Source organism: Ammospiza caudacuta, chromosome 4 (assembly GCF_027887145.1).
Source record: "Ammospiza caudacuta isolate bAmmCau1 chromosome 4, bAmmCau1.pri, whole genome shotgun sequence".
Taxonomy (NCBI): domain Eukaryota; kingdom Metazoa; phylum Chordata; class Aves; order Passeriformes; family Passerellidae; genus Ammospiza; species Ammospiza caudacuta.
Window position 1 is genome coordinate 54,003,460 of NC_080596.1, and position 144,179 is coordinate 54,147,638.

General features: G+C 37.2%; 2 protein-coding genes across 4 annotated transcripts; one reads left to right on the plus strand and one right to left on the minus strand.

Annotated features, from left to right (window-relative positions):
* Nucleotides 1-15,722: 15,722 nt before the first annotated feature.
* On the plus strand, nt 15,723-116,307 carry ATP8A1 (ATPase phospholipid transporting 8A1). 3 transcript variants are annotated; one of them, XM_058803028.1, is made up of 37 exons: nt 15,723-15,949; nt 23,657-23,771; nt 24,943-25,042; nt 25,736-25,834; nt 28,820-28,865; nt 32,695-32,735; nt 33,636-33,709; nt 37,793-37,862; nt 38,466-38,593; nt 41,782-41,893; nt 42,728-42,893; nt 45,159-45,286; nt 47,844-47,921; nt 50,298-50,386; nt 50,924-50,968; nt 53,558-53,630; nt 54,233-54,338; nt 55,543-55,625; nt 55,803-55,852; nt 60,474-60,543; nt 61,522-61,606; nt 65,152-65,291; nt 67,111-67,249; nt 68,414-68,478; nt 71,847-72,019; nt 74,572-74,755; nt 74,875-74,985; nt 81,549-81,623; nt 81,741-81,863; nt 84,348-84,426; nt 88,230-88,291; nt 90,812-90,868; nt 91,314-91,421; nt 103,225-103,313; nt 103,724-103,816; nt 111,415-111,506; nt 111,844-116,307. In XM_058803028.1, exons 1-37 carry the CDS (start codon nt 15,901-15,903, stop codon nt 111,939-111,941), a joined length of 3,495 nt encoding a protein of 1,164 aa, XP_058659011.1. In that variant the 5' UTR covers nt 15,723-15,900; the 3' UTR covers nt 111,942-116,307. The 3 variants fall into 3 exon arrangements, with proteins under 3 accessions (XP_058659011.1, XP_058659010.1, XP_058659012.1); XM_058803027.1 differs by lacking the exon at nt 33,636-33,709 and adding an exon at nt 36,273-36,346; XM_058803029.1 differs by lacking the exon at nt 50,924-50,968.
* A 4,822-nt stretch (nt 116,308-121,129) lies between these two features.
* SHISA3 (shisa family member 3) lies at nt 121,130-122,706 on the minus strand. Its single transcript, XM_058804258.1, has 2 exons — nt 122,412-122,706; nt 121,130-121,581 (listed from the first exon to the last, which is right to left on the minus strand). The coding sequence occupies exons 1-2, from the start codon at nt 122,704-122,706 to the stop codon at nt 121,130-121,132; spliced, it is 747 nt and encodes a 248-aa protein (XP_058660241.1).
* Nucleotides 122,707-144,179: the final 21,473 nt, after the last annotated feature.

Below are 144,179 nucleotides of genomic sequence, written 5' to 3' on the forward strand. Positions count from 1 at the left end.
ATTTTCAGGTGGATTTTCAGTTAGATACTGAATACTCCTCTATAGTTAAATCTGTGGCAGAATTGTCAAGCACTTTCCTGATATGCATGCTCTCCCTTATATTTTCAGAATAATCAGGTGCATTCACATTGGGATGATATCAAAAAACTCATCTTGACAGGGATTCTTTCAGCCAGTTCACGTTGCTGTTCCAGAGACAGGATTTGTGTCAGGTCAAGCAACCCTCACTTTTCCTTCGACAAGAGGACGATGACAGATTAAGCACACACTGAAAATGAGCACTGAGAATGAGAGATGTTTCTAGGGGAGAGTAAAGGCCAGCTTTCTTCTTGGAAGGCAAGAGTGCTTAGGAAAACTACTGGGCTTGTTGTCAGCAGGCTGGCTCTCGGGCCAGCAGGCAGCTGGCAGCTGTGCTTGCTTGGCTGGCTGTGGCTGCGGAGGCAGCGCAGTCGCGGCACTGCGGTGGAGCACAGGGGCTCCCAGCATGGCAGCACTGCTCTTCAGCCACCCAACTGTCTGCTGCAGAGTACAGGGCTGCAAGGAAAAAAATCACATCAGGTGAAGGGCATCTCTCATTTCAATTGTGTAATAAAAGTTCCTCACTGCAACCCTTTTGTCCCCACTGTAATTAAGGCACTCAGCAGAGCAGTGACACCTTCACTTTGACCATATAAATAGTGGTTTTGAACCAATACACTACACATTTCATGGTGGAATAAGAACTGAAATGAGTATTCTGTTAAATACTTAGACTGTTTTAAAAGGATCTTCAATGTATTGAAGTCTTAGGACTGCAGCCCTGAGACAAAGCACAAGGTAGCAGTAACCTGTGCCATAAATCACTGCATGATAATCCAGCAAGCACCTTAAAATCAGCCAAACTTTCTTTACCCAAACAAATAACGAGTATTTATTTGGTATTTTGGCAGGCTGCTCATCAAATTGTATTGATTTTGATCAGTTCATAAACATATCTCAGTTTGAACTTAACTATGCTCTTGACAAAACACATAGATTAAAAATGTTTAAAACCCAATGAAAGTGTTTCAAGGCCTGGAAAAAAAGTCCAAATAAACTATGTTTATTTGGTGATTGAGAAATACTCTTAATATTTGAGACAGAATGTCTACAGTAGCTTTTTAAAGTATCAAACCTTTTTTAATTTATTCATTTCAGAAGTCTTGTCAAGTAGAAACACATATGGGGGTTCTTGTAAACTCAGTGGTAAGAAGCAAAATACAGGAACTAAAGCAATAATATTTGGCATTCTGGAAAAGCAAATTTGAAGTCTGACAAATATCAAAATAAATTAAAAAATATCATAGCATATGCTCCTATAACATCCAACATTTATCTTCTCAAACAGGATTAACTGAATAATTCATAAGTGCTGCAGATGGGGAATGAATGAGTTTGCTATACTAATCTTTGTGAAAGTGATTACCAGCATTGCATGGGGTTCCCAGTACTCCCTTTTACACTATGAATGGATGTTTGCCTTCAATTTTTATAAATGACCACTCAGAAGGACTTTTTGCCTTCTGTTCCATCATTATGTATGGAACATATGCTGTTGTCAGCTATTTTTTTTTCTTTTGGTCTTGCAATTTGTATTATTTTCAAAAATAGTGCAACATTACAATTGGGCATTTGTCTTCCATGGAAGCAGAAGATTTTCATGCATAGGATTAAAGCAAGTTCTCATTTTACAGAAAAAAGAGCATGCTAAAGCTGTTGATTGGGTTAGAGATTGTATTTAAACTCAGGACTGCTTCTTTTACTCTCAACTGTGTGTACAAAGCAGGGACTTCAGCTGATAATATCAATTTTATTACCTGTCAAATGTAGTTTATAGCAGGTGCTTTTTCAGTGACAGCATCCCCATCCCCAGAATGATTTAATCTCAAAGCCCAGTAAAGATTATGTTCCTGTGCAATCAACAAGAATCCAATTAGTGCATGTGTCTCCTTGGCCTTATCTCCACTCTTCAGGCATTACTACGGGGATCCAGCTCTCACAGCCTCTCTCAGCCTTGTGCAAGCAAACATTTCTTGGAGCAGAGGAGCTTTGCAGTGGCCAACACACTTGTGCCATGCAGTGCTTTTGCACACTTCTGCTTCCCCTTCACATGGGTCCTGCTTCTATCTTGGCCTCTGATCATACTACCCAAATATATCTGACACCCTCTGTGGCCATTGCTGGTAGAAGCTCCAGTTTTCTTTCCAGGTAGTAAGAGGCAGCTCCCTTGTGGAAGAGGAAGGCAATAAGAGCAAAAGTTCTGGGAGTGAAACTGCTGGCCACTCACACAAGAACTGAGAACTGGGTAGAACACCTGCAGAAACCTGAACAGGTTTCTGTTCCTCTTTTTTCCTTCCCTATGAAAGAAATGGATAAATTTATTTTCATTGCCACATTTCCTTTAGGAAACTAAGGCAGAGGTCATGAGCTGAATGCTGAGTCATTGCTTTGATTTATGCACCCATTGCAGTTTGTATTTTATCCCTGCATATTGAGTAATCATGTGACATTGTCAACTATTACAGTCAACTTATCTACACAATTAAAATAATTCTCCATAAATATACAGAAAATGCTTAGCATGACTGTAAAATAATATATAATTTTATAGACTTTTATTTTTAAAAGTTGTTGTATTTAGTTTTCTATATTTGATCCTTTACAAGAGAAGAATGAAAAGTAAGCAATACTATTCACCTTTTTCTAAACTAAGTATGTTATAATTGTTTCCAAAAGCTATTATCTGCTGCAGTTTACTAGTAAAGAGACAATTGTGGAAATCACTGCAGGAAATAAGAGGTGCTATGTGGAGCTATATTTATGTTTGCCTTCTAGCTCACTGAAGGAAACAATTAATGAAACAGGGATCCTATCAATTGGATACATGCTGCTCTTCCACAATGGAGCACCTTTACTTTTCTCTCTTTCGTGTCCCAGAAAACCATCTGCTTTAGCAAAACCAGTTTTCCCCCTTGTTTTTCTTGTATTTTGCTTTGGCAAACTAGACTTTCCCCTTAAATCAGCTCTGCATAGAGTTCCATTCGGGTTCAAGACCACTCAGTTCTCTGGGTCCTAAGTACACTGCAGCTGTGTGCAGTACTGCTGAGATATAAATAGATCACCATCTCAGCAGGTTTTAAAGCTACAAATAAGCTTATTAAAATTGAGACATTGCACAAACTGCATTCAGCTCTATTAATGATTATCCTTGCATTCAGGAACACTGATTTCAGTTACTCCATAGCATTGCACAGAAAGGTGACAGTCAAAGAGATGTCTCTGGATCTAAGTTTACAGTACATATTTCTCTGAGTAGGAACAGCTACTTTTCATCAGGCTGATGTTTGAGAATTGAAAGAATGTATAAAGCAATTTTTTTTTTTTTGGCTTAGAGGAAGCTTGTCTTTATATCCTTGTATCAAATTCAGCTTGGTAAGAGAGAGAAAATGTACAAGAGGTATTGCTGGTGCTGGTGGAGGTTTAGCAACTAGATTAACTAGTTAAACTCCCACCATGGTTAAATACTGTTCTGTGTTTCAAAACCTGAATAGTCATCTGTTTTAGTTGCCAAACATCTGATGTAATACTGATTTCACTTGGTAGTCTACCTTTTACAATCCTTTTCTCTCAGATAAACATTAGATTAGTCTCCTGGTGTCTAAATAAATGCTAGGATTTCCAAAGATCTAGAAGACAAATGGAAATAGAAGACTTGGAGAAAACCTTCTTTTAATTTCTTCTTCAATTTCCCTTTTTTGGGATAATAGAGCTTTTTGACTTTTTTTGCAATCTTACCAACCTTCCCCTACATTTGCATTCTGTAAGAGATTTATTTATATTTAGCATTTTTCTTTGGCTAGCAGAAGAGGTTATGATGCTGGATTAGTGCTTTATTCATAGTAGGATTTCAGATGAGTCACGGATATATCTCTGCAGCAGCTGTTGCAGACCTTGTAATGCCATTATGCCGACTCTGAGCGAGATGTTGCACTCAGGTTCTGTGGCTACCCTCTTAGTGATTTCTACAACACAGAAGCCCTCCAATGTCGATGATGGGACACTATCAACGAAATTTTGATGTAGAGCATATGCTGCAGGCACAATGCACACAACATGCACTTTTGTGACCTTTTCAGATCTTACATGGAAAAACACTGCAGAAGATGAGGAACATGTACTTGCAGAAGTTTGTTGCTGTGACCTGTCAAAAAAGATTCACTTCCTGAATAGTAAAAAAACAAAACAAAACATTTCCTAACTCAGCAAAAGAAAAACTGAAACCCAAAACTCCCAACTAGAGAGTGAAACAAACAAGAGAAAAAAACCCCAGAAACCCAACAACAAAAAATAACCAAACAAAATGCTTCCTTGCTCATAGTATGAAGGAAAAAAATCCACAAAACAAAAAAGTAAAATAAATACCTCTTTGCTGATGATTTTTAAAAGTCCTATTTTCCTGCTCACGGTAAAACACCTCTGCAGCCTCACTAAAGACCATTAATGTCTATAAGAGCTTTTAGAGGTTCTGCTGAAAAAGTACACAGTTGTACTACAGAAGGAAATAGATCTCATTTGATACCAGAAATTTGGTCAGGAATTTAGCTGAATGTCTGCAGAAGATTAGAAAGCATTTTATACATTCCCAACACCATTATGAAATTCTGAGTTCTGGGGAAGAGTTATCATAAGCATGGACCAGATAATACTTGACATTTTAAGCTTCAATCCCAAGAACTCTGCTAAGCTGCCACCCTTGAGTGATGCCATCTGCACAGGAATATTAATCCCATATTTACCTCCAAAGTCTCTTATGTTAAAATTGTCACTCTCAGCTAAATTCAGATTTAGAGCAGATAACCTGCTACACCTGAGGAGAGGTACATAAAGTACAGCCACTTGTCCTAAGGACTCAGTAAATAACAGCTGTGATCACTTTTTTCTGTGAAGTCATCCAGTCAGGTAACAGCAGTGCATTGGATGAATGTAGGATATACACCTGGCTTCTGGCATGCATTTCTAACATTACACTTGCTAGTCAATGCTCTTTTTATTTGATTTCACTCCACTGCCTTTATTTGAGTATATCTGGAGTTAATCTGGTTTGTGAAGATATAAATAAAGTAATAGAGGACATGCATATAGAGATTTAATAGTAGCAAGTTCTATTTCTGAAAATCAGAAATAGAATGATGCAAAATTGCTATGGTGTGAAGATACATAAATAAAAGGGGGCAGAAGAATGAGCTAAATAATTTTTTTACACTGCTGATTACCCAAAAAAGATGGATATTTTTTGACATGTCAAACATCTCAAAGATAAAACATGAATTCTCACTGCCAATACAAAGGAAGGGGCATCTGTCATGTTACACATTCACTTGCTCTGTATCAGAACCTCCTTCAAAGCTTTTCAGAGACTCCTATCATGCTACATGTTTTCATTTTGCAATGAAACCAGCACAACGACATTATTTTGTTTAAAGGTCATGCAAACGTTGGCTGAGTACACTCTTAAACAAAACTATTTCATAAATACACATGGTTAGAATATTTCATAAGGACCCAGTGTTGCAAGGTTTTGATATGTGAGCAATGACCTTATTCCCCAGATTAGTCTGTATTTATCACCTACATAAAAGGGAATAGACATTGTAAATACTTACAAATACACCAACACAGATCAAAATAATCTTGTCCTATAATGGTAAATATTACCTCTGGGCAACTAAGTATAGGCTAGATATAGTGTGTGTGAACAATAAGGTACTGTTCAACTGAAAGTTGGATGTTTTAGTTCCTGACATTGGCTGTTCTAAAGTTCCTGAAACAAGTTATGACAGAATGTTCTTTTTTTAAAACATATTGCAGCTGCCCTTCTATCTAGGTAGCTTTATATCTCTCTTTATTGTGATATTGCAAAGCTAAATGAATGCTGAAGACAGACTTTATTAGAAAGTAAAATACCATGTCATCAGCATCAAACATAGAAATAGGCATAATTATATTCTTCATTTAAGAGTTCCATTCTTCTAAAGATTACATGAGAATGCTCTTCTGCTCTTCATCTTTTTTTTTTTTAATTGTGCCACCTTACTCTAGAGGAGACAGAAAGGAAATGGGTAGTGCAATAGGTCACATCATTGAGGAATAATACTGATACATAGCCTAGTATTATTTGGCACTATGCTTTTTAGGCAGAAGCAGGTTTTTCATTTTTTCTACCAACTACAGAATAACACAATGGGTTTAAAATTACTGAAAAAAAATATCTGGGCAGTATCCTTGCACATCTAAGCTTAATAGCAAAAAGAACTGTCAAGTTTTAGCAAGGACTGTCAAGTTTAGCATGTCCAAGATTTAATTATGAGGTTTTCTTTTTACTGTAGGACAAGGAATATATTAATAGAAAATTTTTATAAAAGCATAGGGAAACAAAACTTTGGGAAGTTGGGAAAAGTGGTTTGTGACCAAAGTTTAAAGCCTGTAAGGTTCAACAGGCAGCCAGGATACTGTGACTTTCAAGTCAGGACAAACTGATTCTGTAACTCTTACAGTAAAACTTCCCAGGTTTTTGCAGGCATTCTAGAGCCAAAGATTAAAAAATCGTCATGCAGGTTATTTTCAGTTTTCATTAAAATTATTAGATTTCAATCTAAACCATCTGACAACTTTAATGTCAAAGTTATTCTTTTACAGGCAGACTAACATTCTCCTGGAATGGTTTGATGAAGTGTGCCATGAACATCATTAGTATTCTGACACTCCTGAGTTTCAAATCTGATTTGTCATAAGAGTTGGAAATTTGGTTATTACTCACAGCTCAAGAACTGAAGCTCTTAACCAAGGAGTAGGACAAGTACCAACCCCAATATCAAATACCAGACATTTGCCCGTGAGTGTGTAGAAAGCATGAGTTTCTTGGTGTCTTAAAGAGGTGTACTTGGATAGCTTAAGACACTTTGTCCATTATTTTAACTCCTCTCTCTTCCTTTGCCTTGTACAATGTTTCATTACTCCTTTCATTACTCCTACCTTCCCTATCTACAACTATTTCCTGACTCCAGTCCTCAGTGCTGCAATCACGCCTCATCCTCCTCATGCAATTTTCTCCAAAAGTGAAATTGAAAAACATAGGAAGTTTAATTTTTTTAGTCATTCAATGTTAATCTAGTACATTCCCTCCTGATCTGGGAAAGACACTGGGAAAAGGTAGCACAGAGGGGAATCCTGCTCCGTCCTTCAAATCCCAGCAAATGGTGTAACCTTCAGAGATTTGGCTGTCAAATACTGCCTGCACTGAGAATCTGCAAGCTCAGATGTTTGGAGTCATGACTTGCCCAATTTCAAGTTGACTTTATTCTCACCTTTTTTTGAGCAATGTCATAAAATATTCCTCTGACAATTAGGCAGATCAGCTGCATGTCTGCAAAGGTTTTGCAGTTTCTCAACTAAACAATCTGAAAATATTTAAAATAGGAATCTCTCACCACACCATTTTCTCTCTCCCAAAGGCTGGCTGCTCATATTTGGATGCAGTGAAATCAGGAAGCGACAAGAAGGCACAGAGAGCAGTTTCCAACCTCAAATCTGTTACACTGCAGGAGGGCATTACAGGCAGTGCCCACTGTACTGCCCTGCTACTACAGAGAGTGACACCTGCTCACTCTCCTCAAAACACAGAGCTGACTCATGCACTACATTGCTTTCTTTAACAGATATTTTTTTAGTGGATTTTAGACTGATAATGAGCTTCTGGTTTATGATTTTCTTTATTCATATTTGAATATGCCTGCTATCAGAGCTCTTAGCTATCTCTGCCTTGATATTAGGATAGATACTTAAATCTCTTATCAGTGCTTTCTGTAACTGACTGCCTGTAAAACTGAAAGCATTTATTGTGGTATATGTTCTCTTTATTCCCCCTGCTTGTTCTCCCAAAAACATGTATCTAATTGGAGACAAGTATTTTAACAGTTTTTTGGAAAAGTATCCCAGCTGTTTTCAATTTAAATTTCAGCAGCCTTCCTCACGACCCAGTTATTCCATACGCAGTGTCTTAACATCTTTAAAATTGTAAGTGTTAAAGCCAGCATGAAATGGAGGAAAATAGCAATGAATTCTACTATTTTTATCAATGTAAAATTATATAACTTTAATTTCCACTGATTTCTTAAAGTGAAAGTAATCACTGAACAGCAGAATTAAATTGTCATGCTGTGTAATTAAGACCTGTGTGTGCTACCAGTCATTACCTTTTTAGCTTTTTCTTATAAGATTTGCCCTCACAGAAGAAACCAATTTAGTATAAACATCTGCATTTTGTTTCTCTTCTGTGGTTTTAATCTAGTATTTGCATAAGCATGTGATCAGCCACAAAGAGGCCATCTGGCTGGCCACACTCTCCCTGATCCATTTTCTTTATGTGCCAACAGTGCTTGCTCCTGTGCCATCTTCCTTGTGGATAAATCCGCTCAGCACAACACTATACCCAAACTATCAGCATGACTGTTTCTGTCTGCTGAGCAATAAGTATACTTGTGTGTTTGCCACAGCTTCAGAAACATCAAGGAATGCCTGCAGAATGCTACAATAGCCTTGAACCCACTGTGAAGGCCAATAGCCTGACAAAAGTTCAAATCTTTGCCTTTTTGGTTTGGTTTTTTTTTTCAGGCATGATGAATTTCCTTATTTTCTTCAGCTGTGACTGACTTTCAAGAGAGTCACATGCAGACCTTCACTTTCATGTTCCCCTTTAACTGCCTGCTCTTCCATGACTGCTCTTCCTGTTTAGCCAGTTTACCAGTTATATCACGACAAGGTCCTGTGAGGTCCAGCAGGTAGGCACTGGCCGTCCTGTAAGAAACTGCCTCTACTGTGGCCCTATATTTATGACTTAAGACCATGGAAACCCAAGATGATGATCATTTCAGCCCAGCCTTACATGGTCTTGAATGCCTGCAGAGAGACCTTGACAAACTGAGCAGTCACCCACCATATGAACTCCTGAAATACTGACTGGGCTATCACCAGCCAAATGAAATTCAACATGGAAAGAGCCAGACTCTGCAACTGGAATGGGGAAACCCTGGATATACAGACATACTGGGGAATGAGAGGCTGGAAAGCAGTGCTACAGAAAGGGACATGGCAGTCCTGGTCAACAGAAAGTTGAACATGAGCCAGCAGTGCCCTGGCAGCCAGGAGGGACAGCCCTGTCCTGGGGGGCATCAGGCACAGCATCATAAGCCAGGAAAGGGGGGGGATTGTCCTGCTCTGCTCTGGGCTGGGGCAGCCTCACCTCGAGTCCTGTCTGCAGTTTTGGTCAATATAAGAAAGATATTAAAATATTATGAAGTATTCAAAGGAGGGCAAGAAAGATGGTGAAGGCCTTGAGCAGAAGCCACATGAAGAGCAGCTGAGGTCACTCGGTCTGTTCAACCTGGAGAAGAGGGACTGATGTAACCTCATTGCAGTTGCATCTTCCTTCTGAAGGGAAGGGCAGACATTGATCTCTTCCTCGTGGAAGCACCAAGCCTGACAGAGTTCAAGAAGAATTTGGACAATGCTCTCAGCCCCATGGTGTCACTCTTGGGACAGGGGGAGGATCAGAAATGGGACTCAGTGATCCTTCCAACTCAATTTATCATCTGATTCTTTGATTCTCTGACTTCCTCTGAAGGGCTAAGCACTATTCTTAGCAATATTGAGGCCAGGGCCTCATTATGATAGGCATGGCATTATTCATGTTAATATCATAAGAGAATAGTAAGGGACCTTAAGGATATTGTTGTTCCAAACCCCCTGCCATGGACAGGAAACCTTCCACTAAACCAGGTTGCTCAGAGCCTAATCAAGTCTGGTCTTGACCACCTCCAGAGATGAGGAGTCCACAATCTCCCTCCCTGGGCAACCTATTCCAGTGCCTTACCACCCTTACAGAAAAGAATTTCTTCCTCATATCTAATCTAAACCTCCCCTCTTGATTAAGGCCACTTCCCCTTGTCCTATTACTACATGCCTTTGAAAAAAAAAAAAAAAAAAAAAAATCTCTGTTCAAAAGATAAATGAAAGCTTCCAAAGTTAAAGTTGAAAATGTGGAAGTCATATAGTCATGTGTGACAACTCCTAACGTATATGGCACCACAGACAGAAGACAGCAGAGGTCTCCAGAGATCTCTTCCTATGTAGCCTCTCTGTCTATATCCATCCCTCATTCTTGCAATTTGAGTTCTAGCAAATCCTGTTTTGGGAAAAGATAAAGAGTAACTTTCCTTCCCTTCACGTGTAAAAATGAAGTTATGAAAGGAAAGGATAATGAAGTAGATTTAAAGAACTACTGATACACTAACTTTATTGACCAAAAGGAATGCTCCTGATGGCACATTTAATAGTATCTGTACTGTTTTTCAAGGCCAAGCTACAAAACAGACTAAGAACTGGCCATAAATGTATTGCACCAGTGTGGACATCTAGGCTGACTGCTTCCAACTACCACAATTCCATTTAGCATGTGAGATCACAACTTTCCAGGAACTTGCAAGTCTGATGTGCTTGCAGCAAATGATGCTGCCACACAGTATTACAGGATGCACACCAGAGAAGATGTGCTTGCACACTTCCATTACAAGCAACCATGAGTTTGGTTTTATCCCATGGAATTATATATGAGTAAGTATTTTTTTCCTTCAGTGCCACGAACATGAATGTATAGGAGTATAAAGAAAATTTGAGTAAAGGATCTTTAGTCTGAGGTATGGAAGTTGATCTACAAAGAACAGGATATACAGATGTAGCATCTCTATCTGCTACACCTGGATCTGCTTTGTTTCTGTTTGTCTGGGGTTTTCTTGCTTTCCTATGATTTGTTTATGCAGTCAGGTACTGCTACAGCAGCTGAGGGAGAAACTAACAGGAATGCCTTCACAGGTTTCTATAAATCAGCCGGGAGATTGAATTATTTAATGTGATTTGTGGCATGTTCTATGTCTAAATATCCACTTCAGGGGGTTGATATTTCTTTTATTAACATGTTTTGCCTCAGAAAAGGAGAAGTTTTGTACTTCATAATCATAAAGGATACGATCAACATAAATTTACACTGGCTTGTATGAAAAAAGCACATTCTATAATGAAAATTTCACAGATGTAACATGTGGGCAAACAGAAGATTTGATGTTTCCTGTTAAACCACCAAAATAACTGTCAAGAATTTCACTAGAAATATTTGAAATATCCGCAAAGTCAAATATTTTTTAAAAATTTGGAGATATTTTTACCTGAGAAGATAAAACATAACATGAGAAATTCCAAAGTTTAGAAAAAAATGAGCTAACGTCATTTTGTAAATAAACTAATTAACATTTTAATGGTTTCAGGAAGAATTTTAAAGCACTTAATCTGATCTCTCTTATATATAGTTAGCAGAAGCTTTTGCTCAAACATATGCAGAATGGATTTAAAAATCAGTACACAAAATCTGTAATCATTAACCTTTCAGAGGGTCAAAGAAAGCAAAAAAAAAAAAAGCTACTGCTCCATTGAGCACAGAACTAGTTGCCTTCAGCAATATCATACATAGCCTTCTAGTAAATTACAGACTCATCTGATCTAAAATGGTTGCTTCCCCACATCTTTTTGAATTTTAGATGTAGTTATTTATAAAATTTCATTAGACATTTTCTATTCTATGGGAGTATCCTGTATATTCAATTACAAAAGTAATGGTTTAGAATTATGAGAGTTTGAGATTAATAGCACAGCCATCGGTTCCTGCACTATGAAGCAGAAAAAGACATATACCAGAAATCCTTTCCACAAAGCTCTGGAAAAGCAGCAAAAGTTAAAAAGTTACAGTATTAATTTTCCCTTCCACTACTGTATGAAACCTGGCCACTTATCAATATATCACAAAGGGAAACTGCACCCTGAAAATTCATATGAATTATTAGCATTACTTGGAAAATCTAGACTAAAATTTTATGTGTGTCAAGTTTGTGAAAACTTCAAGCCTGCAGAACTAATTTATCCTGCTTTATATATGCAGTTATTTTATATGGAGTATTTCCTACTCTGGTAGGCTACTACAGTGCACAGTTAGTAAATCAGAAAGAATGGAAATGCCTATATTTTCTAATAAAGTAAGTGCTTATACCATTTTCAAGAACAGATCTGATTTGGGTGTAGTAGTCACCCCTGAAAGCCATTACAGATGAAATGGTGATGTAAGACTGGATCATCACAGCTCAGTCAAATCATCAAACTATGGAGTAGTGGAGGTGATATTTTTGACATATGTATAAACGTGTATCCTTTCACAATTTTCTTTTACTAGCTCAACATTTCAGCTGTCATTGCAAGACATTTTATGTCTGAAATAACTTATTCTTCTCAATGAATATGCAATTTTTCTGCATATATTTTAAAAACGAGGTTTCTGTCATCTTTTGTTCCAAAAGGTAGGGTGTGCTAATAAATTAATGCTAATAAATTTCTATCTGCTTCACCAGAGCTTTCACATATTTCAAAATACACATTGAAATTGAAGAGAAAACTCAATTAAGAGTGTCATCTAATCTTTAAAGCAGAATATAGGCATATTGTTTAATTTATAGCTGTGTTGGAAAGCAGAATGACTTGCTTCTGTTTTGCAATCCTGTCATGTACATTCCAAACAAGTGATGATCCAAAGCTAAATATTGGATTCCTTAAGTATAGAGCACATTTTCAAGTGCAAAAACTAAGCATACTCTCAGCTTAAAAAGCTGCAGAAGGCTTTTCTGACCTGTTTGTATCAAAACAGGAAGGGTGCAATGTGGAGTTGGAAATTTGAGTGACACAGGTTCCATTTACATAGAAGAGGTGAAAGGGTGGAGTTCATACAGTTGTCTTGCAAAGGAAAGAAATAAACACAAGGGCCAGCTGGTTTTGCTGGCAGATCACGTAGGGGAAATGCAGAAGAAACAGACACTACTGTGCTTCTCCTGGAGTAATGTTGCAAGTGGATGGGGACTGTTAGGAAATATAGCAGCTGAGTTTCATTCATTTGGATGACATCTGGTTTAACTGTCTGTTGTGTAACTAAATGGTTAAACATGTTTATCTTACCATTGAGATTTTGTACAAGAAAACCTGAAAAATTTGAGAATTTCTTAACTGATAAGATTTAAAAAACCTTACTCATTCTTTCAAATATTACTCATGCTATAACTACAAAAAAGGTTTGGTTGTTGTTTTTTTAAAGACTTTTAAGGTTTCGCAGTAACTCAGAGTACACAAAAGTATACCAAAATTAAGGCTAGTAATTTTTTTGTTGTGCTGTTTTGTGAGGTGGATAGTGGCCTTATTTGTAAAATAACTATTCACAATTTTAAATTACACTTGGCAGCATTGTTATAGTATCTTCTGTTCTCAAGAGGGTACACTTCCAGCTGCCCAAAGGTATCAGTAATAAGCACCACTTGCCAGGGATATTGCAGTCAAAAAACCCAGTTTAGACATAAAACAGCATCCAAATGTGGATTTAAGTGACAATCCTATTTGTCACCAGCACTGCAGTAATTTGGGGGGAATGCATGTTGACTGGCATGTATATTGACTTTTAGTGAATTTCACAATTTGGTTGCAGCCTTTTAACAATAGTGAAGCTGCTATAAATTGCAAACCACCACTCCCAGCCCCCTCAAGATTCTCTTTCACAAAAAGGCCCTATTGATGCTGGGAGGTTTATATATATATATATATATATGAGTCCCCTAAATCACTGCTTCAGTCAGGCTTCAATGGAATGTCACAGAAAACTAGAAGCTGTTTCTTGCTGAAAGTAATTTGCACCAGCCAAGACTGCCCACGGCTGACTGACCCACACTGAGCATTTCTTAAAACTGGATGAGCAATGCATGTTGTTTCCCGGCATTTTGTTTTACCAGAAGAATGCATGAAGAGGCATCCTTCTACAATCCTTGTTTCTGGTTCAGAAAAGAAAGAAAAAAACCTCAAAACACACAAAAACACAGACAACCCACACAGATTGCTGCACAGGATGATGCAGAAGAGCACTGTCTTTTGAAGGACACTCTTGAGCAGGTTTTCTGACCGGTGACTTGAAAGAAACCCACAGTATTTATTCCCTAATGCAGTCTTCTCTGAAGCAAATTATTCCTCTTCCTTGATATCTGAGCTCAGCATTGAAGAAAAACAAATTCTTGGTTCACTTTCCTCCATGAATGAAGCACTGCTTCATAGAATCATAAAATCATTAATGCTGAGAAAGACCTCTACACCACTGAGTCCAACCATTAACATAATACTGCCAGGTCCATCACTAAACCCTAAACACCAACAACATCTACATGTTTTACTTGATCCATTTACCAAGATTAAATTTTATACAATTTTATCAAATGTTCACTCTGTTGCTGTCAAGAAAGACTATATATATATATAATTTTCTTATAGTGGGTGTATATCCTCTATAGTGAAAACAGCAGCAATTCTACATCTGTAATCTGTGTTATGTACTTTCTTGAGGACACAATGGTGGCCTTTAGGGGACACGTCAGCCTCAAATCCTCTCAAGATTCACGAGACAAGAGTAGCTTTATTCCATTCCATCATCCTCCAGCCAGCCAGTATGCTTTATGCCCGACTGAAACAGATGCAAGACATGACTATGCCAAGCAGACCTGCCTCCACCATCCCCTTTCCTATTTTCTCCCGCATGCTGTTTTGGCTGTGGCAGTTTTTCGGGAGGCAGGGGGGCAGCATGCGGCAGGCGCACTGCTCAGCCTGTTGCCGTCACCCCAGAGTCACGCTCACAGTGAGTGCCGAAGTGAAAGTGCCGCTGCTGCTGCTGCTGCTGCTGCTGCTTCCGCCCGAGGCATCTGCGGCGGGGACCTCCTTCCAACAGCCCGCTCGGGAGCAGCGCTCGGAGTCACACTGACTCACGGCTGTCAAGCTGCGGCACCCTGACTGAGACTAAAAATAAGAAGTCGGGCGAGAGTTTGAAGGCTGCCTGTCAAACAGAGCGTGGCACAAACACTCTCCTCGCCTGAATGAGGGCTATGGAACAGGGTTTCAATTCCCTCTCCGGATGAACGCCTCCCAGCCCCCGCCGCGCCCCTCGCTCCACATCCACCTCGCTCAGCACCGTACGAGAGAGAGGGCGGGAGTCGGGGAGTCGCTCTGCACACAATCACGCCTGAGCAGCTCTGCCGGCTCGCCGCCGGGCCCGCTGCCCCCCATCTCTGCCCCCCAGCAAGGCCACCGGGCTGCGCACTCCCGGCAGGGCCCCGCTCACCCCGCCCGGCCCCGGCCCTCCCCGCCCCGTCACGGGTCCCGCCCGCCGCCGCTGCCGGAGACACCGGGCGACCTTGCCCGGGGCTTCCCCCGCCCGCCCCCAGCGCCGGGCAGCGGCCCAGGGCACGGCGCGTTCCATTCCCCCCGCGTCACGGGGTGGGGGGCGCATCGGAAGCCCTTTGCTCGCTCCAGAGGCGGGACACACACCGCCGTAGTGCCGCTGCCCAGTTAGGCGCGGTGACCCGACGAGCCCGAGCCTGGGGGACAGGGAGATAGCGGCGGGACGCCTCGGGACAGGGAGACGGGGGGGGAGGGCGGAGTTGGTAGGTTCCGGAGGGGGCCGGCGAGTGCGGAGCGCGGGCGCCGCGGCTGTCAGTGAGCAGCGGCGGCGCCAGCGGGGACGGGCGCAGCCGGAGGGAGGCGCTGCCTCGGGTTGCCGGAGCCGCCGCCTCGGGCTGCTGGAGGAGCCGCCGCCGTCGGGACCCGCCGCCCTCACCCCGGGCCTCGCAGCGGCGCAGGGCGCGCTCCAGCGGGCGGCAGGTGCAGGGCGCGCCGCTGGAGGGAGGCGGCCGCGCCACCGCCCCGGCGATGCCGACGGTGCAGAAAACGGTGTCCGAGATCCGCTCCCGCGCAGAGGGTAAGAGCCGCCCGCCTCTTCGCGCCCGCAGGGAGCGACGGGGGAGCCCGGCCGGCGTTCCGGCGCAGAGCCGCGGCGGGGGCTGCGCCGCCTGGCCGGGAGGGGGCGGTGGGAGCCGGTGTCGCGCCGCCGCCGCGCTCCTCAGCCCCGTCTCCGGTCGTGCCGTGCGCCCCCGGTGGGGCTGCGGCGGCAGCGACCCCAGCCTGGGGCAGGAGAGCTGCCGGTGCTGTCGGGGAGGCCCCGTATTTATGGTTGTCTACATCCGGTGAGCCCCGCGCAGCGTTTTGCCCCTCAGCGATGGCAGCGGTGGTTTCGTTTTCCCCGGGGTGTGTGGGTGCTCGGCCCGCCGGCCCCAGGCGGCAGCGGGGGCACAGGGCCTGGGGTCCTCGGCCCAGGAATAATCCGGAATCCCTCTTTTGTGTGTGACATATACGTGTGCGCTGACCATCAGAAACAAGAGTTTCTGATACACGGCTTGTGCCAGGAGGCTTCGGACAGCGCTGAAGTCTCGTGCCTAAGTGGATTTATTTAACCCCAGGTAACGTGTCAGCAGCTGCTTTGTGAAAAGAATCGTTCCTGTGGAATTACATTACTATATTTTATGCAAAAGTAACATTTGAAATCGTGGACCCCGAAGCAGCGGTGTGTTGGGGCTGCCTGTGATTTTTGGTTGCTGTAGGTAACAATAACAATGTCCCGGTAATGGCATAAGAAGTATTGAGGCAGTTCTGCTGGATTTATCCCCTTGTCTGAAAGCTTCCTTGCTTAAACCATATATCCAGTTGATTTGTTTGTTTTGTTGTACTTTGTTTGGTATAGGTAGGCAGAAACTTCCTCCCTGTCTCTTTCTTCCTTCTTCCAAACAAAGAATATTTTATTTCACTTTTGTGCAAGGAAAAGCACAAAGAATCATAGATTAGAAGTGGGCTGTTAGATGGATGTTCTTTTGCAGTTTTACCATGTTGATGCCTTCCTCCATCAAAAGTAGGTTTGTAGGAGGTCTGGCTCTGCCTCTGCCTAGGAAATGTTAGTGGCAAAGAAATGGAAGGATGCATCTTTCTAAGAAGAAAGGGAGAAAGTGCATCCTTTCAGGAACACTTCTGGTTGTAAATGTGTTTACAACCAGAGCAGCAGTCCTGTATACTCACAGTGATTAGTAGATGCACATAATGAGACTAGTTAAACGTCCAATTTTTCAGTGCTTAATTTCAATTCCTTTTCACTTACCCTTGTTCCAGACAATTGGTTTTCACTGCAAGCTGAGCATTGCATAAATAAATTGGGAAGATGGATGCTCTCTTTAAAATGATCTAATTCCAGAACTCTTAATGGTTATTAATGGAATAAATGTGGTGTTTCCTAAAGGTAACTGGCTATCTAAGATTTACAATTGCAATAAAAGGAAAAAAAGAAAAAGTCTGGTTTATTTTTCAAGGTTGAATGACTGTGAAGCAGTTAAATACTGGGTTTAAGAAGCTTACCAAAACTACTTCCTTTAGGACTGACAGTAGGTATAAACCATCTTTTAAGAAACTTAACTTTTGCAAAATGCCATGATAGTTTTTTATTATACCAGTTGAGTTGATTCTATATGACTCATACTGTACTTTACCATATATATAGTACTACTCAAAAAAATTTGAAATCTGTTTTCTTATTCTTATATTAATGTGACACTTAGTAATTAATTTGATCTATAGTTAGTCTTTGCTTAGATATAATTCACAGTGAAACCACCAACATCAATTAGTCTCTTTTTTTTCTTTTTGAGATGAGTGATTCCAAGTCCAGTTACACCATACATTTACACTACATACTTGCCATTTCTAAACAGCTCTTTATAAATGCTACTGTTTTCTAAAACAGAGAACTTTTTTCTTTTTTTTTTTTCTAAAACAGAGTGTTTTCTAAAACACTGCTGTGTATTTGACAGGGACATAAAGGAACTGTCAAACCCTAGTTCTGGCAACAGCCCAAGTCTCTTAGATAAGCACTATGCCAAGTGATGATAAAGCTTCTTTCAGAGAACTCTGGCAAAGTCTTACCACAGTGCAGAGTTGTTACTGGCAGGGTCCCTCTGTGTTCTTGGAACTCTGGAAATGCTGTAATCACAAACAACAGCTTCCATGACTTCTGTCATAGTGTGGACCATTCCTTAGCCTAAGACTAAGGTGGGGGTGAGGGTCTGACAGACAGGACTACTTGCCTTAGTCTAGAATTTTTGTATTGTATCTTTGGGCTTAAAATCTGACTTTTCTCTCCTGTCACTGCAGCAACTAATTCCTGCTTCAGAGACCTTTTCCATGGATCATGAACTACCTTACCAGGCTGGACTGCCTTGAACACCATCTCAGAAAGAACTAAGCTCTCTCTCACATGAAGTGATAGTGATAATGTTATTAGAAAAAATCAAATGTTTTGCTCAGATGAAACAAACTGAATCAGAACTGTCAGAACGATGTGCACATGTAGCATTCCCAAAAATTGGTCCACAGTTGCACAGAAGAATTGACACTACAGTCTGTAAATGATTGCAAAATAAAAATTATAGGTGTTTTAAGGTCTGTAAGCCAATATGCTACCTGCATAGAGAAAAGAATTTGAGCAAAAAGGAACTACTGATTTTGTGCCATTCTTCCAAATTTCTTCATGGCTGGTGAAGGATAACCAAGCATGTTTTAATAGGTTTAACAGGTTTAACCATGTTTTGCGTCTGTTATCCTGTTGCAAGAAATAGGTGCTGCTTACCACTTTGAAGTGGTATGTGTATCAATTAAGTCTCTCTCAAGGCACAGAAGATCTGGCCCTCTTAAACAAATGTAGGAAATTGGTGTCATGTATTCTGCAATTGCAAAGCACAAGGGGAATTTTTTAGTAGTGTGGCCTACATAAAGCTTTATTAAATACAGTAACTAACAGTGGTTATTTTAGCTATATATAGCTTCACAGTTAATATATGCATCCATTAAATAATATGAAATTGGATCATTCAAGTAATTCTGTTTCTTTTGAGAGGTTCTGGGAAAGTGGAATTGTTCTTCTCAAGTCTTATTAGGGTTCTCTGAAGATTGAAGCATTAATCCTTCTCTGTGTTGGTGGAGTTCAGTGAACTGTATAGGTCATTGAGAAAGGACAGAGAGTTGAGATGCCATGATGCTGCCTACTAAAACTAGTAGGTAATAACTAGTTCTTGTTGGTGTTCTTGTACAAAATCTAGGTGAAGGTGAACTGGGGTAAAATGAGACGTCTTTCACATGAAGAATATATTTTGAAATTCTGTAGTGGTCATCAGATTGTCTTCAGCAGACTGTCAGTTTTTGTAGTGCCTGATGTATGCTTAGGTATTTCTGCTTATGGTCTTTAGGACTATATAACATTTTACCAGATGTAGTGATCATTATAGTCACTTGTGTCTGGGGGTTATTTGTGCAAAGTGTGTTTTGATCCCAGTGTTTCACAACAGGGAAAAATCTCGGTTTAGTTCTAGACAGGCTTGGCCATCTCAGTGGTACCAGCAGGTTCAAGCAGGTCATTTAAATTTCCTTCTGTGCTCTGAATCCTCAGGAGAATGGACTGATGGGTCAGGTTCCCAGTGCCTATTCTGTCATTGAAACTCAGTCATGGCTTTGCAACAAATAATTCTGAAGGCACTTTCTTTTTCATAGAGATTCCATCTTTGAACTATACCATGTGCTTCAGAAATATGAGCTTGCAAACAGACTATTCTGGCATTGGCTGGGATAGACTTAGTTTTCCTCCTAGCAGCAGATACAATGCTGTGTTTTGGATTTAGGCTGAGAATAATGTTGATAACACACTGATGTTTCCACTGTTTCTGAGCAGCACTTACACTAAATCAAGGATTTGTCATCATCTCGTTCTGCCCGGCTAGGGAGGAGGCTGGGAGTTCAGAAGGTAAAGGAGGGGACACAGCCAGAGCAGCTGCCTGCCATGACCAAAGGGATATCCCAGACCTTTTGGTATCAACAGCAAAACCAGGGAGAGTTGGCCGGGGGCTGGCAGCCTGCTGCTCAGGGGCTGGATGGACATTGGTCAGTGGTTGGTGAGCAATTGTGCATTACTTGTTTTGTATGTTCTTTTATCATGATTTTCCCTTCTTTTTTCTGTCTTATTAAGCTGTTTTTATCTCAGCTCGTGAGTTTTACCTTTTTTTCTGATTCTCTGCCTCAGCACTTGGGGTAGGCGAGTGAGTGACTGTGTGGTGTTTACCTGGCTCCCAGGTTAAACCACAGCACTTAGTTGTATAAGGTTCTTGGCTACAGCATCAGTTTTCAAAGGTTTTGAAAGCTCTACTTAGAGAATAAAAAAGATTTTTTTTTACAATAAAGAAGGGTGTATTAAAATCCTTTTGGCAATTTGGTTGAGGGTTTTCTTTCCTTCCCTTTATTTCCATATTGTAGTATATGTGTATGTAACATTACAAACTTGTAGTGAAAATGAGACTGTTTGAAGGAATGAAAGCTGAAAGTCTTAAACTACCCTACCTAAAGGAAAAATTAGGGGTATGGAATTTACTGTTGTTGTTTTACTAATATAGAAACTTTTTAATCAAGACTGGATTAGGAGGAGTCCCTACAAATATTGAGTGTTTCAAGAGAGATGCTTCTTCCAAATTTATTATTGGAATCAAAATATGGACTTCAATGGGTGCTCTTGTTGAAAGAAGCTCTAATTGGTTTGAGGGCTGTTTGTTTCATTGGTTACTTATTTATTAGCAATTTGTTGTTATTGAAGATGTTACGGGTTTTTTGCTGGGTAAGGCTGCCAAATGAGCTTGTGTCGTTCCTGGAGTGTTTTGTTGGCACCTGTAAAGTCTGTTAGGCTGGCTGTCCTTCCTCTGAAGAGACTTCTTGAGACAAATACTGATGTTTGAATGTGTGTGCCTTTCATTGGGTAAGGAAGGAAATAGAAAAATTGCAGAGGTGAATGTAGTAGTGGGGATTTCCTGTGTCATAATAGAGTCTGTGAATTATGAATGGGAAATGGGATGAAATAAAAAGTTTCTGCTGAGCCTTTTCTTAATGTGTGGAGATGTGACCTTGCAAAGTAGTGTCTGAAATGTATTTTGAATAGGTAAGAGGCAGTGTACTGGGCCAGTGGACTGGATAATGGCTTGGGTTTTGCCTAACACCTTTGCAGGCATTTATGAAACGTGCTAGAAATAAGCATTAAATTTTCATATACAGCCCTAATTATCCTTGACATGCTATAGGTTCTGATGTATTCAGTTGCATTATAATATATTTTAAGTGTCATTTTCTTGTTCTCATACAGAATGAACAGTGTATATTTAACAAGAAACTGTATACACACAGTATTGGTAGCAATCACCATTAAGACTTCTTGGTGATTGATTTATGGTGTACCTGTTGGTACTTTACAAGCTCCAGCCTGAAGACTGCTTGGGCCTGTTGTCAGCAGTGTAGTGGCTGACTGGTTGACAAAACATTGGTGAAAAGCCTTTGGAGGGAAGAATACAGTGGTGTCCCCTTTTACAGATGAAGGTTGGGATGCAGGCTGGCACAAGATTCTTCACAGAAGAATATACGGAAAGCTCAGCTTCCACTGGCTAGTGGAGGCAGGTGCTAGGATGTCAATGAGTCTAATAAAACTATTTCAAGTTAAGCACACACAAAATGAAGAATACACTGATGCCACTTCTCTGGCTAGTGTCACCAAGAAAATCTGGACCAAGTGAAGGAATCTCATTAACCAGTGAGACCAACCAATTAAGATTAACCAGCTTAATGGCCTTGGTTTCCAATGATCACATCCTTCCAGCTAAAGATTGGTCCATCACAATGAGCACAAAATCAAGCCAAGGTGACAGAAGGACTGGGTGAAGCAAAGCATTTGCTTTGCTGTCCCACACAATATCCTTGTCTCTAGAGACACATGGATTTGATGAATGGACCACCCAGTGGATAAAGAAATGGCTGAATGGTTGCATTCCAAGAATTGCAGTTAACAGCCCAGTGGAAAGCAGTGACAATTGGCATTCCTTAGGGGTCAGTATGGGAGCTGACTTTTTTCACATTTTGTCAGTGATTTAACAGTGAGATTGAGTGACCCCTCAGCAAGTCTGCTAACAGTGCCAGGCTGTGTGATGTGGCTGACATGCAGGAGGAAGGGATGTCATCCAGAGGGACCTTGACAGTCTTTAGAGGTGGCCTGTGTGAACCTCATGAAGTTCAACAAGGCCAAGTGCAAGGTCCTGCACCTGGGTCAGGTCAATCCCAAGCACAAATACAGGCTGTGTGGGCAGTTGACTGACAGCAGCCCTGAGGAGAAGGACTTGATGGTATTGGTGAACAAGAGGCTTCACAGGATTTGACAATGTGCATTTGGAACCCTGACAGCCCGCCACATCCTGGGCTGCATCAGAAGAGACATGACCAGCAGGTGCAGGTGTCATTACCTCAGTGGGCAGATGGGTGCTTCTGCCCATCTTCTCTGCTCTTGTGAGACCCCACCTGGAGTACTGAATCCAGTTCTGGGGCCCCCAGCATAAGAAAGACATGGACCTATTGAAGCAAGTCCAGAGGAGGGCCACTAAGTTAATCACAGGGCTGGAACACGTGTATGGAGACAGGCTGAGGGAGTTCAGCCTGAAGGAGAGAAGACTCAGAGGACATCTTCTAGCACCCTTGCAGTGTCTAAAGGAGGCCTGCAAGAAGGTTATAGAGGAACTTTTAACAAGGGCATTTATTGATAGGGCAAGGAGTAATGACCTTAAGGAGGGTAGGTTTAGATTACATATTAGGAAGAAGATCTTTACTATAAGCATGGTAAGGCATTGAACAAGTTGCCTGGAGAGGTTGCAGACTCCCTATCCGTGGAAGTGTTCAAGACCAGTCTGGGTGGTGTTCTGAGGAACCTGATTGACTGGAAGCTTCTCTGCCTGTGACAGGAGGGTTGGAACTACATGATCTCTAAGGTTCCTTCCAAACCAAACCATTTTGTGAATTAGCAAGGAGTCCCTGACAAAGCTCACATATAAAAAGGTGAACCTACAAGAGGTCAAAGCAGCAGCAGGTGGCTGTAGAGGAGTAGAGAGAGAGATCTAGGTGGCAAAGTCACGGCTTACCTGGGGTTCAACCTGGTGAGTGCCTTATAGATGCCATTCTTGTTCTCCTTGAGATTTAACAGCAGGAAGATGATGACTGAGAAGGGTGATGCCTCTAGGCTACATGCCACAGCGAACCTGGAAACAAAAGACAGAATAGGATGCAGTAAACAGTGTCTTCTCCCCTTTGGTCTCTACTGATAAGATCAGCTTTCAGGAACCCCAGGTTCCTGATGCCAGTTACAAAGTCCAAAACAAAAAAGACTTACCTTGGTGGAGAATGATCAGTTTAGGGAACAGTGGAACAAACTGGCAATACAAGAGTCCATGAACCTAATAAGATGCAATCATGAATGCAGAGGGAGCTGGCAGGTCTCACAGTTATGCCACTCTCAGTGATCTTTACAAGGTAAGGATGGTCTATGGGGAGTGTAGGCTTTTAATGAGCATCTTGAATATATAAAAACAACTATTTTGTTTTTTCAGGGGTCATGACCTGTGAGAAATGCAAATACATTGAGTTCACATCCACTATAAATGTCCTTTTTTGTCTCATGAAGTGCTTTGAATCTTGTGTAAGTAAATCTATTTATATGGAAAATCATGCTGTGTTTTTACAGGCTATGAGAAGACAGAGGATGTTTCAGAGAAAACTTCCCTAGCTGATCAAGAGGAAGTGAGAACTATATTCATCAATCAGCCCCAGCTAACCAAATTCTGCAATAATCATGTCAGGTATTAACAAAAACACCAGAGCATTGCATGCTGAATAGCAAAATTGAAAAGGTTTCATTAATTCTACTTCTGTCATTTCTCCTGACCACCAATGACAGTCTTAGACACTGGAGGGAAGAATGAAGTGAGATGAGGAGACAAGTAAGCTGTTTCAGTTACAAACTTGACCTCCTAAATTTTTAAGAATGGAATGAGGAAGATACAGCTGGTTTACAGCTGTACCATCAATGTGTCCCTAGAGGATGGATTTGTTCTTCAGGTTTCAGTTGAGTTCATCTTTGAACCTATTCCTGGCAGCTGAATGCTGTACTTGAGCACAGCATTGCTTGTGCTTTGGAAACACTTGGCTTTTTCAGTCAGCTAGTTACAAAGATGCTGTGGTTGCCTGTGAGACTAGTTTTCAGTTTCAGGCTTTAGGGACTTTGTTGACGGTTTTTTGTTTGCTTTTGATGAATTTTAAGTCATACAGTAAATACTCATAAGTAATGTGTGTTTAGATCTGATAACATCCTCACTTCTGTTGTTAAAATTCAAAGGAAATGAACAGCAAAGATACCTCTGTCCCAAGTAGGTGTATTTTCTGAAGGTAGCTTTGAAAATGTGCAGAAATTTTGTAGACATTGAGAATAATGGGGGGGGGGATTTCCATGGCCTTAAGAAACTTTAGATGCTGTTTCTTGGTGTATAGAACTTCTCCTCCTGTCTTGTGCTTGGTTACAGAGTAGAGGGCTTTTGCAGGATACATGCATTCCCCCCTTGACAGTTTTATGCAAGGTCAAAGTAAATATGACTGACTTCAAAATAAGTTAAAATATTCTTACAGGCCTTTTGCTTAAAAGTTTTTACCATGATTGTTTTTACATATATTGTTTTAGAACCATAGAGGGTGGTGGTCTGTTCTTAAATAGATGTAAAAGGCTGATAGAGAGATGGGAGCTCAAACATTTTATGAGGACAGCTTAGCAGAGATTGTTTTGCTAGGATTGCTAGGATAAATTTGATTATCTTCTTCCAGGCTAGCAAAAGCACACTTAATATCCAGTATTTATCAGTTTAGAATCAAAAAGCAAACTGTTTTGTTTGAAAGCTTCTATAACTAAAAGGGAAAGAATATATTTGAAGAAGTTTTTGTTCTGTAATAATAGCATGTGTTTTTGTCTCTTCCTCTCAGCACTGCAAAGTACAACATAATCACATTCCTGCCAAGGTTCCTTTATTCCCAGTTCAGAAGAGCTGCTAATGCATTTTTTCTTTTTATTGCATTGCTTCAGGTAAGATCAACAATAGGATTCTAATGTTTTAAACTTGTTAAGAGACCATTTATATTATAGACAGAGATACTGAGATACTTGAGATTGCTCTACTATTCTTTCCAAGCTAGCTGGCCTATCAGAACAGCTGTATCATGTAGACATATCTTTAATAAAATGCTTGGGTTTGTGGCTTTCTTGCTCCCTGAAGATAACAAAATGCACAGAAATATTTTTCTGTAAAACAGGTAAAGTATAGCTGAAATGCTGTCAAAAAGACTTGTGAGAAGAAAATTCCATTTAAAAATATCTGGCATATACAGAAAACTGTTACTTGTAGTGCATTTCTTCTAGAGGGTAATGTATAAAAACATATGGAGCTATATGAACAAAAATCTAAATTGGAAAGTTTAGTTATATTTTATAAATGCCAATTTTAATTCAGTTTAAACAGAAAAGGAAGGTGAATATTCTGCAAACACTGAAACCTTTGGAAATAGTACCATTGAACACTGTACTGCTTAAAGTGCAGATGTTCTTTTATTGTATCAGCTGCTTCTGAATTGAAGACTATAAAGCTCTCTTAGAAATAATAAACACTGAGTCTAAGAAGTGAATTCACGTGTCTTTATTTGCACAGAAAGTACTGTTTCTTGTATTAAAAATGTTTTCAACCAGCAATGAAAAATATTTCTTTTCTCCTTTTTTTAATAGCAAATACCTGATGTATCACCAACAGGACGCTACACAACGTTGGTTCCTCTCTTATTTATTTTAGCTGTAGCTGCAGTGAAGGAGATAATAGAGGATATTGTAAGTATTTAACAGCAATAGTTTGTAAATAGCTATCATATTTTTCATTTATAATACTACAAAAATGTTTCCTGGTTATCAAATCCAGATCCAAGCCTTTGATGCGCCTCTTTGTTCTAAAGTCCCATGCATAAAATCTTTAGTTTCACTGTTGTGACTTTTCGTGGTTTTTTTAAACAAATGGGGAATAGGCCATTTCAGTTTTTTTCTTGTTGCTCCAGTCCAGTGCAATTAACTGTTTGCATTTCCTAAATGTTATAATTTTCCTGGTGCTGAGTGTGATTTGATGACTCCTGATGGCCAGAAACAGACATAGGTCCTTGTTAGGCACCTATGCTAGGCTTTCCTAGGCTCTTTCTAGTCACTGTCTGTGGTAGTGGTTGTTTTGCTTTCTTCTTGCATTGAAAGAAAACTTTAAAAGAGGTGAGACATTGTCAACACCAGAAGCATCCATTCAGATTTATTTTATTTTGAGGAAAAGAAAGGAATTTCAGTCTATGTTTCACTTCATACAAAAGATGTTGGGGTTTTCTGAGTACCTTCTTGCCCTCTCTTCACTAAAACTATATGATAGAAACCTGTCTCTCTAACTTGCCTAAAATAATTTAGTCTTTTAATTGATGTCTTTTATAGCTAAAAAATTAAAGTAATCTTAATATTTACCAAATAACTCTATATACTAAGAATTTCTTTATCTGCTTTTGTTTTATTTTAGTTCTGCAGGTATGTTAGGAGGACAAGACATTAGATATGTCATGATACAGCAGTGTCTTGTCCACTAGAGGAGTAGTGTTTCTGTTTGTGGGCTCTTCTCTTTGAGTTTTGGAAAGGGTTGCAGGTTGTGTAGTCTTTCCTTGCACACAAATAGTAAGCTGCCTGGGAGCTCCAGATTTATTGTGTTTGAGCAGAATTACAATGCATATGCAGAAACATGACCAAGGGGAAGAGTGTTGAGCTGCAAAGGAGGTTTGGGATGGAGAGTGCTTGGTCCCATGTGGCCTTTATTGATTGGTTTTCTCCTCAGTTACCTCTGTGAATGGATGGTAGGCAAGATATTGACTCCTTAGGTTGTATGAAGCTCCTGGATCACAGAGTTAAGGGGTCCTGCAAGACACAATGAGGTTTACGTTAAATATTTTTCTTCTATTTGGAATTTCTAGTTTTTTCTGCCTTACAGTCAGGTTCTCCTTAAATGCCTTTGTTGCTTTCTCTTTACATAAACAAAACCCCCTTTAAAAAAAAGCCATAAAATCAATTCGTGTTCTTCTAGATATTTTTAACCATTCTGCTGTTAATGCTTACAGACTTACACCATCTGTCAGTGTCTAGGCAAATATAAAACTGAAGCTGCTGCTACTGTACAAAGTGTTCTTTTTAACATGATCTCATCCAGTCACTTTTCTTTTGTTATTTATTTCTACCATTTGCTCTTTGTAACTTGAAGTGTACAGTTTGGTGTGGCAGGGATCAGGTATAGTGGGTTTTGCATATACCAGCTAAATAAAGTTCTCATTACCAAATGCTACAGAGATACCTAAAACCAACACAGCTGGACCATTTTCTTGCTGAGAAAGCTGACCACTTTCTGCATAGTAAAATATTCAAAGTGTTTTCCCTTAACCATTAATTTTCATTATGTCTCAGTTTTTTTACACAGTGAAATATCTAGGATATCCATGAATTCATCTAATATTAAAGCTTTTGGATGGGAACCTTGTATACTGATAATAACAAATACACTTGTCAAAATAATACTTTGAGCTCAAAAACCAAATATTTCTCTTTCTGGAATGAAATACCAAGAAGAAAAAGATGTTAGCAGAAGATACTATTCATACACAGCATGTGTTTTCCATATATGGTTCAAAGGTGCTAGCAGGATTTGTGACATGCAGTGTTAGATTGTCAACTGGTTCCAATAATTTTCACCTGTCACACCTCAGAAAGCACCTTTTCAAAATGGAGGAGATTCACCCTGTGGGCAAATAGACATCTGCTATGGTCAAGTTAGGCTTTCCCTTTGATCAAAGGTTATTTATCTGTACAGGCAGACATCTTTTTGAAAGGAGAACCTGCTGGTTATCTATGAAAATCTAGGAAAAATAATATTTCAATTTTGCAAAGTTACGAGGTGACCTTTTAAGAGCTGCTAGCTCAGAGTCAAATCAACATTTTATTGGCAATAGGCTCAAGTATCTTGACCTATTTTTCTTCCATTTTACAAGATTGCTTCTGATTTTGTTTGTATCACAAAGGCATGAATTCTGAACATCTGTTTAAAAAGTGTACCTAAACTAGTTAATTCTACTTAAATTAATTTTATAAAATGTATTCCTGCTCAGGAAAAACTGAGTTTGTGAATCCTAAATAGTGTGTTTAAACTAGTACTCTCCTAAGCTTTTTGTTTCTGAGTTTGGTCATACCTTGAAAATGCTGGCTGTTAGTAGCTGTATCAAAATATTTCTGTCAAAAAATGTCTCATAGCTATATTAAAACTGAGGAGCCTCTTTGTGGGGGGGTGTGCTGTTGATTTTTTATTTGTTTGTCTGTTACTGTTGTTGAAGTCTGCAGGCAGCTTTGTAGAAGTGGAGTCATTATGTTTACACAGTCATTGCCTGACTTCAGGTGTCTGTATGAGACCCTCAGATGAAGAATTGTTCCATGATCTTTGCTATGGTGGAGTCATCTCCCAGTTCCAGGAAAGGACAGAGTTACAGCATTGAAATGCACCAGTTCCTTATGTAAGGAACTTGTCCAGATAGAGATTGCCCACATGAAAGGATATTTTAGTACAGTACAATTAGCCTGGAACTGGATGTGACTTTCCTGCATAACTATGCAAGTAATTAATAGTCCTGTTTAAATACTTGTGTGGTTTAGTGAATAGATGAGTAGGAGGGGCTAATAGATGGGTTTTTTGTTAGAAGTATGAAAGCTTTATCTTATCAACAAAAGTCTTTAACCACTCTGCATTTTTTAATTTAGAAAAGACATAAAGCTGATAATGCGGTGAACAAGAAACAAACTCAAGGTAAGAAATTTTTAAATCTTTTTAGGGGGGTTGTTGAATTTTTTCACATGGTAGTAATACAACTCAAACTGCTGACATAATTGAGTGGGAAATCACATGTGCAGATTACTTCAAAATTTCTAAGGTAAACAGTTGAACTAATAATTTGCAGTGATGTTATCCCTACAAAATAGAATATGTTCTAGATTAAGGTTGTGAGGTTCCTAAGAAACTTGAGCATTTATTCATTTAGCACAGGTGATGATATCACTATTAGAAGATTGTAATCACCTGTATATTTAATGGACCTACATTATATTTGTACTCAGAACTGCAGACTTCTAATTATAATTTTTTTTCACCCAGCAATAGGAAGGAAGCATCAAAAGAATAGAACTGTCTTTCTATGCTGCTTCAAAACTGTGGATAAACACTAATGGAGTTATTTTGGATTTGATTTGTTGGGGTTTTTTATTAAATCAATCCCTAACCAAAATATTGGCATGTAGATTTTTTTAATAGATTTTGATAAAATATAAAGCTGGGATTATTTTAGCTCAGAAAGTGAGGGAGATATTAGTATATCCTAAACATGTTTGTCAGGTAGTATGTCAAAATTTAGGTTCCTGCTTTGCGGCTCTTCAATTTTTCATGTTACTTGTTCTGAGGTAGACCTCTCTTGATGGAATCAATCCTGTTTTTATAAACAGGAGGAGGAATGAGTGTCATGTGAATTTGATTCCAGAGAATACGAAAAAACCACAAAGAGAAAAATCTTACATGGAATCCTTTTAAATATATAATAAAAATAACGATTATTTTTTTAGGGAGAAATGTAGTCATCACTTAAAAATTTGTGTAGCACTGCTTAATACTAGAAACATAAATCTTAAAGCCTACCTAAATTGTATGTAAAATTTAGGGACGCTTGGATGGCAGGATAGCTTAGGAAATTACTGAGCATGTAGAAACTACTGAGCTCAATAGCAAGTACGGAGAGATTAGGGTGAGGAAACAAAACTGTTGACTGAAATCACAGAAACAGAAATCTGCAGAGGCCTGGAGAAACAGATAATCTATAAGCAATGCATAAAAGCAAAGGAAGACTTAATATTGACATCCAAAATTCTTTCATCAACCACTCATAGCTTTTGAGATTACAAACAGTTTTGGTTGCAGTGAAATCTTAAAATGCCTTTTCAATTTTTCTTTTTGTCCACAGTATACAAAGTTTTAATAAAAGGCTTGTTTTACTCTATTTTCTGATTCTTCTTCTTGGTTACCTCTCATCAGGGTCTTTGGTAACTGTTCCTAGAATTCCTGAGTGTTCCATGTGTGCAGAAGAGTATCTGGGAAGTTAAATGTGTGATAAGGATAAATAAAATACCGCTCACACTGAGAAACGCATTTCTTAAGCTCATGCAGGATTCATGCATCCTGACAAATCAATTTTTAAATATATTGTCAAGTACAATCTATTGTCATAGCAATAATTAAAAAGTTGATCAGTATGGTACTCTCTTACTTTGTTTTTGTGTATTCAGCAGTTCTGTGCCCCTGGAAAGCAGTGATGTGCATAGTACATTGTATGTGCAGCTCCACCTTTGGTTGCCTTTTAAACACAGAGAATTGTTAGTGAAATGACATGAGCACATGTAGATTCTGTATATGGATCCCCATTCAACTTTCTGTTCCTTAATAATGATCTGTATCTCAGTCAGCTATTAGTAATTAACTTTCTAAAAGTTTACTATAAAAAAACCTTTTGCAAAAGATTTGGATGTGTTAGGTGGCATTGGGGATAATTTTTTGTTGCCTCAGGCTTCATACATGTGTGATACAGGAGGACACCATCAGATATTCTGACAGGATGAAATCTGCATTTCTGTAATTTGATGAAGCAGCCTGCTGTAGGGCAGATGGAAAATGCTTTTGAAAATTAGTTGTTTGATAAAGCTGAAAAGTGGGAGATACAAATGAAAAAGGCTGCAGAAGACTTTATGGTGCTAGTTCTCTAACGATTATATAAAAGGTGCATAACAACATCACTTCTCCTTTTGTTCTCATAAGAAAATGGATTTAACTGAATGTTAGTGTGTGTTAATTGTCCTTAAAAGCTTACCCGATCAAAGGTTAGGGTTGGAGTACTCTTGAGATTTCAGGTGGCTCAGCATGTTTTCATGAGTCTGACTCAGCTGTTTTTGAGCTGATTTTAACCAGTTAAACCAGCAAGAAACAAATCCAGAAAGAAAAAATGATAGTGTCCTTCCATGGGGTGGATTAAACTGGCTCATCAAAGGGCCCAGCAAACCCTGGAGGCAGCATGCACAAAGCAGTGAGAGCAAGCACCTTGACATGGGGTGATGGCAGGACAGGACCTTCCCTCTGCAGGCAGAATCCCCCTCTTACAAAGCCCCTGGCCACATCTGGTGACATACTTATATTTCAGACCTGCAGAGCTCCGGTGGCAGTTATTAAACTGCAACTGTTTGTGAAAAGTAGTTGTCTGGACTGCTGCAAGGTATATTTTTAATTCTTGTCAATTCTTTCATCTGATTGGTGCCATGGCCCCATCAGTATTGCTGTATTGTAGCTGTATTGCTGACACAAGGGGATGCAAATAGGTAATTGGCAGCACAAAGAACCCAAAGGTGTTGGGTTCCTTAGGACAGTGTTACAACCAGTCATCATGCTGAATCTATAGTTTTACCAGTGGAGGGAAATGGTTTGTCAAAATAGATTTTGTATAATGATCAGCTGGTTGGTGAGGCAGTCTTTAAAGTGTCTTACTTGCTGTCAGAAAGGGAGACTGCCCCATCTACCATTGCCCTGAGCATATCAACACTAATAAATTTGGGGAAGGAAGGGGAAGATTTACTAAGCAGGTTAAGTAATGATTGCCGATATCATTGAGATTCACAAGAAGAGGAGTCAGTCTGGACAGAACCTCCAAGAAGACTTAAATGTAAAGGCCATGTGTAGTCCCAGATTTTGATCCACTTTTTTGAAGTCAGCATACTCTTGTGTAAGAATTTGGTCCTGACTGGGAACTGAAGCTTCCTGATGGTTTGAAAGCCGGAAAACACAGTGAAAGGGTGCGATCCCTTAAAGTTATCTGAGTGTTGATACATAGCAATGTTTCTTTTTCTTTTTGCACGTCCATTTTCAGTAACTGGGGCTAAAAAACCATTATCTTTGTTATTCTCTGAAAATACTATCTTGGCAATTAACTGGCAACAAGGCATGGGCTTTGTATCATAATAGTAACACGTAAAACTAGAATAGTGGAATGTGGTTAAAATATTAATTGTTACTACCAGGGAAAAACTATACTAAATACTACTCTAAATAGCATGGGGTATTTTCAGGATATTTGTGGAGGAGGTGACTGTAGGGATCCTTAAGTTCTCTGATATCCCAAAAACAACAGAGGAGATAAACTGTAGTGAGCCTCCTGGCACTTCTAATGAAAACTAAATATATTCCTCTCACCCCCCCCCCCCCCCATAATTTCAAAACTTTCTAACTTCAGAACTTTTTACTCCAATTACTGATTTATTTTGGAAAACACATTATCATAAAATCTATTTTAGATTTATTTGATTCTCAAGTCCTGTAAAATCTTCTCATTGACTTTGTAATAAGATTCAATGGCACAAAAACTATTATCAAGAGTATGTGCTATATATTTGAAATGCTTGATCTGAATTCATAGAAACAAGGCATGCTCTAAAATATTATGTAAATCAGATGTGTCTGTATGGCTTTTCATAAGGAATATAGCATATACCTGTAGACTGCAGTTAGATTGTATGACTGGAAAATTCTTCTTTTTTTCCTTCTCTTTTAGTACTACGAAATGGTGCATGGGAGATTGTCCACTGGGAAAAGGTGTGTGTCTGTGTTGGTCACTTTTAGAGCATAATGCGTATTTAATATTTGTTTTATTTCTCCATGTAATTTTTAATGATAAAAAATAACTGATATTATGGGAAATGTATAATCTCCTGCATTTTATTTTTTCTTTTTTGATGTTTGACTCTCAAAACGTACTTTGAAGTCAAGTCAGTTTTGATGGCATGAGTTCAAGCTGGTCAAGGTCAGTGGGAATAAGCTGAATAATATGATGGCTGAGGCAAAATCACTCACTTCCTTAGTATAATGTAGTTTGCCAAGGCAGAAACTTCTGTATGGAAACTAGTTACTTCCTGTATTTGTTGAACTTCATCGGCTTAAATCACGAGAACTTTAAAGGCATACGTGCAGTGGTACCACAAGCAAGGGACTCCTAAAGGTATCTTTCAAGAACTAAATGTTATGCTATCATCTAGTCACTTCGTTTTAATGGTTTCCATACATGAAAACTTGAAGAAAATTTGATCCACCATAATTTGGAGGCAAGGTTCAGATGAAATTGGCTTATACCTTTGAAGAAGCAAGGATATAGTGTGATGCAACAAAGCTGTGGTCTTGGGTCAGAATAATTTCTTCTTTAATTCAAATTCAGTCTTTCAGTAAAGTATTTTACAAAACCGGCAAAATTAATGACATGCATAGAGAAGGCTAGTAAAGATTAGGCTTATTTAGCTAATTAGGCTTACTAAAGATTAGATTTCCAAAGAGTTGCAGTAACTTTTGGCAGAACTCCAGCTGTACAATCTAACTTCTCTAAGTGTGTGAATTTCTAACAGTCTTGCTAGCAAATTCAGCAGGTAAATATTTACTGTGTTTAAAACAAGGGTATAATACATTTTGTTTGAGACCATTAACCAATTCCCAGTTTTCTTTCAGGTAGATGTTGGAGATATAGTTATAATAAAAGGCAAAGAGTATATACCTGCTGACACTGTACTGCTCTCATCAAGGTAGAGATGCCCACTGATACTTATAGTGTAGAGGCTGGTTTCTCTACCCTGCATTTATTTATTTATTTGTGATTGCTCCAAGGAAATAAAGAATAAACAAAAGAGCTGCTGTTCTGAAGTGTAGTCTTGTGTTCATTTGGTCATTTGTCATTTAAAGCAATGGGGTTTTTTTTCAACTGTGAAAATTGCAGTTTTGAAATTACACAGGCATTCAATTTACTCCTAAGAAAAATGTAGTATGTTAATTTTGTTGCTGAATATAATACAAAAAAGGCTGGTTCTCTGTGTAAAAATTGGACCTCAACTGCCATATTTGGCCATGTTGGCTTTTTCATATGTACCCAACAAATTTCATCCCATAAGTAAATTGAAATTGATGTATTGCAGGGAACAGAAATGCTTTCTAAGTTATATAGTCTTCAGTTTGATAATTGAATCACGGAAAAAAGTGAACATGATATGTGAGTCATCAAATTAGTACTTATCTGAACACTCACTTTATTATCTAATATATATATTATGAATAATTTCATCATTTGGAAGCAAGACTTAATTTTTAGTATGTCATGCTGTGACCCTTTTTACATGGACAATCACAGATTGTTTATTATCATTTCCTTGGACAGTTTTATTTAAGAAATCCACATCTTAAGTGGGAGATGCACGTTTTTCAACATCTATTTGATCAGGTCAACAGACAACATATTATAAGAATCCTTTTTATTGGATTTTACATAAATGTGAATGTATTGTAATTTATTTTTTTTTCTGGCACAAGCAGAAGTGTTATGTGTATGACTATGATTTAGGTATGAACCCTCTGTGACCCCACTGAAATTAATTAATCTACTTATGCCTACAATTTATGAAGTTAGGATCTTATGCATTTCTGTTGACAGACTGTGATGTAGAATAGTACATTGTTTCTCTGTCTTCCATTATATCTCAAAATTAAGTGCAGCTGTATCTGAAACACTTCTAATAAATTATAATCAAGTGTAAAGTAGATCCCAGAAAATACTGTAAATTTCCCTCATAGTCTGTCTTGAGTGCAAGTGTTATTCATAACTTAGCTTGTGTTGAGTGTCCTCTGTAAACCTTTTACTTCTGTACATTGAGAAGCATTTACAAATTCTCCACCAAGATCTTTCCTTCTCCAGCAAGAACTTTGCAGGCAATACACCAAGCAGCAAGGACACTTTTTCTACTGGCCTGATAATAGCTTCTGTCATGCTAACCATAGTGTCTTGCAGGTGGAAGAAATTACATCCTCTCAGAGCAGCTTCTTCATAATCTTCCTGAGTAATCCCTTAAATTTTAGTCTGTTCCTAGATGTCTTCATGGTTTTGCCCTTTCAGATTTGGGGGACATTGCATCACAGTTGTGGTTTACACAGGAAAATACCAACTGCCTGAAAAGCTTACTTTGCAATCCTTGTACCCCTAAAGGAATCCTGTATCATGAGTTGACAGTGAAAATAATAGTTAGCTGCTACAGGACTTGTTCAGGACTGTTTCCACTTTGTTAAACCCCTCTTTAGTGCCCTTACTAGAGCACACTATGTTTGTCCAACTATGTGTGTCCAACTATTACTCACATTGAATTTTCCTGTCAGCTTTTCTTCCAGGATCCAGTTTGCAGTGGGGACTCTTTGAATCACAATTGCTTTTCTAGGCCCAGTGCAGGCATTTCTTCCAGCTAAAACATCTTCCCTAGTTACATTACTAGAATCCTGTTCCAGCCTTGTTTCCAGGAGAGAGCCCTGTACTGCTACATGACCTCTAATTCTCCCTGCATACTGGCACATGCTCTCCTCCATCTCTTATCTCCATGTGGCCATGTTTCTTCTGGAAGACTCTCATCAATTTTGTTTTCAGATCTTTATTGATGCCTAGCTACATTTTAGGTTCCAAAAGCAATGTGAATCTGTGGGCCTGGTTTTAATTCATGCTAATAATACTGGATTTTTTTTTTACCAGCAATAGCAGTGTCTGGATAAAAAGAGGATCTTAATTATTTTAGGAAACTATAATCTCTTACAGTGAAGGACATAAACCTCTGAGATTTAAATCTGTATGTTTCTTGCTAGTTCAGTGTACACTGAAACTTGCGAAACTGGAAAAAATACAAAATAATTTTCAGCATGTCTACATAGAAAAGGTAGTTGTTACCTGGCTCTTCAGAAAAGCTGGTGAAAAATTGGTCGTTGTGGCTTTTATTTTCTTAATTGATGTATGGAGTGGCTGGAAACTTGGTGAGTTGAGAAATAAGCATAACACTTTTTTATGTTTACATACAATGTCAGTGTGTTCTGCAGCTTAAAGTTTGTGCCTTACAATAAAATAAACCACTTGAGTAAAAATGAAAGTGTAGCTCTTTTATTTCTGACCTGATTAAAATAGATTTTGAAAAAATTGTCATCAGACATTTTAATTAACATGTATTGTTTGAATAATAATTTCAAACTCTGTCTTTTTGTCTTTGTTCATTTGTTTTGTTTTGTTGGTTTTTTTCCCCTGTCACTTATTTTTCTGTTCTAATCATTTCAAACTGGGATGTGTAGGTGGCAGTAGGGGAAGTAGTGAAAGTGACCAATGGGGAACATCTCCCAGCTGATCTCATCAGTCTGTCATCAAGGTTAGAATAAAGTAGTTGCACAGGATATGTGTATGTGGGTCCTCATATACCAAGTATGAATAACACTGCCATGTTGATAATCTTTGCTTTTATATTCACCTTTCTCCAATAAAATCTACATATTTATAAAATTAGAAAGGGTACTTTTTTCAAATATAGATAATTAAAGTGAAAACATGGAATAACACATTAAGAAGTTAAAATTGTTTCACTCCTCTTGGTTTTTACACTACCCCCATGGAATTTTATCAAACAAGTTGTCATTGAATAAACACAGTTAAACACCAGGTTAAATATATGTTTAAGAGGAATATACTTGTTGCTACCAACTTGCTGTTTTCAGCAAAGAATATAGTTTAACATTGGTAGGACTGGTAGAGGACCCTCTGCACAAACTTGGATGTTGCACAATCTCTGCTGCATGTGGTGGCAAAAGCAGCATTGTTCTTGTGTACTGTGACAAATGCATGTTTCTTAGACATGTCAGCTTTATGCTATTGTCTGCACTCTTACCACACTTTGTTTTTTTCCCTAACCAATCAATGGGCCTGCCTTGATCTAAGAGTAACTTACTTTGGAGGTCACTGTAATCTGCTGCACTTCTTGCAATTAAGCATGTGTCTCACTTGAAATGTCTTTGCTGCCTTAGTTTGTTTTAAAAGTGCTTTACAAAAATACTGTTTGGTTTTTATTGTTAACTAGTAAAACTATTAGAATTGTGAAAATGTCTTACACAGGTGGTTCCATCCAAGCAGGCTAAATAAAAGTTGTTTATATTTTTAGAGAAGTTTGCCAAGAATAAAACACTAGCCTGAATGTACCTTATTATAATTCTTGACATTTTAATGCTTGTACTTTACAAAATTGTGTTAAAATAACCTACTTAACATTATCTTTAACATACCCAAATAATTTAAAATTAGGTCACTTATGTGTAGCCACTTTTCCATTAATAAAAGAAATTTTTAAAAAAATTGATGCTCGAATTTCATGCTAGAATGAAGGAAAATTCTAGAAGCATTAAAGTGGTGTAGAGACTAAACCTTTTTTCTTTTAAGTATTGCAGTGGTTTTATGATTTATTTGATCCTTTTCAGAATCAAAGCTCTCTTTCTGTCTTGTTTCTGTCTTAAACTCCTGCTGCCTGCTCTAGTAAGCACTACAAATGCACTGCAGTGTGCCATATCATAATCTCATGTGAAAAGATAGAACACTTTTGCTGTGCACAGTGATTTTATCATTGTTTCCTTTAAGAAAATGGGCTTTGGCAAACTTCTCTGAAAATGTAAAGTACTGTTAGTTTTTATAGCTTTGGCTGTAAGTTTCTCTGGTTTTGAAGATTTGATAAGACAAACCTGTATTACAATAAATATTACAAGATTACAGGAAGTTAATGGATTTTGCCCCCATTATAATTTTGAATTCAGGACTTTTTTTCTCTTAATAGTGAACCACAAGCCATGTGCTACATTGAAACATCTAACTTAGATGGTGAGACTAACTTAAAAATTCGACAGGTAGGAATTTCATTTCTGGGAATATTGCTAATATTATTTCTGTCTATTAATGCTTATAAAACCATTTTATTACATTGATAGATGTTCTAGAAGACTGAAGTTTTAGTGGTTTGAATAAAAAACTATAGATTATTGGCATCATAAAAGTGGAGGAATGAGTGGTTACTTCTAAGTCATTCTTTGTGTTTTGTTTTAGGGTTTTTCTTGGGGAGAATAGGTAGAAACAGAAGTGGTTTGGGCATTGGCTTTGTTTCTAGAGAGCAGATGACAGGGCAGAGGCCCTGCAGAAAGCAGCTGGTGGGGCCGGTTTTGTCCTTCAGGGACTGGTAGTGAATAGCAGATTTTGATTAAGTGTGCTGTTGCTGTGCAGGGACATTCTTGCTGAGCTCTCTGATGGATTATGACCCTGTCTTGGTCGTAGTTTTTTCAGATGCCAGGGTGACTTTTTCACTGTAGCACCCAATTGCGACAGCAAAGTGTAGCTGGTCCATTTTGCTCCCATAGGGATGATTGTTTTCTGGTCTTGCTGTTAGATTTATAATATATAAATTTGATAATGGGTAGTGTTTTTTTAATGTAATGACAAATGAATTTTGTTTACAGGGTTTGCCACTAACATCAGACATCAAGGACACAGAAAGCTTGATGCAACTCTCTGGCAGAATTGAGTGTGAGAGCCCAAACCGACATCTCTATGACTTTGTTGGAAACATCAGACTGGATGGGCATGGGTACGTAAATACAAGGGAGAAGACCTTGGGAGATTCAGTCTAACAGTAGACAGCTGTGTGTTCTTAAACTACTGAAGTAAAAATATGAATAGTAGATCTTCTTTCATGTATTGTCTGCTAAAGTTTACTCTTTTGAAAAACTAGAAGCATAAAACCTAATGTCTACAACTTGAGTTGTTTTACTAGTTGTCCTTCAGAAAGCAATAAGTATTAATAATAGGAGAGACTGCTAATCAGATTCTGGCAGTTCTGGAATATGTGCCTAGAAACTCACTTCTTAGGCATGTCATTTGTTACAGAAGCTGAACAGAAATAATTTGTCTTTTTTATTTTTTAATTGTTCTTTCTTCCGTTTGTCTAAGTGTGGAGTGGAACAGAGCTCATTGCTATACACCTGAAATTCTTCTAATTTAGTAGCTGAAAAATGTTTAATACCTTAGTTTACTGGAAGTATGTTCCTTTAAAAATAGAAAATATGCACTTACAACACACATGATTGTACAACTGCTTAAAAAATTCTTAAAATACTGAAATGCTGACCAAATACTGATAGTCAGGGTCCTCTGTGAATTCACAGAAGATTTATTGCTAGATCCAAAATTGCTGAATCCTTCATTCCCAAAGATTTACAGTATTTCTTATTTATTTGGTAGGTATTTATTTTTCCATATCCAGTATTGTACATGTTTGTAGTTTTAGACTGATATGTATAGTACTAGTTGCTAAATATCTCTTTTTTTTCCCCCTTAATATTCCATTTTTTATTTACTGATTTCTTACAGATGCATTCAGGGATTTTCAATCGCAAGAGTGTGGATCTATTATAATTCCACTGTACTTGTCATTAAGAAGAGAAAAACATTTACCTGTAATTCTTCTCTGAAGGTAATAGTTATAACAGATCCACACATTAATTCTTTCTCTCTGGCTAGAAGTAATACTTTCTTTTTTAATCTAATAATTTAATTTTAAAAATTTGATTTAAAAAATCAATATTGAATGTGCTGATGGCTGTTATGCCTCAAGAATTTGTAAGAGGCCGCCATCTGCTGGTCAAGAATTTTTTCATTTGAGAAATTATATTTTGGAATATTTTGCCTGTAGTTCCTGTGCAGTAGGATAGTTCCAAAAGTGTGGTTCTAATATAATATTTACCTTCAGTGAAAAAGAATTACAGGTAAGTGACTCTTTTTGGATCTTGTCCTTACTTCAACCTGAAAAGTCAGGAATCTGTTCTTTTTCTGTCTGTTATGGAGGGAGTGCAAGTTCATCTAATTGATATTTATTTGTCCAGATCTTTAGACCTTCCTACCACATTATGTAGGTCCAGCAGTTGTGATTTACACTTTATTTACTATCTTAACATATTGGCAAAAACAATAGAGATAGAGGATACTGAAAATATGTCTCCCTCTTCTTTCATGTAATATAAGTCACTGGAGTGCCATAAATGTTCTATCTTGTTGACCTTTTCAGTCTTTTCTTTTGCCCTTCATGGGAGAGGAACTCAAAAAAAAAAAGGTTTTCTTTCTTTTCTTTTGAATATCCAGTAGTCAAGGAGACAGAAGACCATTACAGGTATTTCGCCTTCTGGCTAAATCTGTGAACTAGGAGAGGCAAAAGTTTTCTGGCTATCCTCAGCCTTTGAGTAGGGTGAACTAACCCTTATCACCAAAGTGTGCAGCTCTTTATTATAAGTCTACAGATGCATGTCAGCTTGGGTTTAGTCCATGAAGACAATTAGGTAGAGAAAGGAGAAAAGTTCTGTAGCCTGGTTTATATGAACCTATGATTAGACAGTGACTTGGTGAGTGGTGAGGGGATTGTGCAAAACAAGGTCAAATTCTGGTTATCCAGGCCTAAAGTATATGCTTTCCTGAATACATTCTCAAAATTTTGGGTAAGAGTGAAGTATACTTGTTAAGAAAAACATTTTTTTTTTGTAAGTTTTCACGCGTGTCTCAGAAATTACTAGTCTTAATATTCCCTCTGCCACAAAAGCATTCTAAAATCACCTCCCCCACTGAAAACATGCTTTACTGAATCCAATGCAGGCATGTTGGTGACAGTCAGTAGTTATGTAAAATGCAAGAGGAATGAGATGTATTGAACCAGTTTTAAGAAGGCTGAGTCTGGGAAATAAGACACTTGAGATCTCTGTCAAGCCATCACTTTATTAGAGCATAGTGTGATGTATTTGTCATCAATGTTGAGTATTTGTCACACGACACCTGACAGATCTGGGCTTTCCATACCCTGACTGTACTCTTTGAGCTACCCAAAATGTTACTAATGTAATGACTTTTTCAGATGCTTTATATTTTGTATATCAGAGATACAGCTGCTGTCATTAATCAGTTAATTTGTGATCTTAATAATGCATTACTTTCAAACAAGTAGAGATAGTGACTGTTTCAGGGAAGAATTCCAAACACTAGGGCGCTTTTGACAAGTGTGAACTGCCAGCTGTTATTTATAGAAAGAAAAGTACCAGAACAGGGCATGTTTATCCATGGAAAAGAGTAATAATTATCTAAAATGTTTGTATTTTAAGAAAAACTTGACATACATTATATATATAAAGACACTGTCTGAATTTAAGACAACTAAATGTTTAAGACAACTAAATGTTTCCCGTCTTTTGAGAGTGTGTTGCTCCTTAGCTATACATAGTTTTAAAAGAATAACAGAACAAAATATACCTGATTTTGCAGTTAAAAGAAGGCGCATGAAATATTATTGTGAATGTTAAATAACTGTGTTCATAAAGGATGGTTATTACATTGGAAGAACAGACTAAGTTAAGAGTTCACAAAATTATTTCATTTGAAAATTGCTTTGAAAATCAATTTTTAAGAGATCATTTAGGAAAAAAATTGATAATCATAAAGGAGAATTAGATATTTTTACTTGCAGTATGCTTGGTTAGTAGTACCATATCAAAATTAGTAGTCCATAATAAAAATTAGGCAGTAAGTATTATTTTATAAACCTTTGATTTTTGGCCTTGTTTTTATCTCTCAGGTTTTCTCTGTCAAAACTCCCAAAAAGTTAACTGAAAATTAGATTCCTAAACTATTAACAGTAATCATGTAAATTTTGAGAAATTAGTTTTAACAAATGTTGATTAGATTTAAACATTGACATTGACTGGTTTAGCGTTAAAATGTAAAACTTCTTACTTCTAGTACTGTTCCATTGGGATCCGATCAGATTCTGCTACGAGGAGCTCAGTTGAGAAATACTCAGTGGGTTCATGGGATAGTTGTCTACACTGGACATGACACAAAACTTATGCAGGTTTGTCCCTTGGATTTTGTCCAACCTGTCTGTTTTATTACCTTAATTTACCATTCCATGGTACAGAAGCATGGCTTGGTTCAATACAGTACTAAAATGTCAGTAATAGAGCATCTTGCGTATCAATTAAAAGCAGGAAAAATAAAGCAATTTCTTGTTGTTTTAGTCACTTAGTCCCAAAGTAGTTTTTCCACTTGTAAGCATATTCATTGATTTTATCTAGTAACTTGTGCTTTGAAAACTCTTCATTAGCAAGTTCTGTTATCACAGTTTGTCATTTTTATGTTTGACTGCTCCTAAAACTCTCCTGTTGTGGGGCTTCTTTCCAGTACAAAGATAATCATTCTTGTCAGAAAACAAAATGAGGAGGGAAGAGACTGAAATTATTTTGCCCAATGTGTTTTGAAGTATCACAATTGAGATGCACCTGTTGAGAAAAAATAATTTTAGATTGGTCATTCATGCATTATTTAATGCTTTTCTAATTTGTAAAACAGTTACTTGAAAAAGAGTTTCTGAATTGGCAGCTGTCTTCTATTGCACTGACAAGGTGTATTCACATTCATTTTTAATGTTTACTGTTAACTATTGGTGCTACCAGTGTTCTGTGTGATTGTTTAAACTTCTTGTGTCACAATTCTAAAGCCCCAATTCATAGCTTTATAAGCTGCTGGTTTTGGGGTTTTTTTGAAGTAAAAGAGTTAGGGCATTTTTGGTGATGATGTATTTGGGAGAATATTTAGAAAAGGATACAGTAACATGTAATTTGAAAAGCAAGAATCATGTTACCTCATTTAATATTTAATAACCACTGTTGATTTTTGTCTTTTGCAGAATTCAACAAGTCCACCTCTTAAAATGTCTAATGTGGAACGAATTACAAATATTCAGATTCTGATTTTGTTCTGCATCCTTATTGCCATGTCTTTGATCTGCTCTATTGGTTCAGCTATATGGAACCGAAGGCATACTGGAAGAGACTGGTATCTTGATCTAAATTGTAAGATCCAAAATATTGTATTAATATTTTAGTATTTGGTTGCCTTTCATATTTGGAAAGAAGGATAATTACCTTGCACAGTGTGGTTTTTTTGTCAATCTCTCTTCTTTATTTGTTGACTAAAATCCTTAGGCTAGGTACATCACAGCAAGTACAAAATTTGCCTTGCTGTGCCATCTGAGCTCTTGCTAAATTCAGGAAGGGCAAGATGGTTTGTTTGTCTCTACTTTTTTCAGGCATTCCATCTCTGCAGTTCAGCAGGGTCTGCATCTGCATCAGTTATTCCACTGGCATAAACAGTCAGCTTCCTAGACATCAGTCTGAAGCCTCTTTGAGCTCTTACTAATAGATTACATTTAAAAGTGCAGTGACTTTTCTGAATTTTTATATTTGTCTTAGGAAGTGATGCTGTGGCTTTATAATTTTTACAGGGCTTTAACTAATCAATATCAGAACTTAATAAACTCCTCCTAAAGAAGATAAAAGAGAAACCACAGGTCTCTTTTAGCATATTATACTGGGCAGATGTAGGTAAGGTGGATGTAGGGCAGTGTGATGTTGCACAGGCCTTCACAGCAGCATGGAACATACTGACAGAGTCTGACCCTCTGTGAGGAAAAAGGATTTAAAAGAAGTTTTCATGAATATACTTTGCAGTCAATTATTCATGTTTTCAGAATTTCTTAGGACCCTTTTTACTTAGGCAGAACCAGAACTAAAACAAAGCTCCTGAGTACAAGGCTTTTGAATGTAGTCAACAAAGAGGGGTCTTTTGGGGTTTGGTAAGTTCTTAAAGAAAAATATTGAAGTTTAATTTTTGTTTAATATTGATTTAATTATATAAAAATAATATTGATCAAGTTAAATATTGATTTAATGGCACTCCTAAAGTTTCTATGTCTTCATTTATGATGAATTTTTCTTTCCTTCTTTTTGATGCTGAGGAAGAAACTTTATTTTTTATTAATTAGAAACTTAACTTTTGTGTTTTCCTAGTGAGGTAAGAAAAAGTGAACTAGTTCGTAGAATATTGACAATTTTAGGTAATATCAAAGAAGGACATCAGATGCACTTCATCTGTGCATTTTTTTTTCTGGGAAATATAAAAGTTTTAAGAATATGGTGACTTATATGTGGTTAACACAGTAGTGAAGCAGTACATAAGTTGTTGTTATTCCTGAAAAAAGAAACATGAAATAGTGGCCATTGACATTTTGGTTTGTGTGTTCTAAACTGAGTATCAATGTCAGTTTCTTTTCTGATGTATGTCCCATGATTAAATGAAATCATTTTGGGTTTTGTAAGGTATGTCCTTTAAGGCTGTATTCAGCATATAGTTGTTCTGATACCAGATATGTAAGAAGCATTATAATTTATATGTAAGTGCATTTTTCCCCCTTTCCCCTTAGTTATTTAATTTTGTAGCTCCCTGATCTTTTAGGCAAGTACATAATTTGATGCAGGAATTGATATTAATGAAAGGCTCCAAAACCTTCTTTCTTGGATCTTATAGTAACAACCAAATCCACGTTGGACAGACAGTGGAAACCTGTCTGAGGCCAATTTTCTTTGAGATACCTTGAATAGAGCTAGGCAGGCTTCATCTTTTACCCTTTTGCTTTACTGCACAGCAGACTTTCCCATTCTCATCATCTCAAAGGTGCTACTGCTAGAGTTATCTTTGTAAGACAAACTTAAAACTTGAAAGGAAAAAGGAGTATAAACTTACTTGTTTATATTTTAATATTCACATTTCCAGTTGTTTATAACTTTCATTAAACTCTCTGACTTCATATCTCCCTTTCATGGGGTGTGAATTTACCTCTTTCAAAGCATTTTGCTCTGTTGAGGGAGACTATATGATTGTGTTAAGGTGGATGGAGAAAAAATTCATTCCACTATATAATTCCCTTTTCAAAATGTTCAACTATAATATTTTGAGTTTAGAACTTGGTTGCTTATATAGATATTCCCAGATTTTGATCTTAAAATGTAGAAAAAGAGGGAATGGCTGGTAAGTTTGCTCTTCAGAAATTGGAGATGAATGCAAAGATTGCTGAATTTGAACTCTGATATTACAACTGAGATCCTTAACTCTGAGGAAGGTCTTATCCATAGGCAAGTGATACTGTAATTAATTCCAAAGATGCTTCTGAGAACATTTTAATAAAAATCAGCTGTTCATACAATATTTTGAATATAGTACATATATATACTTCTAACTACAGTCTCAAATATTTATTTGATTACTTTATTTTTTGGCAGATGGTGGAGCAAGCAACTTTGGATTGAATTTCTTGACTTTTATCATTCTCTTCAATAATCTTATTCCAATCAGCTTGTTGGTTACACTTGAAGTCGTTAAATTTATCCAGGCATATTTCATAAATTGGGTAAATATTATTTTTTAATATTGATTTCTAAAATCAAGTGGGTTACAAGTGAAATGATGGGTTGCTTTTTTATGTATACATTTTTTTCAGACTTTTTCTGAATGCTGTTTATTTATTATTAGTGGAATCTGAGAAGGTAATTTCTTTTAGTGCACTTATAGCAGCACCGGATTGATTATTGGAGCATGTTTGTTGTGATCCACTCAGTAATTGTAGAGGAGCAAACTGAGCCTTCTGTGGATTGCAGAGAGAAACTTAAGGTTCAGATGTTCCCCAAAACATGATTAAAGCCAAACAAGTTTAAATGTTGATACCAAAGAATTGATACATTTTATTTAACAGTAAATTAGAAAGAAGGAAATAGAAAAAGAGAGTAGGGGGATAGTAAGAGTGAGAGAGATTAAATAGAAATATATCAGATTAGGTAGAAATATATCATCCCTCTGTGGGTCCCAGCGATGTGTCATTGGTCCTCTCCATCTAGTCTGCTTGGTGGTGAGTGTCCCCCTCTGAAAGGCATAGAATTCAATATTTAATTAACCAGCCTGATTTGGGCCATGTGGAGATGTCCAGGGCAAGTTTGACACTGGCTCTGGCAGGACTCTGGAATCGTTGCATCATTTTGCATCACGAGCAGTGCTCTGAGGCATGGCTTCAAGGATGAGTCTAGGGAGCACTTTGGGAGTCTTTGATGATTGTGACACCCCCTGGCTTGCTCCTCACATGAATGTCCTGTGGATGTGGCTTTCCTGGGGTGGTGGGGGGTTGTTTCACAGCTGAGCCAGTTTGTGGGATGGAGGATGGGTGTTCGCTACCTCTGACCAGAGGTTGCACCCCACACCCAAGGCCCTCCTCCTCCTCCACCCTTGGTGGGCAGGGAGTGTGTGCAAACCTGGCAGCAGGAGATAAAGTTGGGAGTTGTGGCCTTCCCCAGCCCAAAGCTAGGGAGGGATGATTTTCAGGGCAGCTGCTGGGCTTGGCTCTCCAATGGATGCTCTCCCAGACTTATCTGTTTCTTCCCAGAGCTGAGATGATTGAACAAAAGTGTCCTTTTAGCTTATCTCAAGTTCTCTTCCTAACTCACAGTCCAAGGTTTCATTCATAGGGCCCATTCAAGGTGGGCTTTGGTGATGCAGCTTTTCACATCAATGTTTAAGCCATGAATTATAACATTTCAGTCTCATGACATTGTTTTTCTGCTTTTTACTTTCTCATTATTGATATTCAGGTATCAGTTTCATTCAGAATGATCAGAAGAATGTGTTTTGCAGTGCTGGAGAGTTTGGCATTTTGCTTTGGCATTTTGGTTTTGTTTGTTGTTTTTTTTCTGAGCACAACCCTAGTTTAATGGAGTGAGGTTCATTGTACAAAGGCAGTGTCTGCTAGTATTATCCCTTATGAAACATATAAAAATCATTTTGACATTCTCTTTTTTTTTTTCTTAATGAATTAGTGGGGAAAATGAAGGGTTTACTCGGAGTGGGAGTGAGCTGTTTTCCTTAAAGCCATGTAAACATGCTTTCAATTTTTCCATTTTTTTCTGAATGTAAATTTATCATAGCACTCTGAACACTTTAATCTGATTCCTTGATCAAATCTGTGAAATAGATTTGTATGTGTAAGATATATTATGGAGATATAGATAAGAATGCATATGCTTTATTTTAAAAGTTAAATACTCTTGTGAGCAGTCAGCTAGTTTCGATTTCTTGAGGGTTTTTTTTTGTGCTATAAAACAAAATGTTCACAAATTGGTGAATGCAGTGAAATTCTTCCTTAATTTTATGTATTTGAAAAAAAATATTCAACAAAGACCCATCTTGAATGTGTAGATTACCACTTGTAATTCTTGTTTATACAAGAAATCAGAAAGGCTGTTTTAACTTCCTTTCTTGCCCCAGTTTCTCATTATAAGGGATTAGTTGCCTTTTATTTATCCTAATCTGGGACTATGGACATTTTTGTTAAGTAATATTTCTCTTTGTGTGTAGATTATATTTGTATGGAGAAGTTGGTCGTCTGCAATCTGTTGCACTACATTACCATGTTTGACAATGTTTTAATCTTTTACTGTATTTGAAAACAAACTCTGATGTTTATTTAACAAGTAAGAGGAAAAGAACTCACACCATATGAATTGTATCTTACATTTATTGTGTACTCTCAAATTTATCTTCATGTTTTAATCTCAAGATATATTTATCTTGCTATTTAGAAATGACTGGTTGTGCATACAATAGAAGTAGGTAATACTCACTTCTCCCTATGAGTCATTTCTGCTTGTTGCTAATGTCATTTTAAATGTGTGGGTCAACTGTTTTTCAATATACTGATCACTAGAAATAATCTGAGAAAAATCATCCATCAGAAAATCTTTCTTCTACTGGGGTCTCTTGGAAATGATCTGATAGTGTCTGTGGCTTCTCATGTTGAAACAATCTTAGACCCATTCATGTGTGGTCTTTTCTTCTACACTTAACTGTTCTATTTATGTGCTAGACTTTTTGTGAAAATTCTGAAGGACAGATTTTTAAATATATGTACTTTTTATCTCTAGGACATAGATATGCACTATGAACCTACAGACACTGCTGCAATGGCTCGTACTTCCAATCTCAATGAAGAACTTGGACAGGTAGATAAAAGAATTACTGATTCTAACTCTGTATTGAAATTATTCTTGTGAGGATTTATTTTTAAAAAAATATACTCTTGACTTGGTATTTGCTTATTTCTATTCTCTTTGTTTTGTCAGATATTTTTAAAAATACTTTGAAGTGTCAGTGAATTAAAGCCAGTATTAAAGGAACAATCTCTTCTGTATCAATGTGCATGTGGTAATCACGGAAGATTGAAATGTATCAATAAAGTTACAAAATCAAAGGAATTTTGAGCATTAAGGCTGTCTGTGGCATAAAATTTAGTCTCAATATATACATGTATGATAAAGTGTGTCTTCAGTATGTCAGTTTTTTTTCACATTCTCTGCATTCCTCAGAAGTGACAGCGAGTATCTTAGGGTTGAATCAGTTCTATACATGTCGTCTTTTCTTGCCACTAAAGACTGGAAGCTGTGAATGGAATGGGGCCTGAATTAAACCCTGGAAATTTGGGCTTAATTCTTTGTGCTTTGGAGTTCTCTTTTAATACTGTAAAATCAGTTTGACTTTTCACAAGACATCACTTGTTATATGCTCATATTTGAGAAGTATGACTTAGTGCAAATGTGCCTGGGGCAGAGGATGTCCTTCTAGAAGAACTACACATGGTATTTGATCTTTCAGTCAGTTGTGTTTGCAGTCTGGCTTTAAAAATGTGCTGAGCTTTCTGGAACACTGGTGGTGAGCAGCTCTTGCTGTGGGAAATAAATTACATGCTCATTTAATTGAATTGTATTATGAACACAAGTATGCAAGTTCTTGCATTTCCTAATCTAGAAGTTCTCATAACTAATTCTTTACTTTATTTCATGGGCATGTAAAAGTTGTCTCTAGCTTTCCAAAATCAATAGCTCAGATTTAGCCATATAGTAAAGCAGTCCCAGGGACTAATATGTGTCTTTTGGAAAAACTGCTTGAAGTTAACATGTTCTATGACTGGTCTGCATAGAGGAGTACAGAGCCTTTGCCTGTTTGGTTGAATATGTATGTGCAGGATATTTTGTTCTTTTGCTGGCTTTGAAGGGGAGTACAAGCTCCTCCAGTAGGGAGGAGTCTTTGTTGAATCTTAGCTTTCCTTCTGTTACATTTTACACAATCTGTTTTTTCTATCTCTGCAGCTAGTTTGTTATTCACATTCCGACACATTCTTTCCTTTTGACTTAAGTAGTTTTTGCCTTCATTTCTTAGGATTCTCATCAAATTCTCCTTCACCATTAAGAGCTAGTCAGGCTCCACTTGCATTTTTTCGGCAGATTCTTAATTTGAGCAGATTTTTGTACGGAGACCATAGGACTCTACTAAAAAGAGCAGGTTTCTTCTTTGAAGTACATGAGGGTTGCACATGTAATGAAGAGATTTGCCCCAACAGATCTTCAGGTTTTAAGAAAGGCAAAACTTGTGTTGGGAAAAAAGGTTGACTTTTTTTAGCTGCAATTCCCACTTTCCCATTGTGCCCACACAGAAAAAAAATATACAATTTGCAGCATAAACCTGACACAGAAAGATTCGTTATTACTGCTGATTTTACTAAGGCATAGTTCCTCAGAAACATTTTTACTATACATAGCTTTATTAGTCCCAGGTATAATGTAGTTAATTCCTAATTAAGAATTCTTTGATTTTTTTAAAATTAGAAGTAAAATTTAATGAATTGAAGTTTACCTGTGACTCAGAGAACTTTTGATTTGTCACAGACAACCTCATTCCTTCATATATTAACTTTTTTCATAAGATTAGGTTTAAACAAAACTTAAAAATATCACAGGTTTATGTACTTCAGCTTTGAATTTTGAAATGCTCTACCTAGTAGTTTCTGGAACAGAAGGGTTTATAATGCCAGGGGAATAGAAGATGTAGAGTAGGTAGAAAGGAATTTATTTCTCCTTTTCCTGTAATTTGGCTTTTCTGAGCTGTTGTGCTTTTACTAACATTTTGGCTTTAAGAAGATATTTCTATGTCAAAAAGATTGGCTCAGAAATGCATATGTAGATACTTTACTTAGCATATTGCTTTCTGTCCAAAGTTTAATGTTTTACTGGCAAATTCAATGGTCTTCACAAGTTTCTTGCACTTCAGAAAAATGTAGAGTGAGGGATGGTTAATTACACCACTGTGTACTGAAGAAAGCTTAAGTTTCCTGACATCTCAGTTGATTGATTTCTTTGGAAGTGGGTATGAACGCTGTGTATCTGCCATGTTTATGTATTGATTTTGTTGTTGGATTTTTTCCTATAAACTGTTAAAATTGCAGAACAGGTAAAAATATTTCAAATGTTGATAGTCATGAATTGTACTAGATATGTCACTAACTGCTGAATGTTGATGCATAATGGATTTTATCGTTCATTTAGGTCAAATATATATTTTCTGACAAAACGGGTACCCTGACGTGCAATGTCATGCAATTTAAGAAGTGTACAGTAGCAGGAATTGCATATGGGTAGGTATTTCTATGTATTTATTCATCTGTGTGCCTCTGCCTGTCCATATGTACTCATACATTAATACTGTAGTTAAAATAAACTTACATCTGAAAATATCTACAACTCAGTCAGCTTTTTGTGACTATAAAATATTACTCATAAGAGACAGGATCGCTTCTGTCACGAAGTCTCTTTTTGCAAAGAGGAACAAAAATAAAGTTGAGATATCACAGGCTTTCTGCTGTAAGGCAATTCAATATCTTCAATATGCATGGTTTTCCCATCGTTTACCCTGTATAATGTTGTAACAAAGAAAAACCTGAAGGAGACTTGCAAAAACTTGGTTTGTTAGAGTTTATGAAGTCTCAATAGGAAGACCGTATTTTTGCAATTTTCATTGCAATCTAGGCACTAGCAAAATAGCTGCAAAGCAGGGTTTTTTGGTAATTTTGTTTTATTAACTAACTACTTCTTTTTAACACATGATCCAGTTTCTTAGCATTTGTGATTCTTTCTCCTGTCCCTGTTCTGTTTTTTCCTTGCTTCTTGTGCAGCCATTGCCCTGAGCCTGAGGATTATAGTGTTCCTTCAGATGATTGGTAAGCTCTAAAAATCATTTAGCTTCTGCTGTTTCTTGAAGATTCAGGTTTAAAAATACTGAGCAGTATATTTAGAGATGGAACTGAATGTGAGATATGTTACTGCTCAGAAGTTAATTCAGCATTGAATTCACACAGACTGACCATCTTACACAAAGTTATGCCATTCAAATTCTGTGGCATTAGGTTGCATACTCTGGAATAGAATCTCTAGGTGGATCCCTGAAATATAGTGCAGTCGCTATACTGACAGTCTTGGTGCAATTCAGAACTACTTATTGGAGAGAAAGTTTTGTCTTTTATTATATATCTGGTACTATGTTAACTTTAATCACACTTTTCTACTGGTAGTCAGTAATATGTTAGTAATAATCAATACTATGTTTAGAAAAAATCCATATTTGAGAGTGAAAAATATGTGATGTTATTGTTGCTATTTTACTTCCTCCAGATAGTTTTAGAATATTAGCACTGCATAGTTCTTAACTGGAACTGAGATTAGAGCACCCGAATACACTTGGGACTAACATTAATGTCTTAATGAGGACCTCAGGAAAGAAAAGTCCTGGCTTCCTTTCTGCTGTCATCTACATGAGCCTTGTGCTTCTTCATCATACTTTCTTACACTAAATATTTGCAATACCATTCAAAATAAACTCAGATACATCACAGAAAAAAAAAGTTGTTTACAGTCTTTAAATTATCTTTATTTTATTTGTTGAAAGTCACAACAAGACTTGGAACACAAAATTGGAACGTGTTGTCATCTTTTGTTGAAAACATTTGAAGGAAAAAAATCATGACTAAATTAGAATTAATAATTCTTTGTTTAGATAGAAAAAAAAAAAAAAACAAAGCCAGAAAATTTCCTCCTGCAACACATAAAATGTAGTACACATGCATAACCCAGAATCTTACCTGACCTGAATATCATTTGATGTAGAAGGAAAATGTTTCCTAAAGATACATAAGTTTACTTAACTGCATACAAGGAATTTCATTAAAACAAGGCAGTGCTTACATGAAATGAAGCATGCTTGCTTATAAACCATTAATGAAAAAAGACTGGTTTTGAATAAATATTTATTCACATAAATATCTTTATGAAGACATCTGAAATGGATAAACTGATATTCGAACAGTGGTTTTTAAAAAAAATGAATCCAAACCTTATAGGCAAAGAATATATTAGAAATACTTAAAAAAATGATATTTGAAATTTCTTGGTGTGTAAATCTAATGCAATTAATAAAATCTCTTTGTGCTAGTAACATTTCTAGCCCTAACATGACTAATATACTACATCCCAAATCTTCTGTATCTTTTTTTTGTATTAGAAAGAATTGATTTCTGCTTCGTTAAAACTTACACCTGCAAATATTTTTCTGTATTTTAGCACTGAGAATCCAGAAAATTTATATCAGAAAGCTTTAAGCAAACAAAGCTTAAAGCTTAGACTCTGAACAAATATAATGTGTCTGAAGATGTTAGTATTTGACACCTCAAGATCTATTTGCTTTACATTCAGAAAAGAAGTCTTGGTGAAGAAGCATACTTCAAATCTTTTGCTATAATTACAAAGTTAGAAAAAGTACTCCTTACATGGCGGTACAGAGGAGATTCTGCACATTGTATTTCTCCACAGTAGTTACTGCAGGACTAAAACAGCTCACTATTGGTTTTACTTAGATAATCTTTAGACTGCCTTTGTGTCTTTGGTTATTCTTCAACTTAAATCACCAAATATATTTATTCTTTGTAAGATTATGTAATCCAAAGTAAATGAGAAAAAAGTTCCTTCAACTGGATTCACATTTCAGCAGTTTTTATTTTACTAAATTCAAAGTCATCTAGATTGTCTTAATACTTAGGCTGTAGTATTAAGACTGTAGCTGTAGTCAGCTGCAGTAACAAATGTTCCTAGAAGTATCTACATATTTGAGCTCTCACATTCAGCCAGAATATTTGTGCAATTTGGGAGATGCTAGTGTATGACTTCTCCAGAACCATCTCCTCCTTGCATCTCTTAAGTCCATACTTCACCACTGTTGTTATGTCTTCCTTATCTTTCCATTTCATATGTTCCTTTTTGATCATAAGCAATAAAAAGCAAATTCTCTGCATGCAGACTTTTCTGATGTCTGAACTCATTTGTTTACCTCTTTCAGATTCCAGACTTGCTTTTCTACAGACATTAGAAACTTACCCTAAAAATGCTAATTTCTTGATGAACTGTGATCTCTTTGGGCCTGTATATTTATTGTGCCCCTTTTATAATCTCATTCTAGAGACCAGAAGACAAGAAGCCTCAGTTTTACATTGTGGATATATTTTTACTTCATCCTTCATTACCTAAATTCTGCAGAAAAACTTTGCTGGATTTAAGCGTATTTGTATAAACCAAGGTTTCTTTAAATTAAACAAACTTTGGAAATGTGAGACAAGTAACTTTTCAATTCTTTTTCTCACAATACATGATTGCAGCCTTTATTGTAGCAGTTATAGCCCAAAACTTGTGTTTGGATGATTTGTATATAAACTGTTAAAATCATGCTAAGAGTGATCTGTTTTTTACTCAATTATTTCTAGGCAAGGCCCACAAAATGTAGAAGAAAAGACATTTAGTGACGTATCATTACTGGATAATCTTCAGAACAACCATGTAAGTTAAATAGAATCAATTGTCATCAACTATTCTACTTATATGTCTCTTTACCCCTCTTTTGACTAAATAATTTTAAATAATTTCCACTTTTAACATTTTGAAGTGCCTGATATATTCATCTTTAAAGCAGTCTGATCTTGCAACATTTTCCATGTGATTTTTGTTTGCTACGTCTTTCTAAAAGTTCTCAAGAAGTGTTGTCAAATATAGTACTAGACAAAAGTAGAAGAGACTATTTTTTAGTAAAAATTACAACATCTCAAGAGACTTCTGTGAATAAAGTAAAATTCTTTCAATACATCATTCATACTTACCTTCCCTAAAAAGTAATTATTTGAACTGTTCCATGTTTCTGGTTATCTAATTTTGATTGTTATGGTAGCAAATGCCACTAAATTTTATTTATATAACCAGTATGTAAGTAGAGCAGTATATAAGTAAGTATGTGCATGCTGAAATTAGCTTACAGATAGTATTTAAAGAAAAGAGGTACCTTTCATTAAATTTTTCTGGGCTATTATTTGTCTATATCTATTATTACATTTTGGTTGTTTATTGCTTAAATGATGAATCACACTGTGACCTATTTTTTTTCTTAGCCAACTGCACCTATAATATGTGAGTTCTTGACAATGATGGCAGTGTGTCATACAGCAGTTCCAGAAAGAGAAGGTGATAAAATTATATATCAAGCAGCATCTCCAGGTGAGACTCAAATAATTCAGTGAACATATTCTGTCAACTCAACAAGCAAATTTTACTCAGTTTATTGTTTTTGAAGAATCTTCCAAAATTAAAAAACCCCAGACTTATCCCTCAAAAACTAATTGGTATCAGCTAAAATCAGTTATTTAAAAAAGGATTTAGACTTTTTAAAATTTTCATTAGAAAATACATTTGAATGTTACATGGATTATGTAAGGGCAAAGAATCAGTAACTATACAGCACTGCTATGGTGTTGTCAGATTGCTGTGGAGTTCTAAAGGAAGTGCTCAGAAGTAAATAAAATCAAATCAGGACACAAATTGATGTCCTTGCTCATTCTAGAAGCCTATTCTGTACTTGGTAACCATGATACTGATTTAAAACAGAGACTGTGTAATCAAAACAGAAATATTTCTAATAGGATAGAAGTTGTGATAAATTCTATTAAAGACTGAGAAAAGTTTATTGTGCAAAAGGTCTATTTCAAGCCTATTGTGGTTCATAGACAGTTTTTTAATTCAGGAAATGATTAAGCAAGGCAGAATGATTAAAATATGCTCAGCCCTGCTGAGCTAATATATTACAATTTATGATGGGAAAAATTACCTCAAGTGTAGAGGTTCTTCCTGGGCTCCCCAGCTTCTAGGTGGCTGGCTCTGTGAATCCTGGCCTTCAACAACTAAAAGAAAAGGGCAGAGGTAGTGCCATAAATAAAGTTCACCGGGTCATGGCACTGTTTCATTCGGCATTGCAAGCAGACTCCATTCTGACATCCTGAGCCACTTGGAGACAGCTGATGACTGTTGCAGATGTGGTTGCTGATTTCTTGAGTCTACACATTGAAGTTATCTGTTATTTACAGCAATGACTTACCACTCTTCTCTTCCAAACCAGAACTTAAACAAAAAGCATTGAACATTGTCCAGTAACCTGGGGAAGGTGCTAACCTAGGTGCTTTGGAGAGGGTGCTCTCATTACTGAGCTGAGAGGTGTGTTCCTTTCAGGGCTTATTTTCTCTAAACTGTTAACTCATTTCATCAGTTTTCACAGCAGAAACAAAGAGTTCTTTCCAGCACCACATTTAATCTTAAAATCCATAAAGGAAAAAGGAAGTGAAAAGTAGAAAAGCCCGGATTGTGTTGATTAAATCATGATTAACAGTTTTCTTGTACATCTGTAAAATAACTATTGAACTTGCTGCAGATGAAGGAGCATTGGTCAGAGCAGCCAGGAATCTTCGTTTTGTATTCACTGGAAGGACACCTGACTCAGTAATCATTGAGTCTGTAAGTACTTTGGAATAACATTATAATTTACTGCATTTGCTTGTGTTTTAGTTTAAATAATCTGAATAACTGCATTATGATACATTAGTATTGATATGTTGTTTGATTGGTTTTGTTCTTTTGCTTGACTTTTTTTTTTTAATTCTTACCCTCTGGTTTGTTTTTTTTATTCTTCAGTTGGGACAGGAAGAGAGATATGAACTGCTAAATGTCCTGGAATTTACAAGGTAAATTTGTACTTGGTGTCTTTTTGTGAAAATACTTAGACACTTCTCTCATGGATAAAAATGCTTACATTTTTTATATTTTTCCAGGTAAAGTATGCAGGTTATGTAGCCTCTATCTGTGTAATATGTAAAGGCGCTATAGACAGACCAGAGTACATGATTAAGATTACACTGCCTGGTTTACTGTAAAAATTTTAGGAGGCTCTTTTTTTTCTTGTTGTCTACATTATGACTTATATTTTTCACTTTTGCCTTTGCTCAAAGATTAAAAAAAACTTTGATATCAAAACTTAAAAAAATCTGTGGAAAATAATATAGGAAAGTGTTCCAACTTCTAAATGTATTTCTGAAAACCCTGACACCATATGATATATCAAAAAATAAGTGTGTTTATCATTGCTGCTAAAATAAATTTTGCATTTGACCTTAAATATACTTGTATCATTACGGCTTGTTTAAGTACTCTAGACTGAGATTCAGTATCTTCTGAGCAGCATCGCTGCAGTAGTTGACCAGTTGGCTTACTTGGGATATGAATTTATCACATCTTTTGCTTTCAGTAAAAATTTTATGGTAAAATTCTTGGAGTTATAAATGTACTCATAAGAAAGGTGGATGCAGTTTCGATTCTTATCCAGAGCTGTTTATGTTGTATCTGTGCATGCTGCCTGTGTTCTAAATGTTTGTGTAGGCCTATTGCTTACTTTGGCACAGGATAAGGAAGACATTTGCATGTAGAGGAAGTTCCTTTTCTTCTTAAAATGATTACTCATTATTGTACCTGTGGGAAGTGATTGTTGTTTTCCTTCCTGTTGTATTATATTTCCCTTAAGCTTAGCTAAAAACAAAACAAAACCAATAAAAAAACAAAAAAGGAGAAAAAATAAAACAATCCAACGCATGAATGACAGACTGAAGATAAATTGTGTGAAATCAGAGTTAGTTGCCTATATTTATAGTAATAGCAATAATAGTATGAAACAGTGAAAGAAAGTAATTTTTATAGTTTTTAATGTATTTTTACGTCTTTTTGCAATTAATGGGGTTTCTTATATTGTAGGGGACATAGGTGAATTTTTTTAGATTTGTGTCATGATTTCATTTTTTTTTTTCAGGCATTGCTTGCATTTTATTTTTCTTGTAAGGTAGCAAGTTTGTAGAGCAAAGTGCATTGCTGTTAATTTGACTTCTGTGAAAGTTCATACTGTGTTTCTGGAGTAGAGTGCAGGATTGCTACTTTGTTTCTGGTTTTGATCTATGTCTTGATTTCATTGATTTTTTAAAAACTTCTGCATAAGTCTAAAATTGTAATTTAAATTGTGATACTTTATGGAGGTGCGAGAATTGCTTTTAAATCTCAGCCTTCGGAGGCATAAGATTTTTGGTGGATACTGATCCCAGAATTTTGTTAAGTATTCAGTTTTTATAGATGTTTTTGATATTCTGCAGTATTTAGCTGTGCTTGGAATTGACTTGTTGGAAGCACTAGAGGTCACCCGTGTTCCACAGCAAGAGAAATTTTGGCTCCAAAACAACACTATTTGTGTGGGTAGGAGCATGTACCTTCAGAGAAGTAATCTGTTTTGAATAAACTGTTAAGAGTTTGCAGGTGTTCCAAGTTTTTCCCAGAAAAAATGCCAATAAATTCCTCACCAATTAAGACTCTTCTGCAAGTAGAGTGCAATAGCATCAAGATTTGATAGGACAGTCTTACAGAGAAGCATCTTACAGAAGTAGAATTTGTAGGAATACTTAGTGGACTTGTCACTTCTGATATTCTCTTTTTTCAGTGATTACACTTGTGCCTGTGAAAAGAGAGTATTTTCCTGTATTTACAGTATTTACCTGTAATTCATGCCTTGATTAGTCTCTCCTGTGTAATTGGTTTCATGAGTAATCCACATTTTCTTAGCTGTTGTGCTGGGCAGACAGAAGGCATCCTAGAGCATTTGGGGCCTTACCTCCTCTCATCCATTCAGAAAGCTCCAGAAGACACTGATTTTTTGACTTTACTTCTAAAAGTAAAAAAAGAGTGAGTGGCTGACAGAAGAGGCACCAAAACCTCTGTAGCAGTGTTTGTTTTCTGTGGTTGTTTAATCCTAAGTAAAGTCAGGTGGTAGAGTAACTGGACCTACCAAGAGCTTCTTGGCAAATCTTGTGGCTTAGGGAAGTATTTATGTCTCTTTAAGATGCTTCTGTCTGTTTATAATTCCACTGCAACTCCCTGGGAATTACCAGCTATTCTGCGTCTTAGTAACAGCCCAAGGGGTTACCCAGCCTGCAGGTCCATAGGGATCCCAACAGTGGGTTTGCAGGATTCCATAGCACACAAGGACATGGGGGCTCTTTTACCTACTTTTTAATTGCACATTATTAAAAATTACTGTTAGCAAAGGAATGTATACAAGCACACCCCTTGGGGGTGTGCTTGGGGATGAGGATGAGGATGATTTGCTTGGGGCTGACTCTTAGACAGGCTCTGTGTTGGGGTTGACTCTCTGGTAAGTCATTTGTGTGGGGCACAGACATAAGGAAATGCAGGACACAACCACATTCAACAATCAGTAGATGCTTCTAATTTCTGTATTTCACTTGGGACTGCCAGTACATGATGGTGGGTTCTTTTCTCCAAGACAAATTTTTATTTTTCCAGATTTTTGTCAATTCCTAATTTCTCCCTTTTCCAGACAAAAAATTCTAGATAAGTTTTGTGCATATTGATGGTATCTCAGGATGCCTCCAATTTATAGGCTTCCAGGCATTTTCTCTGTCACTATTTAAGCAAACATTTTCTGTTCAGTATTTTTCCCATTGTAACCAGGTCATCTTTATGGCTGCTCACGTTGCTTCTATAGAGAACAAGCAGAACAAAACTGTGGTGTCACAATTACAATTATTTGCAGTAGTGCAATTTAGTGGCTTACTGTAGTTCACCAGGAAAAGGAAATAAAACTGTCAGTGCCGTAAAAAGGTTTTTAAGAAGTTAGAAGTCCTTGACAGTAGCTGTTGTTCATTAGTTTTATTGCAGTTTTACTAAGAAAATCTATGTCAGTGAAGATTCAATGTCTGTCTGTATAACTAAAATTCAGAATGCTACAGGAAGTCATTGGTTATTCTTTGATACATCTTCAGTAGAATAATATTCAACTCCATACAGGACTTCAAGGTTGCAATCTTCTGGTATTGCAAGACAAATACAAAACTGCTGAATTTTTACCTGTCAAGGGTAAATAGATCAAATTATTGTTTTATACATCCCCTCACCTACTGTAATTCCTTCACTATTTCTGAATTGAACATTCTGGCAAGTGTAATGAATTCAAGTAGCAGAAGCTAGATAGTCTTGGCTGGAATCAATGTGGATCTGAGACATGCTTTTATTTTAGGCAGCTTAACTGTAGTTTAGATGATCCTTATTTCTCCAGTGTTGTTAAAGCAGATTAACAACTGGACACTGTCTAAAGCTTTTTGGAATTCTACTTATCGGAGGTTTAGAGGTGAAATGGAAAAGAAGTTGCAGCAGTTAATGGCTTTGTATGGGCTTTTGTGCAGTATTCACAGTAACAATGTTATTTAATATTACCTTTCAGAAATTTTTACTTGAAACAGAGTGCACACCCAGGAGAAATTAGAAAATGTTTTCCTGAAGACACTCTTCAGCCTGTGACTTCATCTATAATTATAAATTTCTCTCCTTCACCTATGTCCACATTCCAATTACAGGATGTTTTCCATGGGAGTCTGAACTTCAGGAACCATTTATACAATAATGCTCCTTGATGATGTATAAATGGGATCCTGTTCCAGCTGGAACCAAAATTGTTAAAGGACCATTTATTTCCATCTCTGTTTTACTGTGAATTGTTCTATGAGAAGTGTTTTGCTCCCTAAATAGTTTCTGTAGATTTATTTATAAAGTTGAAGTTTGAAAGACTTATGATATAAATACACGTCTTGACAGGACATGATCTTGCACCTAAAGAATGCTTGTTGGCAAACCTCAAAGGGAAGAAGACAGAAAACAGACCGTGACAGTCTTCTCCATGTTTCCTTCCAATTTCTACCTCAGTTATGAGGACAAAAAGAGAAAATAACTTGGATTTTATTAACAACTGAGAGCCAGAGAGTACTTAAAATTAGTCCAGCCCGTTTCCAGCTCTTAGCATACTGAAAACTTTGCATGATAAATGAAACTCTGGGATAACAGTAATAGGATTGCAGCACAGTACAGTGTATGAGTGATTCTGGCTGGCTGGGAAGGAAGGAAGAAAAACCTGAAACAGTCCATGATACAATATCTATTTATGATATTCACAATAAGTGCTTTGTGCTTTAAGGTGCTTTTTTGTCATACAGTATTTAGATGAAGGTGAAAATTCTTAATATCCTTTTAATGGGAAAAAGGCCTACAGAAGTATGCACAGAAAAATAGCATTCATTTTAATTGGTGTGCACTAAAACTGTTTTCCATCCCAGTCAGCTGAGAGCATAATTCAGAATTGATAGCACTGACTTTTATTCTTTGTGTAACGTAAGATATATATTGATATTATTAGTTAAAATATTGGTAAATGCTTATATTTATGAACCACCTTATATAGAGAATTTATTTCTCTTTCAGCACTAGGAAGAGAATGTCAGTAATAGTTCGCACACCATCAGGGAAATTAAGACTCTACTGCAAAGGAGCTGTGAGTTTTATTCTTTTTTTACTGTAACAAAGAATATATCCTACCAATAAAAATACAAAAGCAAAAGATTGTAATAACTGCAGTCAAAACATTGAAAATGTAGGGGAAGTAATGTTGATGTTCCTCTTTCAATTTACATTGTTTTGCTATGTAGTTGTTCAATGTGATGAACTGGTTAATATCCTTTCTTACTAACTGCCTATGAAGGTATGACAGCCCTGTTCATCCTACTCTTTGTACTGGACTAATACCTTTATGTTTCCTAATAATAATTGCTTTCTTCTGTACTCCCTAGAAAATGGATGAACATGTATTAATTACTTGCTGGAGTAGCTGGGCATGGATCATTAGATAGAGATAGTAATGTAGCAGAACTGGCTAGATGGGAGTGTTAGCCAGCCATTGATATTACACAGAAGTCAACTTTCCCAAAGCAAGACCTGTAGACGGTATCCTTATCATAATGCTGGGGGAATGGAGAGTTGCTCATTAGTTCTCAGGCTGTATGTTGAGTCAAGTTTGAGGAGGAAGGAGGTGAAATCCAGTTCCAGAATGGTTTAAGGAAAGGAAGTTTTTAAATATAAATGTCCATTTCTGGTCATCTCTAGGGAAAAAAAAAACCAAACCTGTTGTTAATATTCCATGTATTAAGCTGGCTACAAAAAATCTGAGAATGACAGTTATGAAGCACCGATTTTGCTTTGTGGGCAGCATTATGGCACATTTCAAAATAAGGGGAAGTAACATCCAAAAATGTAGAAGAAAAACACTGCATTATAGCAGACTTTGTAAATTTAGAAAATCTGAGGATTAAGAAGTCCTTTAACTTTTGAAATAAGATTATGTCTATTACTTTTTGATGCTTAAATAATACATTTCCATTTTTCAGCCTTTTTCCTACATGATTTGTATTGTCTACCCAAAACAGAAATCCTTTTTCTATTAAAGTGTTCTGAACTATATTTATTTCTTTTGTAGGATACTGTAATTTATGACCGTCTTGCTGAAAGTTCAAAATACAAAGAAATTACCTTAAAACATCTAGAGCAGTTTGCTACAGAAGGTGAGTGATATTATTCATTATAAAAATAAATATTAAATTCAGTTACTGCTCAAATTCCCGTTTTTTAAATTTTGTCTTGCTGTAGTGTTTTACTCATGTTATGTTTGAAATTTCTGTTTTAGCAATGTCTCCTTAAGAAAAGTCTTCTTCTTCCCAAGCAATTTTAGTAATAAGTTCATGCTTTAAAAAACCCTAAAAAACAAGCCACACACCCACAGAGTATACAGTAGAATCTTTTAACCAAAACATATTTTTCCAGAGAGCAAACACATAGCACATTGTTTCTGTGAAGATCTCATTTCCCATGGCTGCTTTCATGTCCCATACCCAGTGATGCTGTAGGGATGGGCACACAGGAAGAAGTAGCCAAAGTAAAGATTGTTGGAAATTATGAGTGTAGTGCTTTTAAGGTAGCTTTCAGCTGTATTGTTTCTGTCACCAGTCCAAATAAGGGGGATTTCCAGTGTCCATATGATTTGTTTTGGTGTCTGCAGTTTTAATAATCGCTTTTACAAAACAGTTGCAGGAGGTGGGGAACCTCTCTGTGAGGGTTTGTGAAGTAGGAATAGTAAGTAAAATTTAAAAGACTGTGAAATTAAGATGATTGATACAAGCAGCCAGTTATTTATTTAATTGTATTAGATTTCACAGTACAGATGTGATGAGAAAAGCAGAATGTAGAAACGTTTCTGCATAGCTCCTAGATGTTCCATGCCGTTCCCCCTTAGTATCTCAAGAGGATTATAGTGTTGTACTGTGCAGTATCACAGTATTACAATTTATCAGTGAGTTGGTAGAGAGGAGTTGGAAGCAGAATCATAAGAGTTATGGGTGTCTGAACTGCAGAGTTTCTACTTCTTTGTTTTTCTAATACACTGCTACTAGAACATTAAAATTATCTTCAATGTGACTTAAAAATAAACTTACTCTGGGAAGAAAACTAAAAAGCAGTACTTATGTTTTGTTAACTGATCTCTGGCCAGATACTCATGTTATCATGAAAGGTCATTTTTTTGTCATGCATATGACTTCTCTAGGTTTTGTCTTCTGGTTTATCATGGAATTCAGAGTTTTGGCTAGTGTATTAAGCAGCTTCAGTCTCTTAGTTCTACCAGTGACAGCAGAAACAAGTCACAGATCTGTTTCTATTGTTAGTTTTTCATATCAACATCTCTGCAGGAAGTATTTGTTTGGTCTTAAAGAATCTTAAGGTAAAAAAGTTAGAATAAATTTTACAATGAAGTTGAAAGCAGAACTATACTCAAAAAAATTTGACTGAGGGTATAGCCCAAACCCTCAGACACACTCTGGGGTTCTAGAAAGGCTTAACCAGAGTTAGCCTAGAAAAAGTTAGTTTGGGTCATAAGGTATATATTTGGTTACACAAAAGACCAAATTAGATCACTGTCTTCTATCCTATGTGAATTGATGTGGAAATTTCAACCCAGTTCTTAATTACCATTCTCATTACATCAGTAGTACAACTCCTTAACAGTCAAGTTGAACCAAATAAATCAACATAAAAAGTGAAAAATTCCATCTGTCTTTAGAATGACGGTACATACAATAGGATTAAGAAGTTTATTCAGATATTTTTTGTATCCTTCTTTTCAACAGATTGAAAAATTTACTGTTGAGAAGAGTGAATCTCTAACTTTTAAAAAGCATAAAATTCAAAGCATAAAAAAAAATCACATATCTCTGGAATTGATTAAAAATTTGGTATTTATTTTTACTTCAGATTTAAATTGCAGCCAACTATGTTGCAAAGTTTCTCATGAGTATCCTTTCATGTGGCAGGACAGTATGTCCTTGGCATTTGCTGCCTGCTCTTGGTGTGTTGTTCAAAAATGAAGTGGTTAGCATGGCTGGCATTTATATGTAAGCATTTATTGAGCTGGAGTGTTAATGCCTGCTTGGATAAATAGAAAAATCCTCTGTAATTTTGCTGTGTTGTTCCAGTCTGTTACCAACCAGGCTTAATGATATTTTGTTTTCCACGTATTATTTGGAAGATTCTTTTAAGTCACAATGAAAAGAACCATATTAAAAATTTTTTAAAAAGTATAATTAGGTAGTGATTTAAAAAGAGAAAGCAAATGCCTTGAAAAAACTATTTGCTGACATTCCATACACTTGGATTTCTCTTTTTCATTTTATTGTCTGCAGAAAATATGTTGAAAGCATTGTGGAAATAGTATCACTATTAGTCAGACATAGATTCCTTTCCTCCCCTTCACCTATATTCATTGCTTTGGACCTTGTAAGCATATCCTTATTATGCAGAGAAAAAAAATCATTTTAGTTGTCAGCCTTGAGTTTATTCTTCTAAGTCTAAATGGTGAGACACTGTGTTCCTAATGCTGTTTAGTTGTCAGAATACCCACATTACACGTGGTTTTTATCCTGAAGATAAAATTATAAGATACTAAAAATTACTAAAAAGATACTAAATTACTCTTACATCTAAGACACATGTATTATTTCATGCCCAACCTCTTATAATTTCAAAATTGCCACTGGTGCTGAGCTGTATGCTCCAGAAACCTGTGACCAAATAAAGGTTACATTTAACCATCCCTGGTTGTGGTGCTGTTTGTCTCCTAGAGCAGAGTGGGCAAGTGACCAAAGGCTGACTACATTCATCCTGCCTGCCCCCTTTTAAATCTACTGGCCTGCAAACTGTGGCTAGTATATAAAGAGTTTTGTCAACTTCATTCTGTAGAAATCTGGTAATATGTGAAAATAAGCTGTTAGAAAATTCACACCTAACTACTTAAATTGAGTGTTAAATGTGTGTTGTCAAAAAATAGATATTTCTTAAAATCATGCCGTCTCAAATTCTTGCTGTAATGCTTTATTCAGATTTTTGCTGAAGGAAAAATCTGTTAATAATATCAACCAGCTCAAAGGCTGGTAAGTAAAATTGCCAAATGGTACATGATGGTTTTATTTTAAGAATTTGGAAAGCTGAAACAATCTGTGAGATGGGAAAGTTAAATGAGGGGATTCAAAGTTGGCTTCTAGATGATAAATTTTGAACTAGAATTCCCTAAGAATATTGAGGAGGGGTGAAAAGGGCAGTTGTAACATTGTGCTGATATATTTTAACTTTACTTCCTTCCAGCATAGCATAGCTACTTTTAAGTTTATAAATCTTTTTCTCAGAAATATGATTTGATTTTACCCTTTAAATGTTTCGGTGTGCATACTTGTTCAGCTAGTGTTGGGATTTCTTAATTTTTTTTAACAATTTAAACTAAGTCAAATCTTGCATAAAAATTTACTTTTTTTCCAGTGAAATACATCACCTCTGTTACGTTCAGCTTCTTAGAAACTGTTACTCTGTTGAATAAATTTCTATTTATAGTTCATTTTTACTTTATGTATATTTAAAAAGTTCTTCAAGATGTGCAGCAGTAATTTGAAATCAGGCATAAGCATACATAAAATAGAGAATAATTTTAACTTTCAAAAGCTACTCACTGCAGGCATATCAGGGCAGGGACTAAAAAATACTGAATTGTTATCTGCTTTCTCTCTAGGCTTAAGGACTCTGTGTTTTGCTGTGGCTGAGATTTCAGAAAGTGATTATCAAGAATGGTTGGATGTCTATCACCGTGCTTCTACAGCTATACAAAACAGAGTACTCAAACTTGAGGAGAGCTATGAACTAATTGAAAAAGTATGTGCAGCTTGTAGCTTTCTGGGCTTTGGGTTGGTGGGGGGGAGGATGGGGTGGGCAGAGGGATGAGCAGAAGAGTGAGTTCTTAATTATTGTTTTTATTTTCTATACTATGAAAAGTGAATCAATTTTGAGGAATAACAGGTAGAAAAACGAAATCTAGTGATATACTGACAGCTGTGTCAGGTAGTCCTTGCAGTTTAAACAATCAAAATGAAGGAACAATTAATCTGACAAAGTTCTTCCTGCAAGTAGCTACCTTGCTGGAAATTGTGGATTATGGGTTGAACTACTGGAAAGCTTTTTTCTAGAGTTCTTCTAGTGTGTAAAAAACTGTAAGAACAGATAGATTGGAAGGGACTTCAGGAAGTCATATAGACACAAATCCCTGTTTAAAGCCGGGCTAGTTTTGCTTGCCCAACACTTTGATGAAGTTTAGAGTATCCACAAGGAGGGAGTTTTCCCAGCTGCAGCAGGTAATTTTTTTTGATGTTCAACTTAGTCTTTTTTTCCTTCTTCAGAATTAAAATTTTTATTGCTACAGAATGTGTCTGGTGCCTCTTGCTCTTTCCCTGTGCAGTATACATTTTGGAGAAGAATGCTGCTCTGCAAGCTTCAGTTAGCAGAAGGAATCCCTCCCTTAGTCTTCTTTTTTCCCATGTTAAACTCATCCTACTCCTTCAGGTGCTCTTAGTATGGTGTGCTCTGGGCCCTAAGCTATTTTTGTGTCCCTCTGTTGCACTTGTTCTACTTTGTCACGCTCTGTTTTACTGAAGGCCTGTAAAGCAAGTTTGTACCCAGAAACAGCATCACAAGAGCAGAGCCTTAAGTTTCTGACAACACTCCTTCTGGAGTAGCCAAGCATGAAGTTAGGACTTCCCTACCCCAACAATAAAAAGGTCCCATGACTATTAAATTTATAAGAAAAAGAAGTGCTTGAGACCAATAGTGCTTGAAGTTTTGATGCTTAAATTTTGGGGGGGTTGTTTTTAGGTTTTCTTCCTCAGAAAGTGTAACACAGATTGATTGACAAAACTGGTTAAAATTCAGAGCCTCACAAATCTGTAGTGTTTAATTCATGAAAAAGAAAGGTGAAGGTATATAGCTTCAGTCACTAATAAACATTTCTGGAGCAGTTTATCTGGATGTGACAAAACATTCTTGAAATGATACTACTTTTTAATGCCATGACAACCTTGCTACCTTTACAAATGTGTGTGTAAGCTGCACAAGTGCTTCCTCAGGGTGTAGTATGCAGGCCATGCTGCTGCCAGGATTGCACAGTATTAGATGTATAATGGTGTCTTTAACATTTACCTAGTTTTAAAGGTATAGTAATAGGAAATATAAAAATGGCTGTATTCACAAAAACTGTGTGGATTTGCTCCATAGGAAGCTAAAATCAAGCATAAAATACTAAGATAAATGTACAGGTGTTTTGAATTTTTTTTTTTTACAAAGGGAAGAGAAATCGTTAAAAGAGAGAAGGCATGGTATTAGCATTCCTGAAGCCTTCAAATCAGAAAGATACTCCTCAGGAAAAGGTAGCTGTTGCTGCACAAGCTACTGAGCTACTGAGAAAGTAATTGGTTGAAATTTGAGTGGTCACACTGTTCAGTTTTGTCAAGCCACACAGATATCTAAGTTAAAGCTTATGGAATAAAGTGGAAGTTCTTTATTTGTTGATACCAAATCTGATTAATGGTTTAGACTGCATTAATCTTGTTGTAAATACAGAGAGTTAAATAAAATAAATGGAACATTGAAATTGAATTTAAGTCAAAAAACCCTGTATGTATGAAATATTTTATGTTCACAGAATCTTCAGCTGCTCGGAGCAACAGCAATTGAAGATAAACTACAAGACAAAGTGCCTGAAACCATAGAGACACTCATGAAAGCAGACATAAAAATCTGGATACTTACTGGGGACAAACAAGAGACCGCCATTAATATTGGTACTATATTTGTATTTACTTTATTTCTTTGTTATGGGTTTAAAAATAATAGCAGTTGATGCAGTAAAATTTCTTTCAGAGTGGAAAGTTGTCTTGTAAAAAATAATATTATATGTCACTCCAGAATTTGAATGTGAACTTAGTCAGTGATAGGAGGAGGATACGAAATGCTGGATTCTGCCTCTGTTAAAATTCTAAGAGCAAGAAAAAGTTACGTTAGAGAGGAGGCAAAAAAATAGGAAATTGTACTTTTTTATAGAATATGAAATGAATTCAAAAGAATATATTGACTTTTGACAATGAGGGGGAATATTATTAAGATAATGTGAGTATTTTTAGTTTCCCTTCTCTATTTTTGCTTCTTTCCAAGAAAGGTGAACTAAAGTACTATAACGTTTTAACAATGGAGGGTTTTTCTTTCTTTTTATTATGAAGGATGGTAAAAAAGACTGATTTCAACAATGATAAATCTGTATCTTTAAAAAGTTATACATGAAAGCTGTTTTTAACATTTAATATTCTTTGCATGTGACCACATCAGCACTTACTGCTGTAGTGTAGATGTATGTCCAAAATAAAGCCTTACTTTAGTCATATATATCCTTTTTATTGGATGCTATTATTTATAATCTTAAAGAACTCTCCATATGCACACAATACAATTGATTTAAGGTTATTTTTCTTAGTACCTTCAGGTTTGAGGCAATACACATAATAGCAATATTTCCACTTTATTAAGAATGGTGATACATATTTTTGACTAGGCAGGCTACATCATCAGCACAGAAAATGCATCCTGTTTATGCATCAAAGAATAAAAGAAAGAATGAAAAGCTATATATGTGCAAGTTTTGAAGGAAAGGCAAGTTGCATTCTAAAAATTTACAAGGCTTAGAGAGATCTGTTTGTTGTTTTCTGTAACTCTCTTTGAAGCACCTCTGAATAAGGCAGAACAGCTGCAAGTTGCAGCAAGGGAAATTCTAACTGTTCTGACTTGTATATGTATGTACTTATATAAAATGTAGTAGAATTTCTTTTTTATCATTTATTTCAGCTAGGAAAATCTTATTTTTAATTCTGTCTGTAGATTTATTGCAGGAAAAAATGCTTTGTTATAACGGATTTTGTGAAACTGATTTTTAAAAACAAAATCTTTTCGAACAGGTCATTCTTGCAAACTTTTGAGAAAGAACATGGGACTAATTGTTATAAATGAAGGCTCTCTTGATGTAAGTAAAATCTTTTAAGTTCTCAGTTAATGAAACATTATTTTATTGCTTAAAATATCCAGACATCATGGTGAGGTTGCTGTAATAACAAAAAATAAGTTGGAGTGGCTATTTATCTAGACAGACATAGAAAATTCTGTCAAAACCATGGTTTGGGGGCATGCTGTTTATGTTTGTCTTGGAGGGTTGCTTTCTTAATTTTAGTACTCCATGCTTGGAAGACTGTATGATCTTTGTGACAGAATGTTACTGAATAACTGGAAAACAGTCTACACCTTCTGAAATCATAGTGCAGCTACTACACAAAGGAACTTCACAACTATCAGCAAACAGATTCCATGTAGTAGACTTCATCCATGCAGCTCAAAGCCAGGAGTTTCACATTATACAAGCATTACAGATTAACCACTTCTAGTGTGGTGATTCAAAAGTTGAATAAATATCTATCAAGCAATCTATTTTTATAGTAAATTTATATAAACATAGAATAAGAATAAATGGTAGTAGCTGCAATGATTACTGCAGTGTACTCTCTATTTCAAACTGGAATGTCTAGATTGTATAGAGATTGAGAGAACCTTTCCTTACATGGCCAAAGTACAGAGTACATGGAGATGCAGTATCTTATGCCAGCTGAATTTGTACATGCAAGCTGGTCACTTGCAAATCTGGTTTTGGTGATAACATGCATAATGTTTTTTTCAGCAGCAGGTGAATGTAGTCTGAGAGGCAGTTCAAGAAACAGAGTAAACTAGCTCCATGCAAATATTTTAAGAGACTATTTATGAAGTTTTCTGCCTCACGTGATGGTGTGCATTTTACTGTTTGACAAATGTATATCTTGTGTCCTACCCTTTGCTTGTGGTTGGAATGACAAGTCAGTCTCTATTTCTAGAGTGACTCGTTACCTTGAGTAAATTACCTTGAAAATTTTAATAGAGGAGTGGGTCATGTCTCAGGAAATGAAGAGAGGGATGGATTGCTGTGATTGCAGAATGCTGAGTCAGTGCAGCTGCAAAGGTGGATCAATTCCTCTTTCCTTTCTGCGTACCAATAACAGTTGGCAAAAGACTGTAGTACTTTGTTGGAATATTGTCTGTTAAGGAAATCACATAGAATGACACTTTGGCTTTTGAGCCAGGTCCACCTCTTGTACTGGGACTCTATGCACCCATGAGGGTGGCTGGACAATCCAGTTTCCTCATTGTGAGAGGAACTGAGCAGCCAGGAAAGCTTGGAGAAGATAATCCCAGTGTTGTGGCACTTGTGTATTTGGGATCTTTGATGGGAGTTGCTCTGTGGCAGTCCTCTCCTCCTCGTCTGTAAAGTACAGCCTCTTGGCTATAAAAAGATGTTGATAGGTTCAGTGGAGTCAGGGAAGGTTGGCTTTTCTTGATCTGCGTACTCTTCTGAAAAACGCTGAAACCTTGCACTGAGAACAGTGGCATTAAGTGAATGTTTCTTCTCCTTGCTGTTAAAATAGTAGTGTCCATTGCATACCAGTGGCTTTTGCTAAAACACAGCTTGCTCAAATCTAACCCCTTTATGGACATGCAGAGTCCCCTGTCTCAAAGACATGGAAAAAAAAGATATAACAAAACAAATACCTCATCAATTTGGTCATTGTTTCGACTTAAGCATGCAGGACAGAGGAAGTTAGAATTAAATGTATTTGTTCAGACTATATCCCAGCTCTGTGAACATACAAAGAATATGCTAAAATAAAAGATCCTCTAATTTGAACAGATACTCTTGTTCATGAAATAATAAGAAAAATATCTCAACCCCACGCACCTCCCCAGTCCGCAGTAGACATTAGCTGGTATAGAACTGAAATTATTTAGGTATCTCAACCCTTTAGAATGTTATTTGTTTTGGGGCGAAATCTAAATGGCAGAGACCATTTACTCCTGGATTATGGGGATTTCACTACATAGAAGAAACAGTAGATGGGAGGAATATGACTTTTCATGTGTTTTTTAAACTTTGATAGAAATTAAATAATCCGCAGAGATGAGACAAATTGATACTTCCTTTATGTTGCAATATTTCTTAATTAGAGAAGATGCTCTAGAATATGGTTACAGAAACTATTGTCATTTTAAAGATTTTCTAGCATGTAATTTTAAACAGTGGAACTTCATTTCTGTCACAGTTTCTAGCAGGTGAGAGCCAGGAAACAAGTGCAGAATTCCACAACAGGCTAATCTCATTTTAGATAAACCAATGAATCTTTTGAAGGCCAGTAGAAGCAAAATAGTCAAAAACCATTAACAACAATGTGTGGAACTGGAAGGAGTAAGTTGGGTTGAAAAGGCAAAGCAGTATCTTTTAATTTCATTTCAGAGGAGTTTGAGATTTTTAGTTAGTTCAGTGTTCTGTTTTTAGGTGGTTACACCAAATTTGGTTTATGTATGCCTGACATCACTGAAAACACAATTATTTGGTTGGTAAACTTGTCAAAAAAATGGGAAGATGTTGTCATAGGATGTCACTAGCTTCCAAAGTTAATATTTTACAAGCAGAAGAGTTTTTTTTCATCTTCCTTTCTCCTCTAAAATACTTTTTACTTTTGGGCTGTGAAGCAGGAAACAGGAGAAAAGTGTGTTGTAGGTCTGTAAAGATCTTTCAAATGGAAAGAAGGGCAACAAGCAATATTTTTTGTCCCTTATGACACTCCATGGTAGAACTGCACTGTAGCTAACTAGATGTCACTGACCTTCCCAAAGCAGACTACTGCATGAATAAATCTGTATGAATGTATTGTCTACTGAATGTAATCTGAAGCTCTCAGTACTAGATCACAAAATAGTGACTTCTCTAGGTATGATTCAAACTGTCATTAGCAATTGAAAAATACAAAATATGTTCCTTTATATAACAGGTACTTTGTGTTATAATTGTTAAATTATGTTAAAATATTTAATGTAATAGAACTATCAATTATAATGCCTGTATTTATATCATTAATTATCTGTGTTTCCTTTTTTCTAAACATTTAGGAACATTTTGTATAATAGCAAATTCTAGTATCTCTATATATGTGACTCATCTTTTGTATTATTATATCAGTTTTCTGTATACCTGTGTCTTCTGGCAAATATTTATGCAACTACTGTTATTGTTCAAAGAGCATTGAAGGTTCCACCTCAACTTATACACTTCTTTTTTGGCAGAGTGAAAGAGCAATCCTACACAACATCATAGTGCAATATTGCAAATATACTTTTTGCTTTATAATATTTGGTAGCAGAATCAAAAGGCAGCTTCCTCAAAAACCAAAGTGCTAGTGTTTATTATCACTGAAAATTTGGATTTAAGAATATTAAGAAGCAAAAATAACGGACCCCGTTTTTTTTGTGCAACAGGGAACAAGAGAGACACTTAGCCATCATTGCAGTACTCTTGGTGATGCTTTAAGGAAGGAAAATGATTTTGCTCTCATCATTGATGGTAAATCTCTGAAGTATGCTTTGACATTTGGAGTAAGACAGTATTTCCTGGATTTGGCTTTGTCATGTAAAGCTGTTATTTGTTGCAGGTAAGGTTTACGTTATTCTCTCTCCATGCTATTTTTGTTAACATATAAAAATAAAGAAACTGGAGTTGTGAAATACAGTCATTCAAGTGAAATATCACTGTAGAGCAGTCTGCAACAAAGCATAATTGTCAGAGTCACTCAGATTGCCTATTTCCAGGAGCATGATTTGTAGTCCATTGAGGGTAGCCTCAATAAGGTTGAGACACTAATCTTGACCTTGAATTGGTATTACCGTTAACCCCAGGTTTTAGCATATCTAGAGTCACCTGTAGATCTTTCTCCACTGCTTTTCTGTAAGATGTGGATTACACTGTATAAGAAGTGCTCAAAAATGTTGAAGGTACTACTCCGGGTGATTTTTGTTACCTGAAGCTGGTGGAAATGCCTTTTTAAGCATTATTATGCCTGATTATTATAGGCTTTGTTTATACTATGGACCCTTTAATCCTTTCTTGTAAATATCAACTATTACAGCTAGAAACTTCCATTGTTCCATTAAAATAAGTCAGATTCATCTGAAAAATCTGTTCAAAATGGAACTATTTTTCTACTTTGCAAAAGGACACAGAAAAAGAAGTATTATTACAATATCCAAATAATCACCGTGTTTCTAGTCTTTCCATACCTTCTGAAAAGCAATGTCATGCTGCCAAGGGATTTTTTTAATTAATGTTTTTGTGGTTAAGCTTTGTAGCCATGCTTCAGCTTGAAACAGTTTGAATTTCAAACTAAGGTTTTACTGTCTTCTAAACTGACAAGTCACTCTGAACAGTTTGTACTGTGCATAAACACCTTCCTAATGGCAGTAGTCTTTCTGACAGATAAGTTGGAATATTGTGCTTGTCCTACTAGGTTGAGTTTGCTCAATACAGTAACAAGCAGGAGATGCATGTAGAACTGATCTTTTAAAGCTATATTTCTTTTTCTTCTCTTTCCCTGATTACAAAATACGTTTTATGCCATTTGAAGAGATAATTTTTCTGATTTTGTTGAACTGGGGAACCATTGAGGGGTATTCTGTACAGAAATCTGTCTTTTATTGTTGGCATTCTTGTAAAGAAACAGCAAAGTGCAAAATGAAAGTTTCTGTTCTAGTAGTATTCTCCCTGTAATTTATTCATTTTACACTTCCATAATTTACCTAGGTCAGTTGGTTTCAATGCATATCTAGATATATGTCTGACATATTTTGTGGTTGCTTAAAAATCGGCTACAGGTTTAAACTAAAATACTTGCTTGTAACACTCACTGTTTTAATGAGAACCTATTTAATATCCCATGTTTCCCAAAAGTCAAAATTCTGCCAAAATATTTGTTTCTGTTAAATGCTTTGTCTTTAGTACCAAAAAACTTCATTTCCTTGTTTATGAGCTTAAAAATAAAAAGTTTTAAGTGGTAGTTTTCAATTAAGTTAAAAAATATAATACAGACTTAACAAGAATGTAAGCTCCTTCTTCATCCATATAATGACAGTAAACATCAGAAATTCTCATTTGTTCTAAAAGTACAAATTACACCACTTTCTTTTAAGTTTGCAGGCTGCATTGACTTGTGCAGAAGCATTTATTACCAATGGATTCTTCTTAAGACTAGCTGTAGCACAGATGATGCTGACAAATATTCAGTAGACATTTCTCTTAAAAAAAAAAATCTGTATATGTTATTAATTCTAAGCAGATGTTTGGCTTAAAGACTTCAGCAAGCTGAATTCCAACTCTATATTGGCTTCAGAGTAATATATGCAAGAAGAATGTTAAATGGGTTATTCTGGAGTAAAAATGTACAGCTAAGAGTGAGCAAAATGAATGAAAAATATTTTTTACTGGTTTCACCATGAACTTGAGGCAGTAATAGGGCCATCTTCCAGCTGCCCTTATAACATTGTCTAAAAAGGAATTAAGGCACTGTTCCTGAGAAGTTAGAAAGATGAAAAAGAAGTACTTGGGGCAGGAATCTTCAGTAGAAGCTGGCTGTAGCAAGTCTTGGTACAGTTCTCAAAAGCAGAGTTGAAATAAAACACATACCAAAAGATCATAGAAAGATTTTTTTTTTCATATAGGTGGACCACAGAATGTTTCAGAAGGGCTGCTGCCCAGAAGCTTTCAAGCCAGGTTTTCCACAAGGCTGTAGACTCATCTAACACAGCTTTTTTAAAAGTCCAGTAGTTGTGTATATGTTGTGCTGGCCACTGAATAATGTGATTACATAGCCACCTTCAATTTGAAGGCTGTATTATTTTTCATTCCTTTATTTTTTAAAATGCACTTTCAAACAGTTCTCTCTAACACACTTGGTAAGGTGACTTCCTCAACATAGAATCCTCTTTTAGCTTTTAAGTAGTCCAAAGTTCATAAATGCTGGTTTTTATTAATTTTGCTGTGAATGTGCTTTTAACATATACCCTTGAAGGGCAATAACAAGATGACATCGCTCACTAGGATGTTAATTGGCCTGGGTTTATTAGCTTTCCACAGAATATAAAGAGTATTTTGAAATTACATTCATTTGAAAGTCTTGTATTAATAAACCTGTTTGGTTTTTTTATCCCTTAGGGTATCACCACTTCAAAAATCTGAAGTTGTAGAAATGGTTAAAAAACAAGTTAAGGTAGTAACTCTAGCAATTGGTGATGGAGCAAATGATGTTAGTATGATACAAACAGCACATGTTGGTGTTGGTATCAGTGGGAATGAAGGTCTACAGGCTGCTAATTCTTCAGACTACTCAATTGCTCAGGTAAGTCATTACACTGCAAAATACTACAATAAAATATTTTAAAATTTTATTAATATTAGTGTATGTATGTTTTAATTGTACGTTTGTTCATTTTTCTTTTTTTTTTTTTTTTTTTGCAGTTCAAGTATTTGAAGAACTTGCTGTTGGTTCATGGAGCCTGGAATTATAACAGAGTAGCTAAATGCATCTTATATTGTTTCTACAAGAATATAGTCCTTTATATTATCGAGGTAATTTTACAGCACATGAAATGTTACATCTTGAAAGTAAAACCCTTATTTTGAGCTTTTGGCTATGATTTTTTTTTTAATATTTTAACTGTAAATAAATACCTACTAGTACTGAATCTTGAAATTTTTAATAATCTGATTAATCTGATTTTTTTTTACTTTAAAAAAACGCAGTTGTTTAAAAATGCATGGTAAATATTAGTACTAAATGTGTTTCTAATACTGCTGGCTTATTGAAATGCTGTACATGTAACATCATTGCAGTAATTAAGGAGTCCAGTTACAAGTTTGCCTTAAGTTTACCCAGAGATGTGTGTTTTTCATCTCCTTGTGCTGGTGTCAGGGCCTGTGGGTTCAGAGTCTGCAGCCCTTTCAGAGATCTCTGTTGCACTGCTGGGCTGTTGCTGCTCAGAGCAGTGCCCAGGGCTGCTACAGACAGGCTCAGTTCCTCTCTTGGGCATCTTTCACTTGCTGGATGGGGTGATCCTGCATCCTCAGGCTCCTGTTCAAGAGCAGGGATACTTTCCTGAAAGTAGCCAACCTCGTTTTTTCACCTGGGATTTTAAGGAGTGAAATCTTGCAAAAAAACACAGTGGTATGAGAGGATTGTGTTGTAATTAATGAGAGGATTGTGTTGTAATTAATCTACATTTATTGGTAGGTATGGTTAGAACAGAATGTAAAATTGTAGTTTTCACTCCCTTCATCACCACACAGCAACCATAAAATGTTTTAAACATATTTTTAAATAATTTTTTAAAGCTCCTCTCATTCTTCCCATCCTTTTCTTCTGTCAGCTGCTGCATGTTTTATCATCAAAAATACACACACACACACACACACATATATAAATATATATATATATATAGCATTTATAATTGATTCAAACTCTATATTCACAGTGAAACTTTGGGTTAAAAATGTGGAAAAAATTTTTAATTTTTGAAAATCTTGGCCATAAAATAAATTTTATTGAAAGTCTTATGTATTTTGTATGTTAATGGGGTTAACAGATACTCTTTAAATTTTCGTTGTTTCTTTAAATATATTTTCAAATGAGTATCTTAAACTTGCAAAGTAAGTGTTCAGCTTTACTGGAAGAAAAAATGCTTTATTTCTTTAAACCTGATGTAAACATTAGATTAATATTTCGATTTGGATACTTACTTATGTGACCTTAATTGTTGTAATATTTGAAAATACTTTACATTTTTTATGTACAATGTTGTAGCCAAAGGAGTGTACTTTTCTTACCATATTTTAACATTTTCTAAGTTTCCTCTTTTTTCTCTCCTTATTGTGTTATAACTGCAAATAGATTTCTGTGTAAGTAGCTGCAAGTTTGTAGCCTCTTAAGAAAAATATAAAGTAGGAAGCTATAGAAAAAGCAAGTCCACTAAAGATCCTTTATTGTCTAGAAGTGGCAGACTTAGGAGCCTGTATTTCAAAGGCTGTGTATCTACTTACATGATCAGACTTCCAGAAGTACTGATTAGCAGTAGCTCTAGAAGTATTTGAAAAAAACAGTAATAATGTATACTTTGCTTATAGAAAGCATATAAAGGTTGACTTTAGAACATATAAATTTATTTGTCTTAAATTTCTGTCATTGTCACCTGCAAACATATTGTGAATTTTTAACAAATCAGATATAAGTATCCCACTATTTGTATTTTTTGAGAAAGAACGTTAAATGCAGTATACAGAGATCATAGTCCAAAGATCAAAACTTTGATTTTATGAACAGATAGTCTCATCTTCCTGAGCAAATTGAAGGGCAAAGAGATAATTTTGATATGGGCTGTTATGACCCTTTATATATAATACATGCAATCATTTTGCCATATACACCTTCTCTGGAAGACAAAATAAATTCTACTTGAATTCCCACATTTTTCAGCTCAGAAAACTTTTCAGAGATGTTAATAGCTCATGTCAATACTGTGAGTGAATGGGCAGAAATTCATCATTGAATGTCTCCAGAAAGGACAACTGCCAGTCTTGAGTCTCTCTTTTCAGTTTTTTTGTACAGATCAGGCGTGGGAGCAGGGAGCTCAATGAGTATTTGTAAGCTGCTGCTTAATATGCAGAAATGCTACATCAGGAAAACTTCAGTGAGGCTTTTGTGGCCACACCTCCTCTGCCTTGGAGTTTAGGAAATAGTACTGTGAAAGGCACATCTGGAAGTTACTTTAAACAAGTTTTCTTTTATTCTGACAATAATAAAAATACCTACCCTTTCTTAATAGATCTGTATCCTGGTTTTAAATGTCTGCTCAGTCCTAATCAAGAAAATAATGGAAAATATTCCATTTAATCTAAAATATAGCCTTTATCCTAGGCTTTCATGGGCTGATATGAAATTGATATCAATTGGTTTCTTAATTCAGAAAATGGTAAAGGTCTATACTAATACAGAAGCACAGTGATCAGTGCTTATTGACATTTAAACTCCTATTCATAAGAAAACTAGAAGAGGTCTGTAATAATGTTTTTCTACTCTATGTCTTGATGCAATAGCTATTTAAATATGGGCCTCATCTTTTGTATAGGACTAGTCACAATGACTTGAGAGGCTATATTCTGATGTATCAGTCTAAATTACATGTGAAAACTTTTAATCTCTAATAGACCATTAATGTGCTCTATTGAGCCTGTACAGATCATCACACTCATGTAGGATAAGCCTATGCAAAGTCTCATACTTATTTTGGAGGAGCTGACTTTATTTTAAAAAGGTGGTTGATGTTGAGATTGATCTCATGACTGAGAACTCCTTTGTGGATTGGTTTTATTTTTATAATTACCATTACTGTATGCACTCTGTCATTAAACTACTGATTTTATGAAGCTATAAAAATTACCCTTTGACATCAGAGGAACAGAATTTTCCTATTCCTACTTCTCATTTTGCTATCTAGTAACAACTAGCAGTAATGTAAAATAACTGGTTCATATTAAATAAAAGGGATTTACAGTTTTAAAAAATAAGAATATTTGATTTTTATCCAACATGAAACATCAGATGAAAGAGTAAGAATAAGAGTAAGAATCAGCGTAACAGTGATAAAGGACCAAGACAAGCAGAAGAAACAGTTGTGTGGAGTTGAGATTTAAATTTCAGTTACAGATGTTTAAACATTTATAACAATTTAAGTGATACCATGAAAATAATTAATTTTATTAAGTAATTCAAGCTATAATGCCTTTTTTTATTCCATAAACTTTGGATGATTGGGAGGTTATTTTCCCCCTTCCCCCAAGCAGTTCATGTCCATAACTGGAATTGACCATTGTGTTCCTATTTCCTTTGCCTGACATATCAGATGAATAGCCATGATCATATAATGCATAACCCATGTAATGCATAACCCCAAACATGAGCAGGCTTCTGGGCATACTCACACTGGGTCTGAGCTGCACAGTTCAGCTGCTGTGGTTCACTGTGACATGGCTTACTTGAGGGGTGCAAACTGCACGGAGTTCAGTTCGAAACACACACAGCAGAAGGGTGATTGTGCTCATGCCCACATTTTTGCATTATTTGGCTGGAAAAATTAGAAATACAAGGATTTTTGTTGAGGTCCATCTCATTTTAGACAGTCTGGGGACCTAATTCTTTCCTTTTCAGTAGAAAATTTTGTAGGTATTGAACTACAGAATAGTCTAATTTTCACTGCCTGTTCATATATATAGACTAAAATACTATTTTTAAAAGCACCAATCACCTGTTCTTCTGTAAAAGGGAGCTGGATTCATAATTTGATTTGTTAGAGTAGGACCTATACCCTAAGAGAGAAGTGTTTGAGTCTGCTCCTAAGTTAGTGTCATGTCCAGCATCCTAAGAATTTATTTTGCAGGTACAGCTTCCTTCATGGTCCATCATAACTAGGATGGAACACACTTGTCTCTGAATAAATTGTCCAGTGCAGAGCAAGTGTTTCTTGTCACTATTAATAATGTAGTAAGGCTCCATATTACTTTTTTCATATAGGGTTAAGAGTGTAATTTTCTAGGGCCCAAGATTCAGAAGTTAAGGCAAATAGGTAGGTTATTTTCTTCTTCTCTTATCGTTTGAGATAAGGGCTGTATTTGTCCTTTGTCTTTTCTTTTTCCACCTTTTAGCTCTTTTCATTTTGAGCCATTATGGCATAAGCCAGTTGTTCTTAATCTTGTAACTAATATAAAACTAATGTTTCTGCTTAGATACTAGAGATGTTTTGTCTCTTGAAGTTAAATATGTGGTATTCCACTAAACAGTAGTGTTTCTGCTAGAGACCACTGCTTTTAGCCACATTGAAAGATTTCTTCTTCATGGACTTTTATTGATATCTTCCATAAGAACTTCAGGACTTAGAGATGCTTCCAGATTTCATCTCTCTTTAGTTTGCATCTAGGCCTCTGACCAAGGCCAGTCCTTTATTGCACTAAAATGCCTAAAACTTGCATGCTTTCTTTAGAAAAAAGTAAATGCTAATATTTCAGGAAGTCAATACTATGCCTTAAAGGATTTCTTTACAATTTTATACTAAAACCACTTTCAGTTTAAACACCTTGAAAATTCTAACTTAAATTCTGTACAAAATAAGCTGAAAGCAACATTCCATTGCAAATTAAAATTTTATTCTGAATACTTGCCTTGCTTTTTAAAAGTCACTCCCAAACATTTCCAAGTGTTGCTTAGCATCATTTACCTGTAACAGCAGTCAACATGTGGAATAGATTCAGTGTATATATTTAGGCCTTCCATTTTAAATTAGTGTTTTATAACACTTTGCCTGCTAGTTAAATCATAGTGGAAATTTAATGTCTTTTCCATATGCTCCTTGGTTATGAAGGGTCAAGCCTATGTGTATTTGTGGTCTTCTATTTTCTTCCTAGAGAGGGATACTTTTCTTTACTCTATTTGCAATTACCAGCAATGAGATGTACACATATTTATGACCAGCTACTGAGTCCTGTATCTTCCACCACACTAACCCTTTCAAATCAATACTTCTAAAATTTACTCCAGTATTTGATACAAACCAGGGGGAAAAAAAGCATCAATCTTACTGATGTTGACTGCATAATTAATAATTCTGTAATGCACAATTGATTAGGTACTCATCTTGAACCTTTACAGTCAGCTACTGAGAAACTGCTGCCAACAAATTCATCACAATTAAATCATAATTCATATTTTGAAATTCAAAAATCAAAATAAAAAAGAGCTGCTAAAAATCTGATTCAGCTAAAATAAAGTAATTCCATTGTCTTTTCAGTTTGTAGTCTGCAAGGTTAGAAAATTGTGCTTGGTGCACTTAAAACTACCAAAGTAAACAAATTTCACATTTCAAGATTTTGGAAAATTCAGGGCATTCTTACTCTTTCTGTTTTGCAGCCTTGAACAGTCATGACTTTTTATGCCATCTTGTTTTAATAAGTGGCCACCAAAAAAAATTTACTCTTATCTGTTGAAAAACATAGCAATTTTGGCTGGATTTTACCTCCCTTTTTTAGTGTTAGTAGTTGACAAATTTAGGAGGTTTTCCATCTCAAAGTAGTCACAGACGTGTTCAGACATTGTACCACATGATTAAAAAAAATCTGGGTTTGGTCATAGAGTCCAGTCAGCTGGAGGCCAGCTTGGGTTCATACTAATAAACATCCATATTGATTGTAGTAATTCATGCTTCCTTTATAAAGTTTAATGAAATGTAAACTGTAAGAAAGCAGCATCTAAAAATTCACTTGAAAAACTTGAGTGTTAAATGGAGTAGACTGTTCAAATTATTTTGACTTGTCTTACTTAAGAGCTTATGTTTTTCCTAGACCATATAGTTTAAGTGTAACTTGGTCATAAAGATTCATCAGATGTGCTGCTTCTCCACTTTGTCATTGAACTAATTCAAGGATGACAATAATAGGAGAAAGTAGATATGCAGAATGCTGTACTGAAAAATATGCTATCACATGTTTCAAATTAAATTTGCTTTTAGCAAAAAATGATAAAAATTATGCAATTAAAGAGATGTCCGCTTCCCTCTCTACAGTACCTATGTAGCTGAGTTAGTGCTTCTTAACTAAGTAGCTCTATTTTAATGCTCTGGTAGAGCCTAATCCTTTTATGAGTAAGGATTATTGGTAGTTTTAAACAGCAGGTTTAATCAATGAATTCTGTTAGTCAAGTTTGCTAACAATGGGAAGACAATGACTACTGATCTGTAGGTTCCCCCTCCAGCAGCCCATATTTGTCAGAATTTTTATTTAATTAAGAACTAAGTGAGCTTAAATCGCTCTTAAAACCTTAAAGAACCTGACATTTCTTCTGAAAATAGCTACCTCCTTTGAATGTTTTCCTATTTACATGGAATTGCTCATATATCTGACTAGATTGCCTGCTGTCTGTTCTTGATTGAAAGTTGGGTTTATCATTAATTTTTATATGGATTTAAACCACAACATTTTCAATTGTGTTGTAAATGTGTTGTAGGGGTATCCCTTTTTGAGAGGCTGAGGAAAAATCTGTTTATTGTACCTTGCAAGACATTTGAATAATACACGGTTCTAATCTTTTGCAGGTCTGGTTTGCATTTGTCAATGGCTTTTCTGGACAAATTCTTTTTGAAAGATGGTGTATAGGTCTTTACAATGTGGTAAGACAATTTGTGTGCCTTTAAGTACATTTAACCATGAATGGTTCTTGAGTAAGCAATCTTTAAGCAAACTCTCACCTCTAAAATGTTTCAATTTTTTCTTTTTAAACCACCTAGATGTTTACAGCAATGCCTCCTCTAACTCTTGGAATATTTGAGAGATCCTGCCGAAAAGAAAACATGCTGAAATACCCTGAGTTATACAAGACTTCCCAAAATGCACTGGACTTTAATACTAAGGTAGATCTTTGTAAAAATCAAAACGTAAAGCAAAAATTGATAGGAATTCAGTATAGTTACCCTTTTTATTCTATGCTGCTCATAATTAAAAACGGAGGGGATTTTTATTGCTATTATTTCCAGGTGTACACTTGTCAGTGAATGGTACAAATCATATATATATATATTCATTTTTACCAAGTATGGAAATGGACAACTAGGATTTCATTTTTCAACCCTTTTTATTTTCCCTGCTGGTAATAAAGCTGTCTTCTGTAGGCAGAAGTGATTAGACCTCACTGTTGCGGGGCTGTATGTATTTGTACTGTTATATGGAAATGGATTACTGAAGCCTGTGGAGAAGTGTTGCAGTGGACAATGAGAACTGTCACTAGATTTGTAGAGGGAGGGACATGGTACTATTCTTTGTCAATTTGGAGTTGTGGGTTTATGGTTTAATTTTGAGTTTTGGGAAAAAATACTTGGGAGTCAAGAATGCATCAGGGTGGATCAAAAGGAATCTGAAGCTACTTTTGGTGGGAATTGGGTGATGTTCATCTTAGAGAGAGTAGCATAAGTAATGGTAAAAGAATGTAGGACTCTTTAATACATAAAATAAAGAAAATTTCTACAGCATTGCCCATAAAATATCTCTTTTGAAAAAAACTAAGTTAAACTTGTGCCTCAATCTGTGATTTCATGAGTATTTGACTTTTACAAAAGATTCTTCTGAGTTTATTTCTCGTAAATATAATTGTGACATTTCAAGTAATGTCATTTTATGTTGAACTTGGGGATATTTTCAATATATCCTGGAATTAACAATGCTTATATGTGATGGTCTGTAGTAAATATGCAGAGCTGATACAGCATACTTAATTCTTGTATCTGCACCACTTGTGCAATGTAACTCAAGTTACCCCAATATATACATAATTATTTGTCTAAACTATCTTTGTTCACTGAAACAGATGAGATTTTTCTCCTTCTTCCTCATTTCATCCTTTCAAAATCCACCCTGAAAGTTTTTAAGGACACTGTAACAGAGTTTCTTGTGTCCCTGTGAATGCTTTCCAAATATGAGGCTTTTCATGGTCCCATAAATACAGACACTTTTTTGTGTTGTGATAGTTTTAATAAACAGTGTGAGTTATAATAGTTGTGTTTCTGTTTTAAAATAAGCTTTAGTTTGTTTTTTTTTTTTTTATTGCACAGATGTATTGTTGACTTAATTGGAAATTCTGTGACTGTTCCCATACAACATTTGCTATGAGTAAATGTCTACAAACTCACCAGCTACAAAATTCCCACCTATATAAGTTGAATAGTTGGTGTTAAAGATTTGGAAACATTACTGCCTTGAATATTGATGCAGATATTTGTTATGGTAAAAGGGATCAAAGGTTATGAGGTCATGACAGAGGTTAAAGGATTAGCATGGGACAAAAAGACTTGGTCAGGAAAATGGAAAAGTAGAACTAATTTTTCTTGCACCCACCTGTGCTTTCTGTCAAATAAAAACTTCTGGTAATGACATAGCAAGAAGGAGAGACAAAGGTTAATGAGTAGCACAAGTTTAAATGTGCAGAGTATTAGAGTGTAAATTGGACCATGCAACCAAGTGTAGCTGAATAATCTAACAAAAGATGTTGAGACATTGTGGAAAATGTGAGACAGGCAACTTAATTTCAATTGTTTGAACACCTTAACACTCAAGATACACATCATTCAGTTACAATAAAAGGCATAACAGTCAAAAGCATTGTTAGTGAAAAAACCAATATTGTCATACTGAAGGAAATGGGCTACATATTTTTTATTAAGTCTTTTTATGTCATTATGCAATATATTATGGAAAATGTTAGTAGAGTGTTTTTTCTTAAACTTAATACAATCCTTTGCAGAAGGCATCTTTTACAAATGGAAATAAGTTTGAAAGTAAAGCTTCAGTTGTTCAGCAAATACACTAAAGGAATTTTAATATGATCAAATTGTGCTCCTCAAGAATGGAGTATGTAAGGAGAAATTAAAGAAGAAACTGATATTTGTCCTTCAATTCCTTTGTGTGTGGGAATATGTAGGTTAGGCATATGTGTAATTCAGGTTTTAATTTTTCTATGATCTAAATTTATTTTTATACTAAATGCAAATTATAAAAGCTAGAGTCCTTTTTAATTTCCCACTTGGAATGTAGGAATTGTTCCAGGTGTCTAGTTTAGTCTCATTTTTCTGATGATATTCCCATATTTTTATGTTTTAATTTCCCTTCTGAATTGAAATTAAAAGGAGGAGATAATACACACATTTTTTCAAAGCATAAAATAAACAAATGACCCATGAAGAGCTAAGAGGCAGAAAGTACCTGTCAGTTATATTACTTCACAGTGGTGGCCTAACAAAAACACATTTTGTGAATCTAACACATGGATAAAAAGAAAGGTCAGGGTTCACAGAGCTAGTTTATTGCAAATGGTTCTCATGGATTTTCTGTTTTCTCTTTCTTAGGTTTTCTGGGTTCATTGTTTAAATGGCCTCTTCCATTCATTCATTCTGTTTTGGTTTCCACTAAAAGCCCTTCAGCATGGTAAGTATTATGAAAAATAAAAATATAAATGTTGAAAAGTTCTACATATCGTCTTATTTCTAAGGGAAGCTTTATAAATAATAACAGTTCAGTGTGGTTAAATTTCAAGATACCATTTCTAGAACTAAACCAGATGCCATATACATAAAATGTTTTATTTAAGATCTGTGTAAAAGCAAGAATAATAATATGTACATGTACATTTAGCTATTTCAGTAGTGTTGATGTAAACTGAAACAAGATGGAGAAAAAGAGATTGCTATTTAATTATGGTAATTTTCATGAAATACACCACCACAGTAAATACCTACATGATTCTAAAATTCTGTGATCCCTTGTCTCTTACATTTTGTCAACATTTAGTTTTACTGTGTGTACATTCTGTCCTGTTAGTTCAAGGCCATACTAATCTGCTAGTTTATATTTTTAAGAGTGGGATTGTGTCAGAGGAACAGTGACATCTTGGACTGCTCACTCCTGTCCATCTTCTGGTTCAACTGTTGTATCTGCTCGAGCTGCAGAAGGAAGTGGGGTGGTTGAGAGGAAAGTGGTGCTAATTAAAGGAGACTTGAAAGCACTGCTTCCATCTTGTGGGAATGTTTGGGGCTGAAAGAGTTCTCATAAAGGTGAGGTTTTGTTTCCAGTTTGTGAGGAGGAAAAAAACAAGTGTGTACTTTGCAGCTTTTCTGAAAATTAGTCCCTTTTCAGTTTTGGTGATGTAGCCAAGCAGTCTGCCCTGGCATAGGGGACAGAAATGTTCTCATGGACTTTTGAAAGTGCTTAGACTAGCAGCTCAGGTCAGCTGAGTAACAGCTGCTCATGCCCTAAAAGCTTAAGGGAAAAATACTCTGTGACTCCTAATGGGTAAAGGGAGGAATGTGGCAGCTTATTTTCTCTGAAAGGCCACTCACATCACATTGAATGTAAGTTCAGTGGCAATAGTTTGCATTGGAGAGGTTTAGATAGCCCAAGAGGAATGACATTCCCAAAATGTCAGTGCATACTCTAAAACCATAATCTCAAATTCAAACTGAAATCCCCATTCAAAGCTGTAGCCAATCCACGTGAGAGATTTTTTTACATTACATCATGGATAAGTGTTCAATGAGTGTCTGTGGTGATGCAGAGTTTGTTAGTGAATGGCAGAGATACCTGTACAAGCACTTGGCAGAGCTCAGCCCCCTCAGCCCACAAACCCTGGGCTAGAAGTGCCTTGCTGGCCAGTGGCCTCTGTGAGTCTGAACAAATTGCCTGCTGCCCTTCCCTTTCATTGCTAAAGAAAGGATGGGTAAGGGAGCAGAACTGGGATTTGGAGGAATTGGGTACATTATGAGGTGATATAATCAGTACCTAGGGTGGGTCTGGTGGTGCTCAGTTTTACATGAGGGAGATACAAGTGCAAAAAAGAGATATGCTATTAACTAAATCACTGGTGTCTGGATAGTAGTGAGGAAAGGGAAATAATAGTAGTAGTTTCCTAAGGAATACCAGAGACAGGAACTTCTGAGAACAAGTCCCTGCTTCCACCTTCTCTTAACAAAGAAGTGGTGCAGGTAGATCCTAAAATATGAAAGTTATAGCTTAGGTTTGTGCATCAGAGTGCTGAGTCCCAGCACTCTCACTGGTGGAAATAGGCTTAGCTGCCTGCCTATTCCTCTGCCTTGTTCTCACTTTGCTCTTTACTGCTAGGTGTATATTGTAAAGCAGTGCAGTGGTATATGAGAAGGCATTTATTAGAATGTTGAAAACCAAATCTTGAAGATGATTAAAATCTCTTGGCACCCTTCTCTTGGTCAAATTCTACTGTTTAGTCATATTCTTGCTTGTCCACCTATTTCTTATTTGTAAGACGAAAATTTCAAACTGCATGTCATAGTAGAGTCTATCAAGAAATACATGATCAGAAATAAGTATGGATTTGTAAGAATTGTTTGTCAGAATTGGCTCCATGGGACCTTACCGTTGTACAGTACACAAAATTTACACTCTGTGTACTGTCATGTGGATACAAAAAGTGACACATCAGTCTTCACAGAAGCTTCTTCAGATGCAACTTTGTCAGCATAAATGGGAGAAGCCAAATTTGCATGTACTAGTAAGTTCACTAGGTGCTCCCTCTTTTGTATAATCTTTAAAACAAGCTACAGTCTCGGTTTGTTGGGTTTTTTTCAGGCTTCAGCTCCTATAGTCCTTCTTGGTGTGCTAGTCTGCCCAGGGAGAAAGTTAAATAGGGGAAGTGTCAGAAATGCAACCACTATCACTAGAGCTAAGGATGCAGCCATTGTGAGCTCCTCATCATGGAATGGGAGACAGCTAGGTTAAGGAAGACTTCTATCCTAGTATTTTTTTGTGAAGTTGTCCCCTACTGTCTCTTCCAGAATATCAGTAAATACATCATTTTTTTTCTTTGTTAAACTATCTTCACAAGTCCTGAAAAGCTTTTTTAGAAAGGAGCATTTTTCATCCTCAACCAAAATGGATTTAATTTCAAGCATATATAAAGATGATATGAAGGCTGGAAAAACACTCAACACAAATATGAAAACATACTTAATTAGCAGTGTTTAATATACCATGTGCCAGCTGAGATAGTAGAAAATAAGTGTTTCCAACTACAGCCTGTTTTTATCAGCATTTATCACCATTTTTGTCACCTTCTTCTGTCCAGCCTAATCAGAGGAGTTAGAAATCTATCCCTTAATTCCCCCCACAGAGAAATACCTTTATTTTTCTCTTTCCTCAATACAACTTTTTTAAAAATACTTTGTTATTATTCTTTTATCTTTTTATTGTCTTTTGTCCTTACTTACTACATACACAGCATTTAAAACTCTGTATAATGCAGTAAAAAGCAATATCCCAGTGGTTAGAACCTCTACAGCAGAGCATTATAATTTTATTGGTTTAGTTGCAGTATTTGAACAGCCTTGAATGCTAGAAGCATTTCAAAACTGAACATGGGAAAATGCAGCCACCTCAGCACTTTTAATTGAGAATGAGGAATTTCCTCATAATAATTCAGTTGTTGATCATCCCATGTCTAAAAATAAATTTGACAGAACTGGGATCAGAAAAGCCTATGCTGTAAAAATACTCATGAACTTCTGGTAAATAATGGAAAATTCACTGCTTTAGAGTCTTCAGCTTAGGAAACGTGGTTTTTATGAAAATATGATTTTTTATGAAAATGCCTCTCTTGAGATCTCTGACTCTGCATAACTGATGTGTGTGTGTTTCCATATGTGCCAAATGTGTATGTACTTATATGAATCCACATATTTGAGTAAATTTTGAAAATTTTATGAATGACAAGCATCTCAATAATTTAAACTGAGTATATTTTGTATTTTTATTGAAGTTGAATTCAAAAATATGCATAAGAGCAAAGATAAGTTTCCATACCAAAAATAACGGAATTTATGAAAGTCTGACTCTAAGATTTCTGCCTACTTATGTGTTATAAGCAGTATATACTCTAACCATTATATTTCACATCTTTCTGATTATAAGATTTTATATCTGATAAAACTCTAATTGCACTCTACTGAATACAAAATTGGTTTTACTGGTATATGGTGTCACAAAAAGTTCCTGTTTCCTGCATAATCCCTGAAGTCACTGAAAGTTTTAGAGCACTAAACATGATACAAGTCATAGTTCTCTAGTGTTCAGTGCAGTTCAAAATGAAATATCTCAGTACCCTGTAGAAAGTGCTGCCATCTATTTTGTATCAAAATTAAGATAATATATAGTCCTGTTGTGGATGTTTAAATGTTTATTTTTATCCCTGTTTCCTTTTCCAGGTACTGTATTCGGCAATGGCAAAACTTCTGATTACCTGCTCCTGGGCAACACTGTATACACTGTAAGTCTACATTGGCTCTAACTATCCTAAAGATATCCTGCTACTATTACTATTAATTCTATTCATAGAAGACTTAGTGCAGTGCCTTAAAAAGTGCCTTAAGAAATGGCTCTTGAATGACTCTTCAAGAAGGTTTGGAGTGCACTTTGTGTTCTAATTCCAGTTTTTAAAACAAAGCAGTTCCATAAAGATGCAGAAGATAAATTTGTTCTTTACTGTTAACTGTCTGGTTTTTTAAATAATGGGAATTCTAATTCCCTAATTAGCATGCTTATTAATTTAGTTTAAGCATTTGCATTGGAGAAATCTCAGGTTGTTGATTATAGAAGTGGTTTGTGGGCTTCTGATGATACAATCCTGTTCTCTCTTAATTTATCATGAGGCCTTAAAAGAGGTAATGAGCCATGTTGAATAAAGATTGTGCCTCCCTTTTAGGAGGCAATCAAACCACCAGAAATACACCTGATCCATACCTAACAGTAAACGTCTGTTGCTCTCATAGATAGTAGTCATAATTGGTTTTTTTCCTTTTAATCTTTTATCTCCTAGAATAAATTAGTAGAGCTAAATACGTGCTTTTCACTTACTAGATACCAATATTACTCAATAGTGGGTTTTCCAACATCTGTCTTAGAAGCAAAATTAGATCTATGCTTTCTCTGTTCTTCAATGTTAAAAGTTTAATTAATTTTTCAAGTTCCTCACTGTTGGCAGGTACAAAAAAGAAATTAATTCTTCCATTAAAGTAAGGGGCTGTAATATGAATTCACATCAAAATCACTTTTTTGGAGAATAAGGAAATAAAAGGAAAATACTCTAGACACATGCTAAAACAGAGGTCACAATGCTGCTCATATGTCACATTCTGCAACTGCTTCTCAACTAGGAGAGCTGAAACTTGACCATCTTGCAAGGTAGTTAATTTCTTGCTACTAACCTGCAAAGTGCTCAAGAATTTCCCAAAGAAACCTATTTTCCTTCACTTCAGGTTAAAAGTCTGGGGAAATATAGAAGTTGCAATTGATGATTTCCTGCTCTTGCACAGGAATTCAAGGAAATCTGGAACAAACATGATTTTTGGAAAGATTTTCAAAATTAGGGTGGCGAGTTATTTTTTTTTTAATTTGTTTTTCTGAGGTATATGAGTAGTAACAGTTGTCAGTCATATCAAAATTCTGAGACTAAGGTAATTCTCATTTCTCATACTGTTTACAATGTGGTTTTCAGACGTCTGTAGTCATCAATTCTGCAAAAGTCAATAAGAAAGGAATTCAGGAGGTGATATAGTTTCGTTTCTTTGGATCCACAAATAAAATTCAGAAATATGCAATGATTCATAGTATGTCCTGGAATTATTTCTTTAAACATAAATTTCAAATAGGAATCGAGTGCTGTATGACCATTTTAGAGAGTCTTTTGTTTAAAAAAATCTCAGAATCTCTGTCTTTATACAGAATACCAGTTTGAGTTCTTGCTCCCTGGGTAGGATTTAGAGCACTATTGGAACAGAGGAGGGAGCAATAAACCCCATATTCTTGAGGGAGTGGCTATGTGCAGTTGGTGATTTTGTTAGGGATATCAGATCTGATCCCATCACAGGTCAGTAAAGGCTCTATACTCACAATGTGTATTTCCTTTTATAGAGATCTGCAGTGTTTGTTTTGTGTATACATTTTGTCCATGCAGCAGCAATGTTTGATCTTATCCTAAAGGGTGTTTACTTCTCTTACGACTGACCCAAGTAGTGAACAAGTGTACCAAAGGAGTTTGTTTGTGTTATTTTTCCATAACTTTTTTCATGCATCCAAATCCAGAACCCAAACTGGATAGACCAAGCAAATTATAATACTCATAATCGTCCTCAATTTTCTTCTAATTAGATTTCACACATATTTTAGATAATGAAATAATGAAAATGACATAACAAACTTACTCAACATGTTATTTGTATGCAGAACATAAGTCTTATATTACCAACATTTAACCTGGGCTTTTCAGGGTTTGGTGCAGATGACTCATTTACTGATGAAGTGAACAAAACTTTTGGTTGTTTTTTAAGTTTAGATTAATGTAAACTTGAACAATTGCAAGCTTCCTTCAGTCCAGCATCTGTCTCTTCTAAATCCGTCTTGGTGTACAAAGTTGTGATCATCCTGTCTGTAACTAGAGTGCCTTCAGTCTCTACTGAAGACTACTACAATTTTCACAGACCTTTCTATGTAACCTAAATACCATCAATAAAGATGCCACCACCTTTGTAAGAGCCAGACTTACACAGTTCTAAGAAGCAAGGATAAGATTTCTAATGCAAAAGAGGAGTTTTCCAAATCAAGGGAGTGGCCATTATTAATGGAATCTAGTAATTCCTAATGTTCTATTATTAGCTTATTACTGGGTTGTATCCTTAAATCTTCTAGTAGCAATTTACTTCTTCTTGTCTTCTCCTGAAAGTTTAACCAAACTAATAATTTCTTTATGTTAAGATTCCCATATTAAGAATACTCTGTCTTCTCTCCTAAGTTTGTGGTTCTGACTGTGTGTTTGAAGGCTGGATTAGAGACCTCATATTGGACTTTGGTAAGCAAATGTCTTTACCATATTCTCACATGTTCTGTGAAATATGATGGATGAATAATTGTATTCTTCTTACTTGTTATATTGCATCCTTTAAGAGTTTGTCAGTAGAAAGCTGTGGTTACTGTGTGGAAGGACAGAATATCCACATACAAAAAATAATGCTCAATATTGAAAATTACAACACATGTAATACTTAAACTAGAAAAATCAAATTAACTCTGGACTTACTGTAACTGAATTTAAATTGGCTTAAAATGCAGTAATATTGCTGCTGATAGTATCATTTTCCTTTAAGAATTGGCTAACTGAAGTAGTAGAGTTAAATTAATACAAGGCATGAAAATTTAACCCAATATGTCAAAATAGCATTGTAAATACTAGGTAGCAAAGATCTTATGTTATAATGCATCTGTGATAGTTGTTCTTTTTTGGTTTGTTTCAACAGTTCAGCCATATAGCAATCTGGGGAAGCATTGTACTTTGGGTAGTGTTTTTTGGAATCTACTCTTCTTTGTGGCCGGTCATTCCTATGGCACCAGATATGTCCGGAGAGGTAAAAATATATTTTAACTACCATCCAAATGTGTGAAAAAAATATTGTTTCAGTCTGTAATACAGACCTAATCTTTATTGGATCCTTCTGCTAACTAGAGGTGCATATGTCATTCTGTCTTTTATACCTGCAATATGGCAACCATGTATATTAAAAATAGAATAAATTTTTACTCTTGTGAAAATGGAGTTCAGCTAACAGGCTGTGAGTATATGGCCTAATGAGAAAGAATAGACAGGTAAGCTGTTTTGCAGTTCTTAGGTAAGCTTTAATTTTCTGAAGAAAAGACTTACCAAATGCAGTTCTCAGAATTGTAGTGCTTATTTTTCTGGAGCATTCTTTCATAATAAAGTAACCAATAGTAGCCTGGTTAAGGCTGTTTTTAATCTTGAATTTTACAAATTTTCCAAATACTTCTGTAAAATGCCTCAAAAATTTGAGGTGCCATAACATTGCATTAACTGCTTGTCATGAGCACTTCCTTTTTGATTAATGTGCTGCTTGGAATGCATCATTGTAATGTATCCTTAACCTTTTGACAGTAATTAGTGGCTTCTCATTCATTTTTAATTGCATTTGTGTAAACCTGATCTGAATATTCCATATTGGATTGAATCTGTAAAAGATGCTTATTTGCTACCATATCTGATTTAATTGGAACTGCAGTCCCAAATTCTCAGTACCATTCAGTTCCAGAAACATCTGAAGAATTAATTTCCCAAACACTAATGTCTGCTTCTGGGCAGGACCAGTACTTCCTGAGCTGAGAATTTTGATGTGCATTCTCAGTGGGAATCAGAAACTGAGAATACTTGCTTGAGTCAGAAAGATATTATTTTAATGGTTCTCAAAGCATATCAACTAAATCAAGCCTTACACCAGTAAAAGAGTGAGTCCCTTTAACTCCACCACCACTGTGATATAATTCAGCAATTTAAAAATTTATGTAGGATGTGGGAAATGTCGATGCATATCTCTCCCTCTCTTGAAAGTAATTAAGACTCATAAATCCAAACTCTTATTTAAACAGTTAACCTCTTATTTAAACAGTTAAAGGAAAAAATAGTTTATAGGCATTTCTGTAACTATTATATTTTAATGGAAAGCACAAGGTGTTACCTTAAATACTTGGACACCTAAGGAAAAGAATTTGAAATTACACAATTTCTAGGTGGTTTTCCTCTGTATCATTGTGTCTAACATATGTATATATGTAGATTTTGTACATTACCACATTGCCTTCAGTACTTAAAACTAATTCTGTATATTATTTTAAATTAATCTAAGCTATCGTACTTCAGCATTTTTCTTCATATATGCTGTATTTTATAGAAGAAGCAATGTTTTTGGAATTTGGTGGTTTTAGAGATTTTGTAAAAACTTTACAGCTTTTAAGACACCAGAACTTTCATGGTGATAAGTGCAGGGGAAACAAAATGGTGTGTTATACCTTGTATGGCATAAGAGTGGATACTTCACTATTGAAATAACAATGTTATAGTTGGTACATTTTCAGAGCCTGAATTACTGTGCAAACACCTGGTGTTGAGGGAATGTAATTCCTGTGATCTCCTAGAAACAGTTCTTCATTAAAGAGATCTAGCTGTCAACAAAAATAATACTCTTAGGCTTTGAATTCAACATTGTGCCAAAGTAGTCTGACTTATGAACCTAAAATAATTTATTTGTTGTGATAAAACTTTATCTGTACTTGAAATGGGTAGTCTTAATTTGTTAGCGTGTTTGTTTGTGCATTTATGTGTATATGGTAGTTTTGATGTGTGTATGTGCATGAAGTTGTTCAAAGGGGGCTGGTGTTGGCTGAGATTGGTTTTGTTTCCTTTCTAGGAATATATTTCAATGTCTGTGATGTCAGAATAAAGTCTTCTGAAAGTATCATAGGCCAGTAAAGCTTATGTTCTAAACTCTGGTCTAGCTTTTTGTGCTGCACTCTGTGTGACTGTAAGTCCCGTTGATGCATCCTGCAGCTCAGACTGGAAGCAGGATTTCCGTAAGCTTTCCTGGAAGCTCCTCTACTGACTGAGTGGTCTCTGGCAGGGCAGAATTCACTGAGTTTCTCTGTAGCAAATCAGGCCTTCCAAAAGTACTGAAACTAAAAGATTCATGGATTTATCTGTGCAAGAAAAGTGTGATGTGACAGAAACAAATCCATATAAGCAATTCTACTTGCCTGTGCAAATACTGCTTGCCTGATTTCTTCAAATGTGTGAGTCAGACTTGAAAACTTCATCAGCCTATTGGCAAAAGTTAAAGTGTATCAAAAGCTGACGTCTGCTTTTAGCTTTTTGTCCATTTTAGCTGGTATGATATGAGAAATTATGCTGAAGGGGACTTTCATGCAGTTTTTTCCCCAAATGTGTTCATTAAAAATTCCCCCTTTTTAATAAACTTCAGATTTGTAAGGAAATATTGTTGCAGATTACATAACTATAGTCCCTAGAATGTTTAAAAGTATTCTCTTTCTTCTTCTTAGAGCTGGTAACAATTCTGTCATAATAGGTTTATAGTCTTTCCAGTCTGTACTCTTAACATAATATTCATCCAACAATTAAGTTCCAGCTAGATGGTGTCTTCTGCAAACATATTTTTCATGTCTTCTTTGAGATAGAAAAGCACTTAATGAAACATTCTGGTAAGGATTTGGTTCTTCTTCATATTAATGTCATGAAAATTGTAAGATTCTTCCTGCTTATTTCTGGTTCTGTTCCAAGAAAATAAAATTCTAGTGCTCTTGAGGGGGAGAGAAAAAGCATATGGAGGTGATGGAAAATTCATTCATTGGATGCAGAGGAAGGTTTTTATCTAAATATTTTGAAACTCTTTTTTTTTATCCACTCTTATAAAATATTCAACTCTGATAAATTTATTTCTGTGGAGAACACTGCAAGGTATTGACTTGAGAAAAAATTGAGTTGTAACAGAAGTCAGTTCATGCTGCTAATACTCTTACATTTGAGCACTAAAGTTAGTGGCCCAAAGTTAAAGCATAAGAGTTGGTTTTTTGTGTTCATTTTTTACTATCCAAGCATCATCCAGTCACTTACTGGATGAACAAAGAAACAAATATATCAAATTTTTTTGCAAGTTTTTCTGACTTTTTACACTAATTGTTTCCATCATTTTGTGTATTTTTCCAATTATACAGAAGATAATTAAAGTTGGCTTTACATGCAGGTTGCTGTATGTTGGTTTCACAGAAGGAAAGATTGCAGAATGCCATGGTCTAAAAGAAAATACAGTAAAGTGAAAAAGTATGGAAGTTACAGCATTATTTTCTCTGTTGTCTAGGTCACTAGACCCCTTTCCTTGACATGTTCCTAATAGTATAATCAAGTGTATTTTTTTGTCTCTCTCTTCTGCTCTGAGTTTTCCCAGAACAAGAACACACAGGGCCCCCCTTGATCCAAAATGTCCAGTTCATCTAGCATGCTGAGACAATTCTGGCATCAAGACCTTTGTTTTCTGGTTTTTCAAGGCTGGTAGATCTGCACTGGGCAAACACTCATCCACCTATGCAGTACTATTTCTCACAGTGTGGGAACTGCATGGCTCTCCATGGTGCAGTAGTCCTAAGTCCTGTAAGTAGTGATAACTTGTTGTCAAACAGGTAGTGCACCAAAAGAACTGCAGTTTGACTTCTTACTCACATAAGTAAGGTATCCTGGCATAGGTTTCCTGATATGAGTAACTGGTAGTTCTGTAGCTGATTATCTGTTAGAGATGATAGTAGATGTCTGGGTTATAGTAGCTTTCCATATTCTGAAACCAGTTATATCTTGCCAACCTTAAAACAGTTTCTATTCCAGTTGTGGGGTTTTTTTCTTAAAGAAATAAAGTTCCAAGTGGAGAAAACTTCATTCATTTTCCCTGATTGATGATGTTCAGATGAAAACTGTCAGTTCACCATTGTCTTTTGGCAGACACAGGCTAGAAGGAAAAATAGATGAAAACTGAGAGAAGCAATAGGCTTTATGAAGCTGAAGAAAATGGAAAAATAGGCCATAAAACTGAAGAAGGATATGTGATAAAAAGGGGTGATAACCTGAGTAATTAATTATGTTGTATGGTATGTGTAGCTAGTTCAGGTACTGTAGCAAATCAACTTCATGAGTCTTTTAGTAGAAAAAAGACATAAATGTTTTATCATTAATTAAGTAGAACTTACTGTTTACTTTCTTGTTATTTTGCTTGTACTTTAAAATCACCCGTTCAAAAATTACTTTCTTTGAGTTTATTCTGGGACTATATTCTTCTAGTCTTAGACACAGATCCTAAGAAACCGGGAATTTAACTTCTATCTACTTATAACAAAATATTAAAATACCTTTTCTGCAAGGAGGATTTTGGTAGAAGTAGCAAAACACTATTTCTGTGAGAAAAAATGGGGATGCACAGCTTATGAGAGAGAAATACTGAAAACATTTCAAAAGCTGTCATTGAGTTTATAACAACTTTGCATCTTGTGTAACATACAGAGGATATTGTTATTATATTAAAATATTATAATAGCATACAGAGGATATTTTTAATATATTAAAATTTGCATTACATCTGCAGGAATGTTTATTCATGCATTTGCTTTCTGTCAGTACTGTCTAGTATGGAAGCATGTGAACAAGGAACTTTGTGGGTTATTTTCTTAATATTTTACTAGTAAAGACTGTGCTCTTAAATACAGATGCACAGGAAAGAAAGGGGATAAAACAACATTAAATTATTTTTAGGCATTTTTTGGCTACGTTTAACACAGTATATTTTGACCCTTTGCATTAAAAAGTTGCATTTAATTTCAAAATAAAGGTGTCACTTCAGAATAGAAGAAAATTTTTATTGTGTACTTGAAAAAAATCAACTGCCTGGATCTGTCTTTACTACATTGATATTAATTAGGTTGATACTTCTATACATAATATTAACAAATAGATAATTTAAATATACTTTCAAAATATTTTAAACAACTTATGGTATTTTCTGTTTAAGCCAGATGAAGTTTGCATAAGTTTTTTAAAGTAAATGCCAAGTCTGTTCATATTTGATAAATGCTTTGCAGGTGTATTTTCTTTTTTCTTTTAAACTCTTCAATACAGAGAAAACTAATCTGTGATACTAAACAAAATGGATTTTTTATCTTCAGGGAATTGCCAGAAGTTTCCTGCTGTCCATATTTTGTCATATCTGTATAATGACTGCATAAATTAATGAAGCTGTGATTAAAATTTTGGATGTTTTTATATCTGTGTAGTCCTTTTGCAATAATTGCTTTAACTAATGAAATTTCTGTAACTTACATCACCTAATAACAGCAACATCCATTCATCTGTCAGTAGGCTGTAAAGCTGCAAGAACCTTCCATTAGTGCTTCCATCCTTGCAGTTAATAGGTCTGCTTTTCCTTTAAGTCCTCTTAAAAAAACAGACTAATTTTTTAAATTATAAAAATAGATACTTTTCTAAACTAATATGATTATCTCTTTCTTAAAAAAATCTGGTTATGGTCTGAGTTGCAAACCCGTAATTGAGGAGGGGTGAAAAATAAATCAATCTGTAATGATCCTTGTTACTGTTTTGTGCTCTGAATTGTTAGGCCTCTTTTTTTTACACCTATATGATTAATAAGATAGCTTAGAATAATAATACTTTACTTGAATAAGAAGTATGACATGGATACTAAAGCAAAAGTTCAGTATCCACAGAACTGTTTAATTTATGGTTGTACTGTAGACAATGCACTGTAAAGTTCTCCAGAGCACCATCTGTTTCTGCTCTGCCTGACCCAGGGGATTTATAAAACTACTGGCGGAAATTGGAGTTAAGGTCCAAGCATGTATTTTACAGAATTTAAGATCATTTGATTGAGGTTTTCAGAAGTCTTGTGAAAAACAGTAATATTTCTTTTGGGAAGATTTAGCTGCACTGTGTAGAAAAGGTGTTTTAGAATATACTGTACTGACAGCATTGGTTTCTTAAATATTGCTTCTCTCTATACTATGCCAAGTATCCTGCTTATATGAAATCATGCTTATTAAAATATTAGATATGCATCCTTTAATGCCTTTACTACATTGGGGTTTTTTACACAAAAACACATTAAAAAAATAAACTGTAGATACTTTGGTCTCTAATGAAAAGTCTTCTCTAGTAAGATGTTTGTCTAAAGTTTGATCCAAAAGTGGGAATTGGTTTTAGTCTAATGTAGAGCAAAGCCTACAAAGCAAAGTATTTAGGATAGAATACAATCATAGAACAGCTGAACAGGTCTCTGCAGTTATCTGGTCTAAAGCTTCAGACACTGCACTGAGCTGTCCCCAGACTGTGTCCAGGCAGCTTTTGAGTGTTACCAAGGATGGAGACACTACAACATTTCTGAACAACCTGTGTCCCTGTTCAGTCACCCTCACGGTGAAAGGTTCGCTTGATGTTCAGCTTCAAGGTTTAGTTTGCTCTCCTTGCCTCTTGTGCCATGACAGGGCTTCACTGGAAGTAGCCTGGCTCTGTCTTTGCACCCTCCACTCAGGGTGAGAGAACCTCCAAAGCCTTCTCTTAGGCTGTAGTCCCAGCTATCTCAGGTTTCTCTCCTGCATGAGAGACGCTTCAGGACATTGGACTAATTTCAGTGTATCTGTGTTTCTTGTGCTGGGGAGCCCAGAACTGGAGACTTCCCTATGTGTGACTTCTTCATTGCTGAGTAGAGGGGACCTGCCTTCCCCTCTGCTGGCAATATTTTGTCTAATGAAGCCAAAAGATACCATTCACTTCCTTTGTCACAAGGACCCATTTCTGGCTCATTTTCAACATGGTGTCCATTGGGACCAAGTCCTTTTCTGCCCAGCTGCTTTCCAGCTGGGTGGCCCCCAGGATATACTGCTGCCTGGAGTTGATCCTTCCCATGTGCAGGATTTTGCATTCCTCCTTGTTCAACTGCATGAGGTTCCTGTCAGCCCATTTCTTCAACCCTTTGAGGTTTCTCTGGATGGCAACACAATCCTCTACTGCATTTGCCACTCCTCCCCCCATTTTGTGTCAGTAGCAAACTTCCTGAGGGTACGCTTTGCCTCTCATCCAGATCTTTAATGAAGATGTTAAATGAAACTGGACCCACTATTGATCCCTGGGGTATACTTTCAGTTACTGGCCTCCAGCCAGCCTGACACTGATCACCAGCTGCCATTCAGCCCATTTTCAGTGTATCTCAAGTCCATCCAGCCCATACATCAGCAGCTTCTCTGTGAGGATCTTGGAGCTTTTGCACCCTGCTGTGTTGTCCCTCCAGCTGTAAAAGATGCTATTAATGGATACTTGTCCCTTGCACTTTTAAAAAACAGATTAATATTTTTAAAAACTTTTCCAGAATACAGCATAATAAATAAATTTAAATGGTTGTATATTTAAGAAAAATTGCTATGGTGCTTTTCCTCAGTGTTAGCCAGGGAGATTTATAAATAAGGCCCCTAAAATTTGGGAAGTAATGATTTCTCTATATTCCTCCAAACAAGAGAATTACTGTGCCATGCATTTAAGGGAACCTGGCAGATAACTGAGTTGAGTCTGTATTTCAAAAAAAGTGCTTTGAGCTCTGTATGGTAAGCAAATACCAAAGTCTATCAATTCTCACTTCATTGTCACAAAACTTGTGGAATATAGTCGTTCTTCAGTTGCTAATATCTAGTGATATCTAGGGTATTTGGTCTTTTTTTTTTTTTTTTTTTTTTTTTTTTTTTTTTTTTTTTTTTTTTTTTTCTGTTGCACTGCTTTTTCACCAGTCTGGATTAAAATACTATCCAAATTCTTTGTCTTCATTTCAGAGGGAATAACTGGTGTACTAAATTTGCAAGAACATTGAAATAATTCAACAATAAAAGCTAGGCTTTTCCTTCGTAGTCCAAAATATTTCCCATCCTCAGCAGAAGGCCCTTAGAGGCATTATCCTACAGTTTTAGCACATTTTCATCCCCCTTCCAAGTTTTTCCAGCTTGTCTTTTAAGACCTGTGAGTCTTTACAAAACAAAAATCAGTAATCTGTGTCTTCCTTTCTATATCTATGTGAACATCTTGTTTAGGGGAAAAAAAAAGTTTCAGTGTACATTTGTGGAGAATATTATTAATTTTAAAAAAAAGTGATTTATTGATGATTTTTTTTAAGTTAATCAGACTTCATCACATAGAACATATCCATTTTAGTCATCTGTCCTCACCTGGGAGCCTCAAATTATGTTACCATTCTGATACTAACATATTTTAACTAATTAATAATTTATATTTAAAGTTTTCTTTTTGTCTTTCACTTCAGGAGTTGTCTAAAGGGTTTTTATTTTTCCATTTAATTCCCAATAGGTAGCTTCCATTTTTACTTCTCAAACCTTCATGTTTAATTGTACTTGGTCTAGTAGCAGACATTTATTCGTGAGCCAGAATCTGCTATTCCCAGATATACTTCAAAGATCCTTCTCCATATTCAGTAGTTACATTCTCATTCACTCAAACAGGAACAGCAGAGCTGATCTTTGAACTGCCCAATTTATCTTCTCTGCTTCCAGTGGTCTGTCTTGGTTAATGTACCTAATAACCAGAGATCCTAACAGAGAAGAACTTAATTCTTTGCAATTCTAAGTAATGCAGTTCCTAATTAGAAGGAGCTAAAAGATGTTTTTTAAACTCTACTCAGCAAAGACTAGAGGCAATACACAAACTTACTTGTAGGAACTTCATTGCACTGGAAGTTAATGCAGATCTGTTTTATTACTATAACAGTAAGTACTTTGGCATATATGAAGGCAAACACATGCACATAACTACTACTAATGAAGTTTTTCAGTAGGTTGAAAAGAGAAACTTTTGCTGGTTTGATGACGTTGAGGTATTTTATAGCTTTTTAGTTTATAGGAAGGAGACGTGTACCCTCGATGATATTTGAAATAGATAAACTGAAAAGGGTGAACTTTTCTGCAGCAAGAATTTTACCACTGTTTTCATCTTTCTCTTCTTATTTTTAAAGGCTTTTTAAAATCTGAGCCAGCTATTTTGGCAGATCATTTCATAATGAGGAAAAAGCAAATATTCTCTGTTCATTCTGACATGTAATTTCCTAACACTACATCTTCAGCAGTGCTTTAAAAGTTTTGCAGCCAGGATTTCTTGTCTGCCACTAAATCATGAAAAGGAACATTCCTCAGCAATTTTTTCTTTTTTGAAAAATGAGAACCTATATAAAAATCAAAACTAAAAAAAATGTTAATTTATTTTAGAAAGTCTTAATATTGAGCATGAGCTACACACACAACAAATTATTTATCTACCCTGCAGGATTTGTAAGTCCTTCAATAAACTGGGCTTCCCAGCTCTCATTTTGGATTACTTCTGAATTCCCCTGGGAGCCACTTTTGTGGCAGATTCCATTTGGTTTCACAAGGCCTAAAGGGGGAAGACTTGGCATAGAGCACAAATCTCTCACATTAGGAACAATTTGTAAACCACAAACAGAGGCAGCCAGAGTCCGTCCCCAGAACAGGCTGCTCCTGTTAGTGCCATTGTCTGAAAGGGATTGGTTTGCCATTTCCCAGATGACCTGCCTATGTGTAGAGAGATGTGAAAAGTTAGAGACAAAAATGTTTTCTACAGAGTGAGGGGGGAGCTTTCTTGTACAGAAAGGAAGGAAATACCTCTGTGGGATTTTATTTTTTCCCCTCTTCATCCAAAAAATACAAAGAGGGCCTCTGTCTTTAATGCGAATGTCAGCTTTAAATCTTTTAGGTTTGGATTAACTCTGTAAAAGAAAAAAAAATCTGACAGGCTTTCAAATATGACGCAGAAAAACTTTTTTTTTTACCTCAATTCATGTTGTTCATTTGTAAAGCCAAAGGCTGGATGGAGTGAATAGTAGGCGCCAGTTGTTCCTTCATTCATAGTTAGCATTACAATGGTCAGAATTAACATCCTAAGACCTACATTATCACTTTTGCTGTTTCACCAGCAAACATTTAATACCGGGTGGCTAACACAAGGACAGCTCTTTGCTATGTTCTTATAAATAAAAAAATGTTGTTAATAATAGGAAGTAATCATCATAATTAGTTCAAATTGCATTATTGTGCTTTTTTTCTTGTTTTTAAGGGAACTGTCTATCTAATTACTAGGTAATTATAAAATGTCTTGCAAAATGCATTTATGACAGACATTTCCTATTAGCTCCTGTTCTAGAAAATGAGTATTTCATCAAATATGTCAAAAGTCGGGTTTTGCCTATAAAGTGACTGCTAATAGATTTTTTACTCTAATACATTTCCTCCTGATAAAAAATTTTCTCCTTTTTTTTCCCTTTTGAAAATATGAGTTGTTTTATTCTGAACCTGTCATTGCTCAGTGTTTACACCTTTGCTGGCAGCTGTTGACAGAAGTAGTTAGTAGAATCTCAGGGCAATATCTATGTCCTTTTAACATAGTCATGAGAAGGTTACCACATTTTTTAAGTACATTCTAATGCTTTCCAAAGAATCAATGTCATTAGGAATTTGGATACAAAACAAGGTAAATTGAATTTTTTCCTTATATGAGAATTAGGTTTTTTCCTGAAAATAATTAGCTTCTATTTTCATATATTAACATGTTTGAGTATAATTCCTAAATGTTCATGTATGCACGTTGAGAAATTAGAATTCAGCTACTGCAAACTACCTACTGTTTGTCTGTTAATTAAAACTAGTAAAATTTCGGCTTATTTATTTTACATAACAAGGCTTAACCTGTGAAAGTAATTAGTCTCCAAGTAATTAAATAAAGGATTTGAAGCTACACTACACTACAGTTGTGTAGTGGTGTTACTTTCAGCCTCTCTACAATTGAATTACATTATAAAAGTATTTCTAATACTGACTGCGATTCAAACCTGCAGTAACATGCTTCAGTAAGTATTTATCATACTCTTTGCATCCATAATATTATCAATGTAGACATTTCAGTGTGAATTAGAAGGGTAAATACATTTTTTCTTTGATGTCCATATATTGTGATGTTTGTTTTGGCCATTCATTATGTTTTTAGTTTTTAGTATTTCTACAGACCAAGTTGTGAACAGAAGAAATTCCTATGTATTACATATAGTGGTGTACAGAAAAAACAGATACACAGATAAAAACAATTACGTGGTTTTCAAATATTTCAACATGTATTAATGGTGAAATCTTCATTTAACAATATGTTGCATATTTTCGTAATTACATAAATAGTTGTTTCCTTATTTCTCGTTTTTAATCAATCTGTTTAACAGGAGTCTGTGGCAGTGTGGGAACTGTGGTACAGCGAGTTCTGTGGGAGAAAACTTTGATCCAAGTTATATTGCAGGGTAATTGTAACAGTGTCCAGTATCCAAATGAGAGTCAGAAACTCTTATAGCCTGTTAGAGTAGATTGCAAGTTGAAAAACTATGCTCGTAATGCATTGAGAAAGTTGGGAAAGGGTGGATTTTTGATAAATCTGATTTTAATGGAAAAGCCTGTAATCATCACAGTTGTATAGAGCAGCATTGTGGAGGGGTGATTCTGCCATGCAAAGAGCTAAGCACTGTATCTTTCTACCAGCTTCTTGACCTGAAATAGTGCTTACTATTTACTGGATTTATGTTGCAACTCAGGGGATTTTAGAAAGGAGTTCAAGTTCTATTTCACATTAGTCAGACAAGAATGATTCATTTAAATTTGCTTTTGATAGCCCCCACAAACTACTTGATATTTCTAAGATTTTTTTTTGCTAGTTCTTGTCATGACATCCTGTTTTGTGCATTTTTTCTTCAGGCAGCTATGATGTTCAGCTCTGGAGTGTTCTGGATGGGACTTCTGTGTATTCCTATGACAGCTTTACTTCTTGATATAGTATACAAAGTGTGAGTACGGAAATACCAGTGTTTACAGAAGAGAGTACTGACTTTTAAATGTGTGTTCTAATTACTAATATAATAAAAAACAAATTAAGAGCAATTCTGGTGATTTTATAAAATTCTTTTTTACTGTCTTTGTTTGTTAAAAACTTTATACAAGAGTTATTACTATTTTAAATGTTCAAATAATTGTAGTGTTTTATTAATAGCTATTTTTGTTTCTAATTTGTTTCTAATTTGTTTCTGTATCTCCAGATGATAAAATAAGTTCTTTAGATTTGTTTTTTGATATTTCTCCTTAGTTTCAAGTCAGGGAAAATGGATTTATAAATTGAATATTTATAAAAGCATTTAAAGTATCTGTTGTTATACTTTCAAGAAGAGTAAGTCTGGCAGTATTTTGTATGTACTTACAGAGTAAAGAGAGCTACTTACAAGACACTGGTAGATGAAGTTCAGGAGTTGGAAGCGAAGTCTGAGGATCCTGGGGCAGTTGTGCATGGCAAGAGGTACAGTAAAAATATGTAGAACATTGTCTTAAAAAACAAAGCTAAATATTTTTAGCTGTATACATGTATCAAAGACAAAAGGTTATTTTTCAAAAGCTGTACAAATGAAAAGCATCTGTGAAGGACCTTCAGGTCTACTGAGCCTGTGTGTTTTTTCATAGGTTTACACAGAGGTTTTACCAAAAGCTTTAACTGATATGTTTCTTTGTAGCTGACTGGTTTCTGGTTCTTATGTATAGAACAAGCTTGAGGTGCAGTTTTAATTCTGTGACTTTTGCCTGTGTTAATTAATTCACAAACAAAAGAAGAAGAAAATGGCTTAGAACAAAATTAGTTTAAATCTGCATCATTTTCTAGTATAGCCGTAAACAGGGCCTAAGCACAAAAACAAAAATTAAATTCTATAAAAGCTTCTCAGTAGCATAGAAAAAAAACAAAAAATGTATCTGGTATTTTCTGAAATTGAATACAGTAAGCTGGTTTTGTATTTAATTCCAATCCAGAGCAAACTAATTTGATTAACCTATATGAAGTAAGTAAAATTTTTAACTTACAAGAATTCCCTTGTAACGTCCTCTTTCATGGACCAGGCAGATAATTTGAAAAGGGAGAAGGTAAAACTGAACAATTGGACATTTTCTACATGTAAACTCAGCATAAAGGTGTGCACTCACCAAAATATTTCAGACTTTTTAACCCCAAGCTGAACTTGTGGCAAGCACTCGCTGAATGTATGAGATGACAAAATCCCCCTCTCCCCCCCTTCCAATTCATTAGTGCCATCTGGCTGAGCTAGACCCTTCTTTTCTTGTTTTCATTTTCATGAGATTTGTGAAGTCTAAAAAAAAAGCCAAAACTGCTGATACTTGATTTTCCTGTTCTTTCTTTTATTTGGACTGCTGTTCTTTTAGTATCTTCATGGCAAAAAGCATAGCCAAGAAGACTTTTTTCCTACCAAGCTATGCACAGAAAGAGACCAGAAAAATACACAGCCACTTCTTTTACTATAGGTTCAATTTTCAGAAGGTACCTTTTGTTCATAAAGATACTTTAGCAATCTTACTGTATCCCTGTTCCAGTTCAGCGGGAATCAGTTTACTAGGATTTACCAGGTTGAGATCAAGTTACATCATGTACCAAGGTGATAACCATCATTTTTAATGGGACAGTATCCAGCTTGTACGAGCGCTTTCACAAGAATGTTTTGTCTCTAGCTGGGTTCAGCCAGCCATGGAACACCTAGTTTGGTGTGGTGGGTTACAGAAGAGGACACACCTGCATGCAGTCTCCTCTCGGGCTCTATATTTCTCTTTGTAGCAGCAGCTTCACACTGGAAGTACTGTAGAATCCCCTAGCTGGTGGCAATTCCTCCTTCAAACTTACTTTTCCTTCATCACTGCAAGACCTAACCATTGCTTGCAAGAGTAAATTCTCTTGCTTTTAAAGGTGATGTAAATTGATTGCTTCAGATGCTTTTCTCCAGTGGCAGTGGTCATTCAAGCAGACTGAGGGAAATATCTTCCTCCAAATTAACCCACTCAACTATCAGTGTGCTGAGCTTTGAAGCAATGTGTGCTCTGTCCTCTTTTGCAAAGAGCAAAAACTGTAGAAGTATGAGTTTCAGGAAAGAAAGCAAGTATTAGTGTTAGGATGGTGCTAAAAGGGGAACATCTTGTGGGTGTAGAAAAAAGTAAGGTAACCTACCTTTTAGTATTTCATACTTGCATTCCCAAAACTTCCCTTGTATTCCCAATTCAGCTGCTTTAACTTCAGTTGTCTAGGCAGGATGCTTTTCCCTCATTCTACACACGTGTTCCAAACCCCTTTTTATATAGGTAAAATGAACTTGGTGTTTTCACCACTGCTTTTGTAATTATCTTTTTATCCCACAGTTAAATAGTTATGGGGGCTCCCTGACCGCTGTTTAGTTACCTGCCAGAATATCTTTCTTAGATCTAATTCTTCTCCACAAAGTTACTTTTAAATCAGTATTTCTGAAGGATACAAGCAACCTGGTGTGCAAATCACTGGATGTTACGCAATTCAATATTTCTCAAGATTTTATCCCCTCCATTATTTTTTTAATGTATTAAAATTCAGGTGATAGAGCCAAAACTTTACCTTTTATGGAGAAAGTATTTATTGTTAAGAAAATGGTCTGATGAACTGACTTACTTGCATCTACAAAAATTTGATTCAACTTTTTTAAACACTCTTGAGTCTCCTAAATTGCAAAAGCTCAGATTAATTAGTTACCAGTACAGAGTAAATAGTTAAATGGGTGAGGAATATCCTCTACATCTGTTTAAGATATATACATGATACTTTCTTATTCTAGTGTGTGCATGTCTGTGAGAGTACCATTTTCTGTTACAGCAGAAAAAGGGTTTGTTCTCATTAAATGCCAAAAAAACCCTAAGAATATATAAATCAATGGATGATTAAAAGATAACTAAGAAATAGCGAGAAAGATAATTCAGAAACATTTCCTCTCTGTCCACCCCCATTTTAGAAATACTACAACACTAAATAGAGGTCTCAGCTTCCAGAGATAACAGGTTAGGATTCTTGTATTGGACAGCTGTTGTAATCAGTGTGTATCTAAATATTTACTGAGAATGGGACCTACAAGAAAGCCAGGAGTTTTTATAAGGGCATGTAGTGATGGCACTGAAAGAGGGTAGGTTTAGTTTAGATACTCAGAAGAAATTCTTTCCTGTGAGGGTTGCAGGAATTCATAAAATAATAACTTTTTTTTCTATAACTGTGTCTAATTGCCTGTAAAGGTATACATTTCATGTTCAAAAATAGTTTTTTGAACATGAAGCAGAAAAATATTCTGCTTGTCGATATAGTTACACATAATGAGCACAAGCATTTAGTTACTGTGATTTAACATTGGTTAATTATGAAACCATGTTTTCTTGGCTTCACATGTAGATATTTAAATATGCTTTTGAATGGCAACAGGGTGATTTATAATAGAGAGCCCACAATATTTCAAGTATAGAAAAAGAACAGAATTTAGTACTTGAATAGCTGAAAGCACTTTTCTCAAGTGTATTTCCTATGTATTTTGTATTTTCTTTACCAGCAATCAGATCTGTGCAGTGGAAACTTTATTATGCATTAACTAAGATATGTGCCTACTTCATGTTAGTGTAAAAGTTTAAGGTAATCTTTTCACTGCTTAGCATTTAAGCAATGAAATTTGGTGAAATGAGGAGGAACATCGATAAGACTTTTGCACTGGACTTCCAGAGGGCAGACTTTGGCCTATTTAGGAGACTTATTCAGAGAGTTCCTTGGGAAGCAGCCCTTAGAAACAAAGGAGTCCAGGAAAGGTGGGTGTGCTTCAAAACAGAGACCTTGAGGGCACAGGAGCGGACTGTCCCTGTTTGCCAAAAAATGAGTTGACAAGGCAAACATCCAGCCTGGATGGGCAACAAGGTTGTGAAAGAAGGTAAGAATAAAAAGAGGATGTATCATCTTTGGAAGGAGGGTCAGTCAGGTCCCTCAGGAAGTATTTCAGGGGATTGCTAGAGCATGTAGGAAAAAAATTAGACAGGCCAAAGTTCAGTTCTAACTTAATTCAGTAACTTTTGTAAAGGAGAATAAAAAATGTTTTCATAAATATATTAATGGCAAAAGGAAGGGTAAGACCAACCTTTTTTCTCTATTGGATGAGGGAGGGAACTCCGCAGATGAGGAGGCCTTCTTTTCCTCAGTCTTTAGTGGGAAGAAGTTGTTTTCAGGACAACTGTCCTGGGCTGGTAGTTGGTATCAGGGAGCAGAATCGTTCTCATATTATCCAGGAGGAGGCAGTCAGAGAGCTGCTGATCAACTTGGGTGTTCATAAATCCATGGGACCGAATGGGATCCATCCCAGGGTGATGAGGAAGCTGGCAGATGAGCTTGTGAAGCCACTCTCCAGATTTACCAGCTGTCCTGGCTCACTGGTGAGGTTCCAAGGGACTGGAAGCTGGCCAATGTGACACCCATTCACAGAAAGGGTGGGAAGGAGGATCCTGGTAATTATAGGCCAGTTAGCCTGACCTTAGTACCTGGTAAGGTTATGGAACAGTTTATATTGAGTGTCATCACACAGAACTTACAGGGTGGCCAGGGTATCAGACCCAGCCAGCATGGGTTTAGGAGGAATAGGTCATGTTTGACCAACCTGGTCTCCTTTTAGGACCAGGTGACCCAGCTGGTAGATGCAGGAAAAGCTGTGGATGTTGTTTATTTGGACTTCAGCAAGGCCTTTGACACTGTCTCCCACAGCACACTCCTGAAAAAGCTGCAGCCCGTGGCTTGGACTGGAGCACTCTGTGCTGGGTTAGGAACTGGCTGCATGGCCAGGCCCAGAGAGTGGTGGTGAATGGTGCTGCATCCAGCTGGGGGCCAGTCACCAGTGGTGTCCCTCAGGGGTCTGTGCTGGGGCCAGTCTGTTCAATGTCTATATTGACAGCATGGATGAGGGTGTTGAGTCTTTCACTGTAAATTTGCAGACAGCACTAAGCTGGGAGTGTGTGTTGATCTGTTGGAAGGTAGGAGGGCTCTGCAGAGAGACCTGGAATGGTCGGATGGGTGGACAGAGTCCAATAAGATGAATTTTAATAAGTCCAAGTGCCCAGTCCTGCATTTTGGCCACAATAACCCCCTGCAGCACTACAGGCTGGGGTGGTGTGGCTGGACAGTGCCCAGGCAGAAGGGGACCTGGAGGAACTTGTTGACAGCCAGAACATGAGCCAGCAGGGAGCCCTGGTGGCCAAGAAGGCCAATGGCATCCTGGCCTGGATCAGGAGCAATGTGGCCAGCAATGTGGCCAGAAGGAAGGTCATCCTTCCCCTGTACTCGGCACTTGAGTGCTGTGTCCAGCTCTGGGCCCTCAGTTTGGGAAGGACCTTGAGACACTTGAGGGTGTCCAGAGGAGGCAATGAGGCTGGTGAGGGGCTTGGAACACAAACCCTGTGAGGAACGACTGAGGGAGCTGGGGATGTTTAGCCTGGAGAAAAGGAGACTCAGGAGTGGCTTTATCACTCTCTACAACTCCCTGAAAGGTGGCTGTAGTCAGGTGGGGTTGGTCTCTTTCTCCAGGCAGCAACTGACAGAACCAGAGGACACAGTCTCAAGCTGCACCAAGGGGAAATATAGGTTGGATGTTAGGAAAAAGATTTTTACAGAAAGAGTGATCAAGTACTGGAATGGTTTGCCCAGGGAGGTGGTGGATCCCTGGATGTGTTTGAACAAAGACTGGATGTGGCACTCCATGTGGTGCCATGGTTTAGTTGAGGTGTTTGGGCATGGGTTGGACTCAATGATCTTGAAGGTCTCTTCCAGCCTAGTGATTCTGTGATTCAATCTGAACATTCCATTCAGGAATACAAGCAAGGAATGATGGTACCAGGAATGGTACAATAGACATGCTAATGTTTTAAATAAAATATTTTTATTTAAGTTTTTTATTATTATTTTTATTCATGTCAGACATTTCATGGAAATTTTCTGATTTCAACTCAAATTAATAAGGATTTCACAGATGTATTGCAAAGGAGATGCAGCTGAAAACTGTTACTAAGTGTATCCATAGTCTTCCACCTCCTTGGCTTCCAGTTTTACATGAAAATAGTGATTTATTTATCCAGTCTCAGTATTCTTACAGTTTAGATTTCAGTCCCTAATTTTTTATTGATGTTGTCACTTAAACAGTTTACAGCTCTGAACTAAAAAAGAAAGCTCCTACACAGCGTAGAGGAGCAAGCAGGATGAAAAAAATCCCCAGAGAGTTAGCTTAGGAAAGCACTGAGAGTAAGATGTGTTTCAGTACTTCAGCCTCTCCATTCTTGATTCAGTCAGCAGATGCCAACTACCTTTCTGGAATTGGTACCTAATTTTTTTTTTTTTTCTTACAAGGGAGTCTCATTCCATCTTTTCATTCAAAACATGGCCACAGAAGCAGTTTCCCCTGCCTATCACCTTACCCTGCAGATTTTCCAGTTAGCATTCCTCTATGGGTGTGGAAATAGTAGGTTTATTTTCCTTTTCCAACTTAGAAAAGCCAAGCTTTCACCATATGCTTAAACTACCAGCCTAGAGGGTAACAGAAAGATGAGATAAACCATTAGTCTCTCCATCTCTAAACAGTGGTTCAGCTTCATATATAAATGTAGAGTCACTTAAGGAAGAATGAACATTTCTAATTTAGTGGCTTGAATGGTGATCTAGTAAGGAAAGCAATCTAGTTCCCTTCCTTGCACCACTTAGTCTGGTTGATAGCCTGAGAAGTTAAGTCTGTTGAGCTAATTGACAATAATATTAAAAAGTAATTTGGGTAATCAAAACTTGGTAACATAAGGTGTGTGAAATCTGTTTTTCTTACTACATCATTGCACGAGAGACAACTTTGCTAATCTAGCAAAACTGTAGCAATATCAAATCACTGTGTACTCACATTATACATAAGATGCATCTCTTTTTTAATTGAACTAATTTTAGACCAGTTTACATTGAGAGTAGGCTGGATTTTTCAGCATTTGAAGTGTTTAAGTGATAGGTTGGTATTTCTTGAAACACAGGCGGTAATTCACAGTGAATATCAAATCAAGAGGACACTGAAGAGGGTTTTTTTTGTTTTTTTTTTAAATATAGTCCCTTGCACATATTTAATATGTTATTAAAACTGTCAGATTTTGCAACTTTTCTTAGCTATGGCTCATGTACCTGGTATTTATTTAGTAATGTATGTTCCTATTAGAGAGAACTTTATTGCAAGAAAGACAGAAAGGAAACCAAATACTTTTGCTACTTGTTTCACTACAGTTAGCAGCATTTGGCTGACTCCTGAGTCTCAATTTAAAAAATGTTTAATGCTCCTGTTTTCCACTTGGGCTGAAATGGGGAGTACCTTGAGTCACACTAAAGCGCAGTAATCATACAACACAACAAACGCAGTAGTGCTGGGAAGGAAGGAGGTGGGCTGAGGTGGCCAACCTTAGCAGCGATAGTAGTCTGGGTTTTGGGTATGATCTCCAGAAAAACACCTTCTAGAGTTTCCTGGGGAAAGCTCCTTTCTAGAACACTTTTCATGGAAATAATGTTTCTGTACACACAGCTGATAACCATGAACGTGGCTTTCCCTCCACTCATTTCCCACCCCTTTGGGGTACTGTGTCAATAGAGGCTGGGAACACTTTCTATGTAAGATAAAAGGGACTAATTCAGCCTGGCACTATTCAAGCTGTGCTACATTAAGGAAGACAGTGCCTTCCCTTTACATTGTGTGTTTCTAAAGGAGTCACACTCAAAGGTTCACAGTATTCTTCATTTATTTGTGTTGTCAGCACACAGCAGTGTTTCAAAAAGATATTTTGCCTGCACTGTTACAAGTAAAATCATTACCAGGGGTCAGAACTTAATAATCTGTCCTCGTGCAAGCTTTTAATCATCATCTTAATAATTCATTAGGCACAATATAGAAAGAAAAAGGAGGGTGGACATTTCTTATTTAACAATTAATTCCCATTGAGCAGACTCAAAAATAAAGGGATAGGGTAATTAGTAAGTAAATATTCTTCATGTGTCTACTTTCTCTCTAGCTTAACTGAAAGAGCCCAACTACTGAAGAATGTTTTTAAGAAGAACCACGTGAACTTGTATCGCTCTGACTCTTTGCAACAAAACTTGCTTCGTAAGTGTTCACTGACAGAAATTAATGTACATTAATAACAGCAGTTAAATTCTGCCTTTCACTGCATTTATTTATAGCAAAAGTGCAGTATCCTAAACCCATTAGACCATATTCTTTGTCTGTGGTTAAGTTGCCCTTCATACCTAAGGTACTGTGCAGAGCTCTTTCTGCTGTTTTATAACTGCAAAATTCTGTAAGAAATGGCACAGTATTCTACTTACTGTTGAAAAGAGGTTTATTCCCTTCTGTTCATCTTTGTTAAGTTGCTTTAATTAAAGTTTTAAAAAAATTAAAATTATCAAACTTAATTTGTTTCTATTTCACTTTGTATCTGCAGATGGCTACGCCTTCTCTCAAGATGAAAATGGGATTGTTTCCCAGTCTGAAGTCATAAGAGCTTACGATACCACAAAGCAAAGGCCTGAGGAGTGGTGAAGGAACACAGCTGGACATCTAGGCCTTAGTTGTTACTTTTGTGAGACAGGCTACTAGATCTTTGCTGGGAGCTGTGACCATGGTCCAGTTATCAGACACTGAAAGATCTATGATGGCCTTGTTCCATAAAGTTTGGATTTGTGTATTCGGTAGACATAAGCACTGTGCAACTATACTGTAACACACCATCTCTAAATTTTTAACGAGTATTTGCTTAGCCTTTGTAAACAGATTGGAATTTACCTTGTATCTTGCCAGCTTGCTTATTTTACAATGAATTTGGATCAATACTGGTCATACACTAGAAAGGCAGTGGTCAGATTGCTAAATGTACTTTACATTGACAGATCAACTTGCATCTGTGAAAGATTTTAAGTGTTAATATATTTAAATATATTTGATAACAAGCCTTTGATTTCAACAAGTGCTGAAAAAAACCCAGTATCTTAATGGTGTTAATTCACCTTCTTTAAGAAAGATTTTGAGTCAAGATGCTCATAGATGTTTGTGTCAAACTAATCTAGAAACATTTGCCAAAGAAGTTCCATAAATGTTTTCTGTTAGAAACAATTTGAAAGGAAACTATCTCCAGTCCTGATCTCAGAACTGCATGCTTGAGTCTCCACACTTGAGGAGAAGGTATAGTGAGTCCAATTTGAGTGGCCTTTTTGGCATTTGCTTTCAAAACTGCAAGTCTTTGCACCTTTGGCCTTATACAAGCTTTCCCCTTATTTTCATTTAGTATTGTGTATGTTGAATATGGCTGCCAACTTGTATAATGGAGTACACGTAATACTTTATTCAATTTTTAAGAATTGCTCTGCCTTACTTCCCTTTAGCAAACTTAATTATTTTTGTGATGCTTAGTTGTATCTGCTTATACTGTAGGTTCAAAAGAAAGTTTGTTTAAACTTATTTTTTAAAATTAATCAAATTTTCAACATTTTTATACTAGAATTATTTGAAATGCATACATTGAAATACAGAGCAAAGCATGCCCTTCGCTAGTCTGTGGTATGTACCGGTTTATTTGCACAAAAGTCACTTCCTATAAAGGTGTGAAATACATTGCAGCAGTCTCTTTACAACTTTTTGGTCATGCAGAATACTTATATACTCTCACCTTTAATTAAAATGGAGAGGAAGTGACTGCAGGAAAAGATACACCCCTGCTATGAGGGGGAAAAAAAGAGGGCAGTATTAAATGAGAACATTGTGATACATGCTTTAACTAGTTATACTTGGTATTTCTCAACTTACCATCCAACAACCGTCAGGTTTCAAACTAAGAAAGGCTACTTGAACTTTAAAATTTAGCTAATTCTTGCCTCTCTTTAGTCCGTGTTTAATTCTGGGTTTAAAGGCCACCACAATTACATTAAAAATACAATTTTCTATAGTAGCAGTTGGTTATGCTGTTAAGTAAATTTTTGTGAATTGCATAGGAATTATCTCTTTTTTCCTTTCAATGGAGATCAACCAGATGGAAAAGCAGAACAACAATATCCCCAGTGATCTGTTAAATTAAGTATTTTACTCTTTGCTCTCCAAATCATAACAAGTCATCCAATCCCATCTTTTCTCTGCCCTCCTTCATTTGTCTTTACGAAAGGTGACTTTACCTCCTTGCCTTTCATCTAGCTAAATGCTTAACATGTAATTAATCTCACTATACAAGTTTCTTATCCTCCATTCTGAGAGAAACTTAAAAATACACAGAGAAAGCCCAACAGAAGGCACTATATGAAAGTACCTATTTAGGAAGGTGTATCAGTGGCAAGGCAGTCTGCATTTCATGTGCCTGCTATGCAGTGTCTTCCTCTCACTAGCCTGGAGTGATCTCTAAACAGCAGGCACAAGGAGAAAGGGAGCTAGAAACAGTACTGCCAGTCAGTCATGCAGACAAGAACTGCCTTCAGAAAAGCCATTGCAGGCATAGATAAATAGATGGATCAATATGGGAGGGCCAAATCACTTGACCTAAGGCAAGAAAAAATTCGGGGGCATGCCCCTTTCCTAAAACAGGGATCCCTATTTGCTGTCATCCAAGGGACAATGACCACCTTCAAAACATTTCTGAAGTTAACCATGACACTGTTGCTCCTTTTTAATCTTTCTGTGTACTTAATTCACATAAAATTAATCTATACATAGCCTCGTAATGGGCAATTTTTTTTCTGTTCTAATTGGTTGAATTGCTAATTATGCAGATACGGATTAGAATAGACTGTGAAATACATGCAGTGAGATATTTACATGATCTCTTATTCTTCCTATGAAATAAAATTCTGTTTTACCATTGTAATACAGTTTGAAGAAAAAAACACACAGTAGATCCCAAATTAACTACCTTAAAAAGCAAGAAAATGACTGAAACAACTCTAAGGTCCTCAATTCAGACTAATTTAAAGGTTTGTAAGATAATCTTATCACAGCATTTCATGCTTACATTTTTTCAGAATTTGAAGGAGTATTTCACAAAGTGCATTTTTTTACTACTTCTGATGTATTTTTCCCGTCTTGTACTTTTTCTGATAATTAGTGGTTGAAAGATACCACTTCCTAAAAATAGCAAAAAAGACAAATGAGGCAAAAACAGTGGGTTTTGATTGCTCATACAATTCCATTTTAAAATACAAGATTATCTTATATATGTGTGCCCATTTTTAAATCAGGCCAAGTATACAATATGCGCTTTATTTTCACTTTAAGTACACAGTAATATAATCTAGTTCCATCCTGTTAGTATGTCATACCTTTGTTAAAATAAGGGGATTCTGCTGATGTTTGTTTAAAGGAAAAAAGAACAGTTGAGGCAGAAATGCTCATAATAATGCCTCTGTTCTTACTGTTCCAAAATTCAAAAGTGTATTAAATAGAGAGTTCACGTGGACTTTCCCATCTCTTTCATGGGCACTGCAAGTTAATATTAAAAATTTCCATCTAAAAGATGAACCTGTGCCACTAAAAAATCGGGTATCTTATATAAATACTTTTGCTTGATTATTTTTAAATATATACATACATATATATAGAAATTATTCAAAAGAGTAACTGGAAAAAAATTTTAACAAACCTATTGACAATTTGTATCTGGAATTTTTTCTTGCCATTTCCTAATTTTACACATATTTTTGCAAAGCAGTTTCAACAGATTTATACTTAGTCATCATTCTATTTGTATAAAATGATAAATAAAATATTTTGAAACACTAAGAGATAGCTGAAGATTCTTATATGTCCACATGCATCCATAAAATTCACCTTGTTACAAAGATGAGCATTAAATGTCTTAAGATGTGTATCATGACATTTGAACCCATCTTGAAGGATGAGTAATTTGGAATACGTGTTAAATTTAAGGAGAAAAGTTTTTCCCTTTTTTTCTTGTGTATTGTGTAAAAGCAGTTGTAGTTCTGATAAATTTATCATTCTGTCTGCATGAGGCACTATTTCTCAGTGTTCTGAGGCGATGCATGGTGGTTGTTGATCCCTGTTTTTTAATGCCTCCGTTAAAAGTCTGCTCATAATATATTGAGAAGCTAGTGCTGTGTAAGCAAATGAGTTTGTCAGTTCAGCTTCCTTGGTACTGGATGTTTTCACTGGTTACAAAACTCCACAAATGAGTTTCTCCTTCCCCCTCTCTGCCCTCGCTCCCCCAGTTTCCTCGCTGTTAACCAATAGATCTTTATTAAACAAAGGAATATTTTAGCATTCCAAACCTGGTTCCTGCTTATGCAAACCACTACTCTTATAGGGTTCAACCAGACTGCTTGTGAGTATAAGGACTGCTCATCTGAGCAATGATGTGCAAAGTTGGGCACTTTTGAGGGTCAATACTGAAATAAAAGTATTTCCATGTAGAGTATGGTTTGTAATTGCAAAGCTGTGACCAGAACAAATTTGTTTTGTTGGGGTTTTTTTAAGTCATATTTTATGGTGTTTTTTTAATGTAGCATAGAAGCCATAAATGCGTTAATATTGTTTTTCTACTTCAACATAATTTTTCATAACGATTTTCAGTGTTTGATATGTATTAACCGCTGCAGAAAGCGGTCAGTCTGAAACAGCAAAATTGCATCCAAGATGAAGTAAGGTTTTACAGCTCCACTAAGCCATTACTGCTGAAACTGTTGTGGAAATTATGAAGCTGCATGAATGAAGATTTTTTGACTCGGTGTTTATGGTAGTTTCTCAGGTTTAGTTTTAACTGGATGTTAAATGCACTGTGTTTTTTAAATAGTTCTTTTAGTAACACATTCAGTTCTATGCAGTGTTAAATGTCATTTGGCATTTGGTGAATGTGCATGTTTTGAACTGCAAATTTTAAATGTTTTGTCATTTAATTGTTAAAAAATGAATAAACTTTGCCATTAAATTAAGAGGCTTTGTTGACTTTATTGGTTGGAAATGTTAGGGATTACTTTCAGAGGAAAACATATCTCATTATTCTTGGGTTTGAATACTTTAAAATGAGACATACTAGAAATATTATTTCACAAATATTATCAAGTTCTTGCATTTTTTAAGGTATACTGGAAAAGTAGTAAATTGGTTTAAGGTTTGTTGGGGTTGGGGGTTTTTTTTGAACACCTTTTTGGAGATGTCTTTTTCAGTTCTCATGTGAAGTCTAGAAAAGTTAAAAAAATTTGAGGAGCACAGGAGTCTGCAATTTAGTGACTGCCAGCCAAGCCTTAACATACTCTGGTGGTGATACCCTATTTTGAAAGAGAAGTATGTAGTACAAGAATGGTAAGAGCAGGAATAAGGAAACGTCACCTCCCTTTTCAGACAACAGTGGTAAATACTGTATCCTTTGGCTTTGATAGTAGCTGGTGTTTCTTCCCTCTAATAGAGCCCACCACTGAAAAAAATCAATATTTTACTACCTTAACTGAGTTTTGGTAGTAGCTGGGTGACTGATTTTTATATGTACACTAGACAATAAATTTATTTTGCATTCTGTCCAAGCAGGTTTGATAATACATGCATCTTAGATAGTGCTAGTTTCACAAGATCCAGTCTCTAGTAGCAGAGCTGGTTTAAGGATATTCCACCTGATAATATTTTACATCTCTCTTATACTGGCAGTCATGAGGCCATTGAAATTATTTATTTTGTAATCCAGTTTATAATGATCCAGGCTTCCTCTCAAATCCTTTCCCTTCTTTCTTACAGCAAACATTATTTTTAAACTAAAATAATTTCACTAACCTGATTCACACTACAGCCTCCTGAATTTTTGCACAAGCCATAGATGGAAAGAATAGAAGAACAGAAAGGCATTTCATTTTCTGCCTTTGCTAATGAAAAGAGGTTAGCATGGAATTATAGCCTTGGTGTCACTGTGAGTCAAAAACTTTATGTGCTATGAGTGGCTCCCTCAAAAGCAGACTCATTGTTCAGAGGAGTTCAAGTTCAGACAGTACATTGCAATAGGCAGCAAAACAGCACTGAAAACCAACTTCAACTCCTTAATGCTCCTTAATGTTCCTTAATATCCTTAAGTCAAGATGCAACTGAGCAGTAATGACAAAATACTTATGAAATTGTCAGGTTTTTTTATTCCAGTGGGATTAGTATTACAAATAATCCGTGAGTTTACATAGCCACATACTGTACTGCTTACCTAGTTTCAAACAGAATCCTTCAGACATTCTTGCAAGTACTTGTAATGTTTTTCCTAGCACTGGAAAGTCTTGATGCATTTTGGAGGTACACACTTCAGAATCCCAAATTGTGGAAACACAAAACAAATGGCATGCCACTGTTGCTCATTGTCCACAGAAGGCTTGGGTTTCATCTAAGTCATTACCAGTTAATGGCAATCAAAGCATTTGTGGCATTGTGTGTGAATGACAGTAATCAATTTAATGAGTGTGAATATTCTTTCATTTTGATTTTAGATTGTTGTAGTGCTAGTAAAAAGGAGTATGAACTAAATTCAGAATTCCAAAAGAAATAGTTAAATCTACTTTGTTAACATGGCAGTAAAGGAAGTACTGCCTGTAAATGTTACTTCTGATAGTAAGCAATTGCCTTCAGTTCAAGCATACATCCAGCCCTTCAAACCATTTCATTAGTCATTAAAGTGCTATCACAATGTCATTTCTGTTCTGTCTGCAAGTTTCAGGAAAATTTCCTGTTCCTATAAATCATAGGAGTATCTAATGCCAAAAGGCTCTTTCCATTAGGAAGGAAATTCAGCATTCTCACTGGCACACCAAATCCATCTGGGTCGGAAACTACTGGCACAGGCAGCATTATTTCTGTCCATGGGCTTTATTCTGGCCACCTCCTTTCCTCTCCCTTCAGCTATGTGGGTCACTGCTACTCTAACTACATGAACAATAATATATATATTTTTTTTTTATTTATAGTTTCTTCTTTGTGTGTCTATCTGCAGATGGTGCATAATCCCCACCTCAACTATTTTACAGGTAGCACAGCACAGCTATTTTCACTACAACTGATCTTTCCCATCCTAAGAGTCACATTTGCAGGATTTGTTGCAGTCTGGCTAGTGATCTGTGAAATACTTAGCACTCTGTAAACTTACAGACTTATCTAAGTCTGGTTCAATGAAATTATTCCTGTATGTCAAGTTCTTCAACCATTCTATGAGGACAAACCCATTATGCAGTATCAGAGGAAGAAAGGAAGAGGCTCAGAGGGGTCTTCCCTGCTAGGCTGAGTTTTTTGCTACATTGCAAACGGCACAGCTCTCTTTAGGCTGAATAGTCATTAACATTTAAAGCTGCATGCAAGTGTAGCAAAACTCTGTCCCTGTGTTAAAACATTAATAACTGACTGCAGAGCCCTCTGAGACCATCACACGGAAGCAGCCTGGCCTGTACAGCACCAAATGGTAATGGGCAGTGACTGAGCCAAACTCTCAGCTTTGCTGTGTACAGTCTTTCTTTCAGGAAAACACTCAATTTCAGCCACTCACCACCTGTGTCAGTGGCTCTGATGACTAATTGCTCTTTAAAGGTACAAAAATTGCACCTTCTTAGTTAAAAGTGATCAAGTTTCTGCTTCCAGAATGGGTCTGTGTTGCCTTGGTTTACTAGATAAAGATTTCTTCTAATTGGAGATTAACTATAATTTGTAAAAAATACAGCTGAGTTGGTTTGCTGTTTCTGCTGTATACGGAGTGATCAATACATCTCACAGTATGCTTCTGAACAAGACAGCTGCTACATCTTAAAATATTCAATGATTTTTCAAAAAAGTTACTTGACAAACAGTCCCATCCATAGCCATTCAAAATATGCAGTGGAGAGTCCTGTGCAATCTTACCAAAGGCAAGCAAATTTTTTCTTTCTTGAAGATTGTTTCTACAATAAAATTACAGGCCAGAATTTAACTTTCAATTCATTTCCTGAATACTTAAAATCTAATTTTTAGTGTCTTGCAAAACATATACACATCAGTGTATCATTTGGGTTGTAATTAACGATTACAGCATTCAAGCTAGAACCTATTACTTAAAACATCATTGTATACAACTTGTCTTTTTGCATTTCTAGCAGTAATGTTTGCTGGATTATAATGTTAATTGTGCAGTTAAAAACTTATTAAAATAGTTATTTTGAAAAATTTTTGTCATAACTACTGATCACTAGATATTTGCTATGAAAAAAGTATTCAACTCTTGAGAAAGAACCAATGAAGCTTTTCTAAACTACTTGTTAAATAGGTCAGCTATAATGTACTTCAACAGATCCTGCACACAGGGAGTTTGAGGCTGATAAAACAGGAAAGCTCAGCCTCTGATATTGTAGATTCTGACCCACAGAATGACTTCAGTTTTTCACAAAAAACAAGTATACAGAGAAGCCCTTTAATGACTGCATTTTTTACTTGTGTATTTTCCATTTGCTTACTGCATGTATTTGGTTTAGATGCTTTTTTTTCTTCTTCCATTTGGTTTGTTGGTTTACTTAGGTGAAGGAATGTAGAAGGGCAAACAGAATTTATTCCTAGTGCAGGATGTTTAATCCAAAATACCCAACTAATCAGTGTCGTTTTCAACACTTTTTCACTCCAGCTGCATGTAAAACACATAAATGAATCTAGTAGTTTGCTATACAGTCAGAATTTTGTATTATATTAAATCTGCACAACAGGTGTAGTTAAAGGTGTAAATCATTTTAAAAAGCAGAATAAACTATTTTAACAGGAAAAAAGTACAAAAAGAGTTACATCAACCAAATTCAACAAACACTACCTGTACAGAGTCATACTGATGACACAGCATTTCAACCACACAGTTTATTGGGTTGTTTTGGTTTTTTTTTGCGTGTTACTACTAAATAATTAGTGATGTCAATGGTGTAAATACATTTTAAATTACAAACTCGTCTTTACATTTTATACATGGCTAATTTTACAAACAGAACTTCATGATCAGTTTGTCCAACTTCCACTTGCTGAGCAAAAAGCTGACAATAAATACTTCCTTTTGAAGAATGCTTTAGTAGACCGCTATTTTTAGAGTTTTATGTGGAGAAGTTATTGGTGATATTGCTGAATACATTCTGCTTTCCTCATAGATAATTTGGCTGTGTGAGACTGATCTTCCACTAGCCTAATTACTGCTAGTTTTATCTACCATCGTTAAAATTTACTAATACAAATATGCAGTGTAAGTTCAGGTAGATTATGTTTATTTTTTAAAAAAACTCTGCATTTTAATATCTAATAAAAATTCTTCCTCTTACTTTCATTGCTCATGGAAGTGGTAAGCAGATGTTTCCAAGGATCCTCATTAGTAAGTTCTTACTTCTCAGGCTTATTGCTGCTTTATAGAACTAGTCTGATTATTATCAGTGGGAAGCAGCCACTGTTTGTTAACTAAGTTAACTGCATTAGGGTATAATGTCATTTGTAACACTGAGTACCTTCATCCCAACATGGTTCTTTTACTTGTCTCTGAACACATTCTGCACAAATTAGGCAGAGCAGTCCTGTTTTAGAGCAACTGTTTGGAGTGTTTTACAATTCCTTTGTAAGTGTGATCCAAGTTTGGGAAATGCAATCTCAAGAGAGACCCCTCACTTTTCAAGGGCAACTCACCCACAGGAACAGTTCTGACTTCTGTAGCCACAGAGCACATCAGTGTGACACCCAACAGCAGCCGCCCCTGTGGTTGCAAAGGTTGCATTACTTCTTCACGAGTTCCTTCAGCTCTGAGTAAAATCAGAGCAGCTCTTCCCAACCAGGGCAGGCTCTGGCTGGAGAGGATACCCAAAGTATGGCGGAGACACCAGAAATCCTGATGGCTGGGTCAGGTGGACTGTGTGGGCTGTCTGGAAGCAGCCAGACGTGTAGGGCGGAGGTGAGGACGGCACAAGGCAGCCTGGCTCTGCCCGGGGGAAGGAGAACCTGCGGACAGAGCTGCTGGTGGAACTGGAACTGGTGGCGGTGCTGGACTGCCGCGATGGGGTCCTGAAGCTCGTGGAGGCCAAGATCATGGGAAGGGTCTCGGTCTGATAGCTCCGCAGGGAAAATCGGATTGGCTGTGATGGCTGTTTAGGTCTTAAACATGTGCAACAATAAACTGCTACCAGCGAGCCCAGGATAATGAAGGCAATAAATATTGATCCAACAATGAGGAATGGAACGTAGATTGGTTCTGGCAGAAGAGAGAAGAAGAAAAGCCATGCAAATTAGCCCACTTAAGTAACAGGTTTTCTGTGTAGAAATAAACTCCACAGTATTTATGAAGCCCCACAATATTTCAGTCCAAATAACATACCAATCTGCTTAGAAAACAGAGCACCATTAGCATTGAAACAAAATCATAGTTTAAACCCTGCAGGTTCCAGTAAAAATTTATTTCTATTACAGTTTTAATAGTTACCAAAGGTAGAAGCTGTCTACATCGTGTCCCCTTCATTGGTTCTTAGTAGGTATAGCTCAAGAATCTCACTCCTCTCCCCCTCCCTCATCCCCCAAATCGCTGGGACTGTGCAGTGTAACAGCTTGAATCTGCAGGTGAAGCGCAAATGCTGCAGATGCTGTTAAATCGCTTCCTTTCCTAAGGTGGAAGATAAGCGCAGAGCGTGTGACTTGGGAAACCAGTCTCCGTATGCGCAGCCGGATTTGTTTTGTTTGGGAAACTGACGGCCACTAGCACGGTGGGCTGTGCGTGCAGAGCACCGGAGCGCACTCACACCTCCGGCAGCAATAAAGTTAGACAGCCAGAGCAGAATTTGCCGATGTGAACTTGAAATACAAGTGCACCATGCGGTCAGGAGGGGTCCTGCTGCCGGTGCCCTCGGGAGCGCGGAGCTGCGCCCCCCGGGCTCCCGGACTCGCGGTCCGTCCCGGCGCGGGGCCGCCCCGCAGCCGCACCTGAGCGCACCTGGAGCCGCCCCGCCGCCAGCCCACCCCGCAGCGGCCCGGGGGATGCTCCGCGGGACCGTCTCCCGCCCGCCCCGGGACCCGCGGCCGGGCACTCACGGGCGGTGACTCCCGGCTCCGAGGGCTCCCGGTCGTTGGTGCAGCCGCCCTGCTCCAGGCGAGCCTCGGCGGCGGCGCAGCAGTAGCGCAGGGCGCAGGAGCCGCAGCAGATGGTGGCGGCCGCCGTGTCGAAGCCCTCGGGGCACTGGAAGCCCTCGTGGTAGCCCCCCTGCCCGTCCACCCAGCCGTGGCAGTACTCGCCGCCGCCGGGCTGGCCCCCGCCGCCGCCGCCCAGCAGCCCCAGCAGGAGGCAGCGCAGCAGCAGCCGTGGCAGCGCCCGCCGCCGCCCCGCCATCTCCCCGCCACCGCCCGACGGGGCGCGCAGGGGGCGGCCCCGGGTGCCGTGCGGGGCCTCCTGCGCCGCGTCCGGGGGCTGGGAGGCAGCTCCCACAACACACACACCCTCACACAACCCTTACACACCCTCACACAACCCTCGCACTCACACACCCACCCTCAGACACCCTCACACACCCCCCGCTTACACACCCCCACATACCCACACACACGCACGCACACACACACTCACACACACCTACTCTCACACACACATACCCTCACACAACCCTCGCACTCACACACCCACCCTCAGACACCCCCACACACCCCCGCTCTCACACCCCCACATATCCCCACACAACCCACACACACACACACACACACACACCCTCACACACACACACTCACACTCTCACTCTCACACACACATACACACTCACACACACATACACTCACACTCTCACTCACACACACATACACACTCTCACACTCACACACACACTCACACACACACACACACTCACACACTCACACACGCGGCTCGCCCCCGCCGCTCCCCTGCCGCCCCGGCCCCGCCGCCTCCCGCGCCCCCCAGCATCGCCCCGCCGCTCTCTGGGCCGGCCCCTGCGGCTCGGCCGGTCCCGCTCGGTACCTGTCGGTCGGACGGGCCCGGCGCGGAGGGAGGCAGGGAGGGAGGCAGGGAAGGAGGCTGCGGCCAGATCAGCGTTTGGTGTCCGAGGGCCGGTTCCTCTGGGCTGGCTGTGCCCGGCCGCAGCCACAAACGCGCGGAGCGGAGCGCGGGCAGCTCCCGTCCCACACACCCCATCGCGGCCCTCACGCCCGGCCGCCACAAGCAGAAGGGTCTCTGCGCTGGCAATTTATTAAAGCAGCCCTGTGCTTCTAAGGGTTAAAAAGCAAGTACAGCGTATGATTTATTACAAAGACTTTTTGCTTTTTAACCTGTTTCCCCTCCTCAATACTTTTTATGTGCAAAGATATAACAGCATATCCCCAGAAGATTTATAGCCCCTCTTAGTCAAACACCAGGCCCGTCACCTCTGTTTTCCAAGAGAGAGAATGGGTGTGGGGCTAGGGAGGAGGAACACATCTGTTCATATGAGAATCCAATCCTTTTTCTGCTAGAAGAGTAATAGCAAATCACCAAGCAAAAACCACAAAAGGAACTGCTTATTCATTTATTCTAGAGGAAAAAAAACATTTTAAATGAACTGAGCAGATTTGGACTTCTGGTTCAAGCAAAGAAACATTTCTGTAAATGATGTCTCCCGTGTGTGCTATCAAAGAGGCACTCTAGCTCGAATGGTGAAAGTACTTATGAAACTTATATTAAAGTTGTGCTGAACGAAAGAATGCATTTTTCCTGCACCTAAAACTTCCTGACATCATTTACTGCTGGGGTATGAATATGTATGTCAGAGTCTGACCACTTGTCCAACATTTTGAATGCCCATGTCACTAATTTCTAAAGTTGGCAAGCTTAGTCAAACAAAAGGAACAAAGTGTGCTGTGTACCAGCAATAATACTGTGCACTCAGAACCATCTATCAAGACATAGGACTTCTGGCCAACTCCTAAATACAGTCCACAAACACTATATTTGTGGGGTTTTTTCCTTTTAACTAATCTATTCTATTTTTTTTTCCTCTCTGACTCTTTTTTCCTGTTTTGATTTCTGTATGTATAATCAGTACTACCAAATCAGAAAAGCAAATTTAAAAAATTGCATAAATGAAAAATATTTTTCATGGCTGTTTAACACATATGGCTATAGAAATAACAAAACTGGATACAAAAGAAAAACATATAGATTCTGAAAGTGAAAATGTGCTATTTTGTCCTCCTCTGCATTTTCATTTTGAAATGATGATGTGGATTAAACTTTTACCAGCTGTCCTGACTACAAGTTCCTAGTTTTTATAAGCCAATGTTAAATATTAATACAATTTTGCATTTACTTCACCGTGGTTTTAAAGCAAACATAACCTTCATGGAATGTTTTAAAATGTATGACTTTTAAAGACCTAATCCAACTTCCAGGAAGGTCAAAAGGAATCTCTGTGTTGACCAGGATGAGGCTTGGAGCAGGAACTCAGTAAGGTCTTCATGGTGCATTTAGCTGTCTCAGGTGCAGAGGAAAGAGGGACAACAGAGCCGTCCTCTCAAGTTTGCAGGAAAGCCTCATTTAGTAGGAGCCAGTGAGTAAGTATCTCACAGCTCATATGATGATTTTGTTAATTAATTCATCGGCTTCCAAAAAAATTAAAAAAAAAAAAGTGGTCTGAAAAAAGCCTTCTGAGATACAGAGATATTTCAGATCCTAAACTACCGTAGGAACTGCAGTGAGAGTTCTGGGTGGGGCGCTGAGGAGGCTCCCAGCTCACAGACATTGGGAACACTTTGAGCTGGACCTTGTTTGTGCCATCTCTGGTGCTTGGATTGTTAATAAAAGTGTTTGTGTTCCTCTAGGCAGAGACTATTCTATGCTCCCTCTGGTGATGGCACCTGAACAGGGTCTCCTGCAAATGGGCAAAATTAACCTTCTCTTTATTTGAATCCCAAATTTCTCTGTCCTGCAAGAAAATTCTTTTAAGAGTTTCATAAGTACAGGTTTGCAAGTGTGTGTGGTTGATTTGGTGTGGCTAAATGGCATTTCAATCACACAAGTGGATTTATCTCCCTTTTGCCAAATAAGTCAGCAGCAGATTTCAGGACTGATCCTGCAAACACTGCCAACCTGGAAAGCCTTGAAGATACATGAGTTTTCCTATAAACTGCTGAGGTCTTAAATTACTTCTTTGGTCTTTTTCCTTTCTCTGAAACATTGATATAGCCTGCAGAATGTGATGTGACTGTAGTGGAGGTGAACTGGGTTGTTCTGACCTAGACAGTAAAAACCTTTGTTCTGCTCCCTTGTCTGTAAAGGTACAGTCTGGCATGCTAGAAGACTCATTTGAATTGATTTTTGCCATTTGCTTTAAACTAAATCCACAAATAATTAAGAATACAGGCAAAAACTATCATGTTGACTGTTGCTGAGCGTCCTACATCTGCAGTTTGAGGACATTGGATGGCTCAGAGTAGCTCACTTTTGGACTGGTTTTTGTTGGGTGATATTCCTGCAAAGTACCAATGCTGACTTTGCTTATTATTTATCCTCATCCAAAACCTTCCAGCTTCCAGGTGATGTGTCACAAACTTAATTACATCACATTCATTTTGAATGAGAAACATTGTTTTTAAAAACAAAAACTCATATAGTTCTGATTGGTGTTTTTATAAAGCTTAGTATGAAAATTAATGAAGGTGAGATCAGTCATACAGTAGGGAGAAAAGATACTTAATTGTATTTAAGGTGTTGTTATCTACCAGGCTTTTTTTACTGTCTCCACAGCAAACCTACAGGAAGAACACATTATAGCACTCCTCATCTGCTTCTGTGCAAGATCGAACATTGTTCTTAAATGACTTCTGAAATCATTCACTCCCTGCACACAGTAATTACCTCACTACTGCCAAATAGATCAATTTTAAAAACAGATAATAAAATCTTCTTAAACATATTCATATTTCCTAATAATTATTTTGCTACATTCCATTTTCTGGATTTGGGCTTTTTTTCTAAGTTTTTTCCCCTGATTTCACTACCATATTTTTGCATCCTTTCAGACTATAAAGCAAGCCAGTGACCCATGAAGTTCTAGCATGAGTGCAAATCCTACTATCACTTCAGGCAGTTACTACCAATGCAAGGTAAAGTGACAGAACTTTGTATTAGCTACTAGAGTCCAAGCAGAGACAAAATATCCCAGAAATTCCTAAATAATGTCAGAGCTCTGTCCTGACTAGGGCAATTACAGATAGGCTCAGCTCATATCTTTTCTGATAGTCAAATCTTGTGGGATCGGTCACTTCACCCCAGCTCTTCATTAAATTTTGTCTTGGATTTCAAAGAGTAAAAAAGGCCAAATTGAGGTACCAGCTTCTAAAACCAGCCTGGTGCAAGCACAGTTCCCCTTAGAAATAAAACCAAAAGATTTTGCCACCTAAATTGCAAGCCCTTGAGCTACGTGATTTGCTTCATTGTGCATATAAAGATTGTGTTGAATAAAATCCTGTATGCTGATTTCCCAAGTGATATCCTTAGTCTTGGCTGCTTGTGAGAATGCCCCTCCTGCAGCTCTCTTGCTGGGGGAGCCACCTGCCAGGCCACGAGCATCCTTGTCACCTGCCAGGCCACACACGTGTCCCAGCCAGGAAGGGCTGGCAGGAGAGCTGCAAGACGCCCCAGAATCTGCCCCATGGCCCAGGGAGGCTCCAGCTGCATCTCTGCTCCTCCTCTGGCTGCAGAGCCTCATCCCATTGCCTACATCAGCAAATTAAAACAGGCCCATGAAGCCCATAAAGTGCACTGACTGAATCAAGGTTGACTGAATCAAGGGGAAATGTGCTGCTTTTCTTCTTTCTTTTCCCTTGCTTGTTTTTCAGTATTCTTTTGTACTTTTCTGGTCTGAGTTGGAGGCTGCCGCTCTGACAGCCAACTTTTTATTATTTATTCCTTGGATTTGACCAGCACTGCATGGTTTTCCACCCCAGTCAGGAATATCACCATGTTTTCTGAAGTCTCTCAGAAACATTTGAGGGGTAAGGTTACATAAGCCAGCTGTTAAAGGCAGCACCACTTACTCTTTCCCACAGGTAACCATTGAGAAAGCTGGTTAGTCTGTGGAGAAAAACTTAGAAGTCAGGTTATCTCAGCCTCATGACTGTCAAAGTAAGTGAGATTAATCATAAGTGCCTTGGGCTCACTCAAGAAGCAGAAGGTTTGATTACTGGTGTCTTGATCCATGTGCACACATGTCACCATAATGGCTCCTTATCTGGAGTCTGTAGCCCTGCTGGGTAGAGGAGTTAGGATCAAACCTCAGGAGTCATCATTCTCCTCCTAAGGCAGCAAGAGGGGAAGATATTTTTAAGACAGCAATGCAGCCATCCCTATTTGAGGAACATTTTATCCCAGCCATCCCCAGCTACCCTTTAGAAGATCACTCTTGCCATTCTTTTGAGCTCCACAGACACCACATCCTGAAAGATGATTTGGTTGTGGTTGCATTCAGTAACTCACGTGTGCTGAATGTATCTCCTCTCTACAACCACAGCACGCTCTCCATCTCCTCATCCAGGAGGGCACAGAGCTGCAAGAAGTAGAAAAGCGGGGACAGATGTCTAGAATAGATAGGAATTTCTGATCTTACATGATGTGCAATTATCCTTTCTTCACTCCTGTCTTATGGCAACCAAGCAAGGTTTTCTGAAGAAATGTTTAATTTTACTTTTAAACCAGAAGTTCCTGTGCTTTGGAATTCAAAAACAAATTCTCCAAGCAACAATTCTTGATTCTAAAAAAAAAGTTCAGTATGTAGTTACACCAACCACTAGTAGAGCAAGATAATAAAGCCAAAATAAAAAGTAAAAAAGAAAGTATAAAAATTACTGGCTTTTTGTATTTCTAACAGCTGTTTTCAAAGCACTGGATGTGGGGAAATGTTTTGACAGCCAAAAAAAGATTGAAAAATGACCACATTTTGATCACTGTTTCACCTGAAAACTGTTACTCAATCATGATTTGGCAGAGCTCCTTCTCTGTAACTCGCTGAGAAGAAATGAATTATTGCAAGTAAATAACCATACTTCCTAATAATCTTAACTGCTGCAGCCATTTTTAAGCAGTACCAAGCTTCCCAGCCAGAGGTGGAAGGCTCAGCATCCCATTGCCAGGCAATTCCCTAATCCCCCAAGCAGTCATATTAATGAATATTGCAACAGAAAGGTCAGAGGAGAAAGATAGCATCAGACCTGCTTTGCTCTCTAGCAGAGTGTGCATTTCTTTTTCCTTGAAACAGAATTAATGACCAAAAAAAGTTGAAGGGATGTGAGAGAACATGACATTTGAGTGCAGAAAAGTGTAGAAAGAAAATGTGTTTACCAGGGAATGAAGACAACTGGGTTGTATTTTTCATTTTTTTCACTCACACCAAGAAAAAACAAGAAACATTCAAAAAGAATAAATTAATACACACCAATGTTTTTTTCTTTTTCTCCAAAATAAATAGTGCTGCATATGAGGGCACTGTTTCAATCCTTAACTGAGTGCCTAATAAATATATGCCTAAGTTTAAAAATAGGCGTTTTCCTTTTTTTGTTATTATGAAATTAAAGCATGAGAATAACTGACAAAGAAATCTCCAAATGAACATATTAGAAGCATCTTTAGCCTTAAGTGGGATACATCCTTTAAAGAACTAAGGAAGAGCTTGTTTTGTAGGAAATATTAATATCTCGCACTAGTTGTTTGCTTATTACATATGAAAGTTGCACACAAGTAACTCACAGGCAATGGAGCCTCTGGATTTAAAAGAATAATTCCTTTGAATCACTAAACCTGGTAAACTAAGCTGGTCCCTTTAACTTGAATCAGCAACCAAAGAGATAATTTTATTAAATATTTTAATAATACAAACAGGAATTTAAAAAATTCTTATATTACTGCTGCTAAAAATTTATATTGGATCTTAAAAATCAGCTCTCCAATGCTGAAAACAGAGTGAAATTCTGCATCTTTGGCCATGGGAGCATATCCCTCAGTTCCTCTGCACCAGGTCCTCAACAGCATCTTGCTCAGGCTACATTTCACCCAGCTGAAGACCACCCATCCATGTTTGTGTTGATATAATTGCATGTTTATACCAGATTATTGTGGGGCTTTCCATCCATTGAATTTATCCTGTCTGCAGAATGGCCTCTTAACATTTCCTACAAACAGCAGACTTCCCAAGAATTTCAGACATTTCAGGTCTGAAGAAATCAGCATTTGGTGATATAAATTAGATCTATATTTATGATAATCTAATCAGTGAATGACAGGTTAGGTGAGATTAAAGACTGAGACCTATTTTCTTTTTTCTGACTGCAGGTGGGCAGGATTTAAGGAAGAGCTCTACCTCATCTCCCACACCTAGGGCAGGTCAGGGACTGGGTCACCTTGGCACTGTTTTTAGTGGCTGCAGAGTTGCTGTGCTCAAGTGCTTGCTGCTCCTGATATGCTGCATTTCCACATCCTGAGCAAGATGGGTCCCACCACTCACCTCATGCAGTCTCGTCTCTGGGGCCATCCAGAGCTGCTTCAGGGCAGGTAAGGAGCCCTGCAGCAGTGCCACCTCCATCTGTCCATGCAGTGAGCAGGCTCTTAGGCACAACCTGTCTGGCTGAGCAGGATGTGCTCGGAGGAAATATTTGGGGATCCTGTGCTGAAGTGCACTGTCCTAAATTTTATCCAACCAAGATTTGTGTGCCAGAAAGAGGTCTTATCTAGCAAAGTCATTTTAAACTTTGGATCAGTAATAACTGGAGATTGGTTTTAACTCAAAGCCTAGAGCAAGCACACTGATACACTTTTGAAAATATTTTGCTGGTAATTTTTTGATGGCAGCTGAACATTAAGCAGATGTCTTCATTGGGCTGTCCTTTTCTCTGGAATAATACTGTGGACTGAAATTCCTGTTGAGTATCTAAATAGAAGTCTGAATGTGCCTCTCTAAATGGTATTACCCTGCATTTGCAGGCACAGCATTTCACTTGCCTTTGTGTTGCTGTGATGGTTCAACCCCAGCTGCAGTTCAGCCCCTTGCAGCCAGTCCCTCACACTGTTCTCAGCCCAAATCCAAAACACAGCCCTTTACTGGATACTCTGCAGAAATTAACTGTACCCCAGCCAAAACAGCATGGTTGCCCACTCACCTGATTCACTCAGGTCTCGTCACGAGTCTCCAAACACGGCTTCTCTGTTTGAAGATGAAGGATCCCATGAGACAGACACACAAGCTGGTGACTTATGAACTGGCTGCTGCCACCACCACAGCCATGACACAGTGGTGCCAGGCAGAGTCTACATTTGTGTCTCACCACAGTTCTACACGGACCAACCTCTTCAGTCAGCCACCTCTTCACTCCCCTTGCCTTAGCTGGAGAGATGACACAACAAGCTCCTGTGTGTGCTTCCCATGGTACCTTCCTTCACACAAACATGTGCCAGGCATGAGCCCTTGCCCTGCTGAAGGTGCCTGCAAAGATGGGCTGCCTCCCAGTGTCTCCTGGCACAATGTTTAGTGAGTAGTGGCTTTCAAGCCCTGTCTGCTCCCTGTGGGCTCTGGACCTCTTGCACCTCTATCTTTGTAAGCAAATGTAGTAACTATGAGTGGATGGTAACTCAGGGTCACTAACACAAACCTGCTTCTTCTCAGGACTCAGCTTGAGAAGGATTGAGTTGGTTTGCAGTGGTTAACCAACCAGAGAAGATTTTAACTGGAGAATTATTAGCAGGCAGCCACTCTTGGGATGTACATCCATTCCATCTGATATCCACTCTGCCTATCTCTGCTGCAATGAAGAGCAAAGCACTTGCATAGCAACACTGGACCTAGTGCCTTGTTAAGGGCTCCTGGATGAGCCTGGGAGTGACTTCTGCTCAAGTCAGATAGCTTCATGCACATTTTATAATTTCCTATCTTGCTCTCCACACCAATTTTCCATCTTGGGAGATAAAACGTTTGGGAAGGAACAAAGCTGTATCTCATGCTCACCTACATGCTTAGTTTTAGTTATCAGGTGCCAATCCTGAAGCCCAGCTTTTATGAACAAAATTCAGTTCAAACCCTCCTGGCTGGCATCAACTGTACTTCAGTGACATTTGGAAAAAGGTGGATATGTGATGGTAATGTGTTCTTGTAGCCCAAAAGGCCAAAACCATCCTGGGCTGCCTCAAAAGCAGCATGGCCAGCAGGGACAGGGAGGTGATTCTGCCCCTCTGGTCTGCTCTTGTGAGACCCCACCTGCAGTGCTGTGTCCAGCTCTGGGCCCCCAGCATAAGAAAAACATGGACTTGTTGGCACAAGTCAAGAGGAGAACCACAAAGATGATCGGAGGGATGGAGCTCCATGAGGGCAGGCTGAGAGAGCTGGGATTGTTCAGCCTGGAGAAGAGTATCTTCTTACCTACAGCATCTTCCAGTACCTAAAGGGGGCCTTCAGAAAGCTGGAGAGGCACTTTTTCACAAGCAAATAATGACAGGACAAGGGGCAAAAGTTTTAACATAAACAAGGAGAGGTGTAGATTAGCAATTTGGAAGAAATTTTTCACTGTAAGGATGATGAGGCATTGGAACAGGTTGCCAAGAGAAGCTGGGGATGCCCCATTCCTGGAAGAGTTCAAGGCCAGGTTGGACAGGGTTTTAAGCAACCTGGCCAAATGAAAAATGTCCCTGCCTATGGCAGGGGGTTTGGAATGAAATGACCTTTTAAGTCCTTTCCAACCCAACCCATTTTATGATTATATTATTCTCTGACATAAACAGCAGGGTCTGCACAAACCCATTTCACCCTTTGCAGTTTAGAGCATTACCACCACATAGGAATCAATGCAATTTTCCTTGATTGTTACTCAAGGAAAAATTATGTAAGAAAACATGTACAGGCTATACTCTGTCATGTAGGACACTAAAAAAAGATTAAAACTTTAAAGGACTATGAGGAGATTCATAAAATGTTTTGGTGAACACATTAGTTAGTTTGGAGACTAGTAACATTGACTTAAAATATTTAGCTTTTGAATTTGACTTCAAGTATTCATGTAGACTGAATGTAGTCATGTGTTTGGTGAATTAATAACTTTATTTCTAAGTATTACTTATTATTCTTATTTACAACAGCCTGAGGAAATTTTGTTTTGCTTATCTACTTTGCAGTCTCTTTGCTTAGATTTCTTCTGGGATCTGACCTATAAAAACAACTGGATTTATGATACTCTAAAGTTTACAGCAAACACTTAACAAATACTCCTATTTCAGATATGAAATTTACAGTGTTTAAATATAGTCTTCGATGTTATCATTTTCAGTGTTTACTGAGTGAAGTAGTTTTCCAGCAAATGTCAAGAAAGCAGCTAGTATGTAAATATACCACAGAAAGTAACTGCACACTGCCATCTACAGAGCAGGCCAGGGACATGGCAGGAGCAGTTGATCGCCAGGAGACATGAGAGAGGGTATTCATATCCAAAATGTCACGGCTTTTCCTCTTCTGGCAGCAGTTTCTGTTAGCGCAGAGCATGTGTTGCAAAAGAGGCATCGTGATACAGACTGTGCACGACTTGTGTGAGGAATGAGAAATGACACAGAGTGTGGTGAGTAATTATTTCCTGAATGATGTTTTTTGTAACACCAAAGCTGCATTCAGAACTGTCAGGTGAAACCATGCAAGAGTGTGGTGAGTAATTATTTCTCTGAATGATGTTATTTCTCTGAAAGCTGCATTCAGAACAGTCAGGTGAAAGAGGGCAGGAGGACCGCACTTCCCATTCCCGATGGGAGAGCTCCAGTGGGGATGCCAGGCTGCAGACATCGCTGCAGCCCAGTTTGGGCAGTGTATTGCAAGAGCACCCTGTCAGATCCCTGGCAAAAGTGGATGTTTCATCCAGCAGTCTCTCCCTCACCACTCCTGAGCTGTACCTGTCTCTCTCCAGCTGCCTCTCACCTCTGCTCCGTGCCAGCTGCTGTTACTGCCCAGTGCTTGCATGGTCTCACCTGACTGTTCTGAATGCAGCCTTGATATTACAAGAGCTGCAAGGATCGGTAAGGAGCACAGGACAATCTTGGTCCCATTCTCCAGTTCTATTCATCCCCCAGCAAGGCTGCAAGAAGCACCTGCTCAGGCCCAGGAATTCTCCCCACAGTCTGGAAGAGAGAAGAAGGAGGGTGTACCAGTGTACCACACACAGAGATTATATCAGTAACACACCTGCAACATTTTGCTCTCTCTCAAGGGCTCCTTTTTGCAAGTGAAAAAACCCAAGGGAAAATACCTCACTGAAGAGTCCTCCTTCAGCCCCTCTCCTACATCTTCTATCCTATGCACAACTGTCCTTTTCAAGGAGCTTTTGAAGGACACTAGGGGGATAAAAGAAAGTGGGAACCACTGCATAAGGCAAAAGCAGCCATAGAGAAAGAACCACTTTGCTTTTACCACCCGCTTCTGTGGGCCTTGCAGACCTCCAGCAGCCACAGGTTGTCCCTTGAAAATCCACAGTGCTCAACAGAGCATGCTTTGCTCATAGCCTGGGTTTGAGCCCTTTGCTTCTGGGTGGCTGTGAACTAGAGCATCCTGCTTGTGTTAATCACTGTGTAACTGAGGCTGTTTGTATCTCCTGTAGTAATAAACCACTGGGGTTTAGACTGAGGTCAGTGGAGCAAGTGCTGGCACTAATATGTGCAAGTACACTGCCTATCACAACTGGGCCAACAGCTGGGTTTGATAGCTGGCATGCCTATATAAATCTTTGACAACAATAATAGTCAGTAGCCTCAGCCCTAAATCACTGTTAATACTGTTCTAAGAACCAGCCTTAAATTAGCTGAACCATTAGCCTCCCTCTCAGAAGAAAAGTTAATGTTTATTGTTCAGACTGCCTGTAGTCCCCTGTATTACCCATGTTTGGCTTCCTTCAAAGACCTTATCTCATCCTGAATTGATGATGAATTATTACAAACTTAATCTTACTTCAGACTTTTGGCTCAGGAGCCTAGAAATTTCTTCAGTGCCAGATTGTTGACTTCAGCCTCAATTAATGATCACTTTTTATCAGCTTGGTTCAAATGTTTGGTTTCTAACTTTTGGTTGCATAGTCTAAACATTTCCAAAGTCCAGATAGACAGCTTTAAATTAAAATGTTGTGATTTTGATACTGACTTGATGCCTTCCTGGCTAAGTGGGAATATTTTATTCTTCCATCACTTTGATTAATAGACCTGTTACAAACCCTATGATTTAGAGTACCAAGGAGTGAAACAAACAAATGCCATGTAGATTAACCTAGTTAAGGCCTAATCTCACACTTCCATGAGAAGTTTTTTTTAATTGTTCATAAGCTAATGCACTCTCCTGTAAAATTTTCATAATTCTGCAATTATGAATAATTGCACTTCTCTGCAGTCACCTATTTATCTTTTTCTTAGCCAAAACTTTTGTTCTGCAGATCACATGCTGTATGGTTAAACATCACTCTATTACACAAGCACTTCAGATTTGAACTTAACTATCAGCAAATTATTCTGCAAAAGTCTCTGCTAGCAGATTACAGATCTTTACCACCAATACTTAACACAGGATAAAAACTCATGTGTTCACATGAAACACAGGTAGTTCTGCTGTGAATACCCAGTCCTCAGGCATTCTCAGCTGTGGATGCTAGACCAGTCACAGATTTTGTAACAGCTTGTTTCCACACCCTACATCAAATACCCCTTAGGAATTAAAAGCACTCTACAGGAAATCACAGTCTTCAGCACAGTAAGAACAAAAATGCTCAGGTTCACTGTTACTAATAATGAAACTCATCTTGTCATATTGGTTTGTAATCAAAGTTGCATCTGTATTTTGTAGACTTACTTTAGTACCTTCTTATAAACTAACCAAGCAGATTTAAACATTTTTTTCCTGGAAGATAATTAAGTCAACTTTTGGTAAACAGGAGATATGTTTGAAATTGAATATACCTTTTATATTCTGAAGTTTATTATACCAGCTAGGGCTTTTTATTTAGTTAGAGAAGTTGAACTGAGACAGAGACACTAAAACAATTATCATTCTTGCAAATCATTAGAAAGCACTTTATATTGTTTTGTTTTGAGTAATCTGAGATTCTTAAAATTCTCATTAAGTTTATTAATGTATGTTCTAGTACCAATATGTGTGTATCCCTGTCTTGTATTTGCCAGCAATCATAAAATGGAATTAACATATTGTCCTAGTGCATCCTCCAGATTTATGCAAAGAATCCTGCCAAGTATTCCCATCACTTAGAGATGAAAGATTAGATACATTAGTTCCTTGCATAGCCATGTGGACACTCAGCACAAAAAAAAGGAATTGTAAATATGCTGAGATTTATTTAGAGTTATACAGTTATTAGAGTTATAATAGAGTTAAATAAAATGGAAACATCCATGAGATCAAAGCTGTGCATCCCTCTGGTCAATTAATGGCACATGAGCAGCAGGGAACTGGTGACACCAGAAGCTATGGAAAACATGTAGGTGCCCAGAGTAGCAGCTTCCTCACTGTGATTGAGCCAAGATTTCCTTAAAGCAATGTGACCACTCTCCTTCACAAGGCACCTTAATCACACAGATAATTTACTTGTTTTATTCTATTCTCATCTCTAATCAGTTTATACAAACCTTTGGCTTCTGTCCCACTGTACAGGTCAGGGACATCAGATACTACATCTTTATGTGTGCAAAAATCATGACTGTTATCTGCTCATTAAATGCCTGCCTTACCATCATTTGTCCTGATTAATTCCATGATGAGAAGTGAGATGCCTGTTAAATCCTGCCTTTATTGGAGTGCTTAGACCTCTGTGCATAGGCAAGTCATAAATGGAGGATTATTTTGTACACAGGCTGTAAGCATGATTGCTCTGGCAATCACAGTTTTTGTATGAGTGAATGTGCTCAGGAGCAGATGTGTAAATGAAGCTCTGGGCAAGAAGCTAAAATTTTGTCACTCAGCAAAAAAGTGCAAAGTTACAGCAAGGTGAATTTGGAAATAATTTTCCTTCTGTATTTATTTATTTTTTTATTGGATAGTTGAAGAGGTAAGAGATGTAAGTAATAGACTTGTAATGAAATGTAAGTTATTATACTTATCTGTGTTTTTTTTACTCATTCATATGTCAGTTTGAATATTATAGAACTCAGGAGGTCTCCTCTGAGATAACTTCAGAGTCATACTGTTCTTGGTCAGATAATCTGTCCTGAAACAGCTGATAAATTTTCATGGCTATCAGATTGTTTTTCTCCTGGCTAGCTGCACCTGAGACTATAATAATACCACTGGGGTTAGTTATCAAATAGGCTTTGGTATTGATAGCTGAATACTTTCTAAATCTCATTGACTAGCTCAGCAGTATAATGAAATATCTGATGCCTATGAAGTTTTTCCTACAAAGAGCTTTTTCTGTCCTACTGGGATGTCTTTAGAACAGAACAAGTTCTCTAAAATCTGTGTGGTTTGCAAACTTTCCCTTCTTTTCTGCCATTCTTCCTGAGGATTCCATGTCCATTTTTTAAATTACATCATTCTCTGTCTGATATTTACCACTATGAATTCAATTTACCACCAATAACAACATGAAAATAATCATCGTTTGCAAAAGATGGCTAGCTTTGACACATGTGTGCTTCTGGTGCTGCACTGCTGACAGTCCTGCCTCTCCCTCTGTGTCATGAGCAGCCTGGTCAGGTGCCCACAGTGTGCTCAGGACATCACAAAACTGATGTTTGCTAATGTGCAACCAAACAATGACCAGTCCCAGGAGATGTGATTCTCCTTTTCCCAGTCACACACTTTGGGTGAAGTCCATTCACCCTCTAGGAATGAGTTAAGTCTCTCAAAATATCTCTGTGTATTTAACCACCCCCTCTCTCCCTTGCTCCACCAAGACACTTCCTCAGAACAGACCTTTTCTTTGCAAACAGCCAGAGTCCTTCCCACATGGAAGAGCACAAGGCATCTCAGTGGGGACAGGCTGGTTAACCAAGCCTGGCTGCTTTTGAGATGAGCTTCTTGGTTCTGCCTGTTCTTCTAAGGTGATTCTGAGTTTTGGGGGGAAATCATATACTACACACTCCATCATTAACAATGTTCTTTGGACCAACTCTGTCATATCTATCTGGAACACTCAGAGAAATTGAGGGAGACTTCTGAGTAATTTGGCTCAGTTTCAGCGTGACAGAACCAATGTGATTACAGGGAAGTATTCCACCACTCTTCAGAGTGTATGTTCCCTGCAAACTTTAGTTAAATTTATAGCTCCTCTTAGACAAATTGCTGTGAACTAGATAGCTGCTTTCTGACTAGATACAGACAGGAAAAAATTTGTTCTCAAAAAAATAATTGCTGCTATCCATCATCTGTATCTCATCTCAAGAGTGGTCTGCTGCAAGTGTTCTCCTTGGGGTAGCTGTGGGAAATGCTATTTGAGTCTTCCAGAACCTGATAACACAAAAAAATATCATGACACAACTTGGTGCTGGATACCATCACTTTTGGCCAAGGAGTCTACTTGAATTTCTGGGTAGAAGAAGGGAAGATTTTTTTTCTTACTTAAATTTGTGTCTCCTCATTCAGGTCCAGCTCCTGAGAGTCTCATCCCACTCAGGCTGGGGCTCTCCAAGAGGAATGCCCTCATTTCTGGGGGAGAAGAAGAAAGATCCTGGCCAGGGCATGGGGAACCAGGGTGCTCTGGGCATCATGCCTCCACTGCTGGAGCATCATCCCTGCATGAACAGGGCAGAAATACAGCCCAGCCAGGGAAGGTGCAAGGCCTAGGACAAGGAATGCTGCCACTTCCTGGGATTTTGGTATGAAGAAGTTTCATCATCACTTGAAATCACAATGTTCCCAGAGCATCTTTGCACCAGAGCATTTAAACTGCCTTGTACAGGTGCTCAGGGGCAGTCACTGATGGCCCATGGGCTGGCCAGGGGTGTGACCACAGCCCAGCTGTGATCCAGCCTGGCTGCCTCTCCCAGACCCTCTCCCAGGGTCCCTGACAGCACCATGGCTTGGGAAGCCTCCCACAGGCTTGAGCAGGCTTCACATCACATACCCAGAGTAGATGTGGCTTGGGAAGAGACTGTCCCCTGACTGACTACAGAGTGACTGTCCTCTGGTGACCACCAGAAAGATTTGAGAAGTGGGAAAGAATAATTTATTTTGCTATATTTTTGGCATATGTTTGGGCACCATAATAATTGATAACTTTTACCATTCTCTTGTCTGCTTTTACCAATTTGGGGTTTTTAAATGCAATGGTAAGTACACTAACCTTTAGTTTAAAATGTTTCTTCTTTTTGAAATGAAGATCTTATATAAATTACCAAATTAAATCCAAAATATTCTTCAGGCAGTTCAGTATTTACTTATTTTATTTTTTTAATTACTCTAGCTAGAGGCATGCTATTGGATTTATAGGTGTTTGCATAACTCAATTTAAAAAAGCAAAACAGACTAAACTAGATAAGAGAAACTTAGACCAAATTATACTGGTTGTGACATATGTGATACATAATGCTGTGTAATTAGATATTAAAATGGTTTCTGTACAGCAGGATGTTTTATGAAAATGGGACAAATGTTTTTTAAATGTACCACTGGAAACCAGACAGATGGTAACCTATATCCCCAAGGAGGATAGCTGAATTCCACCAAGTTTTTTATATGAATTTGAACTGTAGTGAACAGGAAAGGAGGGAATTTGTGATTATAGTCTAGTTTGCCATTCGTCAATGTTTGGCTGAATGTGCAAAGGATGCATATATGGTGCTTAGTCTGGACAGTAATATTTTCTGGGGATTTGTTCTCTCTTGAGCAATAGCAGAGCAGATGGTGACAAAGCAGATCTAGCAATAAATCATGGAGACAGGATACTTGAAAGAAGCAAGATGATCTAGAGGAACAAAATAGAAACTGAGGGATAATTGTAACACAAATGCAGAGTGTATTCCCAGTAATTTTATTAATGCTGGAGACAGTACTTAAAGGCTGAGCATTTTCATGTAGCTTGGCTGTTAAAACCTCTATTAAAAATTTTAATCAACATCCTTTGGGAGCAAAACTTTTCAGGTTGCATACAAAAAAAGATTTCTGCTGTGTACCAAAACTCCTGGTGACCACATAATTTACAAATGCCTGACAATCATAAACTGCAAGATACCTTTTAAGACTCACTGGGTTTGTGGCTACATGGATTTAGCTTTGAAACCCTGACAGCCTTCAGGACAACCTGATACACATAATAGTAATGGAAAAGATGCCTGCAAATATAAAAGAAGAAACAGCAATCCCAGGAAAAAACATCTCAGTGGAAAAATTTTAGCCCACTAGCAGCTGGAGGGTAGTGCTCTCTCTGCTCCCTTCTTGGGAGGCAGCACAAAGCCACATCTCTGCCAGAAACTGACACTTCTTTGTCAGCCAGACTGCAGTGTGACCCTGGGAATGGTGCTTCCTCATAATTCCCTGTGTTTGCTCTCTTGCTGTCTCACCAGCACCTGCATCAGTGCTGACAGTGCCTGTCTCTGTCAGATCTGCTCTCACACTTAATATTTCACTGGAATGTTTATAGTTTCACTCCCCAGGTTGGAGGCTGCTGACACTGAGGAAGGCAATAGTGAACAGTTCAAGGCCCTGGATAGCAAAGGGTCCCTCAGCCCCTCTTTCTTGCACTAAAGCAAGGCAGAACCTTGGCTTCCAAGTCACGAAATAAGATGAGGAACTGTCAATTCCCAGCTTGTCAAGCTCAGGCAAAGGATTACTGTTGCATTTGGTACTTGGATAATCCTAAAGACAAACTATGCATTGATTCAACCCACAGATCTCCACATCAGATCATTCTTGGTGCCTTTCAGGATGCACCAGGCACAGGCAGCACCATACAGCTCTGACATGCAGTCAAACCTGACTTATCCTGCAGTGATTATCAAGTGGCTGGTACTCATACACCCCCTTGGATCACTTGTTGCTGACTTTAAGTGAGCATTTCTTCTAACCTGCCTCATCTCAGTGACCCTCTGAGACGGTCCTACTACAAATAATGGCTGAACGAGGTGTGTTTATGTGCTGCACGAAGGAGTGTCACACAAAGGAGTGTCACTCAAAGGAGACTCGTTTTAGCAGATGAAGGACTAGGCAAACTAAAGGCAGAACTATTGAGAAGGAAGATTGGCATTTTTGATGAAAAATATATCATGAAAACATCTTTCAACAGCTTGCAGAGACAGTAATTTTCAATCAATAATTATAAAATTAAAATAATTATAATTATTTTCATAATTATAAAAATAAAAATTGAACTCAGATGAGCGGTTTTTTGGTATTGTAATGCCTCCCTTTTCTTTTTCTGTCACATATAAGAATGACTTGTTGAAATGTGAAAACAGGTACAAAGTGAAACAAGCCGTTAATGGGAAGAACTAAAAGCATAGTATTTTGTTTGGTTTTTTCAATAGCTTGTACCAAAGTTTGAACCAAGAGAGTAACAAAGCTTATGTCCCCTGTCTGCACATGTTCTTTGTGTAGTGGCTGGAATTCAGCATTACATCGTAGATTTTCAAGAAGCAGCACCCTGATTTCTCATGTACCTATATATATATCAAACTCTGTGTGATCAAGATTTGCATGCTGACATCCATTTGGGATGTGGTTGCTGGTTTGTCCATTTCTGACTATCATCAGGACATTTATGTATTAGCTAGATACTGCAGAAGTATCATTCTTTTAATACTAGACTATGTGTAAGGAGGCAGAACTTCTGCTAATTGATACAAACAAAATTAGTTTGATTGTAAACTATGTGGTGCAGACATATAAATAGCTAGAAAATTAGCTGATTTCATTACAGTTGCTGTGTTGGCTTTCCTTGTCCATTATCAGTGATACATTCCTCTCCCCAGCTTTGTTTACCTGCCCTTTGGTCTGAGGCAACACCAGGACAAGAGTACTGCCTTTATTTTTCCTCAGGTTCCCTCTGTGGTGCCTCAGCTTACAGTCCAAGCTCCAGGTATCCATAGAGGCTTATTCAGGCTTTGGTGGTCACAGATTCTGTCTGTCCCATAACTTGGGCTGCTCTTTGTTTCACCAGTGATATGCCTACGAGCAGTTGCTTCTTTACACAGTTTGCCAAAGCAGGAATTTTAGTTGGTATGCATGACCCAGGATGATCTCCTTTTTTTCCTCCTCCTTCCTATCAAAGAAGAGATGACAAGATAATGTGAAACAGAATTTACTTATGTCTCCTCAGTTGTAAAAAACATTTATAGGAAATGATGTTAGAACAAAAAATTTTAATGAGTCACATTTCAGATGCCTTATATAATGTTTCCTTCCCGACAACACTAAAAGATCATCAGAGTAAGGAGGCTGAAGTTCTTGCATCTGAAACCTTGTATGTTGGTTATCCTTTAATGCTGTAAAAAGCCAGGGTCATACTAACACCTTTGATCCTCTAGAGTAATTCATTCTGTCAAAACCAATGCAGCCAGACCTATTAAATCTTGAAAAAAAAATTACCAAACCAGGAGGTAAATGCGTTGTAACATGGTGGTGCAACTCTTTCAGTTGTGAAGAGAACTAAACTTCAAAGGCAGAGATGTCTTTACTCTTCCTAAATTTTAATTCTTCACCAAAGTCAATATAAGAAGAGAAGCACAGTATGTGGATCTATATTCAGATTTTATCTGTTAGAGATAGCCCTTTGTGAGAGGGCTCCTTCCATCTTAAAGCAAAGGAGGAAAGCCCCAGGGACTCCAGACCTGGGAGCCCACCTGCACTGTTCACCAGAGGGGTTTGGGTGGTGCCTGCTCCAGCAACAGAGAGAGCATCCTCTTGTTATTCAAACAACTCTGCCATCTTTCCTTATAATAATTTCACATTGCTGTGAAGTGCAGCATAAAAATTTTAAGAAGAGAGGCCATATAACTCATAAGTTTAAAAATACTCTTTTAGTTTAAGAAAATTGTTCTGTTAGTCTGAGTCATGATGATGAAAGAGAAGCCACTTGTGCACAATTTTACTAAATAATTAAACTTATTTCATCTTACTGTTAGCAGATGGAAGCATGATAGCTTCTTTTGCTTGGAGTTGGTATTAAGGTCTGGTTTGAAAGGTGTTGCTTCAGTGGATGAGTAGTACAATTACAAAATACACTCAAATATCCAATGAGAAGTGTTCTTAAGGTATGATTCAGTAAGATAATAGTTACTGGTATAAAATTTTCAGGGCTATCTTGTGCACAGCTGTTATTTTTAAGGAGAAAAAACCCTTCTGGTGCTAAAGCTGTGGAAATGAAGCCCATTTCATGTCAAGAATGATCTATGGACTAATAGCTCCTGAAAGGTGAAGACTTACTTATCAGATGTCTACCTTTAGAGTTATGGCTGGCTGAGGTAATTTGACCAATTACTTTTACTGATGTCCTGAGCAGTCTGTGAGCATGTTTTTGTTACCAGTGACAGTATGGTCCAATTTGATGCCCTCAGACCAACATAACTAAACAAATTAGCTTTTCATTCCAAAGAAAATGTAACCTAAAGCAAGCTGTGACTTATGTGAAACAAATGCTGGCTCCAGCCCTTGGGGTCTGTAGTCTTACCTCCAGCCAAATTACCTTTAAAACCACACAGGAAAACCCTGAAATTCAATTAATGGGTACGTACTACCAAAAAATAAATTGCTAGGGCCTGTGTGGATACTGGAAAAAATATCAAACCTTCCAGAAGTGCAGCTTTTTATGAAATGTTCAAATGACTTGAGAGGTTGGGGTACTGGCTGAGCAGATCTGCTCCATAGGAGCAGTGGAGGGAGCAGCAGAACAGAATGTGCTGCTCTGGGCTGACTTTCCTGTTACACCACATATCCTGGGATTAAAAACACAAAATATATGTACATAACTGAAAATGTGTCTGTTTTTTTTGTCTCTGATACAGAAGCAGAAATCACTTTGCACTTTACACAGTCCAAATCTCCTTCCTTTTCCTGTTTTCTCATTTACAGGAGTTGGTATTCTTCTGCCCCTCAGAAAGTGGAAGGTTGGAGGATGTTGTAGGATAAAGGTTAAGAAATAATAAACCATTGCAGTTACAATTGAGTTTATTTCCTTTACTCCACATTACCAGCTCTGTGGTTATGAGGTCTGGTCTCAGTAACAACAGAAAACACCAGAACATCAATCCCTGCTGTTATTTTTCACATTTTATATAAACTAGACTAAAATAAAGAGAAATAAAATAAACATGTTTGGAATGTCTGTATAACATAGGAAATGTTTAGGCAATGTAAGAATAAAATGCATTTCCTGACAATATGAACACTTGAGCTTTTTTTCCCACCTGTCAGGAGAAGGACAGGAGAAAGAGTATGGACAATGACTTTTTTAGAACTCCAGCCCCTGGAATCATAGCATTTTGAAAATAACATATTTTATTTTATTTTCAAGATAGTTGCCTATCCTGTGGAACTAGGCAACTCTTAAAATAGTTTGCTTAGGGGAAAAAAAACAGTCTGAGTAATTATTTTAGAAGAAGTGACACAGATAAGATACTCCAGTGCTTATTTTACCCATCTTTCTTTGACTCCTGAGCACCTCCTGAGAATTTATACTTTTCTTCACTAGTAGCAACAGTGACAAACCTACATATTTTAAGCTACATGTCCAAAATCAGAGAGGTGTGCACTCATCTCTCTTAAGGCTGTTTAGCTTTACACAAATGTCAAAAATGTTTACTTTTGTTACTACACTTACTAGAAAGAAACTCATAGTGCTAGTTGTTTATCTTGTTTATTCTCATTACCCTGGGCTTGA

Coding starts and splice junctions, on each gene's coding strand:
- SHISA3 (XM_058804258.1), bottom strand. CDS start 122,706: ATGGCGGGGCGGCGGCGGGCGCTGCCACGGCTGCTGCTGCGCTGCCTC. Junction 121,582..122,411: donor GGAGCCGGGAGTCACCGCCC/GTGAGTGCCCGG, acceptor CTCTTCTGCCAG/AACCAATCTACGTTCCATTC.
- ATP8A1 (XM_058803028.1), top strand. CDS start 15,901: ATGCCGACGGTGCAGAAAACGGTGTCCGAGATCCGCTCCCGCGCAGAG. Junction 50,387..50,923: donor GTAGCAGGAATTGCATATGG/GTAGGTATTTCT, acceptor CTTCTTGTGCAG/CCATTGCCCTGAGCCTGAGG. Junction 91,422..103,224: donor CACCAGATATGTCCGGAGAG/GTAAAAATATAT, acceptor TTTTTTCTTCAG/GCAGCTATGATGTTCAGCTC.